At 42.3% G+C, this 136,619-nt stretch overlaps 1 protein-coding gene and 1 long non-coding RNA gene across 10 annotated transcripts; both read right to left on the reverse strand.

The window, feature by feature from the left end:
- Nucleotides 1-5,913: 5,913 nt before the first annotated feature.
- On the reverse strand, nt 5,914-63,704 carry LOC129035013 (uncharacterized). The gene is made up of 5 exons (XR_008502070.1): nt 63,618-63,704; nt 30,811-30,948; nt 22,116-22,191; nt 11,236-11,362; nt 5,914-9,866 (listed from the first exon to the last, which is right to left on the reverse strand). It is a non-coding gene; the product is annotated as an uncharacterized LOC129035013 (long non-coding RNA).
- A 10,671-nt stretch (nt 63,705-74,375) lies between these two features.
- On the reverse strand, nt 74,376-115,043 carry MFAP3L (microfibril associated protein 3 like). Of its 9 annotated transcripts, none has more exons than XM_054484999.2 (4): nt 114,014-114,296; nt 93,811-93,848; nt 93,418-93,729; nt 74,376-80,097 (listed from the first exon to the last, which is right to left on the reverse strand). In XM_054484999.2, exons 1-4 carry the CDS (start codon nt 114,058-114,060, stop codon nt 79,166-79,168), a joined length of 1,329 nt encoding a protein of 442 aa, XP_054340974.1. In that variant the 5' UTR covers nt 114,061-114,296; the 3' UTR covers nt 74,376-79,165. The 9 variants fall into 9 exon arrangements, with proteins under 9 accessions (XP_054340974.1, XP_063520360.1, XP_054340975.1 ...); XM_063664290.1 differs by lacking the exon at nt 114,014-114,296 and adding an exon at nt 94,440-95,219; XM_054485000.2 differs by lacking the exon at nt 114,014-114,296 and adding an exon at nt 114,677-115,043 and having other exon boundaries at nt 93,418-93,848.
- Nucleotides 115,044-136,619: the final 21,576 nt, after the last annotated feature.

Here is a 136,619-nt window from a genome sequence, read left to right on the forward strand (position 1 = left end):
AATTACCTGTACTGCTTCCATTCTCTGTTAAAGTGAATGTTTTCATTAATTTATGCATTTTCTATGTATCATGCTGTTACATGTACACACCCATTTTGCAAAGTTGTTACCTTAATCACGTTTTGTTATTATTTATTTGAATGGCAAGAGTGCCTGTTTGTCTCAGTCAAATGAATCTTTAGAGAACTGTTTCGTTCTTCTGAGGTTGCACAAAATTAATGTGGTTTAAAAGTTTAAATTTAAATTTAATTTTATTTATTTGCGTTTTGACTAGTTATTAGAGTGACCCGGTTCAAAATCTGGAAGCACAATAAGATACATGGTGTATTGTCCCCCTCCCTCCTCTGTGCTACAGATGCCCAGTTTCCTTCCCTGGAGGCAACCAGTGTTACCTGCTTCTGTGTGGTCTTCCAAGGAAGACGTTTTAATGCAGTTTTAATTTGAAGAGAACAACTTAAAAAAAATGTGTACGTGGGAATATAAGGGCTTTGTTCTAAACTCCGTTGGTTTGGTTCATGATAGTCAGAACAGCATGACTTTATTTCAAGGCTGAATAACAATAAAGGATTTATAAGTTTAATAATTGTCTTCAATAGCTTGAGGACATAATCAAAACAATTGACCTCTCTTTAACTCTCATTTCTGCCCCAGGAACCAGTCCTTGATCCACCACCTTCTGGTTGTTATTTCACTTTGTTCACATTCTGGGGACATACAATCGGCTGATTTTATCTTCTTTAACTACATTTCTGCTTCAGAGGCTTTACTTGGTGGGAATCATCTTCAAAACTCCCCAAAGCTGGCTTCTGCCCAACTCACAAACCTCATCTCACATGTTGCTCTTTTCCCCTCTTTCACCAGTTCCAGGCACACAGACTTCCTGTCAGTTCTTGGTCAAGCAAGTTCTTGTCCACCTGAGGACCTTGTCCTTGCCTGTTCTTCGTCTGCCTGGAAGGCTTTCTTCTGTCTTCTGTACCTGGCTCCTTCCCCACCTTCTGGCCTCACTTGAGATGTGATCTTCTCTGACCATCTTAGCTGCCGTCAGCCACCTCTCCCTTATTCTCCATTGAGCTAAACAGTTTCTTTCATCTAGAACTTACTATAGTAATTATGTATTTACTAGTTCACTGTCTGGACTCGTTTACCCTAGAGCAGTCTACGATCTAAAGCCAGGATGGTCAAACTATAGCTCAAGCTTTGTTTTTGCAAAGCTCTGGAGGTAAGTATTGCTTTACATTTTTAAAGGGTTGCTTACAATTTTTTTTAAAAAAGCTAAGAAGATTGGGCAGCAGAGACTTCGTGTGGTCTCCAAAACTATTTACTATCCAGTCCTTTACAGAAAAATGTGCTAATCCCTGGGCTAAAACAATGGTCTCCAAAGTGTGGTATGTACATTCCAAAGATTGTGCAAGATAATTCAGTAGGCTCTTAATTGTTTATTCTTTTGCATTTATTTATTGTGTATGTTTTATAATGCACAGAATTTTTAGTATAGTAATAGATACATATAATTTATAAATTAACATATACATACATGTTTTGGGTATAATGCTCAGAAATTTTTTAATAATGCACTTTATGATAAAAATTTTGGTGGCAACTGGGGTTAAAATACAAAATTTATGAGGGCAAGCACCATATTCTCTCCTTCCATATTCCCGCCATCTAATACACACTCAATATAATGCTTTTTGAATAAATGATAGCAGTAGACTTAAACATTTATTGAGCACATATTAACTAAGCTCTCGGAATGTAATATGTTCTTTAATGATTAGAGCTACCCTATGAGTTAGATCTTGTTACTTTTATTTTACAAATGAGGGAACTGAGGCCCAGAGAAGTCAAACAACTTCCTGAAGCTCACATTACTATTAAAAGCTGGAAGCTGAGTCTGATGCCAGTCTGACTCCAAAGCCAGTGTTTTTAACCATGAATGACCTGTCTCTAATTTCATTCTTTTTTTTACTCTTTACGTGTATCAGAATGCAATTACATTTTGAAGTCTTGTGTGTCTTGATGTTGAAGACATATTGGCTTAGAAGAGGTAATCAAGTTTCCCATAGCAGTAAATGAAAATAAAGAAGGGCACTTATCCCATATTTCTAATAGAATAAGTCACTTTCAATAGTTTTTTTTTTTTTTTTTAATTCTTGGAGTCAGAATTAAGAAATCTGTGTTTTTGTTTTTGTTTTTGTTTTTCTGAGACGGAGTCTCGCTCTGTGGCCCAGGCTAGGGTGCAGTGGTGCGATCTCCCTTCACTGCAAGCTCTGCCTCCCAGGTTCACGCCATTCTCCTGCCTCAGCCTCCCGAGTAGCTGGGACTACGGGTGCCCACCACCACGCCCAGCTAATTTTTTGTATTTTTTTTTAGTTGAGACGGGTTTCACCATGTTAGCCAGGATGGTCTCGATCTCCTGACCTCGTGATCCACCCGCCTCGCCCTCCCAAAGTGCTGGGATTACAGGCGTGAGCCACCGCGCCTGGCCAGAAATCTGTGTTTAAGTATGGTTCTGCAAATCACTTAACTCCATTAAGATCAACTTCTCATCTATAAAATGGAGCCAATAATAATGTTTATCCCAGAGGTGGTTTCCAAGGTTACGCACATGTAAAAGTGATTTGCATATTAAGGTCGATAACAGCAGTCCCAACCGTTTTGGGCACCAGGAACCGGTTTCATGGAAGACAATTTTTCCATGGATGGTGGGGTGATGGGGGATGGGAGGGGAATGGAAGGATGGGTAGGAGGGGAAAGGGGATGGTTTCAGGATGAAACTGTTTCACCTCAGATCATCAGGCATTAGATTTTTATAAGGAGCACACAACCTAGATTTCTCACATGTACAGTTCACAATAGGGTTCATGATCCTATGAGAATCTAATGCTGCCGCTGATCTGACAGGAGGCAGAGCTTGGGCCGTAATGCTCACTTGCCAATTACCTCCTGCTGTGTGGCCCAGTTCCTAACAGGGCCGGTCTGTGGCAGCCGGGGTGGAGACCCCTGCCTTATGGGACTAGTGTTTTGGAAGAAACATCCCTGGTCTATAAAATACTAGTCTTTCTTCTCTAGTCATATATAACTATGTAGAGGCATACTTAGCTCTGCCCCCTTAGTTTTATTACTGTAACATGCTTTGCTTAACAAACCAGTTGGTTAACTATTTAAGGAAAGCATCATCATTCTGGCATAGGAAGGATTCAAAACCCAAGTCTAATTTTGGCGTTTGGTTCCTAGGCTTCTTATAAACTCTCATCTACTTGGTCTTAGTCAGAAGTGCACATGACTACTATCTGCGATGCAGATTTGAAAGAGAGAACAGTAGCATTTATCAGCATCTCCTTTACTCACAGGATCAGAACATGAAGAACACAATACTTTAGTTGTTATATCCATCAACATTAGAATTAAATTGGAAGTTACTATTTAGATTTTGCCAGTGCAACTCCTACTTATCAGTCTTAAACTTAAAAAACAAAATCCTTCAAGTTTTCTTTGTAAAAACCATAGCTTTTAAAGCTTATTTTATATTAAATTATTAAATTATAAAATAAAACCCAAAGCATGTATCACATTTTCACTTCAAATAATATAATTTACACATTTTAAACCTGAGCTCCCAAGGCCATAAGCTAAATCTGAAGTCAAAACTTTCTAAAAAAAAAAAAAAAAAATTCATGTTAATCATTCTCACAGAGTTCTGAAATTTTTGCCGTAGACCCTTTATCTTTTTCCTTCCCTACAAGTGCCTGGTGGCTTCTCTTCTACGAGGACTTTTTGCAGTAGAAACAAGGTCATGTCTTTCTCTTATTATTTGCTTTTGTGTTGCCGCCAGTTTTAGGAACTTATTTAGAAATTTCCAGTACATGGACTATGTTTACCAAAACTTGTAAATATTTGTAAACCTGTGTTCTCTAAACGGTTGTAACAATTATTGCTACATGGTCCATTTAGCAATGAATCATGGTCTGCCCTGTGACACATTTTCTCTTTTGACTTGAGCCATTATTTCAACATCTCATCGCTATTTAATTTTTTTTTTTTTTTTTTTTTTGAGACAGAGTCTTGCTCTGTCACCCAGGCTGGAGTGCAGTGGTGTCATCTCGGCTCACTGCAACCTCCACCTCCCAGGTTCAAGTGATTCTCTTGCCTCTGCCTCCCAAGTAGCTGGGACTGCAGGTGTGAGCCACCATGCCAAGCTAATTTTTTGTATTTTTAGTAGAGATGGAGTTTCACCGTGTTGACTTGGATGGTCTCAATCTCTTGACCTTGTGATCTGCCCGCCTCGGCCTCCCAAAGTGCTGGGATTACAGGCATGAGCCACTGTGCCTGGCCTCATTGCTATTTAATTTTACATGAATGTGTCTTGTTTTCTCCAACTGCATTTCAGGGTCTTTAAAGTCCGGTCCACTTGTTAATTTTTAATTTAAAAAAAATAAGAAAATAATTTTTGCAGAGACAGAATCCTGCTATGTTGTCTAAGCTGGTCTTGAACTCCTGGCCTCAAGCGATCCTCTGGCCTCCACTGCACCCAGCCCCCCTTGCTTATTTTTGAATTCCACAGCATGGAGCAGAATTCCTGACAATAGCAGGGTCTTTGGTTACCAGACTTGAGTTTCAAATCCAGCTCTATTCTTTACTATTTGTGTGACCGTGATCAGTTTAGTTACCTTCATGAGCCTTTTTCTTCATTTGGAATGGGAATGATAATTCTACCCTGTGTGGTTACAATTGAATTATATGATTGTATGGCAGGCCTGGCTGCAGCATCGCACGGTTCCAGGGCCGCCATCCATGCAGACCACGATGTGCGTGGCACTGCCTGGCTAGGGGGTCTGGTACATATTAGGCACTCAATAGAGGGCAGTTATTGCTATCACTGAATCCCATTCATTTGATTAACCAAGCTTAAAGAAGACATGCCCGGCAGAGGCAAAGTTGAACCACATGTAAGTCATTGGCAGGGAAAGAGCTACCTTTGGCTCAAGGCCTCGTGAAGCTACACAGATTCAAATTCTCCTTAGGGACAAGTCAGCTATTTTGTGAAGCTGTAACAGCAATTGTGTCAGTAAATCCTTTTAAATAAACAGTTCTAATCTCTGTCCTATGGTAGAAAGGTTGGAAGGTGAGAAAGAAATGAGCTACCATGTTATTCTGATCCTCTGACCCTTGGATTCTCTTCTCCAGTCTGTCTTTGTGAGTGGACAGATGTCAGCTGGTACTACCCAGCAAAGATAGACACAAGCTTACAGTGAGTTTGGGCATTTTCAGATATTTTGAAATGTGAGGGCATCCAGATTCTGAATCCAATTTTTATCGTTAGCCATTGGTTTTAGTTTATAACAGCAAAAAAGAATATAGTTTGGATGGGATGAAAGAAGGAAACAGAAGTGTTAGAAACAAAATGCTTGTTCCTCGGTGCTGCAAAGAAATAGCACTTGAACACAAATTTAATTTTCTCAGCAAGGCAATTTTTACTTCTATAGAAGGGTACGACTCACAAATGGAGTAATGGCAAGAGCATACCTGAACAAGGGAGGGGAAGGGGTTCTTATTCCTGACACAGGTAGCCCCTACTGCTGTGTCATTCCTCTGTTGGCTACGGTTGGACTGCACAGTCTAAGCTAATTCCAAATGGCTATTTTAAAGAGAGCAGGGGTATGAGCCAGAGTGGCAGTGTCAGTAGTTTGGTAGGAAGGATGGTTAGGAACAGGTAATTAAAGGTGACTTAGGTCAGAGCAGGTAACCAGGGGTGACTCAGGCAGGTCAAAGGAGGTGACTGGGATGAGTCAGGATGGAGCTGGTGACCAGGGGAACAGATGTGAACTACTGATTAAAACTGGTGAAAAAGGTTGTTTACTGAAACCGCGAGGAAGTTAAACTTTATTTTTTATTAATTAATTAATTTATTTATTTTTTGAGACGGAGTCTTACTCTTTCGCCCAGGCCTGACTTCAGTGGCACTATCTCGGCTCACTGCAAGCTCTGCCTCCTGGGTTCACGCCATTCTCCTGCCTCAGCCTCCCAAGTAGCTGGGACTACAGGCACCTGCCACCACGCCCAGGTAATTTTTTGTATTTTTAGTAGAGACGGGGTTTCACCGTGTTAGCCAGGATGGTCTCGATCTCCCGACCTCGTGATCCGCCCGCCTCGGCCTCCCAAAGTGCTGGGATTACAGGCGTGAGCCACGGTGCCCGGCCTAAACTTTAAAATGGGGGACAAAAAACTGAACATACTGACATACTGATTCTTTGAAGAGAAATCTAGAACTCACTGTATCCAACAGAAGAACTTAAGGCCTGGTGAATGAAGTATCTGAACCTCCAGGTAGATTTTTAGTAAGCACTGAGCCTATGATGGGTACTGGTTTAAAGCCCTAAGGATGGTCTTAGTTTAGTTGAAGAAAAGGAAAGAAGATGTCCTTGAATCATTATTCAGGGTCAAGGAATGAGAGGTGTTGGTGAAACAGGCAGAGAGGGGACGTGATATTAGATTAATGTCACATCATTGCATCCTATGGAAGGACCTGAAATGTTGTTAGGCAGTTGCTAAGGGCAAATTACAGGAAAAATATTAACTGGTTAATAGAATCATGTAGTGATAATAGAGAGCTGAAGGCACTTTCAGAGATGATCCGGCCCAGCTCTCTCTCTGCAGGCAAGGGAATGTCTAAATCATCCAGGACAGATATTGTTGACATCTCAAAAAGCTCATTCAGCATAAAGAGTCCTCCACATTTTGGGGTAGCCCATCTGATTATTTTATCATCAGAAGGTTAAAAAAATCTCATCCTTACCCAATCTAAAACTCAGATTGGTTAGGTTTTTATTTTTTTTTTTACAAAACCAACCACAAACTGGTGCTTGAGATGATGGTGTCTTGTAAATGAACAACAAAGAGCAGGGACCACTCGACCTTCTTACTGCATGCTTTCTTTGTCTCAGAGAACCAGTGAGGTTCATTCGCTCCACAAAAATTTATCAAGTACCAAGCTCTGTGATAGGAGCTAAGGATGAAGGAATGAATAAAACGGAATCCCTGCCCTCAATCCATTTTAGTCTAGTGGGATGGGAGCAGACAAGTAGAGAGGTAATATTTGCCAGGTAATGTGTTAACTGTAATAACGTTTTTTATAAACATGAGAGTATTTATCAAATGCTGGGAATTGAGGACTAAGCTCTGATTTTTTTCTTATCTTAGCCAAATTCCTATCTAAGGGGTCTGGAGAGGCATGCCCTACAAACCATAAATTCTCATCAGATGGGTTTTATTTAAGCCTATATATCGTGACTTACTTTCCAATCTGACTCTTGCATAACATTACGTGACAAACAAGAAAATAAAAATATTTTACCCCAAAACATGTTTCTTTCCTGTATTTTGAAATGGCCCTGCAAAGCTGTCCTTTGTGGCGGATAATTTGCATCTGTAGAGAAACTCTATTAACATAGCTAGATCTTTTTCTTCCAGGCCCTCCCAATCCTGAAGAGGTTAACTGAGAGTCTAGCACCTTTTAAAGGTCTGAATAGGAAACGTTTGTCTTCTGTTGTCTCTAAGGGCAGCCACTACGAGACTTCAAAAGAACCTTGGTCTCCAGAATCTAAACCTGAACGTGAAATTGACCTATGGCCTGGAAGCCTGCCCTGCCCCCCGAGTTGTCCCGCTGTTCTGGACCAAGCCAATGTATTTCTTAATGTATCTGATTGATGTCTCATGACTTCCTGACCACCGTGGGCACTTGTTCTCAGGATCTCCTGATGGATGTGCCACAGGCCACGGTCACTCATATTTGGCTCAGAATAAATCTTTTCAAATATTTTACAGCTTGACTCTTTTCAGCGACAATAATTGTGCTAAGTGCTTCAGGCATATTATCCCATTCATTCTCACAACTCCCTTGTCACTGTCAGGCCGCTGAGCCCAAGCTAAGCCATCATATCCCTTGTGACCTGCACGTATGCATCCAGATGGCCTGAAGCATATGAAGAATCACAAAAGAAGTGAAAAAGGCTGGTTCTTGCCTTAACTGATGACATTTCACCATTGTGATTTGTTCCTGCTCCACCTTAACTGAGTGATTAACCTTGTGATATTCCTTCTCCTGGCTCAGAACCTCCCCCACTGAGCACCTTGTGACCCCCGCCCCTGCCCGCAAGAGAACAATCCCCTTTGACTGTAATTTTCCACTACTCACCCAGATCCTATAAAAGTGCCCCATCCCTATCTCCCTTCACTGACTCTTTTCGGACTCAGCCCGCCTGCACCCAGGTGAAATAAACAGCCCTGTTGCTCACACAAAGCCTGTTTGGTGGTCTCTTCACACAGACGTGTGTGACAGTCACAAACTTATAATTGCAAAACAACCTGTTGAGTGCAACCTTTTCTTTCTGGTTGGAACTTATTTTTTTGTAGTTTTGGTTTTTTTGTTTGTTTGTTTGTTTATTTTGGTCTGGTTATTTTTTATTTATATTTGCTTTTCTTGTTGCCTTTTTCAGTTTTATTTCTGTGGTTGAAACTTTATGGCACATTCTAAATTCTTCCTGGCAATGGCTTAGTGTGAATTTATGATCAGTCCTGCTAGTTTTGCTTGTTAGATGTAAAGGAAATTTTTGAGGCTTTAGAAATCCCTTTTCTCTCTCAAATTTATAGGCTTTCAAGACTGTTGTTTCTATGGGTTTCAAAATCCTATGCTGGCAGTCAAAAACTTTCTTTCTCTTTGCATTTCTGCAGTAATTCTAATTCTCCCTGAGGCAGATGGAATCCTCTGGTTGAAGAGGGGAAATGTCATATGCAAGCAAGTGAGGAAGAAAAAAGAAAGAGGACATGTTTTAACATATCATCTCTCTTTTACAAAATAAATGGACACACACAGATACTTACACAGTTATTGACTCTAGGAGTCACTGCACATTCTCATACAAAGATATTACATCTTAACTAGAGATAATTCTTAAACTTGCAAAATATAGATTACTTCTAATCGCATCATGTCAGGCATCAATGTACTGGGTAAGGTTTTTTTTTCCCCCTGTAATTTTTTCTACTTTGTTGAACACATTGAGCTAAAAAATCCTATATGAAGTTGTTCCTTTATGTAAATTAGTTAATTTTCAATAAAATTACAACTTTTGTAAAATATTAACAGGCACTTTTGTCTCTTCTGCATTTCTGCATTGGACTCCCCGCATATCTATACCACACATATGTATGATTATTGTTCTCTAAAGCTGTAATTACGCTGATAATAATGATCCCGAATGATCGTAAAGATTGTCTCTGATTACATTTAACAGCAAATACAAAGACACTGTTTTTCCTTCTTGGGTATATTTAATGGCAAATGGTATGAACGATCCAGACAGCTGTAATGGCTGATTTGGAAAGTCTGTTTCCTGAATAGGGTAGAAATTCACCACTGGGGAAAGAAATGCTTCCCCCTTACTTTTATTGTGTTACTGACCCATCACATACGCTCAGGCTTCCAAGCTGAGAACATGCCAAACTATTAACCAAAATAATACGTCTGGCTCCCAAAGCTCACATTTTGTGTAAACGCAAATGTAATCCCGAGGTGTATTAGTTAGCAAGATGGCCGTCTGGTGGGACACTTGGTGTCATGTACCCTTCCCGCTCCATGGCTTGGAATGGAATTTGTGCTGGCCGTTAAAGTTCCTGAGTGCATTTCCCTCTGAGCTTGGATAGAGGGTAAGAGGGCCAAATGGAAACATCTTCTTTCAGGTTCTTTGGAAATACACTCATTGATCTCTCTCAATCTTTGGTGGGATTTTCTTTCTTCCTGGATGAACAGGAACAACTCTGGGAGCCACTTGCAGTGACATGATGCAGCTGTGTGTATGCCTGGATGCCTTAGAGAATGTGTCAGGGAGAGAACAGTTAGGCAGTACCTCTCTTCCTCCTGAAGTACAGAATGTATGCGTATATATACATTTCTCTCTGCTTCTCTGTGCCCTTTTTGTCTTTCTCTGTTTATCATTCTCCCCTTCTCTCATCCTCTCCCTCGTCCCCTCCCCCGACACCTGATAACCATGTTACAGGATGGAGTAGGATGGAGTGAAAATATGTTTGCTCTCCAGGCAGCATGAGAAACAGCAGATGTACTACAGGGTGTGGGAGGAGAGTTTCAGCGCACAGTGCATTGTACAAAGAATGCATAGGGGAGGTTAATTGTTATTATCATTACTATTTATTAAAATGTAACAGTGCAGACTGTATCATCATTGATCTGGTGACTTAATATTTCAATTGGACAAGCAGGCAGTTTTAGACCTGAAATATTAAGCACCTAAAAAGACATTAAAAACATTATTCACAGTCCCAAAGAAAAGCAATAACAAAAAATGTTTCATTTTCCCTCTGATTATTCCTGGATTTGTTCTCTTTTCTTTGATGGAAAATGATGGTGCTACCTACAATTAGACTGCCTGACTCTGAGTAGTGCTGCAAAACTCTGTTAGCTATCTATTTGGATTCTTGAGGCCCTAGGAGCCTTCGGTCCTGTTGGTGTGAATTGTATTAGGAAGAGAAGAGAGATAAAAGATGGAAATGGAGATCTGTCTGTCTACCCATCTATCTATCCGTCTATCTATCTATCTATCTATCTATCTATCTATCTATCTATCTATCTATCAATCATCTATCTGCAAGGAGAAAGAGAGACTGAAGAGAATGCAGGGTGATAGAAAGGGAGAAAAGGGATTGAAATCATTGTTAAAAGGAATGAGAAGGTACAGCTCTACCAGTCTATAGCGTAATTCCATTTTGGCCAGGTAATCACCATGCTAACACCAGGCTACAACTTTTCTCCTGAAGCACAAAAGGAAATGAAGACTTGACAAGCACTGCAAGGCTGTGAGTTAGGAAACAGGAAACAAGATGCTCCTGCTGCTGTTGGAGCCTTGAGTTGTTCCTGAAATGTGACTGTGGCATCCCCTGAGAACAAGGCATGATGCAGAATTGCACAATCTAGGTGCCCGTATTTCAGCTGGCAAAGCTCCCACCTCTGCCTCAGACTCCTTGTCCTGCCACACAGGCTCCAGACAGTGACACTAAAACATTGCTCTGTATGGTAATTTGTCTGAAAAATAGCTTTAGAACTGTACCAGCTTTACGGCTCAACAATTGGAGCATTTAGGTGAAATTTGGAACCCAGCCATTAAGAGAACTGCTAGGGAAAAACATGACAGTAAAATCAAATTTCAAATCAGCATCACTTACCATATGGGAAACTGCAAATTCAGCAAAAGGGAAAGCAATGCTGAAATTCACCTTCAAAGCTAAATATTGTTCCTTAGACCAATTTCAACCTCGAATTCATTTGAATTTCCTTTATGTCTGGTTACATCTGAAGTGAAGTAATTAGCAATAGGCTTGTGAGATTTTTCTTTCCTTATGGAATTTTTTTTTCAGAGAGACAATGATCACTTATGAGGTTGTATTTGTCACAGGAATGGCAAAGACTAAAGTGATTCCCAACATTTTTTAGCATGAGCCACCTTTTTTGTTTTCCTAGCAAGTTTAACTTTATTGAGTTTAACTTCATGAAGTTAGCATACTAATTAATTTTAATTACTAAAGTTAACCCAATGTAAATACATGTTTATTTAATATGCCATCAATTTAAACACAGCTTTTATGAGACATAATTTTATATATCACAAAGTGCAATTACTATGAAGAATGGCTTTAGAGTTAGTTCCAGTTACTCCTGACTAAGCCAGGTGTTGCCTAGAAAATCATATTTGCCTTGGCCCTGTTTCTTCTATTCTTTTTATCCAGCCAATACCAGGACATTTGCTGATCTTCCATATTATTCCTTATCACATCATATCTAGAGTGGCCCTTTCTTAACAGCAAACCTTTGAGATAACCCCACATGTAATGGTTACTGAAATTACTTGTTGGCCGAGGAAACGTATATATGTATAAAACTACTGTGAAGTCAGGAATGCTTTTCTTCTTTTTTTGTTTTTTGTTTGGTTTGTTTGTTTTTTGAGATGCAGTCTCGCTGTGTCGCCAGGCTGGAGTGCAGTGGCGCGATCTTGGCTCACTGCAACCTCCATCTCTCAGGTTCAACCGATTCTCCTGCCTCAGCTTCCTGAGTAACTACAGACGCCGGCCACCATGCCCGGCTAATTTTGTATTTTTAGTAGAGACAGGGTTTCACCATGTTAGCCAGGATGGTCCCGATCTCCTGACCTCGTGATCCACCCGCCTCTGGCCTCCCAAAGTGCTGGGATTACAGGCGTGAGCCACCACGCCTGGCCCTTATTTGTTTGTTTGAGATGAGTTTCACTCTTTTGCCCAGGTGGGAGTGATGTGGTGTGATCTCGCCTCACTGCAACCTCCACACCTCCCCGCACCGCACCCTCCTCACTGCCCCGCCCTTCAAGTGATTCTCCTGCCTCAGCCTCCGCCTCAGCCTCGCCAGTAGCTGGGATTATAGGCGCCCACCACCACGCCAGGCTAATTTTTGTATTTTTAGTAGAGAAAAGCCCCGTAGGCTTTTTCCTCTTTAGAGACAGGGTTTTGCCATTTTGGCCAGGCTGGTCTCGAACTTCTGACCTCAGATGATCCACCTGCCTCGGCATCCCAAAGTGCTGGGATTACAGGTATGAGCCACTACACACGTCCTAGGAATGCTTTACTTGATCACAACAATGATACATATTTGAAAGCAGTGGGAAATATATGGGTGAGATATATCGCTCGGCCTAGTGATAATGATTGGGGGGAGCATGTAGATTCACAGAACACTTTATAGTAATGCCAGGCCCCAGAAGGTAACCACTCCTGCAGGAGTTTGAGGAAGAAGATCAGTTTTCGCTGGATGCCTAGGGAAGATTCCACTGGTGAAACTGCATTTGAACTTGGTGTTATCAGCTCTCTCTGTTCCTAAACTTTGCAGTATAAGAATGTAGCTGAAGGGCCGGGCGCAGTGGCTCACGCCTGTAATCCCAGCACTTTGGGAGGCCGTGGCCAGTGGATCGCCAGAGGTCAGGAGATTGAGACCATCCTGGCTAACACGGTGAAACCCCTTCTCTACTAAAAATACAAAAAGTTAGCCGGGCGTTGTGGCGGGCACCTGTAGGCCCAGCTACTCGGGAGGCTGAGGCAGGAGAATGGCGTGAACCCGGGAGGCGGAGCTTGCAGTGAGCCGAGATCACGCCACTGCACTCCAGCCTGGATGACAGAGCAAGACTCCGTCTCAAAAACAAAACAAAAACAAAAACAAAAAACTGGCAGGGCGTGGTGTTGGGTATCTTTAATCCCAGTTACTCGCGAGGCTGAGGCAGGAGAATCACTTGAATCCAGGAGGCAGAAAACAAAACGAAACAAAACAAAAAATCAAAAAAGAATGTCTCTGAAGGCTTCACACTGTCAGATTGCCAGGCAGTGACTGGGAGCTGGTGCTGCTCTCAGTATAGCTGCTATTGGGAAAAGGATAGTTGTTCTACTGATCAAATGTGACTCTAGTTGGTATTTGAATTTGAGGGACATAGGAACGTCTCCCTCAGGAATTCTTCCTCAACCGCGTTTCCTCCCCACCCGCCTCCCTGCACAGGCTTTCTCCTCTTTAAGGCAGACCTCATCCCCCTATTATATTATGAGCTCTCTAGAGGACAGAGCAGAATCTTTCTGCACAGAAGAACGTCTTATGGAAGTTGGGAGTGGTTAGAAGAAACCACAGCCATTTCCCACCCACCCCATTCCTTTCAATGGCAAAAACAATAATTACTTTTGCACCAATCTAATATTTATATTTAGCCTAATAGAAAGATCTAGTTAGAGAGATATATATATATATATAGAAAACGTGTTGCTCAGAATAAGATGGAGCTCTTTGAGTCTAGATAACCGTGGATGCCTTGGGGTCACTGAGGAGCTTCCAGCATCCAAGCCGGCTCCATGTGATACTGTTGGTTGGTACATGCTTGACTCAACTGAACTGTTTCAATTTCTTGCCTTGGAAATGGAAATTTGGACCTGAAGGCAGAGAGTCTGGGAGTTTTCAGAGCTGAGTCACATTGACGGCAGTTTTCTAAAGAAGAGGATCATGTACTTTAATCCATCTCTCAATTCCACGGGCTACTCCAGTATCTTTCCAATGACATCTCACTCCGTTTTTCCTTAAGTTAGCCAGATGTAGCTTTTGTTATTTGGTCCCCCAAAAACCTTAATTATTAAGTAAGTCTTTAGGACAGGGGAGTGGACTATCCTCTTTTGGACTGTAAATCAAATCCACTGAGAATTTTAAGGATTCTTAAAAATAAGAGTTGCAGCCCACATATGCCTTAGGAGGTTGTGAGATTTGGACTATCCCAGTGAGAATCTGAATAAATAGTTACACAGTCTAAGACCAACCTTGTGTTTTCTTAGAGGTGGGTGGGGAATGGCTGTGCTTTCTTCTAACCACTCCCAACTTCCATAAGACCTTCTTCTGTGTAGAAAGTTCCCACTGTGTCCTTGTGGAGAGCTTATTTAATGACTTGGCATCATGAAACTTGACCAGGCTTATCTGGCTTAATGCCATTTTTACAGTGAGACAGTGCTTCTTGTTTCCTCCCTTAACCATCGGGGCTGGTTTTAGGAGGAATGAGTAAACAAAATAAATAAGTGCTCTATTTAAAGCACTAATTTTATGTCGGTAAATGTAAGAAATTAAAAAAAATTGTTTTAAGTGTATAGTTGCCAGGCATGTTGGCTCATGCCTATAATCCTAGCACTTTGGGAAAGCTGAATTGAGAGGACTGCTTGAGCTCAGGAGTTCGAGACCATCCTGGACAACATAACAAAACCCCGTCTATATAAAAAATACAAAAATTAGCCAGGTGTGGTGGTACATGCCTGTGGTCCCAGCTACTCAAGAGGCTGAGGTAGGAGGATCGCTTGAGCCTGGGAGGTGGAGGTTGCAGTGAGCTGAGATCACGCCACTGCACTCTAACCTAGGTGACAGAGTGAGACCCTGTCTCAAAAAAAAGTGTACAGTTGCAAGTATATTTTAAAGATATCTATATAGCAAAAATTTTTAAAAAGTATTTATGTAAGAAAACTTGAAATACATGACAGTGCTAATAGCCATTGAAGAACTGGTGGTGTTACAGATGCTGTCTTCCCCACCATTTCCTGTTTTTCACACTTTCATAATGTGGTGTCATTATGCCTATAAGGATTTTTGAAAGTATAGGACTCAGGGAGAAAACATAAATACAACTAGTCTACTTTATGATGACAAATCAAAGAGAGAGAGAGAAGAAGCAGCAGGGGTAGGAGTGGGATAAGGAGAGATAGAGAGAAAAGGAGAAAAGTGGAATTAGATATTCTCAAGTATTGCCAGATTGTCACAGAAAAAAAAACCCTGGTATAACTGTATTGAAAAATTTTAAACTTGGACATTTTTGTCTTGAAGTAGTAGAGGATTTTTGTGCTTATTTTCAGTTTATGAATGAGTGGTGTTTGTGTCAGCATCTTAAACAATGGAATAAAAACAAATGTATTCTTTTTTTGTTCAGTGTGTTTGAAATGCCAGATACCTTCAGGGATGAAGTGGCTGCTTCTCAGAGAACTGCTCCAGGTTTTAGGTTGCAGGGTTATTTGGCAGAGGTGCCCACTTTCTTTATTTGTCTAAGACAGAATTAGGTCACACAAACAACAAAGATATATAAAAGAAACCCCCTTCTAGGTTCAAAAGGAAGTCAGAAAAAAATTGGTATAAATAAGAATTCTCTTTTTAAGCACTTTAAAGTCTCCCTTTTTCAACCTTCCTCTTTTTTTTTTTTTTTGGCAGGGTCTTGCTCTGTCACCCAGGCTAGAGTATTGTAGCACAATCCTGGCTCACTGCAACCTCCGCCTCCCAGGTTCAAGCAATTCTCCTGCCTCAGCCTCTGAGTAGCTGAGATTACAGGCCTGCACCACCACACCTGGCTAATTTTTGTATTTTTAGTAGAGACAGGGTTTCACCATATTGCCCAGGCTGGTCTCAAACTCCTGACCACAGGTGATCCACCCACCTCGGCCCCCAAAAGTGCTGGGATTACAGGCATGAGCCACCATGCCCAGCTCTGTTTTAGACTTTTAATGTAAATATATTGTCTTGGGAAATGTTTTAATTAGAAATTTTAAAAATATTCAGCACATATAATGTACCACGGTTGTTACATATTTTGTTGACTAAATCAATACCTTCCTGGACATGGTGTGCACAGGTGTTCACATATCAATTGCAAAAGGGCTTCAAAGCATACAAGAAACAATTAACCAGCTTAATTCAATAGGAGTTGGAAATGGATTGGCTTTTACAAATTATCTCGACCAGCACCTTCCAGTACAACTTTTTGAGATGATGGAAATGCTCTATCTCTGTATTGCCAATGCAGTAGCCACTAGCTTTATGTAAGTAATTGAAATGTAGCTGGTGTGACTGAGGAACTAAATGTTTAATTTAACTTAATTTCCATTAAATAGCCACACATGGCCAGTGCTGTGTTGACAGCACAGATCTAGACCATCATGTTTATTTGGCAGATAAGGAAATCAAGAGAGAGGCTGAGAAGCTCAAGACAGTGGGCCAATATAGCATTAATAGTTTCAACCAATTTTCATGAAGGAGAGATTAGGGAAAAGAAGGAAGACAAATAAATTGGGTACGTTAGTGTTCTTTTTTTTTTTCTTGGAGACGGAGTTTTGCTCTTGTTGCCCAGGCTGAAGTGCAATGGCGTGTTCTTGGCTCACCGCAACCTCCGTCTCCTGGGTTCAAGTGATTCTCCTGCCTCGGCCTCCGGAGTAGCTGGGATTACAGGCACGCACCACCATGCCTGGCTAATTTTTGTATATTTAGTAGAGACGGGGTTTCTCCATGTTGGTCAGGCTGGTCTCGAACTCCTGACCTCAGGTGATCCACCCGCCTTAGCCTCCCAAAGTGCTAGGATTACAGGCATGAGCCACCGCGCCTGGCCGACGGGTACGTTAGTGTTCTGAGACTGTTCCCTTATTCAACTTTTATTTTAAATCTCTTGAGATGCCTAGAAACCACCCACCTTGTAGGGGTGATGTGTAAGATGTGTAAGATTACCCAAATTGATTTCACCCCTCAAATCCACTCTGATTCTTACACTAATACATTTAGAAAGCACTTCATAATTTTCAAGTCATGTTCATCTCTACAGTTTTCTCACATTTGCTGTTTTCAACATCCATGTCAGGTTGGAAGAGAAAATATCATCCCTACCCTATATCTGAGGTTCCAACAGGTCAAATGAGTAGCACAGGTTCATGTGACTAGCAAGTGCAGCTGCTGGGGAAGGTTTTGACTCTTAGTTCAGCCTCTTTCTGTTACACCCGGTTGCCCTTTATCTAAGTCCCTGAGAAGTGTTAAGACTTGGGAACCTGCGTTAGTATTAGGGGCAAATTAGGAAAGCCCCACAGAGCAGAAGCGTCTTCCACAAAACATCCTCTGGCAGAAGTCTAGTGGAAGTATAAACTCCAGAATCAAGGAGATATGGGACTGGTAACAGTCTGTCGAACGTACTACAAGTATAATTTGGGCAAGTTACTTAGCCTCTTTTAAACATCATTTTCCTTGTTGGTAAAATGAGGATAATAATGGTACCTAAAAGACTTGTGCAGATTAAATTAAATAATTCAAGTAAAGTGCTTTGTGCAGTACTTGTTAGCTATAATTATGAATATTAATATAGAAAGAATTAAGTTATGTTTTGATTGCTTCCTGGGCCTATTTCTAGATTCAGAACCAGGAAACAGCAACTTTGGTCTTGGCATACTTTAGAATGCTGCTGAGTCTTTTAGCCTTGTCACCAAATTCTTTCCTTCCTCTACAATTCCCTATTCTCTTTCTCCCACTACCATACCATCAAGAAAATGGAATTGAGTTTCCACCCCGGAAATCTCTCCTTTGTGGCTGTAAATGTTGTGGGGCTCTAGGGAAAGAGTGAGGCACACAGGCTTTTAGAACCATTGATTGGCCTCCTGATGTCCATAGCATCGTGGGAACAACAGTATGAAGCTGCGTGCCCAGTTCAAAGGAGTGTATTTTGAAAGTTTTCTAAAATTAAACCTTTTCTCTCCATGAAAAGATTTTTTTTTTTCTCACAGTCCTCCTATCCTTATCACTATAAAAATTGAGCCACTTTCTGGCTATGTGATGCTCAGGGTCAGGTTCCAGCCCCAGCTGAGGGCTGAGGGGAGTGGGTGGACATGGGGCAGGGAGCTGGAAGAACACTCGAGAGACAGCAGGTAGATGAGACATGGCTTTATTCAGCAGCAGTTTTCATTAACAGCTTTCTCACACTAGCTCTCTCACACTGTCTGCCCTGTCTCAGTTGCTTAGTTCAGCAGCTCCCACACACACAGCTACACCGCCGGCCCTCCCTTGCCTTCAGGGTCAGCAGCTTAACTCCTTCTCTCTCTGGGCACAAGTGAGCTGAGCTGTGTCCTGGCTCCCTCCTGTCTATCTACAAAGACAGACCCCTCTGGCTCTCTCTCTCTTTCTCTGGGTGCCAGTACACCTGTACAGTGTCAGCAGGACAATTATACCTTTTGCAAACAATACTGGCTTAGAGCAAGGGATGGCCTTCCCATGTTATGGCTACATAGCTGTGATAACAAGTGGAGTTCTACGCGTGCGTTCTAAACTCGCAAGTCACGCAGGATATAAACATCCTATCTTGGCCTGTCCTTGAACAAATGACAGCCGTGTTCCTTACAGGCCATTATTAAAAAGTCAGAAAATAACAGATGCTGGTGAGGTTGCAGAAAAAAAGGAACACTTACACACTATTGGTGGGAATGTAAATTAGTTCAGCCATTGTGGAAGACAGTGTGGCGATTCCTCAGAGACCTAAAAACAGAAATACCATTCCTCCCAGCAATCCCATTAACAGGAATATACCCAAAGGAATATAAATCATTCTATCATAAAGACATGTGCACATGTATCTTCATTGCAGCAATATTCACAAGAAAAGAGACATATATTCAACCTAAATGCCCATCAACAGTAGATTGGATAAAGAAAATGTGGTACATATACATCACGGAATACTATGCAGCTATAAAAAAGAACAAGATCTTGTCCTTTGCAGGAACATGGATGGAGCTGGAGGCCTTTATCCTTAGCAAACTAAGGCAGAAACAGAAAACCAAATACTGCATGTTCTCACTTATAAGTGGGAGCTAAATGATGAGAACACATGGACACATAGAGGGGAACAATAGACACTGGGGCCTATTGGAGGGTGGAGGGTGGGAGGAGGGAGAGGATTAGGAAAAATAACTAATGGGCACTAGGCTTAATACCTGGGTGACAAAATAGTCTGCACAACAAATCCCCCTGGCACAAGTGTACTTCTGAACTTAAAAATAATTTTTGTTTTAATTGAGCCATTTTCAAAATGAATAGGAGAAATAAGCCTGAACATAAAGCCTGTCTCTAATTCAGAAGTTGTATCCAATAAGCTTCTCTTCTCCTTCTCTAGCCGTCCTGTGACCTACAGCTCTTCCATAAGCTTTGGAATGTTCATGATGGATCCAAGAAATCTTGGTATCAAGGGTATCATTTGGATCCATATGTTTTTTCCCTAATGATCAAGCCCTAGTATGACAGAAAAACACCAAAATCACATAAATCCTACACACGAAATAGAAGAAAATTGAAGACATTATTCTAAGTTAAAATAGAATGCAAATGATAACCAGTTACCCTATCTGGTGAGACAAAATACACAACACTGGAAAACTATAAAAGTACCATCCAGGGAAATAAATCTTTGCTCTGTAATTTGGGTGAACATAGCTCATCCTAAATCCATTAATTACCATCCTTTTAAAAGCACTCCAAATCAATATGTTCTGCCCTTGGAGATTATTCAGATGAGCAGAACGGTTGTAAAATACTTCTTTGGCTAATATGGATGATGACCAGAGAAGGTTGTAGTATCATTAGGGCCCCAATCTCAACAGAACATAACAAATATTTCATAATTACTGTGATGAGTGATATGCCATCTTCTCCATTCTGATCAGAGATTGTATTTTTGTTCTTGTTAAAAATTTGTATCACAGCAGGAGTGTGAATAGATAACCTATAAAGCGATTTTAGCAATCTGGAAAAAATATGATGGTTAAAGCCTGGCACTGACATAACTAAGATGACACTTTTCATCTCCACACAGGCCAATTAAATAAAAAGTCTACTTCACATTTATAGGCTGGGCCCCCAACTGGGACCAGGCTTTTAAGCATTGTGCATCACAGGACATAAAACGCTGGGGCTACAGAATGTTTATGGTTCATACTGCCTGTCACAATTACTGGAAAAAGCAACACGAAGAGCTTGGACTTATATTTGAAGGACAGTCCATTATTAATATGGTGAGAAAGCTCTAGAACTAGGTTTAAGCTTTTGCGGCTCACCAACTATGTGACCTTGAGCCTGTGAACTATGGTTTTGCCCATGAGGAAGACAGACATAATAACAGCTTTTCTTCTGTTATCACAACGTAATTGTGGGAAATACACAAAAGAATGAATGAGAAATCTTGTTGTAATGGTAAAGTGCTCAGACAAGTAGAAGATAATATTTATAGCTTAAATGCTGAGATTTAAAAAAATAGTTACTGTTGTGTGTTTGTTGTGTCTTCTTCCTGGGGTAGCTTTAAAAAATGTGGCCTGCATTTCTGTTAGGATGGCATTTAGACCTCCACTTCATCAAAGTCAGGAAGAAACTTTCATAGGTTCTTCTTCCTTACTGAAATAGAAATCCCCCCAGTGGCACGTTATCATCACAAAATACTGTTATGATAAATGGCCATGAAGCAAAGTTGATAGCCACTTCAAAATTATCCTTCCACATAAATTACATTAAAAACAACATTGTGTAACACCTGTAAGAAAGGCTACCTTCAAGAGAAGTTATTTTTAGTTGAAAGGGTGGAAAGGAAAAAGACGGCACATGCCAGTGCCTCCTGATGAGCTGTAAAACACCCACAAAAAACAGGGGTGAGGCCGGGCATGGTGGCTCACGCCTGTAATCCCAGCACTTTGGGAGGCCGAGACGGGTGGATCACCAGAGGTCAAAAGTTTGAGACCAACCTGGCCAACATGGTGAAACCCTGTCTCTACGAAAAATACAAAACTTAGTCAGGTGTGGTAGTGCACGCCTGTAATCCCAGCTACTCTGGAGGCAGAGGCAGGAGAATCACTTGAACCTGGGAGGTGGAGGTTGCAGTGAGCCGAGATTGCGCCACTGCACTCCAGCCTGGGTGACAGAGTGAGACTCCGTCTCAAAAAAACAAAACCAAAACCAAAAACAAAACCCAAAAAACCAGGGGCGAGCACATTGCTTTGATTTCTGTTTTACACCCATCCTGAGTTGTAAATATTAAAATCACAAACACAGAAATGCTCTTAATTTTCTTTTATCTCCTTCCATTAAATTAAGCTTTAGTTTGAAAATCACACAAGATCTCAGATATTGCCTCTAAAAATTAAGTGGGGTGCAGAGAGAAGCACTTCAGTTAGAGTGACCTGGGGGAGGGAGGGTTGGGGTGGGGGGCGTCTTCTTGGATCTATACCTTAAATATTGGCACTGTTGAAATCCTCAACAATTTAAATACTGAGGGGAAAATGCCACACGTAGTGAGAAATAAAGGATATAAAACACTTGGGCCAGTGATTGATAACAGAAAAAGGAGAGAAATCTCAGTCAACTGGGACAGTTAGCTCAAAACCAGGCTGGGTTGGTGCTAAGCCACAAAGACTAATCTTTGCAGGGCTCCTGGGTACCGAGTTGGAGGATCAGCCTCCAGGCCATAAGAAATTCTGCTCTGGGGAGGAGAATCAGATAAGTGAGGCCAAGTAGAGAGACAGCTTTCTACTCCTCTAAGGATTTGTGCCAAATATATTCTCCTCGGGCCTTTAAACAAAAATCTCTAGTTTCTTCAGATAAAATGCACAGTCACTGCACAAACTGCTGATATGAGGAAAAGAACAGGAGTAGTCTTTTTGCTGAGGGAGGCTGTCCTCCTTTGGGGAAAACTTCGATTTTGATCCATTTCTCATGAGAGGGAAAGAACACTTACCTATTTTTTTTTCTAGATTCTGTGCTCATTAGCTCTTTTATAGCTTTCACTCAAACATGGACTTAGCCTCTAGAGCCTGAGGAAACATAAATAAAGAGAATCTCAATATATTTTATTTATTTATTTTGTTTTTTGTTTTTACTTTTTGAGAAGGGGTCTTGCTCTGTTGCCCAGGCTGGAGTGCAGTAGCACAATCTTGGCTCACTGTAACCTCCCCCTCCCAGGCTCAAGTGAACCTCCCACCTCAGCCTCCTGAGTAGCTGGGACTACAGGCACATGCCACCACATTTGGCTAATTTTTTGTATTTTTGGTAGAGACAGGGTTTCACCATGTTGATCAGGCTGGTCTCAAACTCCTGAGGTCAAGCCATCCTCCTGCCTCGGTCTCTCAGAATGTAAGCCACAACACCAGGCCTGAGAATCTCAACATATTTTAAATAAGGTTCTTTTACTTGGGGTGGGTATTAAAAATATTAATAGAGAAGCACGTATGTATATACAAATATATATGCATATGTAGGAAAATACATATATAGGATGCATGCAAATGTCTGCTAACACCAAATGCCCTTCAAATGCCAGGAAACTATCACATGAATGAAAGAAAAGAGGTGGTAACAAGTGTTGGTTTGGGCTAGATTTTGCCTTAGAAAGTCAAGAAGAGACTGAATCAGATTCCGCACAAACCATGCCTATTTAAAATGCTCAAATATTTAGAATCCAAAATAATTCAGACTGGGCCTACAGAAACAAATTAGTGGAACTGAAGGTGATTTATTGAAACATTCTTTTTCTCTCTATGAAAGGCAAATAAATCTCAGGACCCTCAAATCACTCGGCCAAGGGAAAAGTGAAGCTGGGGTCTGTGTCATGCAAACCCGCCTCCCATCTTATTCCTAAGTAAGATAGCTACAAAGATAAAAAAGCCACATACCTCCCTCACAATTGGCCCACAAGGAAATTCCTTGTGAGCCTCAAGCTCTTTATCCTGAAATTATTCTGTTGAATTTCACCCTGGCAATGTAAACTGATAACTTATCTTCACCTCCCCGGACAGAAAGTCATCCCTATGAGGTTCACCTGAGACATATGCATATCTGATGGCTTCCTCTGTCCTGTTGTTTAAGTAAAAATGCAGATTCACTGAGCCAGACTAAATTGTGTTTTCAGTGAAAGGCTGATCAAGGACTCAAAAGAATGCAACCTTTTGTCTCTTTTGTCTAGCCTGTGTGGCCTGGAAACCACTATCCCACTCTTCAAATTGTCCCTCCTTTCTGGACTGAACCAAAGCAATGTACATCTTACACATACACATATTGATTGATGTCTCATGTCTCCCTGTCTCCCTAGAATGTACAGAAGCATGCTGCACCCCAGCCACCGTGGGTACATGTTGCCAGGACCTCCTGAGGTTGTGACATGGGTATGCCCTTCACTTTTCTAAACAAACTTTCTAGATTGATCGAGACCCGTCTCAGATTCCAGATATTTTGGGTTCATGTCTCTAAAGCTCAGTTGCTATTTTTCTTGTGAACTGGGCTTCATTCATTAAACACATACTCATTAACTGTTTACTAAGCACCAGGCCCTGTACTCGTTGCTGGAGCTCAACAGTCATCAAGAGATCACAGCTGCTGCCCCAGGAAGTTGTAATCTCTCCGAGGAGGTAAATAGTATGTAAATAAATTCATAATAATGATTTAAGCATAGTTAAGAAATTATTTCATTTTAATTAATCACCTCTTTAAAGGCCCTAGGCCAGGCACGGTGGCTCATGCCTGTAATCCCAGCACCCTGGGAGGCCGAGGCGGGCCAATCACGAGGTCAGAAGATCGAGGCCATCCTGGCTAACACGGTGAAACCCCATCTCTATTAAAAATACAAAAAAATTAGCCGGGCGTGGTGGTGGGCGCCTGTAGTCCCAGCTACTTGGGAGGCTGAGGCAGGAGAATGGCATGAACCCGGGAGGCAGAGCTTGCAGTGAGCCAAGATCGTGCCACTGCACTCCAGCTTGGGCAGCAGAGCAAGACTCTGTCTCAAAAACAAAAAAATTAAAAATTAAAATAATAATAATAAAATAAAGGCCCCAGCTTCCGATATAGTCACATTTTCAGGTACTGGAGGTTAGAGCTTCAGCATATGAATTTTGGGGGAACACAGTTCAACCCATAACACTTCCTGATCCTAGTATATAGTTTTGATCCTGAGAGGCGATGATTGGAATTCAGAGAATCCATAGACTGCTGGTTGGGGGACGAGGGCTACCTTCCACCTGCACCTGCTCCCAGAGCTCAGTGGTGCAATGAGCAGGGCGCCATAGGAACTTTTAATGTTCTGCATTTCCTTTCTGTTGTTTCCTAATATTCGACAGAAATAAGAGACCTGAGCTTTAATCTTGCTCTGAAAGAGAGAGATAAACATGGCATGCTACAAGAATTCATAAGAGAAAGATATTACTTGTATTCGGTGGGTCACAGAAGCTCTGCCTAAGAGGTGACATTGTTGATGGGCCTTGGAGAATGGGCAGCAGGTGGATGTGAAGAAATTAGAGCATCAGAAGCAAGACAAAGGCGTGGATGCAGGAGCATGGCTTGTGAATGGAGGTTATTCCTTATGAATCTATTGCACATGAGGCATTTGGTATGTTATAACTTTGAATTTCCCCAGAACCTGTGTGAGATATGCTAAATAGGAATTTACACCGTTTATTCTTTTCGACAGTGAGGATACAAAAGCTTAGAGAGGTTGAAAAGCTCTTAAGAGACAGTGAAAGGATTGAACACACCTGTCGGACTTCAGTGTTCTACCCACCAACAGGCACTTGTGTTTCCTATTGCTGTGCTAATAAGTGATGACATACTTAGAGGTTTAAAACAACACAAATATATGATCTCACAGTTCTTTAGGTCAGAAGTCTGGGTGGGCGTGATTGATTTTCCTGCTCTGGGTCTCACAAAGCTGATCAAGGCGTTGACAGAGTGAGGCCCTGTCTAAAAAAAAGAACAAAAAAAAACTGATACAACAAAATGTACTTCATACCCACCAGGTTGACAAAAATGTTCAAGTTGGACAATAAGTGTGGGCAAGGATGTGGACCAATATGAACTTTCATCTGCTGCTGGTAGGAAACATAAACAGGTGTAACACCTTTGGAAAACCATTTGCAAAGTCTGCAACAGTACAGTGGTCTACTAAAGTTGACACTGTGACTCAGAAAGTCCACTCAAAGGTCAGGACCAGCTACATTGTTTGTGGGGAAAGTCGCTTATTAAAAAATTAAGATTTTGGCCGGGCGCAGTGGCTCACTCCTGTAATCCCAGCATTTTGGGAGGTTGAGGCAGGCAGATCACCTGAGGTCAGGAGTTCGAGACCAGCCTGGCCAACATGGTGAAACCCCGTCTCTACTAAAAATACAAAAATTAGCTGGGTATGGCCGGGCACGACGGCTCACGCCTATAATCCCAGCACTTTGGGAGGCCAAGGCGGGCAGATCACGAGGTCAGGAGATGGAGACCATCCTGGCTAACACAGTGAAACCCCATCTCTACTAAAAAAAAATACAAAAAACTAGCCGGACATGGTGGCAGACGCCTGTAGTCCCAGCTACTCAGGAGGCTGAGGGAGGAGAATGACGTGAACCTGGGAGGCAGAGCTTGCAGTGAGCTGAGATCGCGCCACTGCACTCCAGCCTGGGCGACAGAGCAAGACTCTGTCTCAAAAATAAAAATTAAAAAAAAAATAGCCGGGTGTGGTGGTGGGCGCCTGTAGTCCCAGCTACTCAGGAGGCTGAGGCAGGAGAATCACTTGAACCCTGGAGGTGGAGGTTGCAGTGAGCCAAGATTGCGCCACTGCACTCCAGCCTGGGTGACAGAGCGAGACTGTCTCAAATAAATAAATAAATAAATAAATAAAATTAAATTAAATTAAGATTTCAAGAAAGAGACAGTAGAGTTCCAAAGCATAGGGTCCTTCTAAGCATGGGGAGCCTATATGTCTGTACAGGTTTCATAGCATCAGCTGGTCCTGCCTAGATATTTACCTTAGAGAAACTCTTGGGTCGTACAGTCCAGGGTCCATACAAGAATGTTCAGATCAGGACTGTTGGCAATAACTAACAATAGGAGACTCCAAATGTGAGTGACTAAATGGTGGTCTAGATGCACTGGAAGACTAATCAGTGAAAAATGAATGAATTAGAGTTGCTGACAACCACATGGGAGCATCTGAGGAGCACAATGCTGACCCAAAGAATACATACAACAAAGACTCTATATAAAGTTTAAACAACAACAACAACAACCAACAGCCTGTAATCCTAGCTACTTGGGAGGCTGAGGCAGGAGAATCGCTTGAACCTGGAAGGTGGAGGTTGCAGTGAGCTGAGATTGTGATATCGCATTCCAGCCTAGGCAACAAGAGCGAGACTCCATCTCAAACAAACAAACAAAAAACAACCCTGCAAAGCTGAATGACATATTGTTTAGAGAAACAAAAATATGTAGTAAAACTATTGAGAAAACAAGAGAACGATGAATGCGAAACCAAGGATGGTAGTTTCTCTGCAGAAACAAAGGGGCTGGGATGCTCTTCAGGGTTATGGGCGTGCCCTTTTTTACAAACAGATCCTTGGGTATTTGGTTTTTATTAAATTCCTGTTTTTCATACATTATATATTGCTTTATAAATATTAGTTTTTATTTATTAAATATTTAATAAACTTAAAAGTAATGCAAGTTGGCCCTGTTTGTGGAGGGAATGGTAGGAAATGGCTGGGCGCGGTGGCTCACGCTGTAATCCCAACACTTTGGGAGGCTGAGGCGGGAGGATCATGAGGTCAGGAGATCGAGACCATCCTGGCTAAGATGGTGAAACCCCGTCTCTACTAAAAATACTTAAAAAAAAATTAGCTGGGCTTGGCAGTGGGCGCCTGTAGACCCAGCTACTCCGGAGGCTGAGGCAGGAGAATGGCGTGAACCCAGGAGGCAGAGCTTGTAGTGAGCTGAGATCGTGCCACAGCACTCCAGCCTGGGCGAAAGAGCGAGACTCCATCTCAAAAAAAAAAAGAAAAAAATTATGGTGGAAATTTCCAGACCTTTATGAGTTTTTAAGGCTTTTGGATGTACAGTTGACCCTTGAACAATGCAGGAGTTAGGGGTACCAATATCCTTGCATTAGAAAATCCATATATAACTTCTTTTTTTTTTTGAGACAGGGTTTTACTCTGTTGCCCAGGCTTTAGTGCCGTGGTGCAATTTTTGCTCACTGCAACCTCTACCTCCCAGGCTCAAGCCACCTCAGCCTCCCAAGTAGCTGGGACCACAGACATGTGCTACCATGCCTGGTTAATTTTTGTATTTTTTTGTAGAGTTAGGGTTTCACCGTGTTCCCCAGGCTGGTCTTGAACTCCTGAGCTCAAGCAATCCATTTGCCTTGGCCTCCCAAAGTGCTAGGATTACAGGTGTGAGCCACCGCATCTGGCCCATATATAACTTATGACTGCCCACTAACTATTAATAGCCTGCTGCTGACTGGAATCCTTACTGGTAACAATCAATCAGCACATATTTTGCATGTTATATGCATCTTATGCTGTATTCTTACAAGAAAGTAAGCTAGAGAAAAGAAAATGTTATGAAGAAAAACACAAGGAAGATAAAATATATTAACTATTTATTAAGTGCAAGTGGCTCATGATAAAGATCTTCACCCTTGTCAACTTCACATTGAGTAGGCTGAGGAGGAGGAAAAGGAAGAGGAAGAGGAGAGGTTGGTTTTTCTCTCTCAGGGGTGGCAGAGGAGGAAGAAAATCCATGTATAAGTGGACCCCCACAGCCAAACCTGTGTTGTTCAAGGGTTAACTGTATTTTCTTTTTATTATGTAATGGGGGCTATTTGCACACATCTACTAAGAAGGCAAAGAAAATGTATTTCTTTATTTTCTATAATGATATAATCTTCCTCATCCTCCCTCACCCGACTGAGTGGTGATGGACAGTGGAGGTGGGGGCACAGTCAAGCCTTTTAATCAGCCCCTCTGTACCTATAGGTTTTGATATGGTTTGGCTGTGTCACCACCCAAATCTCATCTTGAATTGTAGTTCCCATAATCCACATGCATCATGGGAGGGACCAGGTGGACATAATTGGATCATGGGGTGATTTCCCCTGTCCTATTCTCCTGATAATGAGTTTGTTCTCACAAGATCTGATGTTTTTATATGCAGCTTGCCTCTCCGCTGGGCACTCATTCGTCTCTCTCCTGCTGCCGTATGAAAAAGGACCCATTTCCTTCCCCTTCCACCATGATTGTAAGTTTCCCGAGGCCTCCCCAGCCCTGCAGAACTGTGAGTCCATTAAACCTCTTTCCTTTATAAATTACCCAGTCTCAGGCAGTTCTTTATAGTACCGTGAGAATGGACTAATACAGGTTTAAACAGTCATTTTAGGAAAATGTTCAATATCCTTTTTCTTCCTCTCTGGGTATAGGGACCTGGGAGTGTGACATGGTGTCCACAGGGGAAGAGGGCTCTCATCTAGACCTTCTGACTGTCCTCTGGAGCTTCCTGGTGTCCATGGGGGGCTGCTGCTCTGGGCTGGCCCCAGGGCCTTTGGCCGGTGTCCATGAGGTAAACGTGAGAAACTTCTTTCTGGTTGGCTCTTGGCTACAACAGCCCTTGGTGGTTTTCCCCTGCTAATGCGACCCCACAGGATCCTAGGAGTTCTAGAAATTGCTCTGAGTTTAGCTGCATTTCTGTCAAATCTCTGAGGCCTCTTCAGGAGGGACGTGTTTTTCTCCGGCCATGACAGCTCCCAGGCCGGGCCTGCTGCTCTCGGTGCAGTGGCCTTCCTCTCCATTCTGGGGTGAGAAAGAACTTTCCTTCATGTCACACAGGAGCTGGGGGCAACTTGGGACAGGTCCCCAAAACTCTCTGTGTCTAACCAGGTGCTCCTGTCCCTTTCCCTTGGCTGCAGCTGAAGCCGTCCCTACCAGGTTGACAAGAATTGCACGCAGGGTTCTGGACAGGAATATAATAAGTATTAATCAGGCTGCTCTTTGGCACACTTCCTTTTTGCCGAAAATCATGTGGCACTAGATCCTGACCATTTGCATCCCCCGTTGTTTCTATAGATAGAATCTCTGACATTAGAATCATAAGGCTTTGGCTTAAGGATCACTTAAGATATTTTTCAGACCCGGAATTCCAGCAACCGTTTGACAACTCCTACAGAGAAGCAGGAGCCACATAAGGATACAGCTTCTTCATATCCCTGTTCCATGACTTCACCCTGCGTTCTTCAGCCAATCAATGTGTCAGGCCTCTGAGCCCAAGCCTACACGTATACATCCAGATGGCCTGAAGTAACTGAGGAATCACAAAAGAAGTGAAAATGGCCGGTTCCTGCCTTAACTGATGACATTACCTTGTGAAATTCCTTCTCCTGGCTCATCTGGGCTCAGAAGCTCCCCCACTGAGCACCTTGTGACCCCCCCCACCCCTGCCTGCCAGAGAACAACCCCCGTTGACTGTAATTTTCCACTACCTACCCAAATCCTATAAAATGGCCCCACCCCATCTCCCTTCACTGACTCTCTTTTCGGACTCAGCCCGCCTGCACCCAGGGGAAATAAACAGCCTTGTTGCTCACACAAAGCCTGTTTGGTGGTCTCTTTACACGGACGTGTGTGACACAATGATCCCCACACTTCACCCCGCTCCAAATCCCCAAAAAGCCCTAGGCCCACGCTCCTTGGGGAGATGAATGTGAAGTTTCCTCCCATCTCCTTGTTCAGCGAACCTGAGATTACACCTCTTTCTCTGCTGCAACCTGGAGTCTCAGAGTATTGACTTACTGGGTACATCAGGCAACAAACCTATTGTAGTTCTACAGTTGCCCATGTGGCCTGGAGCCAGCCCATACAGGAGACTTCCCCACATGGAGCCCTCTGTTTTTGGCTTTCCCCCTCCTTTTTATGTGATGCTGTACACCCCTTCCGGATAGACACCAGAAAGGGAGCCGTCATCCCAAATGTGTCAAACTCTTATCTCCTGAAGTGGTGTAGGAAATACTGCCTCAAAATATGGCACCTTGGAAATTGAAAAAGCAGAAACAGGAAGGCTATCTCACCTTTTTCTTTCATTTTCTTCCTTCCTTCCTTCCTTCCTTCTTTTCTTTCTTTCTCTTTCTTTCTTTTCTTTCTTTTTTTTTTTCAACAGGGTCTAGCTCTGTTGTCCAGGCTGGAGTACAATGGTGCAATTGTGGCTCATTGCAACCTCCACCTCCCAGGCTCAAGCGATTCTCCTGCCTCAGCCTCCCGAGTAGCTGGGATTACAGGCACCCACCACCACGTGTGGCTAATTTTTGTATTTTTAATAGAGACAGGGTTTCACCATATTGACCAGGCTGGCCTTGAACTCCTGGCCTCAAGTGATCCGCCCGCCTCGGCCTCCCAAAGTGCTGGGATTACAGGCGTGAGCCACTGCGCCTGGCCTACCTCACGTTTTTCTTGCCCTTCTTCTCTGAAGCAAGTCCTAAAACCTAGGAAGGTCACTGTCCGACCTTACCCTCCTCCCCTGAAAATCCTCACATGACAGGTGTCCTGCCCTATGCCCAGAGGGAAGGAATGTCATGCACAAAGGCCAAGAGGAATGTGAACAAGCAGGCTTTGTTAAATTCCCACCCCCGAGTTCATTACCTCAAGATAATCCCCGTTCTCCAAGTATGCTTCTGCATGACTGTCCTTGAAAATCCACAGATGACTGTCCATGAAAATCCACAGATCTCCTGTTCCTTTGGGTCTTCATTTTCTGAAAGTTCCCGTGTCACATAATACCTATATTAAATAAATCTGTATGCACTCTCTTGTTAATCTGATTTTTGTTATTTGAGTCTTAGCCATGAGCCTAGCATTGAATGAGAAAAGATATTACTTTTTTCCCCTATACTTTCCAGTCCCTGCCTCATCCTCTGGGGGCAGAAGGGGTGGGCCCACCATCTCCTACCTGACAGTCACTTCTCCTTCCCCATTTCCTCCTTCTCTGTCCTGCCTTTCCTCGGGCCACAATGGCAGTTGAAAAGCAGGGAGAGAAAGTGCCTCAGAGGAAGGGAATATCTAGAAGGTTTAGATTCCTTACATTATTATTGTGGTGTTGTTTTTTAGATGGGGTTTTGCTCTCGTTGCCCAGGCTGGAGTGCAGTGGTGCAATCTTGGCTCACTGCAACCTACACCTCCTGGGTTCAAGCAATTCTCCTGCCTCAGCCTCCCGAGTGGCTGGGATTACAGGTGTGTGCCACCACGCCTGGCTAATTTTTGTCTTTTTAGTAGAGATGGGGTTTCACATGTTGGCCAGGCTGGTCACGAACTCCTGACCTGAGGTGATCCACCCACCTCGGCCTCCCAAAGTGCTGGGATTATAGGAGTGAGCCACCATGTCCAGCCTATTTTTTTAAAAAAATGAAGAAATAAAGGTGAGGTGATGACACCGCCCACCATGCCCAGACCTCGCCCACGCTGGTTCTGTCGTTTCCTTATACTAATTTTTGAACATTTAAGGATTTTAAAAGCTAATTTGTCCAAGGACACTTCTGGCCTTACTTTCTTGCAAGTAAGCTCATTTCAAGATGCTAATAAGAAAGTATGTTTCTTCCCAGGAAGTCAGTCAAATTAAGGGAAGAGACCACCCCTCATATTGTCTTATGCCCAATTTCTGCCTCCAAAGAAAGAAGAAGTAAAAACTAAAAGGCAAAAATGAAATCCACAGGCAGACAGCCCGGGCCATACCCTGGGCCTGGTAGTTAAAGATCGACCCCTGACCCTGACCTAATCAGTTATGTTATCTATAGAGTACAGACATTGTATAGAAAAGCACTGTGAAAATGCCTGTCCTGTTCTGTGCCGTTCTAATTACCGATGCATGCAGCCCCCAGTCACGTACCCCGTGCTTGCTCAATTGATCACGACCCTCTCACACGGACCCCCTTAGAGTTGTGAGCCCTTAAAAGGGACAGGAATTCCTCGCTCGGGGAGCTCGGTTGTTGGAGACGTGAGTCTTGCTGAAGCTCCCAGCGGAATAAAGCCCTTCCTTCTTTAACTCGGTGTCTGAGGGGTTTTGTCTGCGGCTTGTCCTGCTACAAAATGTGGAAAGTGGGACAATCACGCCCTTGTGAAACAACAATCGCAGCACTTCAGCCTTCCTGGGTATGGTCTTTGATCTTTCTGCTTGGCCGTGAGGGGAATAAAGTTGTAATGGCTGAGAGCTCAGAACTTAGACTTGTAAATGAGGAGCTTTCTGCTTTGCATGGTAAGCAGGCAAGCAATTTGACCTTCGCTTGACACTCAGAAGCCAAAACACATTCCAGACAATTCAAGAGTCAAGTGCAAAAAAATTAAAGTGTAAAACACTGGACAAATAGAATTAGATACTTGTAGATTTATAACATCTGGAGCGGTAAAGACTTAGTAAACTTAGAAGTAGTAGAAGTCATAAAGAAAATAATGGGCCAATTTATCTGCATGAAATTAATTTTTAAATGAATTTGCTTTATCCTAACTGGCTGTTAGTGAAATTGGTCACAGGCAAATTGGCTTTTAAATGAATTGGTTTGAGAGAAACTGGCCAGCACTTCCTCGGGAGTGGTTGTGGGAACAGAGCCAAGAAAGAAACATGTGAGGCCGGGCGCAGTGGCTCATGCCTGTAATCCCAGCACTTTGGGAGGCCAAGGTGGGTGGATCACCTGAGGTCAGGAGTTCAAGACCAGTCTGACCAACATGGAGAAACCCGGTCTCTACTAAAAATACAAAATTAGCCGGGCGTGGTTGTGGGTGCCTATAATCCCAGCTATTCGGGAGGCTGAGGCAGGAGAATTGCCTGAACCTGGAAGGCAGAGGTTGCGGTGAGCCGAGATCGTGCCATTGCACTCCAGCCTGGGCAACAAGAGCAAAACTCTGTCTCAAAAAAAAAAAAAGATACAAAGAAAGAAATATGTGAATAATGACTAACTTTGTTAGAGGCAAAGACAGGATTGGTGACTGACTAGATACAGCAGGGAGGCAGGATGGAAAAGTCAAGAATGAATGGGCGGTTTATGAGTCCAGGTAGCTGGGAGGGTAGGAGAACCAATTAACCCAAGTAGGAAGCAAAGCCGGAGGAGCATCCTTGGTCCTTGGAGTTGATATCACTATAGGTCACTTGTTCTCTAACTTTTGCCTGCATCAGAATTACCTGGATAGTTTGTTAAAATGCATATTGCTGGGCGCATCTGTAGAGTTGCTGATTCAGTTGGTCTGTGTTGGGGCTTGAATTTCCATTTCTAAAGGGTTCTTAGGTGGTGCTGATGCTACTGACCCTGGACCTCACTTTGAGAATCATCATCTGGTTTGGAGATGAAGGTGGGGGGATAGTGCCCAGCAGAGAGTTATTATTGTGGGCCTGGAGCCCCGGAGAGAGATCAGGGCCAGATACAAGGATAATTGCTACCATTGCCTGTAAAGCTTCCCCTTGGTGTGCCAGTAATGAGCTGATGGGCCCAAATATTGATTATGCACTAGGGTGGGGGCTGGGCAGGGGCTGGAGAGGCCAAAGCCCCCAGACCAATTGTCTTTGGCCTGAGCAGCCACTTCCATTTATCCCAGAATGCATACTGGCATTATCATTTTTCTAATGGAAGCAGTAATATGAGAAACTAAAATGCTGAAAAGCACTGACTGAGCACTTACTCTGTGGCAGGCTGAAGTGATATTCTTACGAGCAAGATCCAATTATTATCCAGATTTAAGAGAAGAGAAAATGGAGGTTTAGAGAGGTTAAGCCACTCGTTCATTGTCACATGGCTAGTAATTGGCAGATCCAGGATTAAAACTCTGTCTGGCCCATTTCCAGACCTTGAGCTTCTAATCATTGTGCCTCTTAAAGGATTTGAACATTACCTGCGTAGAGGTGATATTTAAAACAATGAGATTGGATGAGACTATCAAGCAAGAGGGCATAGAGAGAAATGTCCAAGTACAGTACCTTGGGGAACATTTAATTTAGGGGATGAGGGGAAGAAATGGAGTCCCGGAGGATGTTACAGAAATGAAAGGAGAAGAAAGCATGAAGAAACTAAAAGAATTTCATTAGTATCATATGCCTTGGAGCTGTCAAGAAAGAAAAACAAACAAAAAAGATTACTAAATTTTGAGACTAAGATTACTGTTCTTGAAAGGAACTGCTTCATCAGAGAGGTAAGGATGAAAAGTGAATGTTTAGTTTCCTAGTGGTGCTTAGCAAACAACCCCAGACATAGCACCTTAAAATAGTAGCGTCATTTGCCGGGCGCAGTGGCTCATGCCTGTAATCCCAGCACTTTGGGAGGCCAAGGCGGGAGGATCACAAGGTCAGGAGTTTGAGACCAGCCTGGCCAACATAGTGAAACCCCATCTCTACTAAAAATACAAAAATTAGCCTAGCATGGTGGCATGCGCCTGTAGTCCCAGCTACTCGGGAGGCTGGGGCAGGAGAATTGCTTGAACCTAGGAGGCGGAGGTTGTGGTTAGCCGAGATTGTGCCACTGAACTCCAGCCTGGGAGACAGAGTGAGACTCCGTCTCAAAAAAAAAAGAAGAAGAAAGTAGTAGCATCATTTATTGTTTCTCACATTTCCAAGCATTGACTAGGCTCTAGGCTTAGCTGGGTGGTCCTTCAGCTCCAAGTGGTGTTGGCTGGGGCACTGGGAGGCTGCAGTCATCTGGAGGCTTGATTGCACAGAAACATCCCAAATAGCTCATTCACCTGACTGGCTGTCAGTGCTGGCTGTTGGCTGAGAACCCAGCTAGGGCTGTTGACCAGAGAGCCTCAGTTATCCCCTGCACACACTTTATGCATGAGGTTGAGTTTCTCACAGCATGGTGGTGGGATTCCAGGAAGATCTGTTCCAAGTGCATAAAAGTCAAGGCAGTTGATCTCTTAAGTCTGTCTCTGATGTTACATAGTATTGTTTCAACCACACTCTGTTAGTAAAAGGAAGCCACAAGTTCAACCCAGTGGAGGAGTAGACTCCACTTCTCAATGGGAGGAGCCAAAAATTTGAGTCTATTTAAAATTCATCACAGGATAGATGATAATAATGTGGATGTAGCTAATATAGATTCTTTTCCTTTCAAGAAATATTATACAGGCTGTATGCAGTGGCTCACACCTTTAATCCCAGCACTTTGGGAGGCCAAGGCAGGTGGATCACTTAAGGTCAGGAGTTCGAGACCAGCCTGGCCAACATGCTGAAACCCCGTCTCTACTAAAAATACAAAAATTTAGCTGGGCGTGGTGGCGTGCACCTGTAGTCCTAGCCACTCTGGAGGCTGAGGCAGGAGAATCGCTTGAACCCAGGGGTGGAGGTTGCAGTGAGCTGAGATCGTGCCTCTGCACTCCAACCTGGGAGATTCTGTCGGAAAAAAAAAAAAAAGAAAAGAAATATTATAACAAAGGGAAAAAGAGAACAATGGATGTTTGAGAGCACAGTTTTGGGGAAGGATTGTTTTAGGTATACAGGGTGAATTAGCTGCGTACGGCTATATAACAGTATAGGTAACATCCCATTACCTTTGCCATATTCTAATTGTTAGAAGCAAATCACAGGTCCTACCTATGAGGGGACGTACACGGTCAGGAACACCAGGAGGCAGGAATTATGGGGCCATCTTAGAGTCTGCCTACCACAGAAGGCTGAAGTTTGATAATAGTCTGGAAGGCAATGGCGAGAATAGAAAGAAAACCAATCTTAAGAGAGAGGTCGCGGACAATTGGTAGACAGGGGTTAAGGTTACATGTAAGTTAGATTTGGAAAGGGGAATTTTTTGTTTTCAACATATAGGAAACGGGAGCAAATAGGAGAAAATGAGAGAAGTTTTGAAGTACGGAGAAGGGAAATTTCTAGAAAAGCTCATACCAATGAACCTCCTTCTTCCCCATAAAGTAGGAGATGGGATTATTTGCTGAGTCTGAGAGTTGAGAAGGAATTCGTGCTTTGAGGAAAATGGAAAATATTTGAAACGGATACTATGGGAAATGGCATAGATGGTGATTAAAGTGAAAATAAGGAGAGAAAAGGAAAATTAACAGCAGACAGAGTCAGCTTAAGTTGTTTCACATGAATCGTTTTAGAACTGCTGGCCAAGAATTTTAGATATGGGCTGATGATGGGATTTAAGCTGTGTAAGAAGGCAAATGAGGTCAAGAATAAGCAAACATGGTAAGAACAGAGCTTAAAGAGAAGATTTCCATAAGGGCAGATCGTAGCCTCAACGAGGCTGAGGGAATAGTAAAGGGAATTTAAAAAATTTTTAATCTTACTTGAATTTCCAGCAAAATGTGTCACCCTGTCTTGTTGAAATGCTCTCCTCCTTGCTTCTAGCCTGTGCGCTTTGTGTTTTTCCTGCTTCTCTGGAATCTTGGTCTTGTTCTGCCTCTCTAGTTCCTCTGTTCATCCTCCAGGTAAAGGTGACCATCAGGGTTCTCCCCTAGGACTGCTTCAGGGTGATTTCCTCCACTCCCACGGATTTAATTACTCTCTAAAGGCTGCCAAATTGCCAAAGTTATGTTTCTAGTCCAGATTTCCTCATTAATTTCAGTCTATGCCCAGCTGTCTGCATGACCCACAGGCATTAAAGCTGGACATTTCAAAAAATAGAAAGCACTATTTCTCCCCACCACCCTCTCCCCTCTTCTTCAGCACCCGTCTTCTTCCAGCAATTCTCTATCTCAGGGAAGGGCACCACCATCTACTTATTTGCTCAGCTGGGAAACTCTGTGTCATCCTTGACACCACCTTTCCCTCACCCCATCCCTATCTCTATACCACTCTACCACTTTCTTTCCCCTTCTCTACGGCCATTCTTCTACTCTCTCTTCCATCATACTTTGCCAGATCACTCTATCAGGCTCTTACACTGCCTTGCTACTTCTAATACTGATTCCTACAACCTATTTTCCTCCCTGTAGCCAAAGGGATCTTGCAACCTGCAAATCTTATTATGTCAACACACCTCCCCACTCACCCTCTCACCCTGACACATGGACACACACCACTTAAAATCTGTCCTATTGCCCATAGGATAAGTAATAAATAACAAGCATTTGCTGAGAACTTTACTTTGTGCCAGGCACTATAATTTACTTTTATTTTTATTTTTTTTGAGACAGAGTCTTGCTCTGTTGCTCAGGCTGGAGAGCAGTGGCATGATCTCAGCTCACTGCAACCTCTGCCTCCCGGGTTCAAGTGATTCTCCTGCCTCAGCCTCCCGAGTAGCTGCTATTACAGGTGCACGCCACCACGCCCGGCTAATTTTTGTATGTAATTTACATTTTACAAGTACAAATCCATCAGCATGCTATTTCAGGAGGCTCGTTATTTGGTCCTAGTCTAACTCTCCAGCCTATCCTTATCTGTTCTTTCCTCTTTACTTGGCTCCTTCCAAATCACCCTTGAAGAATCAGCTTAAGGTTATTATTGCTTCCAGGGAGCCTCCCCTCTCCTAGGTTCAGCCTCTGTTAGGGAACATGAACCCATCACAGTCTACAGTATTAACCTTCTCATTTGTCTGTCTCCAACACAACTCTGTCTTATTAGTGTCTACACTTGCACTGTCTTTCACAGTGCCCAGTTCATAGTAGATGCTCAATAAATATTTGCCGAATGAATGAGTGAATCTTGAAGGTAAAACAATTCCACATATGGATAGAGTTCAAAGGAGTGGTTCTACTGTGTGTGGCTCCACACCTCCCCCCTAGCTTTTTCTATGTTGACAACCTTTTTTATATGTTTAAAAAACAGATGTCTAAGGCGGGGCACGGTGGCCCACACCTGTAATTCTAGCACTTTGGGAGGTTGAAGCAGGCAGATCACTTGAGCTCAGGAGTTCAAGACCAGCCTGGGCAACATGGTAAAACCCTGTCTCCACTAAAAATACAAAAATTAGCCAGGCATGGTGGTATGGGCCTGTAGTCCCAGCTACCTATGGGGCTGAAGCAGGAGCATCACTTGAACCCAGGAGGTTGAGGCTGCAGTGAGCCAGGATGGCACTACTGCACTCTAGCCTGGGTGACAAAAGTGAGACCCTGTCTCAAAATAAATAAATAAATAAAAATGATAAAATTAAATAAAAAAGAAAAAAGCAGTCTAATATTGAATTTTAAGTTACATTGTGAGGTTACATAATCCCCTACTGTTAACCACAAATCTTTAGCAGGGCCCACAGTAGAACAGAAATTTAAAGGAATAGTGTTTGTGAGGAAATATATGTTCAACAGCCATATGCCCCACTTGGTGATTGGACCATGCAAGTCAAGTGTTAAATTCAACAAGCAAGGAATAAGACAGAATTTTTTTTTTTTTTTTTTTTTTTTTGAGATGGAGTCTCGCCCTGTCACCCAGGCTGGAGTGCAATGGCTCAATGTCAGCTCACTGCAACCTCCACCTCCCAGGTTCAAGTGATTCTCCTGCCTCAGCCTCCCAAGTAGCTGGGATTTTTGTGTTTTTAGTAGAGACGGGGTTTCACCATGTTGGTCAGGCTTGTCTCGAACTCCTGACCTCGTGATCTGCCTGCCTCAGCCTCCCAAAGTGCTGGGATTACAGGCATGAGCCACTGCACCTGGCCTGAGAGATTTAGAATTGAGTAGAAGAGAACATAGTAGCTAGAGGTGACTAGGCAAAAACATAAGCCCGTGAAGTCCCTGGACACATTGGGAAGGTCAGAGGATTTCCCACAATAAATGAGCTGGGGATTTGAACCAATTTTATTTGAATCTCAGTGCACAAAGTGACCCTAGTAGATACGGAGTTAAGAAAGTCAAATGCATATCTGTAATTATTTTTATCAGTATATTCTTCTTTTTAAAAACCCAGATATCGAGAATCAGTCCAGATCATTATATTCTTATCCAAGCCTTTCTGCATTGTTTTTAGCTACATGGAAGGGACGGGATGGGAGGATTAGCAAAACATTTGGGTAAGGGCAATATATTTTTTAAAATAATCAAACAGAACTGTGGATGAGATAATTTTAAGTCTTTGCAGAAGAGCTCAAAGGAAAGAATACCTTATCCTTGACAGACTGTAAAATTTGGTTTTGTAGGATGTAGAATGCATGGTTTTTTTTTTTTTTTTTTTTTTTTTTTCGAGATTGGGTCTCACTCTGTTGCCCAGGCTGCAGTACAGTGGCACAATCACAGCTCACTGCAGCCTCCACCTCCCTGGGCTCAGGTGATCCTTCCACCTCAGCCTCCCGAGTAGCTGGGACTACAGGTGCATGCCACCATAGCTACTAATTTTTGTTATTTTTTGGTAGAGACGTGGTTTCACCATATTGCCCAGGCTAATCTCAAACTCCTGGGCTCAAGTGATCCTCCTGCCTCAGCCTCCCCAAGTGCTGGGATTAAGGTTATTATTGCTTCCAGGGAGCCTCCCCTATCCTAGGTTCAGCCTCTGTTAGGGAACATGAACCAGGCGTGAGCCACCACACCTGGCCTGTTTTTTTTTTTCTTTTTTTTATCAATTAGTAATAAATATGTGCCTTTCCTCACTTCTCTACTTTCTAACTCCATTTCTGTTATTTTAGATGCAGTGTTCCTGGGCCCTTTTTTTTTTTTTTTTTTTTGAGACGAGTCTAGCTCTGTTGCCCAGGCTGCAGTGCTGTGGCGCAATCTCGGCTCACTGCAAGCTCCGCCTCCCGGGTTCACGCCATTCTCCTGCCTCAGCCTCCCGAGTAGCTGGGACTACAGGCGCCCGCCACCACGCCCGGCTAATTTTTTTTGTATTTTTAGTAGAGACGGGGTTTCAGCGTGTTAACCAGGATGGTCTCGATCTCCTGACCTCGTGATCCGCCCACATCGGCCTCCCAAAGTGCTGGAATTACAGGCGTGAGCCACCGCGCCAGGCCTCCTGGGCACTTTTGACACTCACTGCGTGGGCTCACACCCCATTAGACTGAGATGGAAGGGAGGGTTTAGGAGGAGGTGTCCAGATCAGGGAAAGAAGACCTGTGTGACCCCGCCTTGAGGTCACAGCATGAGACATGAATGAATGAGAGCACTGGTTCTCAAAGTGAGGTCCTCAGGTAAGCAAATCCTCATCACCTGGGATGATGCTTGTGAGAAATATGAATTTGGGGTCCCAACTCAGATCTACTAAGTTCAGGGTAAGGCACTGCAATCAGTGTTTTCACAAGCCCTTCAGGTGAGCCTGACACATATCAAAGTTTAAAAACCTCAGTGGGTTGGGTTTTTGCGTGAGTACTTTAGTAACTACAGGCAATACATACTTAGATTATTTTTCTACTCTCTTCTGCCAAAATGATTTCTACTACTGAGATAGTCTTAGAAGTTACGTTTTTAAAGTAATCATGAAGAAAAAACATATCTTGAGAACATTGAGAAAACATAACAGCCACTAACTCGGCTCTATGGTCAATGCAATTTGGTCAACGCCATTCCAGAGAGTACTCAAAACAGGGCAGGAGAGCCTCCTACCTCTTTGACTTCCCCCTTCACCATGCCACGTCTCAGGTTTCTGTCATTATTTTTCTAGTAAAAGCTATAAAAATCATCCCACTTCCTTTTTGCATTCACCACAATCACTCGCATGAACTTCAGTTCACTTTTTAATTTTATTTTTTGCTAGGCTTCCTGAAATCATGAGATCAGTTCACTTTTAAGTGTCTGGGTTTCTGCTAAGCTGCAGAGCAGACTTTCTCCTAGCATTTCTGCCCCGTCATGTTTATCTTCCCCGTTGAGATTGGGTAAGAGGAGGTGGACAAAAAGTGGTGACAGTTACTTTCACTCTAAGGGAAGCTAGGAGGCATGAGTTCAACAAATAGTAATCACGATCATTTTGCGTGCAATGCAATGTGAGAGGAAGGAATACAGATAAATACCTAAAATTAGATATAAATGGTATTATAAGGGTGTGTATAAAATACAGAAAACATAGATAAGGAGCAATTGATGGAATGGTGGAGAAATGGACTAGGAGAGGTACAAAAAGGAAGTAACATTGGCACCGGTCCTCAAGGTCAAGTTCAACAGGTAGATGGACATGGGAAGGGGATGTTGGGTGAAGGGGACACCATGAGCACAGGCTTGCAGATAGGAAAGATGTTTGGGGCCTATTTCACCGTAGTTCACTGTGGCTGGAATATAGGGGACAGAGCAAGAGTAGATGCAAAAGGAAGTGGCCCACACTCTAGGATCACCTGTGAGGGCCCCTTCCTGCATTCTTAAATATTTTGGCATAATCACCGTTTGGATGACCACATAGAGAACAGTTTCAGTTGAGCAGTGGGATCAGAATTAAAGTTTTATCTAATCTATCTATCTATCTATATCTATCTATCTATCTATCTATCTATCTATCTATCTATCTATCATCTATCTATCTATCATCTACCTATCTGTCTGTCTATCTATCTATCTATCTATCTATCTATCTATCTATCATCTATCTAATTTTTAAAGACAGGGTCTGTCTCTGTCATGCAGGCTGGAATGCAGTGGCATGATCCTGGCTCATCGCAGCCTCAAACTCCTTGGCTCAAGAGATCTTCCTGTCTCCTCCTGAGTATCTAGGATTACAAGTGCATGCCAGCACACCTAGCTAATTTTTAAAAAGTTTTTTGTAAAGATGGGGCTCACCATGTTGCCCAGGTTGGTCTCAAACTCCTGGCCTCAAGTGGTCCTCTAGCCTTGGCCTCCTAAAGCCCTGGGATTAGAGGTGTGAGCTGCCATGGCTGGCCAAAATTTTGGTGTATAGATTAGGAGATGGACTGTAAAGAAGGGTGGTCATTTGAATAAATGATTCATGGGAGAAAACGGGTTTTACTGTAACAGCCAAAGCCTACCAATATCGAGTTTCCTTATTCATTATGCATGTTATTAGTGTATTTTTAGCCCAGCATTATGATTACGCAAGTAAAATAAACTTGGGGTGAATGTTGATGTGACCCTAAGTATCTTACTTCACTGAATTGGAATTCTACTTAGATTAGTCTTAGTAGATCTTTCTTTCTTCCCTGCTAACATCCGGGAAGCAAAGAAAAAGAGATTTATTGAAGTATAACCTATTAGAACTTGCATAGAGGCGTGGCGAGCAAAGGTTTTATGGAAATACCTGTAGATGTTTGGAGCCATAAGAACACAGTGCTTGAGGATGCTGACCTTGTGGTGGGATATAATGTTGAGTGCCTTTTCCCAGACCCATTATCATTAAACCCTGCATAGACGGGGAACCCAGAAACCATCATCTCTCCATCCTCCAGAGCCCTGCAGAGACAACTGAAGTTTCTGGATGAGTTTATTTCTAAATACAATAGGGAAGAGGTTATTCACACAGAGATTGTCACGGATATGATTATAGGACCCCAGTTCTTTATTATACATGGCAATAGACTAGACACTCTGCAGATCTTATTATTTCCAACTTGACATTTAGGATAGCATGGCAGATTGTATTTTCCAAAGATGCCTACAGTAATATCTCCGAAACCACATGGTCTTCTGCAATGGGACCTTGTGACGTCTGCCTTGAATGTGAGCAGGATCTGTGACTCCTTTAACAAACACAACATGGTGGAAATGATGTTGTGCCATCTGGCCTGGAAGCTTCCTGCCTCTTGGTTCCCTCTGACAAGCCAGTTGCCACTTTGGTGAGAGGCCCCAGTCACATGGAGAGGCTATGTGTGGTTGCCCTGGTCAACACCCAACTGCCAGCGTCAACTGCCAGCTATGTAGCGAGCTCTCTTGGACATCTAGCCCAGTCAAAGCCTTGGGTGACTGTCACCCCAGCCAGCATCTGACGGCAACTTCAGAGAGAACCCATACGAGAACTGCTCAGCTGAACCCAGTCATCCAAAAAACTGTGATAAATAGCAGTGAGTTGTTGTTTGAAGCCATGAAGTATTTTGATCTGTAATCCATACACTATAAAATTTATCTTTTTCAGGTGTGCAATATACAGAGCTATAACCATCACCATTCTCAGTTAAAGAACATTCTTGACCAGGCGCCGTGGCTCACGCCTGTAATTCCAGCACTTTGGGAGGCCGAGGCGGGTGGATCATGAGGTCAAGAGATCAAGACCATCCTGGCCAACATGGTGAAACCCCGTCTCTACTGAAAATATAAATGTTAGCCGAGTGTGGTGGTGGGCACCTGTAGTCCCAGCTACTTGGCAAGCTGAGGCAGGAGAATCACTTGAACCTGGGAGGCGGAGGTTGCAGTGAGCTGAGATTGCACCACTGCACTCCAGCCTGGTGACAGAGCGAGACTCTGTCTCAAAAAAAAAAAAAAAAGAACATTTTTATCACTTCCCAAAAATGAAACCCCCTGCCCAGCAGCAGTCACCTCCCTCCTACCCACCCCCTAGTCTCTGGAAAGGACTAATCTACGATGTCTCTGAGGGTTTGCCTATTCTGGACACTTTTCTGTTTGTTTTGTTTTGTTTTTGAGACAGAGTCTTGCTCTGTCACCCAGGCTGGAGTAGAGTGTCATGATCTTGGCTCACTGCAACCTCTGCCTCCCGGGCTCAACTGATTCTCTTGCCTCAGCCTTCCAAGTAGCTGGGATTACAGACGTGCACCACCACACCAGGCTAATTTTTGTATTTTTAGTAGAGACAGGGTCTCACCATGTTGGTGAGGCTGGTCTCGAACTCCCGACCTCAAGTGATCTGCCTGCCTCAGCCTTCCAAAGTGCTGGGACCACAGGCATGAGCCACTGCGCCTGGCCGAATTCTTCTTATGTCAGAGCCTACAGACAGGTTAATGGCCAGTTTCTTCTTGGCCCACTACCATCCATAGTGTGGTCTCCCAGGCACCGTCTCATCCTAGAAAAATCCCATCTCCCACTTATGTGGTTCACAGTTGATCATCCCTCCACCAATTCTAATCTCAGAGTCTTTGATTTCAGTTCTGGGTAAATTTCATGTGTACTTTAATCTCGGCCTTTTTACATGGCTTGTTGATTTATGTGGCTTCTTGAAATGCTGTTTACAAAATTAGACACTTGAAAGGTGGCATAATTGGTTTGCGTGAAAACTAAATCAAGATTCACCTCAAACCCAATAAAATAAATGAAGACAGAATGAAGCTTTTGCCTGGCATTTAGCAGGGCTGGCACAGATTTTTCCTCTATAGCACATGGAGGAGCAAGTGAACAGCATTCCCTGAAGTCTTACCAGGAGCTCTAAGCTCCAGAGTGGAGCCAAATCAGGCTGCTAACCCGACGGAGAAAACTTGGTGTGAATATACATATATATGTCACATATCTGTGTGAGCATATAATATGTATCTATATATAGTCAGCTAAAGCTGGCAATGAAAACAAAAACTCTACTTTCTTGGCTTATTCAAACTGCATAAAAATAAAGTGTTTGACAATCAAGGAAGAATGTGCAAGCCACTGCTGGTTAAAGGATGTGTGGCTATCCCATGAAAGAACCTATTAAGAATCCTATAGGCTTACCGCTGGCTTGGTTTGGAAGGCAGAGGCCAGCTCTTTGTCATGTTCTGTGCTAATTCAACAGGAATGACTTCAAGGAGGGTTTTATGTGCAGGCACGATTTATGTGGCAGGGAAAAATAAAGGGATTTCTGTAAGCTAGCCCAAGTTAGGGGATCTCTTTGAGTGATTAGTCCAATAATACGTAGATGCTGGTGAGGCTGGGGTGAGGAGTCTGGGGAGAACAAATGCACACAAAATGCGTGTGCACACTCACGTGACGTGTGTTAAATGTATATGCAGATATACAAGCACTGCCAGCCATTGTATGGGTTTCTGAGAATCCATGGAGTTTGGGGCACTGGATAAAAATTTCTGGTGATTATAAGTTTAAATTATAATTTTAAAATTTAAAAATTTTTTTAAATTTATTTTTTATTTTTTTGAGACGAAGTCTGGCTCTATAGCCCAGGCTGCAGTGCAGTAGCACAATCTCAGCTCACTGCAACCTCTGCCTCCCGGGCTGAATCGATCTTTACCCCTTAGCCTCTAGAGAAGCTGGGACCACAGGCATGCACCACCACACCCACCTAATTTTTGTATTTTTTCTAGTAGAGACAGGGTTTCACCATGTTGCCCACCCTAGTCTTGAACTCCTGAGCTCTAGCCATCCACCTGCCTTGGCCTCCCAACATGCTGAGATTACAGGAGGAAGCCACTGTTGTGCCCGGCAATGTAAGTTATATTATAATTTTAAAATAATTTCATCTAATATTATTTGACATCTATATATTCAAATATAGACAAACATATATGACAAACATATTTATTTGACAAACATATGTGAAGCATCTGTCATGTGCCAGGCACCATGGTTGGCAGTAGGTATACAAAGATGAATAAAGCAGACTTCCTGCCTTTGGGGAGCTTGCAATCCATTGAGCAGGACAAATAAAATTATTCTGCAATGTAATCGAGGGCTATAATGTTTGCATAAACCAAGTCTTTTTTTTTTTTTTTTTTTTTTTGATACGAGGTCTTGCTCTGTTGCTGAGGCTGGAGTGCAGTGGCATGATCTTGGCTCACTGTAACCTCTGTCTCTGGGTTCAAGTGATTCTTGTGCCTCAGCCTCCCGAGTAGCTGGAATTACAGGCGTCAGCCACTGTGCTCGGCCTAAACAAAGTATTTTGGAATCATAGAAAATTGTTCCAGTTATTTTCAGTGTGTAACATATTAGCCCGAGACTTACTGGCATAAAGCAATTATTTTATTATTCTCCTAGACTTGGTGGGTTAGGAATTTGGAGAGGGCACAGAAGAGACAGAGAAGAGATGACTTTTTTCTGTTTCGTGATGTCTGGGACCCCAACTGGGAAGATACAATGAGCAGAACTGCTGAGCGGAGTGCGTGCACATGACTCCCCACAGAGCCAGGCTTCCTCACAGCATGGCAGCCTCGGGCTCCAAGTGCGTGTATCCCAGCAAATAAGGCGAAAACCACGTCACTTCTTATGACCCAGCCTCATAAAACACTAGTATCACTTTTGCAATACTCTATTGCATGAAGCAACCTCAAGCCCACCCAGGTGCAAGGGGAAGGGGCATATAATCTAACTCTCAATGGGAGGACTCTAAAAGAAGTTTGTGGCCATTTAAAAAACTGCTATGAAAAGACAGTGCCTTAGTAACTTGGGGAATTGGGAAGACTTCACTGAAGAGGTGATGTTTGGGATGCATCTTGAAAGAGGGACAAAAGTTTGCCAGGAGAAGTGGGGTGAAAGAGAAATGATTCTTCATAGGGAACGTCACCTTTTAGGCTTACACGTACATACACAGGGAATACTGAAATACAAGAAGGAGTACAAGGGGGTAACTAGGAAGTGGATCGAGCATCAAAGGATAACCAGTCTCATAAGTCCCAGACACCTTGAATACATCAGCATGTTTGAACTGCTAACTCAGCTCAATAATTGTCCATTGATTCTTAAGCCATATATAGGGTTTGGGAAAGAACCAAACCATAGTTACTCATTTGGAAAAGAACTGTGGAGCAGATAGGTTAAAGTTGGAATTTAAAGTGAAAGGACTACTTTTTCTTTAACAAACACATAATACCTACTCTGTCAGGTATCATACTAAGGACAGGACAATTTCAACTCAATCCTCATCACAGCCCTACAAGGTAGCTATTGTTATTCTCTCTCAATTACAGATTAAAAACTTGAATCCCAAAGAGGTTAAGTAACTTGCCCAAGGGCACGCAGTGGATCAGTGGCACACCCAGGATTCAAATGCAAGTTGTGAGGCTCAGCCTGAGCACCTCGCCAGGCGCCAGGTCACCCTCAGACAACTAGAGAGAACAGTGGCTGAAATTAAAGGCAACATGGGGAGCTTGACTTTGATCTGTATGACAACTGAGAGCCATTTAGGGCGTCTGAAATGGCAGTACGTGTAATGTAAATTGTGTTAACCTAACTAGTTATTGGCTGAGGCAGACAGGAAAACAAGTCTCTAGCTTTTTAGTTCAACATTCTTCACTATTCCATAACGCTGTGCTTGGAGATAGTATTTTATGGTTCAGTGCCACTTCTGAGACTCTTCTTAAATGATGAATTAAGAGCCTGGACTCTTGAAGAAGCAAGCAAGGGAGGTAACGCACGCTCTGCCATTTCATCTGCAGGGTGCTTCCTAGGTGAGGCCAAATTAGTTGACTCATCGACATAGTTGTTTTAAGGCTAATCTAGGACAATGCAAAACATATCTCTGTAGTTTGACTCTCAATGATGAAGCACAGTATGTAATTAGAAGCAGTTTCATTTGTCCATCCATTCAGTGCTGTTTTTTTACTGCCATGGGCTGTAACTGACCTAATATTTTGCTGCATGGTATAGTGCCTTTTATATATACATGCTGACGTCAGGCAGGACAGCATTAATGGAGGCAATATGTCTCAATGAAAACACCATTACATTATCAAAGTGAAAAATGGCTAGATCAGCAAATGGAGTATTAGGGATGGAAGCTGAGAAAAAGAATATTAACCTTGCTTTCAATTTTAGTCTCACATCTGTGACTTCCTTGTGTAGTTATTATAGAACCTTAAGATACATAATGGTTGAAGGACAGTTGGGGGCACACTATAATAGGCTACCTCAGAAAAATGGTAGGAGAAATTGGCAGCTTAATTTCGGGTTTTGTGGAAGTAATTTTAAATGGAATTTGTGCTAATCATTTTCCATAAATTTAGACATTTCACTTTGCGATGACTTTACACTTTCACTAAGTTACATAGAAAGTGATGGGAATAATAGAAACAATGAAAACCATGACGTCAAGCCCTGGTCTCAGAAATGCCCACCAAGCAGACGTGGAAACAGATGAATGCATTAATTTTTGATCATCTTGAACATTGAAGGTGGTTTAAAAGAGCAAAACAATAGTTCTAGAATTTGTATATGGGGTATATAAAGACATAACATGGGAGAAAAATCAAGCTTATTTTGGCAGAGGTGTGCAATCACTTGGGCCAGAACAAAGTCCTGAGCACTTAATCTTATAAATGATCTCTGGTGAGCTTTAGTGGACATACGAGATAGATAGAGATAGAGATAGAGATAGAGATAGAGATAGATAGAGATGAGATATAGATAGACATTGGTGAGTTTTCTAAAAAGTGGGTAATCATTAAGTAAACAACTCTTAAAATTATACTTCCAGCTGAGCACAGTGGCTCATGCCTATAATCTCAGCACTTTGGGAGGCTGAGGCCAGCAGATCGTTTGAGGTCAGGAATATGAGACCAGCATGGCCAACGGGGTGAAACCCTGTCTCTACTAAAAATACAAAAATTAGCCAGGCGTGGTGGCAGGCGCCTGTAATCCCAGCTACTCAGCAGGCTGAGGCAGGAGAATCGCTTGAACCCAGGAGGTGGAGGTTACAGTGAAGAGAGATGGCACCACTGCACTCCAGCCTGGGCGACAGAGCGAGACTTTGTCTCAAAAAAAATGTTTCCTGCATGTATGTATGTATGTCACACAAACTTCTTTTTCTCCAATAAAATGATGCACATGCCCCCTACGTTGACTCTCCATCTGCCTCCAACTGGCAGCAGGAATGGAGAAATCAAAGTAACCAATACTGGTTTGTCAATCAGACCAATGACCAGCACAGGGGCCTCCTTTTTTTCTTTCTTAAGCCTGTGTGTGTGTGGGGGGGGAGTATGTGTGTGTGTGTGTGTGTGTGTGTGTCTTTGTGGACGTGCAGAGTAAAAGAGAGCAGACAATATGCATCTGTATGCCACATGCCTTCTCTGCAGACTGTTCACACACACTGTCCTTATCTCTTGGATAAGCTAATGAGACTGTTCCCTGATTTCTAAGTTATAATTTCAAAGAGGCAGTGGTGGGAAAATTGATCTACAAGTATTAAAGGGCTTTGGGTTTTGGGACATTAGGGTGACACAAATACATTACATATTCTCCTCTAGACTAGAATCTTTTAAGTACTTATTTGGGTCTATTACAGACACTCATTTCTCTCTAGAAATCAGTCTATCCTGCTGACAAAGCTAGTGGAATATCAAAAGTTCTACCTGGATGGGCCCAAAGCATACATAAAGGGGAATATTAAGCATTCCTTTTTATTTGTAAGTGATGCTAATAACCAATGGTTGAAGAAGGGCATATCATATGGCCAGTGCATTTAAATTATTGCTATTTCCCAGTGCTTACTCTCCAAGTTTTTGATACACATTAAACCTTGGCTACTACATGGTCATTCCATGTTAGACTATATGTCAGATGTTTGGAAAAACATTATTATTCAATAGGCTGAGTTTTGGGAAGGAGTTAGTTTTACCTTCCAGAGCAAATTGCTTATAAGAAAAAGAGGCTATTTTTGGATTCTTTTTTATTCTATTAATGTCAGCTCTATTGAAATTCTTTGATTTTTTTACCCCGTTGCTTAGAAACATTTTATTAAGTGTTGTCAGTGCTTCTATCTGATCTGATTTAAAATGTTACTTTTATCTGTCACTGTAGAATGAGCTCTAAGTTATTAATAGGTATTAAAAATATTTTATTGACAGGAGAATGATATATCAGATTAAGCCAATATCTCTGGCTTATCTATTTTAAGGGCATTGGGTGGGGTTTGATTTGGTGAGGTTTGTGATGGGCAAAAACAGGAATGAAAGGATATTTCTAACATTCTTGACCTCTCGCTCTTAGAACCTAAGGGTAGATAGATTGGGAGGGATAAGGGCCCAAAACTCCTTTCTCAAATTAGCTCCAATCACCTGTCCTGAGTCCAATTGCCCATCACCATCTGCCTGAAATTCCACCATCAGAGACATTACTTTGATCTTGCTTAATAAGTTATCAGATTCAAAGTTAACTGGAGATTTGCTGAACAGCTGGATAAGCATGAGACCCAGAAGAAATGGGGTACAGGATAGGGAGTTTGTGAAAACAGAGGGATTAGGAATCGGGGGGTGGGTAGGAATAAAAGGAAAATGAAAAACTGACAAAGCCAAGGATAACCCATTTCACCTCCTCCTCTCCCTGCTGTCCACAGGTCTGGTCCTCAGGCTGTGAGTGATGTGCCTTAGGGGCAGGAGGAAAGTCAAGTCCTCCTGGGCCTTGGATGACTCCCTTGCAAGAAGACATTCTGTGAATACATTCTTGAGACTGGAAGCAGCAACCAGAATAACTAGATGATTACTATTCTCTTCATGTGGTCAAAGCATTTATAGTATTCGCTTAATAAAACTCATGAAATCTCTGAGATTGGCTCAATTGTACGATTTTCGCTGGCACTCTTGCATGTGCACACGCACATACATTTTAAATTTGGCCTGATTTTCACAAAGACCTACTTCATAACAAAGGGCTAATTGGGCCACTAATTCATGTTAAACCTGAACTGGGGAAACAACAAATGCTGTTTTAAAAGTACCACCCAACTCATACCTTCTAAATAATGAAGCACCTTTTGTTATTATAGCTATTCTTCAAATTAATACAGTTATATTACATCCACTAACAGAAATGAGTTCAGGTGGTTTAGGATTGTTACAACAGGCCATGAAGATTGTATCAAATCAAGTGAAATAAAACTTCCCAAAAGTGGTCACTCCAATTCTACACACACACTTCATATTTATGTAGTGATCCCCTTGTGCTCCGTGTTAGATAAAGGGCATCGTTATCATTATCAACTTGACTATTCTAACATTTTATGTAATACGAAATTCTCACCATTGCAGAATCTCTTATTCTGCTGGGTGATTGGCTTTAACGTTAAAGCGCTAAAATAACAGACAGTAGTAGCTATTACAATACCAATGTTTTTTATAATAGAAAGCATGTTCCTGTAACATGCACGGTATGTCAGGCTTCCTTAAAGCCTCAAGTTTCACACAGAAACTGACAATGCTTAGGAAAGGAAACTTCATTTAGGAGAGGATTTCCAACTAGAAGCTGCTAATACAGGCACAAGCTAGGAAGGAAATATTCAAATTGGTTATAATTTAATTATGTCAATATCCCTTCTAAAAACAAATAGGTCTTAGCCATGATTCAGGCAGCAAAAACTAATAATAACTTGGTGAGGAATTACTATTTTTGCCCACATGTATCTGGGTAGTTGAAGCAATCTGATTGTATGATTTGGCACGAGTCCAGTCTATGGTCTAAAATAGCTACATGGGAAAATATTGGAAGTGTATTTTAGCCTCTGAAAGATTTAAACCTGGTGAATCAGTACATTTCTCCCCTGATATTTGACGTTTATACGTCACTGGAAAGCAAACACACAAAGACACAAACAAATGAAGCATGTTTCCCAGCATTTTATATTAACGGCCACCATCAAGTTTGACATTTTATACCTCTAATATTCTGGGGAGCTCATGAAGTTTGATGGTTGTATTTGCTCACTGATCCTTAAGACAGATATTTTTGAGATGTATGAGGTAATGGCAAGGTGCTATTTCCAGACAAAAGATGGGCCATCTAAGTGGGAAGCTATTCACAAATAATGAATCTGTAGATAGGTGAGATTTAAACACCTGAGTCTCCCTGTAAAATGTTGCTTTTTTTTTTGTTGAGACAGAGTCTGGCTCTGTCACCCAGGCTAGAATGCAGTGGTGCACTCTCGGCTCACTGCAAGCTCTGCTTCCTGGGCTCTAGTGATCCTCCCAGCTCAGCCTCCTGAGTAGCTGGGACCACAGGTGCATGCCACCATACCTGACTAATTTTTGTATTTTTTTGTAGAGACAGGGTTTTCCCATGTTGCCTAGGCTGGCCTCAAACTCCTGAGCTCAAGCAATCTGCCTGCCTCGGCCTCCCAAAATGCTGGGATTACAGGTGTGAGCCACCATGCCTGGCCAAATGTTGCTTTGCATATGGAAAACTCTTAAATTTTAGATTTCATGAATGGTCAAAATAGGCAGCAGCATCTACTCTTAGTTTCCTTTTTTTTCCCTGTTGTTTGAACTGACTTGCCCATGTGTGTGCCCTTAGACTTAGCAGTCTGAAAAATTGTCCTTTGACAGCCCTAGTAAGGCTTATGTAGTCTGATATACTGAAGATGGATGGAGGTTTCAAATTTAGAGGGACTTCCAGAATTTTTTTTCTCTCCAGCAGTAACTGAAACAGTCAAAATGCTGGATCAGAGAAAAGGGACAACACACACACACACACACCTCACACTTTTCATAGACCCAAGATTCTATGGTTACAAAAACCATGAACTGATTTCAGGGATGACAATGGAAGCCGAAATGCTTTGGATTTGATAACTCAAGTCTTTTCAAGAGCACAGTGGAAAGTCAGTGAAATGTTATAAATACTCCATGTAGCAGAAGTGTTACCATATAAGGAAATGCCATTATTTACTAAACTCTCTCTATGCTATTATTTATTAAATACTGTCTTTCCGTGTTAAAACAAGTAAGACTCAATGGACTTTTGGGCTTTGATGGTTTCATTGTGATCTGTGTCCATTCAAACATCAAAGAGTTTTGGAGATATGAGTGCAAATCCAATCAGACACAAAACCCACTGCCTATTTCTTTCATGTGTCTAGCCAAAATTTATTTACAGTGAGCTAATATTAATCGTGATACTGAGGATGCATAGATGCTCAAGGTCCATCTCTTATCTTCATAGATGCACAAGCATGAAGGGCAGCAGATTTGTGAACAGATACAATATGCTAACTGCAGCCCCAGAGATATTCAAAGGAGAGGCACCAACTCATATAGGACAGAAGGGAAGGATTTCAGAGAGGTGATCCAGAATGAGTAGGAATTAGCCAGGAATTTGTAAGGGGAGGTTGGAAAAGAAAGCGGGGAAGAAAGGTATTGCAAATGGAGGGATTCCCCTGAGCAAAGACACAGAGGGAGGAAGCACAAGAGTATTTGAGCTGTCTGTTGTTCCTGAAGCAAAACAAAACAAAACAAAACAAAACAAAACAAAAAAACAACCCAGAGATAAGGAGTGGAAAGCTTATGGCTGGAGCAAGAGAGATGTGACTAGAAAGACTGAGATAAGGATAGCGAAGGAGGTGAGCAGGTGGCAGGTTCTCCAGAGCATTGTATGGCTGGCCAAGTAAGGAGAGTTTCAAGTAGAGGGCAAACATGGCAGATTAGCTGACTTGGATGAGATTATACACAGGGAAGTAAGAGAAGATGAAGGATGAAGATGGGAAACAGTAGTAGCAATAGAATGAGGGGGCTGAGTTTAGCAATATGTAGAAGGTGTGCAGTTGGCCCTGATGCCAGGGCTTGCCTTCTAGGAATGAAGAGATTGGCTGTGATCCATAGCTTCTAGTTCATTTGCATATATCATCTTTTATTGAATTTCCTGGCAGGATAATTCTTCAGGTGAGGCTGGTGTTTTAGCCAATCAGAATTATTATCCATAGCTTCTAGTTCATTTGCATATATCATCTTTTATTGAATTTTCTGGCAGGATAATTCTTCAGGTGAGGCTGGTGTTTTTGCCAGTCAGAATTATTAGAGGCAAGTGAAAGAACTCTGTATAATTTAATCAGAGAAAGGGTTCTTAAAGGATATTGAGTAGTTCACAGAGTTTCTAAGGATGGCACATGGTTTAATAAAGACACTTGTAGTGATTTTACTTTATTTTATTTATTTATTTATTTATTTATTTATTTTTGAGACAGAGTCTCGCTCTGTCACCCAGGCTGGAGTGCAGTGGCGCAATCTCGGCTCACCTCCCGGGTTCACGCCATTCTCCTGTCTCAGCCTCCTGAGTAGCTGGAACTATAGGCGCCCGCCACCAAGGCCCGCTAATTTTTTGTATCTTTAGTAGAGATGGGGTTTCACTGTGTTAGCCAGGATGGTCTTGATCTTCTGACCTTGTGATCTGCCCGCCTCGGCCTCCCAAAGTGCTGGGATTACAGGCGTGAGCCAACGCGCCTGGTCCCCTCTTTCATTGTTTATGTCATTGTTTATGTCAGTAATTTATGTCTTCTCTCTCTTTCTTGTTAAAGAATCAGTGTTTGATTTAATTTATTTTCTCTATTTTTCTGATTTCAATTTCATTGATTTCTGCTCTAAACTTTTAAAAAATTTTTATTTATTTATTTTTTGAGACATAGTCTCACTCTGTAGCCCAAGCTGGAGTGCAGTGGCGTGATCTTGGCTCACGGCAACCTCTGCTCCCGGGAGTCAAGCGATTCTTATGCCTCAGCCTCCTAAGTAGCGGCGACTACAGGAGGGTACCACCACGTCTGGCCAATTTTTTGTATTTTAGTAGAGACAGGGTTTCATCATGTTGCCCAGGGTGGTCTCGAACTCCTAAGCTCAGGTGATCCGCCCACCTTGGCCTCCCAAAGTGCTGGGATTACAGGTGTGAGCCACCGTACCCAGCTTAACTTTATTATTTCTTCCCTTCCGCTTGCTTTATTTTTGCTTTTTTCTAGTTTATTTAGGTGGATTACTCCATTTTGGAGACCAAATAACCATAATACCAAATCCTGACTAAAATAGCACACACAAATTTAAAAAAGAAAAAAAAAACAAAAGCAGACAAATCTATAGGTGTAAAACTTACAAATAAAATATTTTATTAAAAATAATCACATAAATAGTTAATAAGGCACTTTTACTTCTATGGGATAAACTTTTTTTTAGCTTCCACATATGAGTGAGAGTTTAACTTTCTGTTCCTGGCTTATTTCATATAACATAATGTCCCCCAGTTCCATCCATGTTGCCATAAATGACAGGATTTAATTCTTTTTATGGCTGAATAGTACTCCATTGAGTATATTCACCACATTTTCTCTATCTATACATCTGTTGTTGTTGAATACCTAGGTTGATTTCATTTCTTGACTATTGTGAACAGTGTTACAATAAACATTGGGAGGCAGATGTCTCTTCCATATACCGATTTCATTTTTTGGATAAATGTCCAGTAGTGGGATTGCTGGATCATATGGTAGTTCTATTTGTAGTTTTTTGAGGAACTTCCATACTGTTCTCCATAGTGGTTGTACTATGTATGAGTGTACATTTCCACTTACAGTATATAAAATTCCCTTTTCTCTACATCTTCACCAGCATCTGTTTTTTTTTACCTTTTTTATAATAGCCATACTAACTGGAATGAGATGATACCTTATTGTGGTTTTGATTTGCATTTCCTTGACGATTATTGATGCTGAGCACTTTCATATATTTCTTTGCCTTATGTATATCTTCTTTTGAGAAATGTCTGTTCAGATCATTTGCTCATTTTTAAATTGGATTGTTTTTTGCTGTTGAGATGTTTGAGTTCCTCGTACATTCTGGATGTGAATCCTCCATTGGATGAGTAGTTTGCAAATATTCTGTCCCATTCCATAGGTTGTCTGTTCACTCTGTTGATTCTTTCCTTGGCTATATGGAAACATTTTAGTTTCATATACTCCCATTTGTTTATTGTTGCTTTTGTTGTTAGTGCCTTTGAGGTCTTATTCATAAAATTCTTTCGCAGACCAATGTTCTGAAGCATTTCCCTTATGTTTTCTTTTAGTAGTTTTATAGTCTTCGGTCTTACAGTTAGGTTTAGATTCATTTTGAGTTAATTTTTGTATAGGGCAAGAGGTAGGGGTCTAGTTTTGTTCTTTTGAGTATGACCATCCAGTTTGCCCAGCATCATTTACTGAAGAGGGTGTCCTTTCCCCAATGATTGTTCTTGGCATCTCTGTCAAAAATCAGTTGGCTGCAGATATGTAGGTTAATTTCTGGGTTCTCTATTCTGTTCCATTGGTCTATGTGTTTGTGTTTATTCCAGTAACATGCTGTTTTGGTTACTACAGCTTTATGGTATATTTTGAGGTGTGCTAATGTGATACCTCCAACTTTGTTCTTTTCCCTCAGGATTTCTTGGCTCTGTCTTTTGTAATTCCACAGAGATTTTAGGATTGTTTTTCCTATTTCTGTAAAGAATGTCATTGGTATTTTGATAGGCATTGTGACAGTTTCGGAAAATAGATTATAGCAGATATGATGCTATGTGACTTCCCAGGTTAGGTCACTTGCTCTCAGAGCCCTGAGTCACCACGTACGAGGTCCAGCTTCCCCCCAGTTTTGCACAGAGACAATAAGGAGAAGGCCTATGATTACAGATGGAAAGAAATGTTCAGTGAGTTTCTCATTGTTTGAGTCATCCCAGCCCAGCCCCAGACATGTGAAGTCTCCAGATGACTCTAATACCCAGACATTAGAGTCACCTCTAGACATTTTAGAGTTTCATCCAAGGAGCCAGCTATTATGAAACAAGTCATCCTTACCGTGTTTTGTCCAAATTCCTGTCCCACAGAATCTGTGAGTATAAGGAAGGGTTGTTGTGCAGCAATAGATAACCAGAACAACACACAGCCTCAGTGGCTGCATATACAACCTGCAGCTTGTACCACCATCATCACATATGCCAGCATGGATGGCAGTCTCTGTCACTGCTGGCCCTGGAGCAGTGGAGTGCTACCACTGATCCACCTCAAAAGGATGGATGCTGCATGGCTCCTGCTGTCCTATTCAATCTCTAAGGAGGTTATCATCTTATTTGTGGAGCCGTATCTTAGTTACAAGGGAAGCTCGTAGAGTATTAAGTTTTTCAGCTTCTAGAGTGAGAGGCAGGCTCTGTCTCATGGGGTGGGAGATTCCTCAAAGACAGTAGAGGAGTTTAGATCCTGAGCTGCCTGAAAGAATATCTGCCCCAGGGTGCATTGCCAAAGTGTGAAAAAGAGTGGAGTAAACTACTCCTGGTCAGACTCTGCAGAGAACACAGGCCGAAGACGCTGTGGTACAAAGCATCTAGGCTCCAAGAAGGAGGTGCTATCCCCTACTGGAGCCAGCTGAATGAAGGCAAGTCTTTAGGGTTGTTAACCCCTGCAATTTCATTTTAATCCTTGGACTTTAAGGTAGTACTTAAGTTTCCCATCTCGCAGATTTCCTAGATCATGTATTCACATGCTCAAAAGCCTCCAGAGGCTTCCCATCTCAAATTAGAGCCACAGTTCTTAATATTGCTGATGAGATCCTGTAAGTGCTGCCTCGACAACCCTGCCTTCGCTCCTTTGGCTCCCAACTCACTAACTATACTGGACCCTTGCTGTTCCTAGAGAAACCCAAGCACTGTCCCTCTAGGGATTTTACACTTGTTCTTATTGAGGCCTTCATACAAAGACCCCTACATATGAAACAGAGACTTGGCCTCACCTGCCATACTTCCTTTTCTCTTTACCCTGCACTATTTTTCACCTTAGCACTTACTACCATCCAATATAATACAGACTTGTGTATTTCCTTATTGCCTGTTTTCTCCCCCTAGAATTTTAGCTACATGGGGGAAGGAAATTTCTTTTGTTAGAGGCCATATCTCCAGTGCCCAGAACAGAGCCTGCCTGGTGTGTTGCAGGCCCTTAGTCAATATTTGTTGAATGAATTAAAGAATTGTTAGATTTGATGCCCTTGTTCTGATGCAACTTTTTATTGTTGTAAAATAATTTTGAACTGCAGCCAATGAAGAGAAGATTTCTGAATGGATGCAAGTGTGTCTGTAATAATACACATCAAAACCACAATGAGATACCATCTCACACCCGTTAGAATTGCAATCATTAAAAAGTCAGGAAACAACAGGTGCTGGAGAGGATGTGGAGAAATAGGAACACTTTTACACTGTTGGTGGGACTGTAAACTAGTTCAACCATTGTGGAAGTCAGTGTGGCGATTCCTCAGGGATCTAGAACTAGAAATACCATTTGACCCAGCCATCCCATTACTGGGTATATACCCAAAGGACTATAAATCATGCTGCTATAAAGACACATGCACACGTATGTTTATTGCAGCACTATTCACAATAGCAAAGACTTGGAACCAACCCAAATGTCCAACAATGATAGAATGGATTAAGAAAATGTGGCACATATACACCATGGCATACTATGCAGCCATAAAAAATGATGGGTTCATGTCCTTTGTAGGGACATGGATGAAATTGGAAATCATCATTCTCAGTAAACTATCGCAAGGACAAAAAACCAAAGACCGCATGTTCTCACTCATAGATGGGAATTGAACAATGTGAACACATGGACACAGGAAGGGGAACATCACACTCTGGGGACTGTTGTGGGGTGGGGGGCGTGGGGAGGGATAGCATTAGGCGATATACCTCATGCTAAATGGCAAGTTAATGGGTGCAGCACACCAGCATGGCACATGTATACATATGTAACTAACCTGCACATTGTGCACACGTACCCTAAAACTTACAGTATAATAATGATAAAAAAGAAAAATAAATAAATAAATAAATAAAAACAGAAAAAAAAATTTTAGTAATAATTTCTAAACAAGTGTATGTGTGTTGTGTGTGTATGTATGGAGGGGGAAGAGACACACACACAACATATTATGTATATAATAACTTTATACACCACTGTACTGATTTATTTTGTTCACATTACTTATTTCTTTCTAGAGTTATCTTACTCAATTGGTTATGTGTTTACTGGCAGTGCTGACAGGATCATAAGCTCCGTAAGGGTAGGGACTTTGCTTTGTTCATTCCTGCATCTCCAGAAACCAGAATAGTACCTCATATATACATTAGAAGGTGATCAATAACATTTGTTGAATGAATGATCACTTTAATCACCCTCATCATCACCACCATTATTTGCCATAGTAGGATATTTTGATTTTGGTATACCAATAAATAATTCCTACTGATTTGCAAGAACATGAATGGAAGAGAATGGAGAATGGTACAGCCAACAAATAGACCAAGGTGTCCTTGACTGCCTGGCTGTGGTAGTGCTCGTATATGGTAGTGCTCGTATATGGTAGTGAGTTGGGAATCCAGGAAAGGGTGGTCTATGAGCTCTCTGGTCAAGGACAGGTGGTTATTCAGTTGGATTTGGATACTTTCACATGAATTTTTCGAGGCTTTCATATTACCTAGTGACAGCAAATACATGAATCAATCAAACAGGCATGCCAAAAATCCCTGGGCGCTTTGACATGAAGATGCCAACAGTTCAGCTGCATACATAGTATTTATCTTACCCAAACCTTATACATGTATCAGCCATCCTTAACTGAATAAAAAAAGTCTTAGAGGCATGGCAAATGAAAATGAAAACTGGATTCATGGGTAGATACTTCATGAATGAGAAATGTACAAATTTAAACAAACGTGAGATGGTCTAATTTATTGGGATGCTTTTATTAAGCAAGTATAAATGGAACATCACAGAAGACAAGGCCGGTAGTTCTTCAGGCTGTAGAAGCTGCATTTCTGTTCTAAACCACACCATCACTATCATTAGTCATTCATGATAGAAATCAATGATTCCACTTTCTGACGGCATTTGTTCACAGTTCCCAGGAACTGCCTTCTCACTTCCCTCAAGAGGGCTTTTAGAACTTTAAGCTTTTTCCCTCGGCCTGTTTATTGTGCACTGTTCATTTGCAGAGTGGCTGCAGTATCCTGTGCCAGTTTGGCAGCATAAGGAGGGTTTGCTCTCACATTCTCCCAAGAATAAGTGTTAGCTCTCTGGTGACTTAGAATTCCCTTCCAAATGACGACTGTGGCTGGAGAGCCCAGGAACTTTGTGCCAATCAGTCCTCGTTTCTATAGCTATGAAAGTCCCTTGAAACAGTGACAGAAAATAAGAGCAGATTGTTCTCAATTTCTGAATTCATTGATATGAAATGCTAAAAAAAAATGCACCGCTAAATTCACTCTTAAGGTGATCGGTTTCTCTTTTGGTGCACTCCTGTGCTCATGCTCTTTTTCTCTTTCTTGCCTACTGTTGGGATTGTAGAAATATCACTGGTTGCTCCCCAAATGCCATTCATCCCTCCTGTCCCCCTTCCTCATGTAGCCCCTCATATAACCTCTTTTTTTTCTTTTTTTATTTGAGACAGAGTGTCGCTCTGTTGCCCAGCCTGGAGTGCAGTGGCGCGATCTTGGCTCACTGCAAGCTCCACCTCCCGGGTTCACACCATTTTCCTGCCTCAGCCTCCCGGGTAGCTGGGACAACAGGCACCTGCCACCGTGCCCTGCTAATTTTTTTTTTTTTTGTATTTTTAGTAGAGACGGGGTTTCACTGTGTTAGCCAGGATGGTCTCGTATCTCCTGACCTCGTGATCCACCCACCTCGGCCTCCCAAAGTGCTGGGATTACAGGTGTGAGCCACCGCGCCTGGTCCCTCTTTTTTTTAACTTTTTTGGCAGGGTCTTGTTCTGTCTCTTGGCTCCCTACAGCCTCGACCTCCCGGGCTCAAGCGATCCTCCCATTTCAGCTGCCAAGTAGCTGGGACTACAGGCGCGTGCCACCATGCCCAGCTAAGTTTTGTGTTTTCTGTAGAGATGGGGGTCTTGCTATGTTGCTCCGGCTGGTCTCAAACTCCTGGCCTCAAGAGATCTACCTGCCTCCCAAAGTGCTGGGATTACAGGAGTGAGCCAGAGCACTCAGCCTGCCCCTTTTAGTAGCTATTGATTTCAGGAAAGATTGGCGCTAACCACAGGGTGTTTACTATGATTGGTGTAAGCCAGTGACTGACCTAGGGATGAGCATTTCACTCAGTGCTCATCAGTGAGATGGGAGGAGAAGTCTGCCTGGCACACTTACGAGAAAAATTTCCCTTCCTTAAAACAAAATGAGACAAACAAACAAACAAGAAGAAGCAAAACTAGTCCTTTTGTGTTTTCATTTCCAAATGGCAGGTGTGATCAGATAACACCTGTAGGTGCTTTTACCATCTGGACACCACGACGGAACCTAGTTGAAAGACCAAGGAGAAAGTGAGACTGTGAAGGCTGGAGAAAACCTTGGTACTTAATTGTGCTGATGAGTTTGCCAATCTGGAAACCTCTTTACCTCCAGAGTTCTTGTTATGTGAAATTAAAAGAAAAAAATCCTAATATTGTTTAAGTCATTTGAGTTGGGTTTTCTCCTACTGACAGCCAAGCTCAAAGCATCCTAAACCATTTCATTTCTCCTTGTTTGCTCAACCTGTCTTTCTAATTCCCCTCTCTTCACTGGTTTGGGGACTTCTGAACAACAATGAGACTTTCTAGTAATTACTATGTCAAGTTATCAAGATGTTGAGCTCCATTTCCAACAGAAGACTAATTATTGAGTCTATTTTTAAGTGCTAGAAAACTCAGTGTTTTTGCATTGTATTTTCACTATACAAAATGCCATTGCATATTTTTCTATTTCAGCAGGCTTTGAAAGTCCTGCCATGTGAAGAAATCCAAGGACAAGAAGATATTTAATAATCCCAAATGTACTGGGAGAAAGAAAACATTTCTGTCAAATCCCATGTTTATATATACATCTATGTCACTCTTAAGTAGCTAAAATGGATTTTTTTAAATCACAGGAATAACTTATAATTGTTCCAAACATTCTCTTTCCTTTATGTTCTCCTTCCTATTTCTGCTATTGGTGCTATCATTCTCTTAGTCATCCACACTTAAAATCTCTGATATATTTTTCGCTCCTCCCTCTCTCTCTTTTTTATTTTTATTTTTGAGATGGAGTCTTGCTCTGTTGCCCAGGCTGGAGTGCAATGGCGTGATCTCAGCTCACTGTAACCTCCTCCTCCTGGGTTCAAGTGATTCTCCTGCCTCAGCCTCCTTAGTAGCTGGGATTACAGGTGCACACCACCATGACCAGCTAATTTTTGTATTTTTAGTAGAAACAGGGTTTCACCATGCTGGTCAGGCTGGTCTTGAACTCCTGACCTTGTGATCCACCCACCTCGTTCTCCCAAAGTGCTTGGGTTACAGGCGTGAGCCACCGTACGTGGCTGGCTCCTCCCTCTCTCTTGCGCCGGAAACCATCTGTTGCAGGGTCCCTGATGATGCCATCTTAGAAATCTCTCTTACAACCCTTCCTTGTGAACCACCCTCGCTGCCGCTAACCTAGGTCAGACCTCATCAGCAGCCTCCTGAACTGCCCTCTTGCCTCCACTTTTTCTCCATTCATCGTTCTAAAGCTGGGGTTTGCCAGGCCCACTCACTTCTTAGTGAGTCCAACTGTCCGAGTGGTAGGGCCAGAGCTTGCACATGGTCATTCGAGGTCCCTGAGCCAGCTCCAGCTGATGATGCCCAGCCTTCTTCCTCATGCCACCTGCATCACATTCCAGAGTCTAGTCAAGTGCAGCCTTGCCCTTATGACCGTGCCCTCTTATTTGACATTGAGTCTCTTTCTTGGAAAGTCTTTCTTCCTTACATTTATCTGTTCAAATCTTATCTACCATTCACAGATTATCTGAAATTATCTTTTTCTTCACAAGGTTCTCCTGATTCCTCCCAGTCAGAAGTATGCTATGCCCTCCCTTGAATTTCACTAAGATTTTATCTCTTTATCAATGAAGGCATTTATTACTGGTATTTACTACTTTCTTCTATTTATAATAGTGATTTACTGCATATCTGATGCAGTCTCCAAAAAGGTGAAGTCCTTCAGGACAGGAACCATTTTTGTTCACTTTTGTGTTATCTTGGGAGCTTGTTATTTCCTTGACAATTGCAACCCCAATAAAGAAAATTGAATTACTGCAAAGTGACTGGCTTTCTGCTTCTTCTGTGTGTCCAAACCTTATCAGCTGATTAATTAAAACGTAAAAAAAGAAAAAAAGGAAAATTATTTGATTCAGCTGATCAGTCATGAGGGAGACTTCTTTAAGGAGTGATGAATTTAGAGTTATGTCAGATACAAAACAGGATATCTTAGTTTTCTGTTTCAGAGATAATCTTAATCAGAAAGACACTTTAATAACATAAGCGCTTCAGGATTATTCACCAAATTTATAAGCATTTTTTGGCTTTCATCTGAAGATTATTACTTGAACTTTACAAAAGGTTGATTGCTTTGCTTTGCTGAGAAACATCACTTTCTGATGAGTCAGGATGTACCAATATCAAGATGAGGGATATTTTTATAAAAACAAATGTCTATTTTTTTCCTGGCCAACTTTTCTACTCATCAGAATGAGTGCACTGCTCCTCACTTGTAGGAGTCCTGATGAGACACGCAATTACCTCGTTACCAAATAACATAAAGAAGATCCTGTGGAATTTCGGGAATCCCTACTCAGCTGGTCTGCAGAAAATCAACACAGCACACAGGCGCGCATGGGGGAATTATGAGAAATATCTGGAATCACTGTCCACATTTTCTTATCCTTACACATTTTTCCAGCTATTTATCTTAAATTTAATACACAGTATGAAGTAGAAATAGACCCAGGGTTATTAGATCAGAGAAACTGATCAGGGTAAATACGCCCTATTCATTTCTATGAACTGATTGCTTACTGGGTAAGAAGAGAATGCAACTCCATACCACAATAGGATTTGTTCCCATTCAGTTTAAGAACAGATTACAAAGTAAGCACTTTTATAATTGGTGAAATTAAATTCCTGAGTATTTAGTAAGAACAAGGAAGATTTTATTTACGCAATATTCTCATAAAAGTAAAAAACAACTGAGCCCACCTTCCATCCATATCTGGATCTAACATTTCCTTCAACAGGTGGTGATAAAGAGGCCACAAGGCACTCAGAGAAGCACAGCAAATAAGTAGAAAGAAGTGATTTACACAGAGAGTTCAAAAGGATTTCTACCATTTAGTTAAATAACACCTAGAGTCCAGACTCTTGTGACCCTGCAAATGCTGGGAAAGAGGATTTACAGTGAGGTTGGGTGGGGCTAATGTTACATAAGAAAGCAGCCACTGAACCACGCACACTGCCAGATGCCAGGTCAGCCAGGAGCTCAGGGATCCAAGGCCCTTCTTAGACTCCTGGAGCAGCGATTATAGAGTTCAGCCATTTAGGGGAGTGTGACAGAGTGGTGGCAGATGGCCTCTAGCAGAAATAAGTTTTGAATCTGGCTCTGAATCCCACCCTCATTACTGCCTCTAGAATGTCATTAAACTTGAGGAGAGGAGAGGAGTGTCAGAACCAAGACAAAGAACTGTCTTTGGTTGAGAGGGCGTTTCTGTCCACATGCTGTGCCATGCAGGACGTGAGAGGGGACACGGAGATTTCATGTGTGTCATAGGCTGATGTGGTTCTGCCATTGTAAGATCAGCCCTCTTGATATAGTGACTGTTTCTGAGAATAATCATAATGAATCATAAACCTGTTAGCACTTCTTTCTCCTCCTTACCTGCCTCTGGCTGCCAGCAAAGTGCTGGGTTGAAAGTGTGTGAAGTGTGTGCACGTGCACAGATGAACACGTGCAGGTGCGGTGGGAAGGGGGCACATGGGTGTGTAAGCAGTCTGTCGCATAGGGAAGCAGTTCAGGGCCCAATAGCTTGAGGCCTCTGAGATGAGTTTACTTGTCCTGAAGAACAAGGGTGAACAAAGGCAGTGTTCTCATGGTGGTGACAGCAGCGGGGTGCAGGTCAGTGGAGGCTCAGAAAGGGGAAAGTTAAAATGAGCTGTGAGGTCCAGCGATAGGACAATAAGGAGTCAGGTGAGTGGAGATAAATTAGGCCTGATCACCTTGAAGTTTGGGAAGAGAGGTGGAATTAAGGAGATACACAGGCTTATCCTTCAAAGCCCCCTATAAAACATGTGGAAAAATTAACTCACAGCATTGAAAACGGATGTTTGGACATTTTTTATGTGTGTTAGGGGGTGCATATGGTGATGAAGAATGTCTGGAGGTGACCAGAGATAACTGTGGCAGAAATATGAGAACAAGTAAAAGCCAATATTTCCTGGAGGATATCAGCAATTTCCTGTGTAAATTTAAGCACTGGCCTATCTGTGAGCATCTGGCTGATTTTAAGACAGAAGGAAAACAAAGGAATTCATTACCCCCTGGAGGCTGAGGACAAAGCCAGAGATCTGGTCCAGCCTTTCCCCATAAGAAGACCAAGACAGAGAGGCATACGAAGACCAGGAACATGGTTCTCCAGTTCCATCCATGTTATGTTAAGTGAAATAATCCAGGAACAGAACGGTAAACAGCACATGTTCTCACTCACATGTGGAAGCTAAAAGAGCTGACCTCATAGAAGTAAAAAGTGCTACAGAGGAGACTAGAGGCTGGGAAGAGGAAGGGAGGGAAGAGGAAGGAGGTAAGGGAGAGATAGGGATATATTTGATAAAAGGATACTAAATTACAGCTAAATGGGAGGAATAAGTTCCAGTGTTCCATACCATTGTAGGATGACTAAAGTTAACAATTATATATTACATATTTTCAAATAGCTGGAAGGAGGATATTGAATGTTCTCAACACAAAGAAATGATAAATGGCCAGGCGCAGTGGCTCACGCCTGTGATCCCAGCAATTTGGGAGGCTGAGGTGGGTGGATCACCTCAGGTCAGGAGTTTGAGACCAGCCTGGCCAACATGGCGAAACCCCGTCTGTATTAAAAATACAAAAATTAGTGGGGTGCAGTGGTGGGTGCCTGTAATCCCAGCTACTCGGAAGGCTGAGGCAGGAGAATCGCTTGAACCTGGAGGGTGGAGGTTGCAGTGAGCCGAGATCGCACCACTGCACTCCAGCCTGGGCAAAAGAGTGAGACTCCATCTCCAAAAAAAAAAAAAAAAAAAAAAAAAATGATAAATGTTTGAGACAGTGGGTATGCTAGTTACCTTGATCTGATCACTGCACATTATATGTACTAAAACATCACTATGGTACTCCATGAATATGTGCAATTATTATCTGACAATAAAAAAAGACAAGGAGAAACTGGACTTCTCTGAGGAAGTAGGAGGTAATGGTAATTTCTTGGAAAAATGAAGCGGCAGGAAGCTACAGAAGTCCTTCTTTCCATTAGTGGTGTGAACCATGCTCCTGAACACCCACAGGCACTGGCTGGGTAAAACAAAATGTGATCGATATCAAAATGCACAGGCTCGAGATTTTGGAGTCAATACATGTTTAAATTGGCATATCATGCTAGTTATGTCTATATCTGCTCCCGTCTCAGTCTTCAAATAATTCCCTCGCTTAACGAGTCGTATTTTCCTCTTCTTGCAGCAATGAGATTCATGTCCAATGCTGCCCTGTTTGCGGCCTGAAAGCAAATCAGGGAAGATAGACACCTTCTCATTTAGGAAAGGAAAATTTAAACTCATCAGCTGCTTATGGGTTACTTTTCTATTTTTTCTTTTTTTGAGACAAAATCTTGCTCTGTTGTCCAGGCTGGGGTGCGATGGTGCGATCTCAGCTCACTGCAACCTCTGCCTCCCGGGTTCAAGTAATCCTTCCGCCTCAGGCTCCTGAGTAGCTGGGATTACAGGTGCCCAAAAACATGCCTGGCTAATTTTTGTCTTTTTAGTAGAAACAGGGTTTCACCATGTTGGCCAGGCTGGTCTCGAGCTCCTGACCTCAGGTGATCTGCCCGTCTTAGCTTCCCAAAGTGCTGGGATTACAGGCGTGAACCACCGCACCTGGCTGGTTACTTTTCTATTGAAGGCATTCTAGCTTGATGAGGATTGCAGAGAAGGCAGAACAGGCTCTAGAAACTGGATTCTCCAATTCTGTTTTCCACTAGAATTTTGCTTTGTTTCTTTTGAGGAAAAAGAAACCTAGAACACAGGAGGGCACCCTGGACAGTGAATGTGTTAACCTGGAGTCGTGGTGCATTTACTGTCCCTGCCAATATCTGCACTGCAGAAAGGATGTGGTTTTATTCTGCTGGACCCTCCAGTGACTGTCAAGTGCTTGGAGAGACCATGACATGTAATAACATGAAAGTAATTTCAGTGTCACAATTTATTTCTCTTGAATTCACTGTAGATTTCTAATTGTAGAAAATCATCTCACCATGACAAGACTAGAGTGGACAAAAGCCTTTTAAACAGTCCTTTCAAATATTAGGTCCAAGTAGCAAAGAAAAGAAAATGGGGGGAAAAGTTACATTCTATTCTCGAAAAAAGAAATCTACCCAGAGAAACCATTGTCTTAGTCTCTCTGGGCTGCTGTAATAACACAGCCTGAGTGGATTATAAACAACAGAAATTTATTGCTCCCAGTTCCAAGGCTTGGGCTGGAACACTGGGCTTGGACTGCCCAGCTCAAGCCATGCCAGTAACATCTATATCTGCTCCCTTCTCAATCTTGAGATCAAGGTGAGCAATAAATTGCTTGGAACTGTGAGCAGTAAGTTTCTGATCAAGGTGCTGGCTGACACAGTGAGGTCCCGTTTTGTCATAGATGATACCTTCTTGTTTTGTTCTCACATGGTAGAAGGGGCAAACGAAAGGGATCTCTCTCATAAAGGAATTAATCCTACTTATGAGGGCTTCACCTCCATGCCCTAATCTGTTCCTAAAGGCCCCACCTCTTTATTGCATTGGGGGGACACAGACATCCAGACCAGAGCAACCATCCCGGGAAAAGGGGTCTGGACAAGCATGGTTTTCGGTCCAAAGAGGTTCTTCAAAATGTACTTTTAACCTTTCACTGGGCCTTATGAATAAACACATTTAATCCAGTCCCCCAAATCCTAATTAGCTGGAGGACATATTGTTTTCATTTTATTAACAGTTACTAAAGCCAGCAATCCTTAAAGTTCCCTGGGAAGCACTGTGGACATAGGGATGTGAGCTCATAGCCAGTAGCTGCAGAATTTATTATGGACTTGGGAAAATTACTTCACCTTTTCATTCTTTAGAATATGGAACTGTCTATTACTTGAGCTAAACTGCCTGTAAGACAAGGAGGAAGGAGAGTGAATATTGTTATAGAGGGTAAACCGAAGACTTAACAGTTTACCTGGCTTTATCTAAATACTCTTTGATACCAAAAAAAATGATGGGAAACGTTACATCCTGCTGTTGATAAATAAGTATAAACAATTTTGCAAAACTGAAATACATCATGTGCAGAGAAAACAGAACAAAAGTTAGGTATTACTGAATAAAATTAAACATCATAGTTGGAGTGTGGACTAGAGATTTTTGTGCTTAGTCCTGAGTTTCGAGTGGAAAATGCAGTATAGCAATGTTATTGATGCTACAAGTATAAAGAACATTTTTGAGCTTAATGGAAATAAAGTATCCTAGTTTATCACTCTCAAAATAAATAAGCATTTGAAGAATGCTTTAATGTTGCTACTTAACTGACAAGCGGCCCTCCACTATCCCAGGGAATAATTTCTTGGAAATGATTTGACGAGTTAATTTTTTTTTTTTTTTTTTTGAGACAGAATCTTGCTCTGTCATTCAGGCTGGAGTACAGTGGCATGATCTTGGCTTTCAGCTCACTGCAACCTCCACCTCCTGGGTTCAAGCGATTCTCTTGCCTCAGCCTCCCACGTAGCTGGGATTACAGGCACCTACCACCATGCCCGGCTAATTTTTGTATTTTTATTTTATTTATTTATTTAATTTGAGATGGAGTCTCGCCCTGTTGACCAGGCTGGAGTACAGTGGCATGATCTCAGCTCAACTGCAACCTCTGCCTCCTGGGTTCAAGTGATTTCTGGCTAATTTTTATATTTTTAGTAGAGATGAGGTTTCACCATGTTGGCCAGGCTGGTCTTGAACTCCTGGCCTCAAGTAATCTCCCGCCTCAGTCTCTCAAAGTGCTGGGATTACAGGCATGAGCCACCGTGCCCAGCAACAAGTTAATTTTTATAACAGGACACCAGATAGCTTAGACCAAAATGCTTTAAGGATTGAGGTTTGCATCCTTGAGGAGACAAGATTCAGACTGAAGGGATATCTTGACTGGAAATTAGGTTAATGAGGATAATCTTCTGTGATTGTAAGGATTAATTTACATTAAGCAGACAGATTATTTGCCGTATTTTAAAAATTCATTGCTATCCGGCCATGGCTGATCCTGCGGAGCAGGATGAAGTAGAAGTTATTTTTCAGTTTTCTCATGCTTCTCTTAGGCAACTCGTGTCCTGTGCTTCCAAGAGGTCTGCATTTCTGATGCTTTCTGTCTGTTCAGGTCCTCCAGCCAGGCCAGCCCTCCCAGAAGTCCTGCAGCAGTCAACATCCCTCTTCTTTACCCTCTTCAACACCCCTGTCCTCCTAGGCTCTCTGATTTCAGTGGGTTGTTAGGTAGAGTCATAGGATTAAATCAGCTCATACTATGAATTAATAATTCCTGACAGGCGTTAATGGTGATTACAAGTCTAGGGTGTTTGCATAAAAAGAACAATGTTCTACTGAAGAAATAAATCTTTCATGGTGACATTTCAGTGGCTTTGAATGAGAACCCTTCCAGTGTCATTGCAACCCTGTTCCAGCGATCTACCTCCTGCAGCCTCCTTGGAGTTTGGGCCAAGGTTCTTTTCCCTCAACACTGTGGCCAGTTGTTTTAACTTCAATACTTGGGATGGTAATTGGCGTTAGGCGTTTTACCAAGTTCCTTAAGCCTTTCTTAATATAACATCTGAATTGGGAGATAGCTCATTATGGCCTGGGTGCTGGACTTTTCATACTAAGTCCTGTCTTAGCCAAGGGAGAAGAATGTAAGGATAAGACCACCAATATCACAGGGGCTGTCTGAGCCTTTACTTGTGATTTTCTAGCACTCTGTGGCCTTCTGGAGCAATGGTGAGTACTAGACATTTTGATAATGGAGGGTGTACTTCTCTTCGAGACTTTAAAAGCCATGTTCGAACCATGTCTTTCTTCTGAGTTCTACATCTGTTGGCTGCAAGGGTAGTTTAGGGTGTGAACTGGACGTCCAGGAGTCCCCCACTGTGACCTACAGCTGCCTGAGGGTAGGTGTAGCAGGTGGCCCTGCTTCTCAAGGGTTTTCTAGGACTTCTAATGTATGGACGTCCCCGATTCACAAACCAGGTCTCTGTCTGGATTGTACAAGTTATTTTAAAGTGACAGGAAATCAGACACCAAGAAACTGATAAATTGGCACATATTTTTATGGAAAAACACACTCACTACAATTGGTTTCAGACATGCTTCAGTTATCTAATTAAGCAGAGTTTACTGATTTTTTTAAAAAGTGTGTTCTGTGGGTGGGATGGTTGGAGGTGTGTTTATATATGGAAATATGAAGGATCTTTGTGGTGATGGAACTGTTCTATATCTTGATTGTGGTGGATACACAACCTACAATGCGATAAAATTGTAGAGAACTAAACACACACACACACACACATACACACACACAAATAGGTACATGTAAAACTGGGTAAATCTGAGTCAGAGTTGAAAACTGTATAATGTCAATATCCTGGTAATGATACTACAGATGTTATCACTGAGAGAAACTGGGTAGAGGATACGCAGGACTTCTCTGTACTGTTTCTTACATGCAAATCTACAATTATCTCAAAATAAAAAGTCTAATTTAAAAATGTGTGTTCTGGCCAGGCACGGTGGCTCACATCTGTAATCCCAGCACTTTGGGAGGCCGAGATGGGCGGATCACCTGAGGTCAGGAGTTCGAGACCAGCCTGGCCAACAGGGTGAAACCCTGTCTCTACTAAAATATACAGAAATTTGCCAGGCGTAGTGGCGGGTGCCTGTAATTCCAGCTACTTGGGAGGCTGAGGCAGAATTGCTTGAACCTGCGAGGTGGAGGTTGCAGTGAGCCAAGATTGCACCACTGCACTCCAGCCTGGGTGACAGAGTGAGACTCTGTCTCAAAAAAAAAAAAAAAAAAAAAAAAAGTGTTCTATGTCCCAGGCTTGGAGTATTTAGAAAGATAAAATTTGTACATGCAACAGATAAGCAAACACACATGTTCACGACAGTTGTCAGGGTTCAGCCCACCACAGTGAGTACACACATTTTGCTACCTGTTAGTGAGACGGTTTTATGTTTGGGCAATGGACTGAATCTAAATTAGGTATCATAAAGCATAACCATCCTTTTTAGATCTCTCATGCACAGGAAAATCATGACTATATTAGAAATTCTCTATGCTGGTGAATGTAATTGTTTAATGTGGCAGGCACCTGTGATCCCAGCTACTTAGGAGGCTGAAGTGGGAGAATCGCTTGAACAGAGGTTGCAGTGAGTCAAGATTGTGCCACGGCACTCCAGCCTGGGTGACAAAGCAAGACTCCATTTCAAAAAAAAAGAAGGTTTGTAACTCTATATTTGTATTGATTTTTATATTGAAGTATTTTTTAAAAATATCATAAAGAAAAAGGTTTAAAAAGCCAAATTCAATTCCATATGTAAGAACTTGGAGGAAGTGTTAAATGTTTTATGGGTTCTTGCAGTCTTTTCCCCATCACATACCCCATTTGTGAGCATAGCATAACAATATATTATCCTTATGTGATAGCAGAAAGTCTTCTTTTTAAGCTTCAGATAAAGAAACATTTATAGATCACCCACCTGCTCTGCTTTTATAATCATACTGTAAATCTCTCATTGATTCAAAATGATTGGGAATAAAATGTTTGACTAATAGGTTACTGAGAGTTTGTGAGCTTGTATGAAACACAGCAATTACCAATTTCAAGGGATTCAAAGAAAGTCGAATGTATTTTAATCCAATCACCTCAAATTCATTATGGAATGAGAGAAGGTAATAAAATAGTCAACATGATACTAAAATATTTATTTTTAAATTTGGATTTTTTTTCAGGACCTGTCAGCGTTCAGAAATATCATTAGTGTATCTCTATTATTGCGAAAACAATTTAGGCTGAATTGATACAGAAAGTTATTCTGCACATTAAACAATCTAACAATCACAGATTCCTCTTAGTGACTGTCATTTTTTCCCTACAAATAGAACGTAGACTATGCAATTAAATTTTCTGAGGTCTTAACACTTTCAGATTTATTATTTAAATTTTTCTTTTTTCTTTCAACAATCATCACAGATCAAATTTCTTATTAGATGAAAACACTTCCATAAATTTGATGCCAGGTCCTAGTTTTGGATGGTTTGTTTTAAATAATTTCAGACACACACAGCATTAAACTGACAAAGGGCCTGCTACATGGCAGATGAATTTTCTCTTGGAATCTATTCTATAACCAAGCATTTTACATCATGCATAAGTAGTTGGTCTGCTGGTCAGATAGCTGAGGTAATGCTAGCAGGGAAGAAAATAGAAAACACCAGCTAACTATGAGGGAATCTATGCAGCTGTTACAGGATTACTTTACCTTCTTCAGACACACGTTTTTATTTCCATTTTGTGTAAAACCTTTGGTGGTTTGCAGAATTATGAATCCTCTTAAAGCTCTGGGACTTTGTTCATCCATCTCACCAAGTGTCTAAACAGAAGTCTACAGCACCAGCAGACACAGTAGTAAATCTGACTTAAATCAGAGGCACTGATCACTCAAGAGGTCTCCAATGTACATCAGCTTCACATAAATCATGAAAACTTTCAGGAAATAGATGCTGTGCAGCATTTATGCTGAACAGCAAAAAGTCCCCTAATTTTGTTGGATTTCTATGCTCAGGTGATTTTTTGCATGGTTCACTGGGATTCCTATTCCATAATGAACTTTAAAACACAAATGAATTGCAAGAAAATCCACTTCGTTTAGTTAGTTGCAAGGGCTCACCAAAACAATTCACCTTTTTCAATGAACTGGGCCAGAGGTAGAAAATACATTGGTAGTGAGCAATTTGTTTTTTGAAAAATTCATATTACTGTATCAACCTTCATTTTTAAAGATTATGTAATATTTGTTACTTCATATCTTAGGAAAATTATTTTCCCCTTGTGTCCTTATTTTATCTAATAGTGTAAATGCAATTGGTGCCAGCTGTAATTCAATTGCTATTTTAAAACACCACAATATGCCACTTCATAAACATATTTATCTGTAGCTGTATCATCTATCATCTATCTATCATCTATCTATCCTATCTATCTATCTATCTATCTATCTATCCATCCATCCTTTTTTCAGGGAGTCAATTCTAATGGTCCTTCAAAAACATACTAATCAACCAAGGCAATTAATCTGCTGGTTCACTCATTTTCTTCCCTGGTTACTGAACAACTCTTTAAGGAGCTGTAGCTTTACAGCATCTCAGGGGATGGGGGGTATAACTGATTCTGCGTTTAACATCCCTGTTGGCAGAAACCATTCATTCAAAAGGGTGTTCACCACATGGCACATAGCTAATGTAGTATTATCAGGTGCACCCAATCTTTTTTTGTAACTATCTCTTTTATATATAATTTTAGTTTTGTCTTGACAGTAAAGATGATTTTATTGTGGCAGGACTAACTCATGCTTCCAGCTCCAGATGGCTCAACAAGGACTGGTGGGGTACTACTATTAGGATTTTTGACTCAACACTTAACACCTAACAACAGAACATGCATGAGATCATAAGCTCCCCATTTCTCAGAGATTTTCAGACAGAGCTGAACTACTACTTGCCAGGGATATTGTAGAATAAATTTGTATAATACAAATCTTGAAATAAATCAGATACCCTCACTCATATTTTCCAACTCTGTGACTATACGCTTCTTTGAAAATCATTTGTTAATGTTAAGCCTGACTGATATATCCCCTTTAGACCCATGCAGAACACGACATTCCAAAACCTGAAAAAAAAAATTAGCAGTTTGTTCTGGTCTTGAAAATAGGGATCAGCCAGAATTTCCCAGTTAGGACAAAAGCTTCCTGTTTTCTCGTTTGTGATGACACGCTGTTAATTCTTCCATTTATGCCAATGTAATTCGCTTAAATCCTTTTTTACTTGAGCAAACCTGTGGATGGCTGCAAGCACAGTTTATTGGATAACTCACTCAGCTATTTTGTTTGCCTGTTTGTTCTGTCCTGCACTACAATATTGATTTGCCGCCCGTTTCTTTTGTTGCACTTTCCATTTGGTAGTCTCCTTTCTTGGTTCACTTATATACACTCCACAAAATCATCTCAACCAAGAGGAATTTCATTTTTGCTGTTTACTGATTGTCAAATAAACCTATTTAGCATGTTCTTGGATTTGGTGTTGTCTAGGTGCTTTGTGGCATTTCTGCTACTGATGCCTTCTTCCTGTGGAATGTTTTAGGGATGTGAGTTTCTTTCTTGGATTCTCTAAAGCAAGCTCAATGTGATGTGCTAGAAATTATTTCTTGATATAGATTAAAATCAATTGCTGTAAGATTTGTTAGGACAGAGTTAGGCTTCTGTAGTGGGACGAAATTATGCAGATTTTACATACAAATTACTTCAGTTTTCTCTTTTCCCAAGAAATGCTGCAGATGCAAAGGGTAGGGGTAAGAGCTGACTGCAGGTTTTATACCACTGGAAAGAATGAGTCAAACCACAGTTACACACCCTTCAGGTGGGACACGACACACATTCCACACAGCTGTGCAAACCCTTTATTAAAGCATCAATCAAAATACAGGATAGATCACATGGTTTTCTGTTTTTGCTACTGTAATACCAACTTATATGAGTCATTTGTTTACAACTTTATTTTTAAAAGTGAACATTTTACAGTTCACAAAATCACCAGATTGACATTTCTGTCGAGACATTTTTCCATTTTCCAATTTTAACAAAGGACATCCAGAACTACTGAAATACAACAAACGAAATCTAAGTGCAAGCATCTTCCTTGATTCTCACTGTTAGCAGCTCTATGGTGTCTGAGATACACATTTGGAGGCTATTTTATTGGCTAAATAAAAATAATTTATGCCAGAATATTCTTAGAACTATTTACTTTCTATTTTTACATTCTCTAGCTTCAATTTTGATTGTAGTATTCTTAGTATCAGCCTCTTTATAAATTCTATCTCTAAAAAATCTGTTAAAGATCATTATCATCCTCATATGATATCTTTGTGAATAAAAGATAAATGCTCAGTCCTTCGGAAAATATAATAAGCAATTGTTTTGTTTGATTTTTCCCCCACAATTGATTTGTGTAACCCAAACCTGGTTGATCAATGAAGAAACCCTAAAAATGTCATTAGGAAAATAAACTGTGTTATTTACTGAAGGATTTTTTAAAATGACCAGTATCTTGATGTTCAAAATATGTGAAAATACAATGAGATTTGGTAGATATTTTAAGAGTATGAATAACTTGGTTTGAAAACCAAGAATAGAAACATTTATAGAATTACTCAATGCCAAAAGGATATGTGAAGAGCAGTAAAGGAAAGTATCTGAACAATGCTGATAAAACAGAGTATCTGAAATGTAAGGTAAATGCTCCGTTTTGGTACCAAATCAAACACTGAAAGGAAATCCCCAGTTAAAAGAACGACAGTGACTGCTACTGAAGAGTTTTAGCACTGATCAACACTGTATTTCCTAGGGCAGAATAAAAGGTATCTGGTTTGCCTTTCTAAACCATTTCTTCCAGCAGCTGGAATTGGTGTTTCTACTGTCAAGTTAATTTGTGTTGGCTGCACGGGGCTTAGAGCATGCTGTTCCAAACATGCAAATGTCCTTTGTACCTGATTTTCTTCATGTGCTAAAGAGCTGAGCAGATCCTAGATCACCAATAAATAAAGATCCAAGCATTAGACTTGAAACATCTTATCAGTCCATTAAAATAATTTACATAGCCATAGTTAAATTCATCCAGTCTTTCCATCACATTGCTTTCTTGTTATGTCACATTTGCCCTTCAAAACAAAGTTTCGACAACATAGACTGGTGCAATTAAAAATGAAACAAACAATAAAAACAGACAAAGGAGGAAAGGGGAATTCCAGAACCCCATTGTGTGAGATGTCAGGTCTTTCAACCTTAGTTGTGAAAAAGGAATGCTCATAAGCATCCAAGACAAATCATTCTGGACATAACGACACAGCACAATAATGCTTGGGATGGATGAGACATTCAGAGATTTTTAGAGCGATTTCTATAAGCTATATATCACATGTACCACATTTGGTTCCTAGAGATTTTAGTCAAGTATTAGTATTTCTTTTTGCTAAGTATGGTATACAAAAAGATGAGGATAGTAGATGTGCCCTAAAGATATGAAAATATAATATATAAAACAAAACCATTATAAATTACATAGATTTTTCCATATAAAATTGTTTTCCCCATTTAGAATAAATACCATCCAAGTTTACAGATCATCTAAGTGAATTAAATGTACACACGTATGTGAATCATTTTCAGAATTTCAAGAAAAACATTGCTAGAGATATGACCAGGATGACTCTGAAGCCAGAAATTGATTTTACAAATGACTACATACGACCCAAAGGACGAGGCTTTGGATTTAGTGTGAAGCTTTCAAAACTGCCCAAATGAGTCCAATGTGCACGAGTGTGTATGCACACACGTTCAGTCACACTCGCATGAATTTCTATGAAGCTGAACAGTTCACTTTATCTTTGAAAAATCAGCTGAAAGTCATGAGGTCTTCTGCATTTCATATTCTAGCAGGAGGGCCTCTCTTATTTCATAAAGAAGCTGTAGGATGGATAGGAAGAGTGTAGCATTTTTGGAAGGAGAAATTCCCATTTTAAGTCAACCTCCCTTTATGTCAGCTATTATCAAAACCGAGAGCATTATGATGCCTTAAAGAGGGAGAAAGTTTTGAAAATCTACATAAGCTCTCCCCACTGCAGTCTAAAGCAGCAAAACCAATCAGGAAACATTCTTTGGCCGCATATTTCTGCTCTTGCTCCACTGAAAATCTGCCCATTTTTAGCTTATTATCACTATTCAATGTCTAGGTGGAATGGATGCCTTCTCCTTTCCATGTGGAATCCTACACACGGGTTTGGGTGGAATGACAACTGAATAGAATGGGGTAACATTTATACAGTATCACAAAATGAACTTAAGTCCTCTGTTGTTGCTTTGGGCATATAAACCCATGGTAAAGAATATGTGGACCTCCATGACAACTGGAAAATTTTTATATTCTAAGAGGTGGTGTTAAAACTTTTCTGCAACCCAAAAACATACAATGCTAGTCCAGAAAGCCCAACAGGAGTCATAATTTCTCCTGATTTCTCACTGCTCATTTCTTTATGTGACTGCCCAAAGCACTTCTAACCAGAAGTCAACAGGTCAGTCCTTTTCAAGAGATGTCTGATCAAACTCCATGACTAGTTCTATCACCTTCCACAACAGTTATCTATAAACAAACAAATCAAGGCTAGGTTTAAAACCAAGCCCACTGCTCTCAATTACAGAGCCAGATAATGTTTGTTGTAAAGTTTGGATGGCAAAAGCATCCAACTTCATGGACCCATTTTTTGCTTGTCTCATGCAACGGGGGTTGGTTATCCTGGAAGACTGCAAACTTTCTGTGAACTATAAATGTTTCAACTAGAAGGGATCCTGTAGACCCTCAAGTACTATCTGCATATTTTACAGATGAAAAAGATTAAACCCCAGAGAGAGGAAGTGAGTTGCCCAAGGTCACCTCCTCAGATGGTGACAGAGTGAGGACTAAACATCTGGGTCTGCTCTCATCACCAATGTGATCCATGCAATCTTGGACATCATAACCCCATTACCTGATGTGGCCAAGGCCTCTATGAGTTTATTAAGGTTACTGTCTCCTTTGCTTATAAGGGAAAATTAAATAAAACCACTCATTCTCACCAATATTAAATCTTAATTGCAGATGTGTTCCTAATGGCTTTTTTGGAAGGAGAAGATCCACAATTTGTTTAAAATGCTATGATTTCTCAAAACCAACATTCTTATTTAAGTAATGCGGCATGAAAATGTTAGGTGGACCGAGAGATGAAAGCAAAAATCTTTAAAGTGATTGTGAAAAGGAGCAAGGATGTGAATATTGGTTTGGTTCTGTGAGATAGTGACACCATTTCAACAGTGCTCAGAGCTCATGTCATCTGCCCCTTCTACAGATAAGGGACCTGAGAGGCCCAGACTTGTGCAAAGCCAGGCAGCTGGTTATTGGCACAGTGGGTATTAAGCCTTTGGATGACTAATTTTGTCTTCTTTCTGTAACATCATGCACCTCACATATAACCACTTTCTTGCAGGACTGAATAATTATTCAACCGTTTTGGCATAAAATTTGATGGCACAGTTCCCTTTACTATTACCCTAACCTTTCGCTTTCTCCTTTAAGGACAACCAAGTCAGCTATGCAGTTCACAAAAGTGGACCTGGTTATATGTCATCCAACAGCATATGGTCCCTGTAAGCCTGTTTGGAAGCCAATATTCTATAACCTACAGGAATCCACTGAATCCGATGTCTTTGGAAGCAATACATTTTCCAGGTAAAGAATCAGTCTTTATTTGGAGGATGATGTAACTTAAACAGTGACTTTCATGGGTGGTGTGGGTATATTTAACCTTTTACAATCTCCCTCTACATCTCAGCTGAGCTCACCAAAAGGCTCACTGAATCAGACAGGTAAACACATTTTTGACTATTAAAGTGCTATTCCGGGGCAAAGTTTTTCTCAGTTTCGTTTAACAGCAGCTTCGTTGGAAACAAACAAAAAAAGCAATCTATGAAAATAGGCCTGGGGAATGAAAAAAAAATAACAAGCCTCGTAACTACTTTGGAACATGACAAATGTAATGTGACTTGTAGATATCAGCCCTGGTACTGGTGACTGATACCAAAGTCTCTGAGGTACGTGTTCTAGGGAAACATAAGGACAAAAATGGCAATGAGGACTAAACCAGAATGAACAATTAGTATTAATAACAGTGACCTCATTATAAAGGAAAAGCAAAATTAAAACTGAGAAGAAAGTGCAAAAAACCCACGTACGTGCATTTGCTATTGTAGCAGACCTATACTTTTTAAAAGGAAAAGCAATGCAGGGTGCATTGGACAGGGTTCTTGAACTCAGAAATCTTACAGTGGTGTACTCTTTGCCAAGAAGGCATCACCAATTAAGGTATTTGGCAGAGATCAGCCTCTAAAACTCATTGTCACATAGACACCTTCTGTCTGATATCAATTCTGCACCCTGATGTTTCTCGCACCCTTTTCTACTGGGAAAATTCCAGTCCCATTCACTGCAGGCAGGTGTTTCTCCTTTTAAAGTGGCATCACTCCTACCTAAGGGATGAGAGTCTCCTGGTAAGGCTTAGCGGCAAGTGCGTACTACATCTGTATTACAAGGAGCAGCCCCTGATTTTCTTGATATGCATAGCTTTTTGGGGTTGGTATTAGACATGGCTTTCGTAAATAATGCAGGTGTTTTTGTCATGTGTCACTGCTGGCTCTGTGGCTTCCAGGTAAGCTGGCGGCAGTACCTTATCTGGTACCTCAACAGGTGTTGGCTCTTCAGATGTTAGCTCGGTGGACGTGACATCGGTAGAAGGCTCTGCAGTTTCGGGGGAATGTTCAGCCGACAGTTCTGTCTCCTCTACATCTTTGACTTCAAACTGTCCACCCTCTTGGTCATCTGCATGCTCTTTTTTGGACTGCGGGTGAACTGACACCTTGATGGCAATTTGCTGAGGTTGCTCGTGCAGCGATGAGGCGTCCGAGTCAGCGGCGGGGGAGTCGCTCCGCTTCAGAGAGTTGGGGATTGTGTAGACCTCATCCCTGTCTGCGGCCTCCTGGCCCTCTGGAGTATGCCTCACAAAATTCTGTCCCTGCTCCTCCAGCCCAACCACCTCCATAATCTCCTCCATGATAGTCCTGCAGTTCATAATGAGAGGCGGCAGAGGCACGCTCCTGGCAAGCTCTTCGATGTAGCGGGCGAACTCCATGGTTTTGAACTGGGTGACTTTGGCAAGCTCTAGAGTTTTGGCGGAGGTGATGATGGGGATGCGCTTGGCGATCTCAAATGCCTTCTGCAGCTTCTCTGCACCTTCGGTCCTAAAGAACTCATTGATGGCCTTCTCGGTCTTCTTTAGATGGCTGCTCATCATGCACAGGCGGGTGATATTGAGGACCATGACGATGGTGAAGGCCACCAGGCACACGACCATGTAGTAGACACCCATGTCTCCAGAAGTGAAGATGACGCGCAAGGTCACCGTGTTGTTCACGGTGCCGTAGATGTTAGAAGCCACACACGTGTATTTACCCCGGTCTGAGAAGGATACCTTGGTGATGTTCAGGAGGCCGCTGTCGTGCATTTGCCATTTTCCTGTCGGAAAGGAGAGAAGAGAATTCAACCAAGGACACAGAGCTCCCATGACTACAAACTGATACGTTTCTAAGAACATCTACTACTGTGAATGTCGACTTCACATGCTTACTATGTGGCAGGCAGTGACATGCATCAGCTCATTTATCCTCACAATAACTCTGCAAGGGGGCCCCTGACACTCCTTCCGCTTTACAGGATGAGGAAACTGAGGCACAGTCAGGTTAGACAACACTCCCAAGGGCACCAGCTTGGAAGCTGTAGAACTGGAAGATGAACTTGAGTTCCAGAGGCTGCAACTCTTAACTACCAAACCATATTGTCTAACTCCACATCCTAGTGAAAAATGAGAGAAACAATCTGGAAGACACTGTGCTCTTATTGAAGAGTTCCTTAACTTTAAAAGCAACTGATTCTCTAACCTGCCAGTGAGCATGCTGCCATTGAATATATGTTCACTGGGGAGGTTAATGCAATTAAATTGTTTACCTGAGTTTCTCAAATTTAAGATTGAAGCAATCCTTGTATGATTTCAGTTAATTAAAACATAATTTGTGTCATTCATTTTGAGACTCCACAGTGAATATTCTATACTATTTAAAGTTACAAGCTAACAATGTGAGTATTCAGAGGCTGGATATGAATTAATATCAATTTGTTTTAGCCTTGCAAATAAATTACAGACCCATCAAGTTGAAAATAAGCTTGACACGAAGGAGAACACATATTGATAATAAATGTGAGTCTTCTTACCCCCACCACCCTCTCTGGAAAGGATCTAGCATTGCCTCAGGAATGATATTTTGAATTCAGTGAAACACTTTGGTTTGAATTTAGCAAAGACCCCCGTGAAACATGATACTAGATGTGGCTTCAGGGTGTTAGGTCTGAACCCTTCTGAAACCCTACTACCTCCCTGGACTGTCCCATAGAGCAAATGAAGATCCCAGTTAGGCTTTTGGGGAGTTCTAAGGAACAGGCAGATTATTTCTCCATAAAAACATTCTAGTTCCCCGAACCGACTAGAGAAACCTCTCCTGAGAGCTGGGGCAACTGAACGCAGAGTTTCCTTTTAAGAATCTATTATTGCACTGTATATTATTTGTTTGCTCTCCTTATGGTAGTGAGTTTTAATTCTAACAGAAAGCCTGGTATTTCCCAAAAGCAATTTTTTTTTTGTTTTGTTTTTTGTTGTTAATACAGGGTTCCAATGGACTACGGAATAAGGCAACACAGGGCCTGTTTTCCCGCAGTGTCCTCTGCTTCAAGGAACTTTCTTAAGGAAGCTGGACGTGTCAATGAGGTACCTCCTGGGGTTCTACAGTTCCTCCTTCCCACTGGCCAGGGCGAATCCAGCGGGAGCCTCTCGGTGGATGCTGTCACATGACTGTGCCTTCTGAAAGAACATCTGTGAAGAGCAGTTTCTGGTGTCCCTGAGTAACCCTTTTCTAACAATTCAGCCAGTGTATTTCCTCCAAGAGTAGAAAACACTGGCTTGGAAAATCTAGTGAATTTTCAGCTTCTTGTGAATGTGTATGAATAAACCAACCTACTCGGTCTGTGAAATTCTTGCTAATTCAGATGGGACATGGGCAAGGCTTCTAACACTTTCATCCCATGAACATAAATTTTGATATTTCAGCTGCAGATTTATTCAAATATACAATGACCTGAGGCCAGGAAAGTTACCTTGTCAATTTATTTTCTTATAATTTGCATGTCTCATAAAAGTAGACTGCAGCAGGCATGGACAAAAACAGAACAAAAGTCTAACTGATTGAAAGCTTATTCCATAGAGAAGACGTTGGGTTCTAGAGACTTACAGGCTATGCTTGTAGTTTCTCATATTTACCTTCCTTTTGTTGGAACATATAGCAGAAAATAGAGTGGAGGAGGGTGAGAAGGTGAGGTTATTTGTGTGAAGAATGGTTAGGATCAGTTTGTTTACCTCCTCCCCATCTGTACCACTTTTTGGAACAATTATCTGTAAATATAAGGACAAAGTAGTCTGAACCTGGGTACAGAAGAAGAGAACACTAACAAGACAGGCATCTGATGGTAATATCAACAGCTTTTTCCCCAAACCTAAGTAACAACTTTAGTGATCATTATGTTCTAATTGTTACAGAAAAGTAAAATGTGAAAATACTAGCTACAACATCCCAATGCTTTCCTCTATTGAATATTTAAAAATGTTTCTGAATGTGAACTTTGAGTTTTCAGATATGCTTTTAATTGTCTATTGATATGCATTTATCTAATCTACAACCAAGTAGTTCAATTCAGACAACTACTTAAAGACACTTCAAACATTTCTTGTGACACTGTTAAAAGAGGCATAGCTTGGAATCAAATGCAGTCTAATTAGGTGATATGTGTGGTTCATTTTGGGGAAATCTGTGAGACGTCTAGCAGATAAATTATCACTTGGAGTATATTCAGATTCTTAGCCCAGCACATTGGGTCCACAGACTAATGGTTTTCATATACTTTATCCAATATTTAATTTTATTTGTTCTGAAAGTTTGAAGCCCAGTCATGTATCTGTGAAGTGACTATATTAACTATAAACCATGACAAATGTGAGTGCATATATTATAATCCTAAAGCAGGTGGGTTATTACCTATAGCATGAGCTGTAACAATCTAGTTAAATGAGATCATCACAGCTCTCTCTGCCAGCAATTTCCTGTTTCCAATGGAGGACAAGGATACCAAAACGTCTCTTTCGTTTTCAGTCCATTACTAGATTCCTCTGGAAACAATCGTCATCTTTATTTTATAGGTTAAGGTAATGTTAATGTCACTTAGAATTCTGGGTGAGATATGGTAAAATGAGTATGTGACCTGGATTAAAACATACTATTACCGGACCACAAAGTGAGTCCAAGTCTTTGGAAGCCAACACAGTTCTAAGACTATCATAGAACAGAACTAAGGTCTGCAGCCTCGAAGGTTGTGTATTTCTGTATTCCCCCACCCCCTTTTTTGTAAAGGCCAATATATTAATTTGTTCTGAGAACCAAGACTCCAAATATTTCCTCTCAGCCTCAGCCTACCCTTCCATTAGTGAAAAATAAAGATTTATGCACATTGTACTGCCACATACAGCTCTGAAAACTAAAGACGGTGCAAATTCTGTTTGGAGGCTCCTCCCATATCAGCTTTGGGCTCATGCTCAAGAATAATCTCCATCCACACGGCACCTGTCCAGATAGGAACATCTCAAAAACGTTCTCGCTGCTGCACGTTACCATTCGCATCGGTTTGTAAATACCTGGCCCTGCATCTCATTCTAGAAGGGTCCTGACTTCAGCTGCCAGAAAGTTATACAAACACCCACGGTGACTATCACAGATCTTCAGTGCTTTACACGTGAAATGGGGATACACAGTGCAGTCCTCATGTATTTTAAACTGTAGCTGAGTGGGAATGTCAAGCTTATGCACTGAATGTTCATGAAGCTGCATCACTTCAGCACAAATAAAACCCAAAATGTCAGCAGCAGATGCCAAGTCAGTTCTACATGCAATGATTTTGGAGGAAACAACAGGCAGCCAGCTCGCCATGACCTTCTGAATAGAAGAGGAAAGACTCTCATGCTCTTCCTGCACTTGGGCTCAGTTACACACTTCCTGTTCCTTGCACACACTGTAGCCCCGCCACCCCCCCACCCCCTGCCTTGAAATACCCTTCCTCCATCCCCTCTCTCTCAGCTCCTGTTCTGGAAAGTGATGCACACCTGAGGCTTTAGGCTAAAATGCTCACACACGCTGCAGGACAAAGGCTGCTGCATCTCACGTCTCCTGGAGACTAGAAATTGCCAGGGACCTGTCACACTCTTCCCCAAGAAACTCCAGGCACAAGAGTTAAATGTGAAAATCTCCCAGAGGTAGATAACAGTGTTGTGGTGACAGTCTCTCCTTTGCAAAGACAAAAGCTAGCAGATGTTGTTTCTGAGCTGTACTGCAGGGCATGGGTTATGCCACACAACAAAGCTGACATTTGTAGAAGGGCAGTGATCTTTTTTTATCTTGTTCACTAATTCAGTCAACAAATATCATTGAGCAAACTGTGTACCAGGCTCCATGCTAGATGATGGGAATACAAAGATGAGTTAGACACGACCCCTGACTGCAATAAAACATCCAGTTCTAAGAGAAAAACAGACTCTGAGACACAACCACAGCATCATGTGGTAAGTATAATGGCATCTGGGAGGGACTGAAGGGGACAGAGAGCAAGGGCTTCCTAGAGGAGGCCACTGCTAAGCCAGATCCACTGGCACAGGTAGGGAGAGGAATGGGAGTAAAAGAGAAAGAACTTTTGAGGTCACAGGGAGCACATGAGCACAAGAGGGAACACTGTGAGCCGCTGGAGCTGACCACTAGAAAACCGAGAAGGGCTCAGATGGAGGAAAGCAGGGCTGGATTACAGGAGGACCCCCAAATGTGCAAGAGCTTTATATCCATCCTGCAGGAGAACTGGAGCCCTGCCTGCTTCACGACCTCATTTACATGACTTTTCCCCTGACAGGTTTGCCTTACTGTATTTCTTAGAGGGGCCACAGGACCTTCCCTCATGCTCCCTCTCTGCCTGCAAGGCCTTCTTCCTCCCCACCCCAAGTCCCAGCCTCACACATTTAGCCCAGTTAAGACCCCATCCTCAAGTCTTGCTCCATTTCCCAATAAAGCCTTGTGTGAACTCTGATTAAATCAGTGGAGGAAACCTGAAAGTCCAGAAGCAGATGCAGCCAAGCGTGAGAAGTTTAAAGATGAAGACGACAGCATTTCAAATTGTGGGGTGGGGGAAGGGGGGAAGGCTATTGGGATAGATGACTGTTCATTTGCAAGAAAATAAAGGCAAATTCCTACTTTATGTGATACATAAAAATAAATTCCAACTACTCGGAAGATCTAAATGTAAAATTAGAAGCATAAAGTTAATAGAGGATATAAAATATTTTTATAACCTGGAAATAGGAAGTCCTTTTTAAGCATTTCAAACACCTCAGAAGCTGTAAAGGAAAACACCCCTGGATCAGATTTCCCCTAAATTAATTTTTTTCAATATAACATACACCATATTAAAGTTAAAAGCAAATGACGGGCCAGGAGAAAATTCTAGAATGTTTGACAGACAAATACTTAATGACTCTAAAACATAATGAACAGCTATAAATCAAGCAAGTCAAGACAAACCCAAAAGAAAAAATGGGAAAAGGCTATGAACAGATCACTGGCAAAAACAAGAAATGTGAATGGTGTCTATGTGTAGAAAATCACTAATATGTAAATTATGACTGCATTTATAGAGATTACAGTCATTTTTAAAACAACTTTTTCATCTTTCAGGTTGCCAGAATAAAGGGGAGTCGCTAGTGACATTGCCGGCAGTGGAAAGTGACGGCTGCCTGGCTGGGTAGGCATAAGGAGCAGGCCCGGTAGCTCACGGCCCTTCTATCACACACAACTCACCGCAGCCTGGATGGCCGACTCCTGCCCAGCTCGGCCTCCTTTCCTTAATTCTTTTCCTTTTTTTTTTTTTTTTAATATTGCTGAGAATGTAGGGTAAGGGACACTCCCATGCACTGCAGGTAGTCATCAGGCTGGTAACACTGTTGGAAGGATGATTTGATCACAACTTAAAATGAAGGTAGCCTATGACCCACTCTTAGACTTCTTGAAATTCTTCAAATCAGGCAAGCCTAGGTTGACTGGAAAAACAGTAATGATGTAAACCAACCAAGGTAATAATAATAAAAAAATCTTTTTAAGAACGGTGTTTCTTCCCAGGGACATAGTTCAGAGCTCTCCTCTCCAGCTCACTTTCTCTGGGAGAAGTCATAACCGTGGTGGGTTCCACACCGGGAAGGCAGCTGACCTGGGACCACGGTGCTCGCCGTGGTGGCATGCCCACGTGGTATGGCCCAATGTCTCCTCAATAGGACAGTGCCAGGTAGCCCATCTGGCAGTGAGAGAACAGATCAATAGCATCCTATGGTTACAATTAAACCTGTAAATGCAAGAGATTCTATGGTACAGGGGTGACTGTGACTTAGTGTGAAACCAACAGATGACAACATCAGAACTAACGCTCACACAAACAACTTCTGAGCAAATAATTGCTGTACAGCAAGGAGCAGCAATGAGCAATGCATTCTGAACTGAAGAATCACAGGGAAAGTGAGAGCACAACCTCCACGGATACTGTAATCACAGCTTTTCTCCAAACACCACTTCTACCGAAACCTTAAATCTTTCCAGGTTTACTTTAGGATCACTAAGCGTTAAAAATTAACATTTTCAACTTGAGAAAGGCTGACTGAAAAAAAAAAAAAATTATACCCAAATGCTAAGCTTTTAAAATTTCCAATCATTTTATGAATGCGTGTGTGTAAACAGTGATGGATGTATGGTTTGTCTATATTCCCAATGAGTGGTATAAACAGATTAAAACTGTATTAACTATCCTGTTTAGACACTTTGGCTCTTAAGCCTCACACACCCATGCTTTTCCAGGAGAAGAATTAAATCTGCCAAAATGAGTATGTTAGTTTCTTGAAACTAATTTAAAAATATTCAGATAGTGAGAGTTCCAGTAAATGTTTATGCAAACAATAAATGAAATACAACATTCATTCAAAGGAGGATTGCGTAGAATCGGCACCCTTCAAAGAAGCACAAAATGTGTGCATATGTGTTTGTATCTATAAATGTGGCACATATTTTGTGAAATATAGGCTACTGAAGAGACAGGATTCATGCCTTTTTACCAAACATAATTGAAAGCAAATTTAGCACTGCATGGCTGCACCTGTTACAAGGCTTCTGCAGAAGATGACAGCTCCTTGAAGCCACTGCAGCATCAGGTTATGAATCCCAGAAGCTGCAAGTGCTCTTGTGCCTCCCCAACCCCACCCACAACCCTCCCAAGAGACCTCTTCAGAGAGGACTAGGGCAGCTCTAACAAGCTATTTCTTACATCATGTAGAGCGAAGGTGGCCTGGGATAATATAGGCTTAGCTAAGCTTTCAACTCAGGAAGGTGGGGATGGAAGGATTTTGCTGTTCAGAATCTGTAGTTCTGTTCTACTTCAAGGTACTAATACCTGAAAATAACCTACTGTCTTTTTATTTCCTGGAAAAGGAAACATCTGTTCCTCTAGCTAATTTGATCTGGTAATCTTAATTTTTAAAGAAGTGCCAAGCATGTAATTCCATAGAACATGGAATCATAATACATGGGCTCATAATAGTCTTTTCTAGAGAGTAGCTACAGGTGGTCCTCCAAAATAACAGCACCCTACACTTAGTTCACATTAATCACTTCCATTTTGGGAACCTTAGCTGTCATCCATATCTGAAATGGATCTGGAAGGGTCTTTTCATTGCTAAGACTAAAGCTATCTGGGCTCACATCCCAAGTGGAGCACAACTCACTGAAGAAACACACAAATGGTGGTTAACAGGTTGGCATTTGATATGGCTCAATTCAGAAAATTAACCTTAGTAACGTAAATTAAACTGCTTCTATGGGATCTACTTTGGAATGATTCTTTAGTTAGCCAAGGGGTTGCTCCTTTGGGTTACAGCAGGGTTTCTCAACTCGGGTACTACTGACATTTGGGGCTGGATAATTATTTATTGTAGGGGTCTGTCCTGTGCAATGTAGGCTGTTTAGCAGCACCTCTGGCCTCTACCCACTTGAAGCCAGGAGCACAACCAGCCTGACCCCACTGGTTATGACAACCAAAAATGTCTCCAGACTTGGCCACGTGTCCTCTGTGGAGAAAACAGTTCCCAGCTGAGAACCATGGGGTTAGGCAAATGCAAAATTCATCTGGTGCATAATACTTTGTAATTTCCACATACACTGCTTTCTTCCGAGGTAGAAGCACATTAGATAGCAAAGGGCCCTTTGTACACAGAAGTGATGCACCAGGAAAGCAGGCCTCTGATGAGAAGAGAATCCCAAACTCACTGTCATGGTAATCAGGACGTTATTTGGAAATTTCAAATAACATTTAAGGGATAGGAATTTCTTTTGCATTTACTGAGTTTTGGAAAGGTTGAGAAATTGAGAGAGAGAATATTAAATTACCCAGAAAACTCTTTCTTTACAAAACACACTATATTAAGAAACAGGGATTTTTAGCAATTGAAACCTATTATTGTGAGGATATAGTATAATATTAACAATAATAATAGCAGTGCCACTTACTGAGAGCTTGCTATATTCCAGGTACCTCTGCTAAGCATTTAAGACTCACTATCCCACTTGTAGTAAAAAAGGATGATCTCTATTTCACAGACAAGAAAACCGTGGTTGAGAAAAGTCAAAGAACTTCCTTAAAGACTATATAGAGCGATTCTTCTCAATTTCCAATCATATATTTATAATTACATATTTTCCAATAATATGTACATATGTTCACAAATCATAAATTGTGTTTGGTACCATTTGATGTTTTGTTTGTTTTTGAGATAGGATCTTGCTATTGCTCAGGCTGGAAAGCAGTATTGTGATTAAGGCTCACTGCAGCATCAAACTCCCAGACTCATGCAATCATCCCACCTCAGCCTCCCCAGTAGCAGGGACTACAGGTATGTGCCACCAAGCCCTGCTAACTTTTTTTTTTTTCCATAGAGACAGGGTCTCACTATGTTGCCCAGGCTGATCTTGAATTCCTGGGCTCAAGTGACCCTCCCATCTTGGCCTCCCAAAGTGCTGGGATTATAGCCATGAGCCACTGCACATGGTCTTGATGAGTGTTTTAAATCTCAAGTATTTAATATACTAAACAAGAATTCAGTATAACAGGTTAATAGACCACTTTACACTGATCTTAGAGGTAAAGGATAATTTACATCTAATGCTGTGGACACCGACCTATTGATATATAAATATTAGGTAGGGAGGTGATAACTACAGTCTTATCACTGGCTGACACAGCTTGTCATGGTCCCTTGCAGAACTAGTTAAAAGGCATATTACAATCTATTCAAAGAAACCTGCAAAAGTAGAGGGATAAAAACAATAAAGCAAAGTAAACTAGAGGCAAAATTTATAATAATGAATTCCATAGCACTATAGTAGCAGTTGTGACAATTGTGGACTCAGTGCTTAAGTGTTTTTGGCAACCAGACACTACAAGAGTACAGAAAACAAATCCACAGGAAAAGTAAAAAACCTAACTTAATGGAAGAATTTCAAACTTAATCTCTAACAAACCCAGACATGTTTACAAGGGGTGAAACCAGTTGACTTTCTTGAAATCCTTGTTACTTATCTCAGAGAGGTGCTAATGTTAATGTAAATGGTTTAAAGTCATAGTAAGAAGCAACAGCGAAAACACATTGGATAATTAGTGCCTGAAATAGTTAGGACTTAATTCCTGGCTACTATACATTTCTACTCACTTCTAGCAAAAGGAAAACTGAAAACAGTATATTTCGTGGCCATCTGTGGTTATTCATGTTGTCTGCTTTATGGTGGGTGGACTACCCCAAACAGGCTCTTTGCTGAACTACAAAAACAAAAGTCTTCCAGATAGAGATCACACATTAGCCTCTCCTGATCCTGTGGAATTGAAGTGACAGCACCAGGCAAGCAAAGCAAACCAGCTGGGCTCCTGCCAATGACAGGAAATAGCCCCATTCTCTCTGGGCCTGGAGGGGCTGGCATGAATAACAGCTCTCTCACCTTTTCAGCAGAAACGAGACATGAAATTGCTCCTTTCCAGGCTAATCACAAAGTGAACGGCAGTGTGCTCCTCGAGTGACTCACCGATGATTTCTGAACGCCTTTTTGTGCATGTGCATGGCATGTGCACACACATGTTCCGGCACAAATCCTAACACTGTCTGACCTTGCTATCGGTAGTGAGGATGCCTTTTCCATCTAGGAATTCTTCTCATACTCACTCAGTCTGAGAGGCTCTTCAACATTTTTCACCTACAGGACCTAAAGGATGATGTGGTGGGACACAGAGGGAGAATGAATACCCGCTGGCCACACTCTGGTTGTGTCATACCCTCTGGTTTCAACTGGTTTCTCATCTGTATACATGAGGATTAATAACACTTCACTGTAGGGTTTATTATAAGGATTAGAAATAATATTTCTAATTGGTGCAGGGACTTAGTAAATGACAGCGGTTGTTAATGAAAATTATAATTTTGTTAGTTTGGTTCTAACAGTAGTCTTAGTGTACCTAGGTAAGGTTCTAGGATATTAGTATCATTTTTCTTTTTTTTTGTTTTTTTCAGACAGAGTCTCGCTCTGTCACCAGGCTCGAGTGCAGTGGTGCGATCTCAGCTCACTGCAACCTCTGCCTCCCAGGTTCAAGCGATTCTCCTGCCTCAGCCTCCTGAGTAGCTGGGATTACAGATATGCACCGCCATGCCCAGCTAATTTTTGTATTTTTAGCAGAGACAGGGTTTCACCATGTTGGCCAGGATGGTCTCAATCTCCTGACCTCGTGATCCACCCACCTCGGCCTCACAAAGTGCTGGGATTACAGGCATGAGCCACGTGCTTGGCCTAGTATTTTTCATACTATATGCAATCAACTCTTTGTTGATTTAAAAAAAACCAAAAAACAAAACACAAAAAAACACCGCTCCATATAAACTTCTAGCCTATTGGCCTGAAAATGGAAATCTATGTCCATGTTATAATATGGACATTTCCCCCACCAAAAATGAAAAGTTAAAGACTATGGGTTTACCAATAGGCCATTCCAGCTCTCAGATTCTGATATTTTATGAGCAAGAATCTCTCGTTTCTGTTGTTTTCTGTGTATTGCTTTGTTGTTAGGTACACTGCTTTGTATATTATCCCATGTTGCTTATGCTCTGAAATTACCACCATGCATTGTAATTACAAAAGCTGAGCTGGAACATCAAGTACTAGTATCACAAGTTCTTTTTAAAACTTGAAAGTTTTAAAGAGATTTAAAATAGCTAACTGATTTATCAGCAAGGCTGCTGGCTACAACCAGAGTGCTGAATTCTGATGGAGCAGTTCTCTGTAGCAAAGGCTTTTGACTGGCGGCCACTAGCTTGGGGTCTACTGACAGGCTACTACTATAGTCCATCTTAGCACCCACAAACAAAAGAAAATGGAGCCAAATATAACTACCAACTAGTTCAATGCCCTCAATACACAGATGAAGGAGGAACGGTGCAGAGTCAGCTTGCCAACGCTGAGTCAGCAGTTACAAGGACCTTTTCGCTAAGATACCACATATGTATCTCAGACGCAGTAAGATACTACACTTTGGGATAATCCTCAAAATGTTGGAACTGAAATTCAGGCCCCAGCACTATGCTGTTCCCACAGTTCTCTTCCTCTCTAGGACTGAGGAGTTCAGTGCCCCAACCCAGCTTTTTAATACCCAGGGATAACCTTTGCTTCAGGGTCCATGTAAAAGGGAGATTCCGGTCTTGGGTCTTTCTTCCCTTTGATTCAGTCACCCTGGGTTCCCTAGCGATGGCTCAGCCCTGCAGAAAGACCTGCTAAGGTACCTGGCCTGCAGTGTCTTTGTTACCATGGCTATTGCCCTCCATTCACAAGTGTGACGTCACTGCCTTCTGACTTGTCCTGGAGGAAGTGGCTGTAGGAACCAAAACCAGTGTGGGCTAGGGGTTGTGTTCCCTCATCTTTCCACTGTCAGTAGTAAAGGTTCTTGTTATGGCCACTTTTTTAAATTGAGACAGAGTCTCACTCTGTCGCCCAGGCTGTAGTGCAGTGGTGTGATCTCTGCTCACTGCAACGCCCGCCTCCTGGGTTCAAGAGATTATTCTGCCTCGGCCTCCTGAGTAGCTGGAATTACAGGCACGTGCCACCATGCCCGGCTAATTTTTGTATTTTTAGTAGAGATGGGGTTTTACCATGTTGGCCAGGCTGGTCTCAAACTCTGGATCTCAGGTGATCTGCCCGCCTTGGCCTCCCAAAGTGCTAGGATTACAGGCTTAGTCATAGCCACTTAATAATTGCAGGACTTCGGGCAAATTTCAGTAAATGTGCATTTGAACTATAATGTCTCCAAGGTGCCTTCTAATTTAACTTTGCTATGGTCCCACAATTCCTCTTGGTGGGTAAAAGTTCAACTCTCCTAGGTTAAACATGATTCATAATATGTAATATTTTGACTTAAAGGAAGAAGCTTTATAATGCTCTACAACCTTGACTGGCTAACCAAAAGTAATGTAAGTGACAGCACTACAGCAAACCCCACATCCTGGCCAATTAGACGGCTAGCAGCCTTAACCATTCGGAACACAGCTGTGAACCAGAAGTAGGCAACTGCAAGAAAACTCCATTCACTTAGCTCCTAAGGAGATATACAGCATTAGCCTCTATTCTTTTTTCAGGGCAATTAAGATAAAGTGAGGGAAAGAGATTAAAATGTAGGTTTTCCTGGAGCAGAAACTCTTCTGGGGATTGCTCATTGGTTAAAGAATTGTGGAACAGGACGGCAACGTGAATGGAAGAAACTAATAAGCTGCTACTTCAGAACAATGATCTTTTCACTCCCCCACCCCAACCCCTCTACTTCACACAGTAAATGCCTAGGAAAGCAGATTAACTCCTTCTGGTCAATCTGACCAGGATTGGGTTTTCAGACAATTACTTCTCGCATCTAAAACAAGAAATGCACTGATTTCCGAAGACCCAATCCTCTCTCTGGCTAGTCTTTCCCGGAGTGAGGTGATTCACACTTTTTGGTCAGAAATGCATTTATTAAAAACCAAGCAGTCTCCTGTTGTCCCACATCCTTCCTTGTTATTGCATCCTCCCTCCCTCCCTGCCTCAGCCTAGAAACTGCAGCCAGGTCTCCAGGAATCCCAGCCAGTGGCTGAGACTTGCACTGAGGTTTCTTTTCAGAAGTGTGGTCTTTAAATCAACGGCCAATGAATTAAATGGACATTTAATGATAAACAACGGCTATATTGTTTATTCCAGCCATCTCCATGAAAGAAAACAAAACTCTCTTAAAAATTGAATATATTATTTAGGAAAATCCATTTTACATTTGTCTCTATAATGTATTGGATGTATTATATTACAAAATTCCAAGAAGCCTTTTAAAAGACTTCTGTGTTTGTCCTTTGTCTTCTGTGTCAATGAGTGAAAAGAATGAATTAATTGCTTCTTTGAATCCTTAAGGATATATATTCTCTCCTGCCTTAGAAAAACAAGACAAGATGAGATCTTTAAATCATTTGCATGAGAAGAACTAACATCACGGGTGCTGGCTCCAAAGCTCCTGTTTATATTTTATTATGACATTTGATACAACTTTAAAGCCTACCTCCTCCTCTCTCCTTCTCATCCTCTTCTTCTTTCAGCAGCTTGCCAATGGAATTATACCACTTGAACTGTGGGTCAGGGATGCCATAAACACTACAATTAATCAAGGCACTGTTCCCTTCCTTGACTATGATATGGTCAGTTCTGGCAATGATTACGGGCACAGAGCCCAAGACCACGTTAGTGCCATTTAAAGTGCTGTTAGTCACACTCTTAGCGGTGGCTAGAGTGGATACTAGGATTAAAAAGGGCACAGAAGGTAGAAAGCACACAGTCAGATGGCTCTTCAATCGATCCATCTTCTTTGCTTGCTCTGTAAGGCAATAGAGAGATGGTTTGCCAACCGAATCTTCTATCAGACAACACACTGTTCACAGCAGGTCATGGGACAAACCTGTCCTGGGTCCATAGAGTTGGTACTTGAGCAAGAACCTGTTTTTAAGAAAACAAAAATATATACACATAAACATTAGCATTCATACATTCAAAACACTATAAATGGTTAGCAATGCAGCTAAAATACAAACATCTACATACTTTTTTTTTTTTTTTTTGAGATGGAGTCTTGCTCTGTTGCCCAGGCTAGAGTGCAGTGGGGCAATCTTGGCTCACTGCAATCTCCATCTCCTAGGTTTAAGTGATTCTCCTGCCTCCGCTCCCAAGTAGCTGAGATTACAGACACCCACCAATATGTCTGGCTAATTTTTGTATTTTTAGTAGAGATGAGGTTTCACCGTGTTGGCCAGGCTGGTCTTGAACTCCTGACCTCAGGTGATCCACCCACCTTGGCCTCTCAAAGTGCTGGGATTACAGGTGTGAGCCACCGCACCCAGCCAAACCTACATACTTCTTAAACAAAACACAATCATAAGATGTTCCGGATGTGAATTATATTTTTCACAGAAATCATAATTTTTTTTTGCTATCAAAACATATAGTTTTTATAGGAACAAATATTTCTTATATTAAATTTATATATTACTTCGTAGAGCTCAAAAATGGATTCAGGCTGCTTTCACTTACCATGACAAGCTCTCTTTCCTCCACATTACCTGTCTTCATTGTAGAGGACCTAATTGTTCACCTGGGTGTTCCTTAACCTCTTCTCTCCCAGTAAACGTGACTTCCAGTCTACGTCACTGGTCACAGCTTGGGCTCTGCCGGCATTTGGAAGGACTGCATCAGAATCACTCTGGCATTCTCCTAACTCCCCATTACAGCTTCCAGAATGCTCCTTACTGTCTCATTCAACTTCCCATGCTCCTCTGAGCTCCACCTCATCTAGCACTCTCTGCTCTGTGTTACTGTTACTTATGGGCTCCAGGTCACTCATGTACACCCTGGTTTCAATCTCATCTGCCTCCCACGGGCTGGGGAACATCACCAGACATTACGGTTGGCTGCACTTCTATGTCCAAAGATCTAACCTTCACCTAGTCCTCTATCCTCCATTTAATTCTAATCCTATAGTCATGCCTTCTTCAAAGGCAGAAGTTATTATTTCAATTCTGCCTACAACAACACTGAAGGGTTACCTGGTGATGATAAATTAGTTTCAGATCATATTTTTTTCAGTAGGAGAGAAAAGAGTTTTGTTTTGCCATAGATTTCCATAAACCCCACTAAACTGGAGTGCTTTCCTGCCCTAGGAAGCCAACACATTACGCCACCAGCTGAAACCCTGTGGCGAAGGGAGATAGCACAGACTGCAATGGCATGATAGACACCCTGCCATGACTTTGCAAATGTCTTTCTTTACTTGGCTAAACTTGTGGTTTCCTTTGTGGTTGGAAAGCTGACCTATTCAGTACAGAATAGCTGTGAAGAGCATGGCCTCAGGTTTGAGAGAGACCAGGCCAGGATTCTGGACATAACCACCTTCGCTGGCTGTGTGTCTTGGGCAAGTACAAGACAATTATAAGGATTCAAAATCAAATGTATACCAAACACCTATGTACTGCTGCCTTGATAAACAAGAATTATTAGCACAATGTATAAAGCATCCTCTATTGAAATTATGCTTCTCAAATCTATTTTTAAGTTATGTGTTCTAAAAGCCAGATCTTGAGTTTTGTTTAAAAAGTTATTATAAATCATAAATAATTATAAATGACTTTCAGCACTGGGTCCTTTGCAGGGGCTCAAGTCTGAGAATGCAGGAGCTACCCCCTTAGGTGTATCCTGTGGTGAGCATGTTGAGGGCAGGGGCTGGGTCACTCATTATTGACTCCCTGCTGCCCGAGCCATAGCAGATGCCTGGCTAAATACCACGGGGGAGAATCAGAGACAAGACAGGTTGGGAGACGGGTTTTAATAAATATGGGTGGTAAATATAACTTTTCCCCCCAATTAAAGAGAATGCCACAAATGGAAAATCAAACTGAATTTTAAAGTGTGTATCTCAAGAGCTGTTTTCAAACAGAGGCTCTCCACATTTGGCTTTCTACGTTCAAACACATTGTGCTAGCAGAGTAAAGAGAAGGGGATACTGCTGTGCTATTATATTTTAATAATGTCAGTAGGTGCTTTGGGCTAGAAACACAGCAACTGTTCTGAAATGGAATCTAGTTCCGTTAGAGACCTTACGAGATACAGAAGCAGAGACTTTCATTTTATGCAGGGATTTCAGTTAGCAAAATGTTTTCCCTCTTCCTCATTTTTACTCCCATCCTCTCCCATCTGGAAAAGTCACTAAGGTACAGAAGACATAATGCATCATTTACAGGTTGTTTGTATCAAAGCGTTTTACTCTAAAATTCTGTGAAAACTGATTCAAAGTAAGCACTGAATTAACACTAATGAATTAATAGTTTTAGTAAGAATTTACTCTCAATTTACTCTTTCACTTCAGATTTTTCAAAAGGTATTTATTATGTGCCGGGCACACTGCCAGGATTTAGGGGATGGGAAGTGCTACAAAGCTCAATAAACCACAGACCATGTCCACTCACAGTCTAGTAGGGGAAAGACATACAGATAACTTCAATATGTTCTCTAGGTGCTATGGGCTTAGAGTTGGGTAGGAAGGAGGGGCACCGAACAGCTTGGGTGCCACCTAGAGATGATGTTTGTTGACTGCCCATCCAGCATCCTGGCCTTCTTCTGCCCTTCCCTTTCTGCGAGTCCCATGGCTCACAGGGTAGAAACTTCTAGTCCTTCTCATCACCCCATGGCATGTGCACCTACCAAACTTGACACTGCTCCCTGGTGTATGATCTTGTACTTTTCTGTTTTGAGTAAATTCCTTCTCGATTACAAGGACAGCTCCTGGATAGCAAAAACTTGCACATATAGTTCAGTAGGATTTCCTTATTGCTAGGCCCCCATAATCATGTTTACACACTTGCTGTATGAAGCCATGCTTATATGTAATCCAAAGGCAATTATTTAAGAACAAATTACAATGTGTTGCCTGAAGAACATAAGATGTCACGTGACTCTGGACGCTGGCAAAATATCCTGCAAATGTACCTTTTCAGCTTGTTGGATTAGGATCTTACAGACAGCACCATGAAAAGTTTAGTTGAGCTGGACATGGTGGCTCACGCCTGTAATCCTAGCACTTTGGGAGGCTGAGGCAGATGGATCATGAGGTCAGGAGTTCGAGACCAGCCTGGCCAATATGGTGAAACCTCATCTCTACTAAAAATAGAAAACTTAGCCGGGCATGGTGGTATGCTCCTGTAGTCCCAGCTACTTGAGAGGCTGGGGCAGGAGAATCACCTGAACCCGGGAGGCGGAGGTTGCAGTGAGCCGAGATGGCATCACTGCACTCCAGCCTGGGTGACAGAGCGAGATGCTGTCCCAAAAAAAAAAAAAAAAAAAAAAGTTTAGCTGATAACAATCTAACATTGTGAAAGACATTTGAGCCAGCAAAGAGTAAAATAACAATCTAACATTGTGAAAGGGATTTGAGCCAGCAAAGAGTAAACCCTAAGTACTATAATCCAGCAGCTTAAAATGCAGTCCTTCAAAATACAAGAACAAAGACCACAGCTTTCAAAACCAGGGCTTAACAAAAGCTACAATGGACAAGTTGTTAAACCTCATAATCTTTGGGAAAACTTTGATAGACTACTTTATTTTCTATAAATAGAACAAAAGAGAAATATTTAGCAAATATCAAATGTTCTTTATTTTGACCCCTTCCCTACCTCCCAGCCATTGCATTTTATCTAAAAATGTTTAATAAAATGCTTTGTTCAGTCCTATTTCTTCTTTTTCCACCTATAATCAATAAGACTGTTGCCCATGTATTTCTGGAGCTAGAAGGAAAAGGACCTCTTGTGTAAGGAGTGTTTTGTACTAAACGAATATTATTGTTTTTTCTTGGCAGAGTCAATTAGGGTATTGCCCCAACTACTCTGATGAATAATTTGTAGAGTGATACAACTGGATTTTGTTGCAACACCTACTGAGAGTTACCCCTATTTTAATTTGCATGGGAATGATGCCACAGGCACATAAGCTGTCTTCTGGATGAAAACACATTCTTCATAGGGTTATACTCATGAAGCATGGAGAGGGAAGCCCCATTTCATATGAATTGGAAAGTGGCACTAAAATACTCATTAAGACATGAATGCTAACTTTTCAAAACTGGTAGTCAACTCAAGCCATTTGAGTTATGAATAAGTTTCTGCCACTTCCTTTCCCATATATCATAATGAATTCAAAATATCCATGTCTTTTTTAAACAAAAATTAAAAATATTTTCTTTTGCGATTAAAAAAAATGAGAATAAAATTCTCACTGGCCCATTCTATCCCACCTAACATCTTTCAGGATCAGCATAGAGTCTCTTGAACAGCATGGGTCTGAACCACTCGGTCCACTTATATGTAGGTTTTTTCTTTTTTAACAGAAGTTACACTGAGTGTGCCTGCCTCTCCTTCCCCCTCTTCCACATCCACCACCTATGAGACAGCAAGACCAGCCCCTCCCCCCGCCCCAGTCTACTCAACTTGAAGATGGCAAAGCTGAAGACATTTACGATGATCCACTTCCCCTTAGTGAACGGCAAATATATTTTCTCCTTCTTAAGATTTTCTTAATAACAGTATTTTCTCTAGCTTCCTTTATTGTAGGAATATGGTATATAATATACATAGCATACAAAATATGTGTTAATGAGCTGTTCATGTCATCAGAAAGGCTTCTGGTCAACAACCGGCTATTAGTAGTTAAGTTCTGGGGAGTCAAAAATTATACACAGATTTCCCACTGCATGGGGGGCAGTGGTGGGTGCCCCTAACCCATGTTGCTCAGGCATCAACTATACTGAATTTTAGGTAATTAGGGTGATCTCTGAATATAAACTATGGTGATATGGTTTGGCTGTGTTCCCACCCAAATCTCACCTTGAATTGTAATAAACCCCATGTGTCAAGGGTGGGGCCAAGTGGAGATAACTGAATCATGGGGGTGGTTTCCACCATATTGTTCTTGTGGTAGTAAGTCTCATGAGATCTAATGGTTTTATAAATGGGAGTTCTCCTGCACAAGCTCTTTTCTTGCCTGCCGCCGTGTAAGACGTGCCTTTGCTTCTCCTTTGCCTTCCACCATGATTGTGAGGCCTCCCCAGCCATGTGGAACTGTGAATCAATTAGACCTCTTTGCTTTATAAATTACCCAGTCTCAGGTATGTCTTTATTAGCAGCATGAAAACAAACAGATGCATATGGGAATCTAAAGTCAAGGGCCAAGAAATCTATGGAACAAGAATGTTCCTTTAGCAATTACTGCAGTCCAGAGTCAAATCATTTATGTGATAAATCAGTTAAGTCTTATCTCAATGCCCAAAGTCCTATTACAGAGATTCATATTGCCCTTTCTTGTCCATGTTCTAGAGTCTATTTCTGTACAGAGATTCTTGATGCCTCTAATCACACAAAGGTAATACCTAATTCAGATGGCAAATGTGATAATCCCAGGAAAGTATGAAAGGGCATTGCTTTTAGGTTACTTTTAGAAGCATCTAAAGGGGATCAGTTCAATCCAAATCGATATGCATTACCTGAGAAATGACCTGTGCTGGGCGCACTGCCAGGGGTTGAGGTGCACAGAGGTGAGACTCAGGCCTTTCCCCTCTTGTCAGAATCCGGCAGGGGACACAGGAACATATATCAACAGTTACAGGACAGTGTGACAGCTGCCCATCACCGGGTGTCAAAGATCCACTGGGGCACCAGACAAGAGATCGAAGTATTAATAGTTTGGATGAGCCAGGAAGAATTTTCTCAAAGTGATTCTTTAAAGAAGTACCCAAGTGGACCACGGGAGAGAAGCTGACCCAAAGAGGAATAGAATATTGAAAGAAACAGTGATTACAGAGAACCTGGGGAAATGTCTGTCATTAGGCACTGATGGCCAGGTAGTGTGTGCAAGAACAGAGGAGGGGGAAGTAGGCTGGAAAGGCAGGCTGGCCTAGAAAATGACCGGATAGTATGCAATGCCAAGGATGGGGGCACTCACAGGTTTTGAAAAGGAGAAGTGACAGGGCTAGTTCTGTGTTTACAAAGATCAGCTTGATCCTCGTATGGCTGCAATGTAGAGCTGGCTAGGAGACTAGTATTATACAATATCCAGGAAGGAAGTGAACAGGGGTCTGAAACAAAAGCAGTGGGGAAGGAACGACGTGAGCAGATGCAGAGAGGTACAGGAATTAGAATGTACAGAATGACTATCTGATAGCAGGTTGAAGTAGTACAAGACCTCCTGACCAGTGGCACCTATGATTATACAGACAGCTCTTAGGAAGGAAGTTTCTCATTTACTAAAAACCAGTGGCTGGCACTGTCAGTGGAATACACAAATTAAGAAATTCAACAAACCACTCCCCTGGGCAGCACTCTGCACTCTGCTGCCACTCTTGGATGAGGGCCTGTCTGCTAGCAGTGACCTGGCAGAGTACACAGTCACTCCCGCCTGGTTCCTCACTGCTCCTCCTAGCTTCACCATCTCCTCTCTCTGTACCCCTGGCTGATGGACGGTGTTGTGATGACAAGCCACAGTCATGACATTTACATATAAAAACTCACAAATTAAGAGCCATACAGCAGCACACCATGAGAAGAATTAGAGCCTGTCTTTTTAAAGTATTTGGCCCTTAGGAGGAAAATGAGACTCAGGAGAGACCTCATGGCATTCTTGGTACAACACGCACTTATTAATTGTGTAGTGTTAGGATAATTTCCAGCTACTTAATGGGTAGAACTAAATATACACCCAGACTTGCTGGATTGCTGTGAACAGCCACCAGATGAGCTGTTTAAGCCCATGGAACAACTAAGAGGGGTACGACGTTACTCCTCCAACTACACCAACGTTTGGCCTCTACAGAATTTTATTTTATGCTGTTATTTTTTTTTTGATACACAGAAGGCATGTACTTTTTCAAAAACTGATCTGTGTTAAATCACTGTTTTTCAAACTTAAAAACAAACTATAGGCCCAGAGATGCCATCTTCATAAAACTTTATTTTTAATGGGGCATAATATTAAGAAACCATTCTTGAATCGCCACACTTTGTTCACATGGTATGTTTTTCTGATTAAAAGTAAAAATAACACAAAATAAAGCTCTCAGAAATATACTGTTTAAATTGCCCAGGGTCATCAAATCATTATTTTAAAAAATCACTCTAATATGGAGATGAGATACTGTTGACATCCTACTAAACATAAATGTTGGTTAAGCCTGATCATCAGAAGGGAGACACTCAAGGGACCTTTACTACAGTCTTTTAAAGAGAAAAAGAGAACCACAAACCCTTATAAAGGAGGAGGGAAAAAATTACATTAAAGGTTGTTCTCTATAGCTATATAATTATCAAGCAAGATAAAAAGAGGTCTACACATCTCTTCTCAGAACTAGAACATTAGACTTGGAAAAACTTGGATATATTTTCACAAACGTTTTTCTTTACTCTAAAAAATGGAGGCCTAGAGAAGGTATGGTATTGCATACGGTCATGCAATTAATTTAGTGGCTTAGAACCAAAATAAAAAGACCATGACTGCTAATCATAATCTCAGATCAGACCTGGGATTGTTTTCTTGGTTCCATAAAGCCAATTATTAAATTGTTCTAGCACTTGAAACATGCAGTGAAGGCTATTCTAATCACAGGTATATCATTTAGAAGAGTTTATTGATGTTTGAGCACATAATGTCAAATTCTTATTCTTATTCATTCATTCGCGTATTAAGATGGCATCTCACTGTTATCCAGGCTGGAGTGCAGTGGCACCATCATGGCTCATCATATTAATTGGGTCATCCTTAATTGATCAGAGAGACATTTCTCCAGAAATCTGATGATCCAAGGAATTAGCCAAATCTGGAAACTGAATAGAAATGGGACAGACACACTGATGCATGGGGCCTTTATGCTGCCAGGCCAATCCCTAAAACGGATCACAGTGCACATCAGAGGGTTACAATGCTGTATTCACATCTTTCTTTGATCTCTGACACCGTCCTTATTAGAGTCTATATTCAACCTAAGCTGGTACAGAAGCATCTCTAGCTGCTTTCTTTTCATTAGAATATTGTTGCAACATTTCCCCCCTTTAAAAAATCATGTCCTTTCAAAACATTCTTCTACTCATTTGGAGGATGCATGTAGAGATTCGAATTTTCATTCTAGTCCAATGAATTTATGTCACCTGCTAATCTGTAGATGGCACTACTTCTGCCAGCTTTCAATTGTTTTTATTTGATCTCAAGCCCATTTTCCAAGAAGTTCCTGATGTATTTAGTGTGAAGCTCCTATATTCACAGTGAAACCAGGCAGGAGCTGATGCATGTTTGGAAGCCTGGACACATCAGTGAGTCAGAACTCTTTTTTGGCTAGAAAAATGGCTAGAAGATGCCATGTATCAGGGAGGTGCTTTATGGAGGTGGTGATCCCTGGCTGCCTGCCCACAAGTCCAGGCTGTGCGCGCTCTGCCTGGATGGAGGAAGCAAACCCCGTCCTCTCTCAGCCCACAGAGCACACTGTCTATAAATCAGAGGGCAATCTTCTTAATATGCTTTCCTAATATGACTCAGGACCTGTAAACTCAGAAATAATTGTGAGTTTACATTTTCTTGCTAATTCTGGATCCTTTGCAAACCCTTAAGGCCTTGATAATGAAAGTGCCTTTCTCAATTCCTACGTCTCCCTCACATTTGATTGTGCACACAAGGCTTCCCAACTGGCCAAACAAACTCCCTTTTCTGGAACTGGGAGGGTAATTTCACATACAATCTTACAAAGGGTGGTTAATTATTTTGTGGTGGGACACAGCTCATAATAAAGCTACTTAACTCACGATGAGCCTGAAGGATAGTATTAATAGTACCCAACCGAGACACAGAATAACTTCTAACAGAAACACATCGAGTGTTCTTAGCGACAGCCAGTGTGAAGAATTCACTGCAGGTCTCCCTGCAGCCGTGGAGCTGAGATTATAATACAGCAAATGGATAGGATCCGGTGCCTGGGATAAGAGATGGGTTGGGCTCTGAGGTTAAGGTCAAGAACAGAAATTCTGGGGTGACGTGTGAAGAGCAGACGAGTTTAGAATTTTAGGATTAAGACCCACAAGCTGGGAGTGAGGATACTTACTCCTTTCCTCCATTTTTTATTTACTAGGAGATGACGCCTGGGAGTCAGCTGATCTCTCCGAGCTTCAGACCCATCTCTTAGGTTCTTTCCAAACCTATCATAGTATGATCATGACAACCAGGAGTAAGACTGGGGCTGGAAAAGGGAAGAAACGGTGAGGGGTAAAGAGAAAAGCGAAAGAACAAGAGAGTTCTTGGTGCATTGCTAAAAATTCCATTGCAGTAAATACAACTGGGGCAAAGCACTGTGATGGCCAAGTCATTTGTGACTTGGCAGATGGCCACAGACACAGCTTGTGCACCACGCAGCCCGTGAGAACTTGTTCTCCATAGGCAAGACAACTTCTTGTGTGTCCCTTACATTCTGGACAATAAAATGAGGGAGTAAATGGATTCAAGCTCTCAAAGTATTAGGATGCCCCCCATTCATACCCTCTCCAGATGCTCTCATCTCACTGCAGATGTGAATCAGCCCAGATTCCTCTAGGACTTCCTATATGGAAGACGGGCCGGTCCTCTTGGGCACAGCTGCAGGTTTCTCCCTCCAACTTCACCTCCAGAGCAGCCTGGAGTGAAGCCTGAGCCTCACTACTTTTACCTTGTTACCTGGACTAAGGGTAGGTAATGAACTTAGTGCCTGTGGTCATGCCATGGACCCAACCTTTGTCCATGTTCTAGAGTCTATTTCTGTACAAGTTCAGACCAAGAACTGCTGGTTGTGTAAATCTGAGCTGTTCCACAGGGGGTCTGACCAAGGCCCATGTCTTTGGGCTTTGAAACCTTCATTTCACTTGATAATGCAGAGAGGCCTTGAGTCTACTCTGGCAATTTGGGAATGTAATTTTTATCATTAACAAAATTGTCCCATTTAAAAAAAGGGTTGGTATTCAAATATTTGTTGATTGTGCTTAGCACCATGCATTCATTACTTTTATTATTTAATGATTAGTAACGATCTGTGCATGGAGAATGTCTCAAAATATAATGAATATAAAACGCTAAAATTGTTAAATTACTACAATGTACATTTTTCCAGCAGTTCGTCATTCAGTGTAAAAGCCAGAGGCAGCCTTGCTATGGCCTGACAGTAGGCCTCTGACAGATTCACAGCCTCCATAACCAACCTCACTACGCTCGCTCACTCCCCACCAGCCTCCCTGGGCTCTGTTAATCCTGAAATGGGTAAACCCCGGCATCCTTGAACTTACTATTCCCACCATCTGAAATGAGTTCTGGGATACTTGGAACATTTCCTTTGGAACCCTCAGGCCTTTAACCAACGAGGCCCTTCCTGGTCACCTATTTGAAACAGTGCCCACCCCATCATGCTCTACCTACCTCGACCCTGCCTTTGTCTTTAGAGCATTAACTACTACGTATTTACATACTGTGCCCCCATTAGGATGGGAGCTCCTAGAGGGCTGGGCTCCTGTCGTTGCCGCTGTTTACTGATGTATCCCCACTGTTCAGAAACACACTTTGCTCAAAGCAAACACTTGAATATCTGCGGAGTGAATTTATTCTACTTATATGCCCTCAAAGTTAGACCTATTACTAACTTATTGCTCGCCTTTGGTACAGATTCATTTCTTAGACAGTTTTGGAAAATGTCTATTCTTTAACCACAGAACTAAGTAAAACAAAATTTCTTTAAGTCAGTCCTCAGAAATGCATCATTTGCTTACAGTGGAATTTGAAAGGTTGGTGATAAAGACAGGCCTGAGAACAGAGGCTCAGGGTAACACAGAAGAGGCGGAGATGCCAGAAATGTATGCTGTTGTTATTGTTGAAGTGAAAAGCAATCGCCTACTTAATTTATATTTCAAAATGTCGCACAGTCCCTCATTTCTGTGTCTGTGGTTGTTTGATTAAGACCATTCAAATTCACAGCGTAGGAACTAGATCACCTACGGTTTCCTCTTTCATCAGGATGAAATTTCATCTGTTTGAAAAGATGCACTCAATAACTGGAGAGGGTAGTTAAATAGCATTTCCTCCTTCCTCTTTACCAGCCCATTATCACAAAGTGGAATTGCATCATGAACATTTCCCTGAATCTCCCATGTAAAGTGTCATTATAGGCTCTTTCACTAAGAACTGGATCTCGGTGAAAAACAGATCAGAAGAGATCCTGTAATTCAAACCCTACTGGATTTAATTCTTAAGAGTGCTATGATAACTAACTTCCCTTACAATTCACCTAGCATTTATGGTTTACAAAACACCCCCACAGATGTTATCTCATCGGAGCCTCAGCACCACTCTAAGGCTGGGACAGGCCTGTGATTCTGCCCACACAACAGTGTAAGAATCCAGGGCCAAGCCATCAACGCTGCAGGAAAAGCCCCTTGCAGAGCCCACATCTTCTCTCAGTCCAGGGCTCCTGTTACCTGCACACAGTGGTCACTGAGTGCCCACCAAAGCTTCGGCAACCCTCATAACAGTGTAGCTAATTATTTTAAAATTTTGTTCATAAAACCAATATTTTTCAGAATTTTATTCCATCTTAATAATCTTCCTGACTTTAGTGGTTAAGATCAGTCTTCCACCTAAGTGTTTTTCAGTGTGACAACATGGCAAATTGTTGCAATTAAATAAAATCACCAGAAGAAAGTTGAAAATAGGGATTCAGTGGTTTCCACTTTGCTTTTCTCTCAGCTTCGATGGAAAGGGGCCCTGTTAGGCTGCGCACACTTTCCAGGTGATGTCTCCGCTGGGCAGTCAGCTTTATCTAAGTGATAAACACAATTAGGAGCCAGTCATATCAATTAAATGAACTGAAAGTAGTTATGAGGCCACTATTATCCACTTAGTACCAATTACTATGGGGATTAAAAACAGTTTAAGACCAGGCCTTTACCCCAAAGGTGCTTAGAATCTTGGTGACACCTGCATACAAAGCAATATGCAATTATGCGCTAAACTAGGTAAATGCCATAGAAATTCAGAGGAGGCCAAGCTGGGAAGGTAACAGAATGTTCCCTGGGGTTGGCCAAGACCTGAAGGATGACTAAAAGGAGACCAGACAGTTCTCCTAGCAGGAGTAATGGTTTAGTCTAGACAAATAAGGGTAGAAAGAAACATGGCATGCAAGTAATAAAAACCTAGGTGGCACCGGTTTTTGCAAGCGTCATGCAGTGGATCTGCTGTGCAAGGCTGTCTGGAGAGCTCTGGGACAGCAGGGAACTCCTTCAGAAATTCTATTTCAGATGAAGGCCTCTGGGGCGTCTTAGGAGAAACGATAAAGGGGACTTTGGGACATTTGATCCACTACTTAGGCACAAGAACTAACACCCCAGTGAAAAGAGGAGAGGCGGCCATAACTTGGAGGTAGGGATGAGATGCCTTACAAAGGCAAGAAGATATCAAGAGTCCACTGCAGGTCCTGGGTACAGAGGCACAATGAGAAATGACCAGCCTCCATTAAGGCAAAGGACTGGTAATACTCAGATGTTTTCTGGAAATGAATTTCAAGGTCCTCAAAAGTGTTTTGAAATGGAGAAAAACAGGTTACCTTTGAGAAGTTCTAATCAGAGCTGGACTCAAAGACCAAGTAATCTAGGATTGTCCAAACCTTGAAGAAAAACAAAACGACAACAACAACAAAAAACACCTTCCCGCCAACGTAGGGCTGCCAGCAGAAATGGCAGGGAGTGGGCAGACAGAATTGCATGCCTGGCCGGGGGTGGGGCAGTGAAGCCCAGTGCCTAGCTTCAGCAGGTAAGCAGCAATTTTCAAGATGAACTCAGTAACAGCAGCTGAGAAGCAAGAATGCTCACTGGTTACTAAAGAGTTTATGCTACCCACAGCCATCCTGGGCAGTAAAGACCTAACAGGAAGTGCTGGGAGCCAAACACTAACTTAGTCTTCACTCAAATACCTTTCCCTGACTAGGACCAGGGAAAATGGGTTTTGAATCTTTAAGCACAGTCGCTGTGTATCTATCTACTTCCTTGCATGGGAGTCTGGCCTTTGGAGAAGAAAGGATTTGGATGGTCTCCTCAGGGTGGTCATTACGGCCACAAACATAGAGCCCTTGCTAATTTCAAGAAGGAACAGAAAGGTACAGATGCAGCCTGGTACAATGGCTCATGTCTGTAATCCCAGCACTTTGGGAGGCTGAGTCTGGAGATAGCTTGAGGCCAGGAGTTTGAGACTAGCCTGGGCAACACAGCAAGACTTCATGTCTACAAAAAAATTAATTAGCTGGGCATGGTGGCATGCGCCCGTAATCCCAGCTACTCCAAAGGTTGAGGTAGGAGGATCACCTGAGCCCTGGAATTTGAGGCTACAGTGAGCCATGATCATGCCACTGTACTCCAGCCTGGGCAACAGAGCGAGACCTCATCTATATATACACACATATGAAAGGTAGATACTCGAGAACAGATGCATCCTATCTTGTTAAGAAGAGGTCCTGCTTTCGTAAACCGACGAGAATGATTTGAATTAGTCTCAGCTTGTACCTGAACTAGGTGGGTCCCAGAAGTGGACACTTCTGGAGCACTTTATTCTAACCCATTTATTTCCTCAAGGAGCAAACCCTTCCCTTATGCTCTTCCTCACACCATCAGCAAACTCAAATCCCCAGTGGAAGGAAGGGGTTGGGATTATATTTCAGTATCTGCTCAGCAAGCTTTCCTCTTTCCTACAGAGTCAATTTCAGCACAGCCTCTAAGTAAGTTACAGTCTCAATCCAGAATTAGGAAAGCCCAACCCACAACAACTTTCTTTCAGCCGCATTAGCAAGTCCCCAATGCTTCAGTCCAAAAGCTGAGGGTCCATCAGGGAATTAATTTCTTCTTTCTTTTATATCTCTCTTACAAAGTCTGTGCCCTGTGATAAGGTTCCGACTTCTTCCCTCACATGTGGCGCTGTGTGTGGGCTTTGCAGCTCCTCCCCTGCCTGAAGTCCCTTTTGGTTAGGCACAGGCAGTGGAAGTTAGTCTCTCCGGTGCTGCAAAGTCTTGCCTTTGGTAGGAAAACCCCTGAGAGATGCTCCAACCCCACTATCCCTCGAGACAGGTGGGCCTTCCACATTTCTGCTGTACCTGAGACAGAATCTGATTCACTACAAAGACATTGTTTTTCCTTCCCTGCCCTGAGAAACAAATCAATCACTGAGTTCTAATGACTCTCACTCCTCAATATCAGGCTGCCACATCCTGGGCTTCCCCTGGGTTATGTGCTCATCATCTCTACCGGACTCCTTCCTTGCTGACCTGCCTCTAGTCTTGCCTGCCTCCAATCCATGTACCATGTCATTACTAAAGTCAGCTGACTCTGAAAGATCTAAAACATATTCCATGTCTTCGTTGTGTCAACAGTGTGAAACTCAAGTCCTACGCAGGACCTAGGTGATTCTTCACAGTCTGACTCCCATCCACCTCCCTGACTGCATCTCTGGAGCCTCCCCCCCCCCCCATCCCCCCAACCCCAGCAAGTTCTTTTTCCTGAACTCCCAGTAGTTTTCCACAGCACCACCTCCAGCCACGTTCCCTTCTTTACCTTGCACATCTGGCAAACCCCTAGCTTTGAGGTCTTGGTTCAAAAGCCCTCCAGGACTCCCGAGGTAGCCCCAGACACTCCTTTTCTCACCACCCTTTACTCATAACTTCCTATTTTCGCTACAATTATCTTTTAGCACATTTGACCCTTCATTAGATTAAAATCTCAGGTTGTCACTACTTGTTGAATGAATCAATGAATGGATGGAATATGGACTTGAGAAATGCTGGACACTGGTGCATGGGTGACTGATGCAGTCATGAGGAAAAATAAGTCACCCAGAAAGAACACAGAGGGCCACAAGCAAGACAAGAGGACCCAGGTTAGAACCCAGGGAAAGCAGAGGACAAGCCCTCGGAGAAAGAGCAACAAAAAAAATATTGGGAATAGCTAAGGGCACAGTATTCCAAAGGCCACAGCAGGTGGGCCCTCTGCACTTCTGCAGAGCCTGACACATATAATCCAATTAATTACATGGGAGTTGTTTAAAATGCCTCCTTTCCTTCCCTGCCCACAGATAGAGTACAACTCTACCACTGAGTCCCAGTGGTTCTCACTCCTAAATATCCAGCTACCACATCCTGGTTTTTCCCTATTAAGATTTAAGACAGAGGGAATGGTTTACACTGACCTAGTACTTTACAATAGAAAACAATTATTTTTGCATCATTCTACGAGAACATTTGGGTAAAAATCTTATGAAGTTATACCAATGGATGCTAGCTATACAATATAAAGTTTTGTTTTTATTAGGATAAATTTTAGTCAAGCCTTACTGTTGTTTCCAGTATCAGATACTGCTAACCCAGGCCTTCTTTTACCACATTGTCTGAAAAATTTGTTTTTCTTACACACAGTTCAGTTTCAATTCAAAGCCAATTTTATGACACTAAGATAGAAGAATCCTTCAGTTTAGGTTTTCTGGACACAGAGATGTCAATGTAACCAGAGACAACACATTTTTGCAAGGTAGATATTGAGGCCTTGTACATAAAAGAGACTAAATGAATATGTTTAAAAAGAATTACTAGATTTCTAATATTCAAACCCAAAAGTTAGTTTATGTAGTATTATAGCTGTCAACTCCCACATCCCCCAACACCAACGTCAAATATGGAGCCCATCGCAAACATTGGTGATTGATTGTGGCACTTTCCCAGCTGAACCAGTACAAGCCCATGACATTGCAAGCAGCTATTACCAACTGGTCAGAGTTGGCCCATGTGAAATCTCATCATTCTCAAGTTAATTATGTTAAATTTTAGCTTTCACAGCTCCTTGCTCACGTATGCATGGTACGCAGACAGCAGAACAGCTGATTACTGTTAGAGGACAATGAGCAGAAACAGTGAAATGTGACTTGCCTCTTCTGCTTTATGATATCCTTCTTATTGTGAGTAAAACTTTTAAGCTATTAATTTCATACATGCATACAAATGCTGCCATTTCCGATGAATCCAGAGACCTGAATTACAGCATGCTGGTTCCACACCTCTACTGGCCACTGACCACCTCTGGTTGGACTTTCTTTATCAAGCTGCCCTGTGAAACCTGGGGTTTAGTTATCCATTGTGTTTTTAAGAAGTAAATCTGGCATCGGTCTGTTCATTTCATGTTCCGGTTTCCCATATTTTATCTATAATAGGACAGAATCCAAACTCCTTCACATAGCACTGAGCTCATCACAGTAAAAGGACCACTTCATTCCCCTCCTCCTGCCCTTGTCTATTAGTCCACTGCACCAAACCTTTCGGTGGATATGGCTGTATTTGCTTTCCATGGCTCCTGTAACAGATTTCCACAGACTGAAGGATTTAACACAAATTTGTCTTGCAGTTCTGGGGCATGGAAGTTCAAACAGGTCTTAACGAGCCATCATTCAGGTGGGCCCAATGTAATCACAAAGGTTCTTTCACGTGAAAGAGGGAAGCAGAAGTCAGTGTCAGAGTGATGCCCCAAGAGAAAGATTGGACTGGCCGTTCTGAGCTTTGAAGACGGATGGGGCTACAAAACAAGGAACGCGGGTGGCCTCTAGAAGGTGGCAAAGGCAAAGAAACAGATTCTCCCCTAGGGCCTCCCGAAGGAACAAGGCCCTGCAGAGTCTCTGACTTTTGCCCACTAAGACCCATGTTGAACTCCCACACCACAGAAGTGCATTGGGCCCACCTGTATAATTCTGAATAACCTCCCCATGGCAAGACCCTTAACTGAATCACATCTGCCAGGTTCCAAAGTGGACACCTATGGTGGGGGGCATTATTCTGCCTATCCCAATGGTGTTCCTTCTTCCTGGAGTGTCTACTTCTCTGCTTAGAAGACTTCTAATTCTTCGGGCATTCCTTAATGAAATATCATGACTTTTCCCATGGAAATGTCACTCCAAGCATGATGTCCTCTCCTCCTCCAATCTATGGGGTTCATTTCCCTGCCTCCTCAGTCCCATGTGCATACCTCTCTGGAGCACTCATCCTGTACTATGTTTTATTTGTCCTCAAGCATATCTCTCTGACTCGACTGTGACTTACTCTTACTCATTTTTGTGGCCTCAGGGGCCTAACTACAAAAGTTTGTGGAAAAAAATTAATGTGATATTTTAATGAGTAAAGACCTCAGGTGGAAGCAGAGGTAAGACCAATAAATTCACAGGACTTCTGTTTGGAGCATAACTTATAAACTACTTCTGATAGCTCTTCAGTGGTTACACCATGACATAATCAACCAAACCCTTTGTAACCATCTTTCAACCATGCCAGGGAGGTATTATACCAAACTTAAAATTAACCACTGGCATTTTAAGGCCATTTCTAACCGCAATGTGATATGCCATAGATTGAAAATATTGTCAAAGTTTTAAGTGTCTTCCTGGCCTTGCTAGAAAAGACAAGTCACACCGCAAGTGCTGGGTTAGATGCCAACTTAGGGGAGTGATAGTATCTGCATGATTTCTAAATTCCAAAAACTAACACTTGTTTAACAAATCTGACTAGGCTGTGTTGAGGTTAAAAGCAACTTGGCTACAATATTTATTTGTATTCCAGTATCTAAAAGTTCTTGCATTAAAAAGTAGAATAAAAAGTCCAAATTAAGCACAATTTAAAATGCCTCGAGTATTTAAATTGCAAGCCAAATAGGAGTTGGATAAATTAAGGTCACAGGGATTGGGGGGTAGATCTATTTTTAAAGGGAGTAATTTGCTGTAAATGTCTAATGTCACCAACAACATCATACAGTATAGAAATCTAAACACATGGAAATAAACCTAAAAATCACGTGCCTAGCAAGTGAGCTGCAAGAACCCAATAGTTAACTACAAAAGAGAAGAAATGATTACCTTTTTTTGTAACATGCCTACAAAGTCTATTTTTTTCTTCACGAGCAGTAATAAAACCCCTTTTCAACCTAACTCCTGTTGTTTTTTTTGAGTTTTAGGTTAGGGAAATGTGGACTTTTTGAAGCCAAGGGCAGTATGTAAATAAGTCTTTGATTAAATTTCATCGTGTCTCTTAACACTGAGAAAATACTTAGGATTTGTACTTAGGATTTCTGGATCGAGAAGGGGGCCTATTGATCCGTATTAAACCTCACATTCACAAAAAGTAAACTGAGGCCTTGCTGCTTCCTCCAGGTCAGGAAGAACCCAAGGCTAAGGGGAGACTCTTATCTACTTCTACTGGGGAATGTCACCTGAGGATATGAGACCTGCTATTCAGGATAAGGTGTACATGCGGGCAGTACTTCATGAAAGATTTTAAACTTGATGCATTTTTATAGAAAAGAGAAGCACAATTATTCAATATCTGTGTTGGGGTTTTCAAACTTCTTTTTCTATAAATGTATTTAGAAATAAATTTAGGATCAGTGAACATCACCAACCAGACTATTTGGCTAAAATGGGGGATTGCAGGTTCTAATTCATAAAAATGGTAATCATGTTGTTGCTACTGCTGTTGTTGTCTGGATGTTTCAAGTCTTTCCTATTATTAAACCTCGGTTATGCAGCATCACAGGACAGAGCCAACTCTATACTGGGGGAAATCACCCCAGAGAGTATCCAGAATTAGAGCTGGAGCCATCTCAGGCTTGCAAGCAAGCACCAACCTTAAAGCCTACCCACAACTCAATGAAAAGTCAATGCATTTCTAAAGTCTATTAAGGTCTATAAAGAACGTAAACAAGTGTTTTGTAATAAGCTTAATGAATAAAACAACCGAACCCACTAAGTGGTACTTATAGAAAAGAGGCTTGAGAATTTAGCTTTAGTTAGCAGAAGTAGTTCCCACTAGAACAGGATTGTTTATCTTGCCCCTATTAGATACAATAATCCTACTAGTGTTAATGGTACTAAGTGTTTTAGGAATAAACAACTGTAGAAACCACACTGGGACCTACAAATTGCACTTTCTGTGAAAGTAAAATGTCAGAAGAACTACACTGTTATAACTTATGGTCTCATGAAAAGACATTTTTTTCCATCTTGTATTTCATCTTGAAGGATTTTACTATGTTCAACATAGTAGCAACTGAAAAAATGTGTTTCATCTAGAAACAAAAGTGAGAAAACTACAAAAAACACTGAGCTTCTGCAATGCTCGGTTTCCAAGTTTTTAACATTAAATCGAAGATAACGCAAAATAAAGATTGCCACAGTAACCAAAGTTTGCTGCTAAGTATCCTTAAAAATAATGACAGTTCGATCTTAACTGTCTTCTACAATGTGAGCAGATAATACACCTACAAACCTTTTTTTTGCTACCTTGCTTTATAAAGCTTGCAAGATAAGTTTTTTTTTCAGGGGTGGAGAAGACAGATGAATGATCAAGCTTAAAATAAATCGGTTCTGCAATCACTCTGTATTTTAATCCGATGAAGCACGTTTCCCCATTCCACGCCATGAAGCAATTCGATGTCAACTTGCTATGGAGTCAAATGCGACAAACTCCGAGAGCTTCAGTAGCGAGGCGGCGGCTCGAGCACCCACAGCCGCCCGCACTCCTGCGGCATCAGGACACGGCGCCCTCCCGACGCGGAACCCGCATTCACGTTCTCCGAAGCCCTGGCCAGCCCACGCTCCTCCCTGTCCGGGGAAACTGAGGCACAGCGATGCCAGGGATCCAGAGCCCAGCTAAAGCCCCTACGGCTGCTCGGCGTCCCCTTCCCCCACGACACCTAGGAGACTCGCCGGCAGCTGGCAGTGGATTACGCGCTCCTCGCCCTCGGAAGGTTACGGTTCGAGCCCGGGATGCGGCGGTCCCCAAACGGCCAGCCCCCTCCCCGCACGGATCTCGAAGCATCCTGCGACCCCCTGGAGCCCGCTGCCGGGACCCTGCGGCGTATCGCAGCGCAGCCTCCGCCGCAGTCTCCGCCAGCCCAAACACCCGAAAGTTCCGCGGCCCCGGCGCCGACTCGGGCGCCGACCCGGTGCGGGGCTGGCTCCCACCCGTGCCCCTCCGCCCCGGCCCGCCGGGCGCCCCCGCTAACCTGATACCGCCTCGCCACTCAGGTGGCCGCCGTGCACCCCTCGCCATGGCCAGCCCGACAGCGGCCGCTGCGCCGCACTCTGCGCCGGACGCCCGGTAGCGCCTACTGCGGGCGAGCCGCCTCCGCCGGCGCCTCACAGCGTTGCGGGCTGCGCCGCCGGCTGCCGAGAGCGCGGAGCTTCCCACCTACAGGAGCCTGGGCCGGCCGGGGCCGAGCATGCCCAGTGCGGCTCGCCGGGCGGCGCGGAGGCGCGGGTGTAGCCGCCGGGTTTTCGCGGCAGCCGCGGGCGGGGGTAGCGGGGCGGGCGGTGCGGCGCGAGCCAGTCGGAGCTGCGGGCCGGCCCCGCGGAGGAGCCAGCAGAGGTTGTCGTTGCCGGGGAGTCCCGCGTTCAGTCCGCTCAACCTCTGGGCCGGGCCTCGGCGGCCCCCGAGCCCCACACCCGCAAGCCAGGGCCTCCGCGGCAGCGCGGGACTCTCACTCCGCTCTCTCTCCCGCCCGGGGCTTCCACCGCAACTTTTGTGGGCGTCGCATCGCACGCGTGTTCAAGGACACCCAGGAAAAGGCTTCATAGGGTCCCATCCTGGGGCGCTAAATGGGAACCCGTCAACCCACCCCGAAGCCTACCCTGTTTCCCTGCAATAAATGCAATCACGAGCAAACCACCTTGCTTCCGAAAGCTTCTCAGGCCTTCCCGGGCGACTGCGCTGTAAGTCTTAAATGTCTCTTAAAGCAAAGTCCACAGATGGAAGAGTCTGGAAGAAAACCCAGCGGGACGTTCCCTGGTGACTTTCCGAGTGGTGGGGTTCCAGGAATTGTTTTTTTTGATTTTCTTTAAAAATAATTATTTGTAATTTCCACGTTTTTTCTAATGAACCATAAGTTGATTTTTTTAATTAAAAAGTAGAGTACTCTAAAGTTATTAAGTACCTACAGAAGTGTCGCTGCACGATCCTGCAATGTTAGTGGCTTCGTCCCCTCCTTACCTCCTTTTTTTTTTTTCAATTTTAAAAAAGAGGACAGAGACTCAATTTCTGGGGCGGGACCAGGCTGCTTCCTCCGGCTTTTTAGTGCCCGCCCCCTTGGCCACACCCCACTCCGGCCTTTTTACTCCCGTACCGCCCTCTTCCCGGTGGGTTGCTGCGAAAACCCGGAAAGGTGGACTTTCCACATTGACGGTCCTGGCGGCTCCGGCAGGCCGACTGGGCATGTTCCGCCGCCGGGTCAGGGATTGCTGTGCCAAGAGAGGAGCTTTAGCAACTCTCAGTCTCTCTGCTCCTCTCTGTTCCTGGCAAACTGACAAAGTAGTGCCTCTGACCCCACGCCCCGAGGTCGGACCTGCAGAAGTGGGTCAGGACCCGAATGAGCATGCTCCGGGCAGTGCCAGGCTGCCGCACGCGGCTGCATCTGGTTGCCCAAGGTTGATGTAGCCGCGGTCTCTCGTCACGACATCGAAGCTCGGGAAACGGATGGAAGCAGGGCTCTAGAGAGGCACGATTGCATCGACACGTGGGCAGGTCGCCCATGCCAAGGGCCATGTTGGTGGATGGGTGCGTGGGATCTGTCGTATGAGTGAGTCAAAGCCTGATTTTTTTCCCCAAAAAGATTGAAATGAGATATATTTTAACATTAGTTTTATGGCATCTCGAATAGCACCACATTTTAGCTCAAGGAATTTTTCAGCTGTTCTTTTGAGAAACGTAAATTTTCTTTGTTTTTAAGTATTTAATAAGCATTCTTTACAATTGCACCAGAGCACGAACTTTCCACCTGCTTTAGTGATTATTACATTTGTGTCCCCACTATTAAAATATTCCGCAGTATTATATCCCGTTTTCTTTTCCAGCATTTCTGCCTTCACTCTGACTCTATTTCCTCCCCTCCCCCGTCTCTTTTAAATTCTCAGAGAACCTGCAAAATGCACTCTTGCTATCTTAGAAACCACTTGAGGTCGGTGTGGGAAACTTGCTTTTAATTCTCGTTTAGAGAAGACAGTACTGAAATGGAGAAAAGTCACAGGGAAAGTACTTTTACAGATTCGAGATTAGTAAAGAACCCAAAGAGAGCCTTTCATTGAGAGCAGGAAGGCGAGTGGAATTCGCTGTTTTCTGTCTAAGGAGGAGGATGGTGAGCAGGCAGGTTAGCTGCCCAGTGGGGCTTGGTGTGATAGTGGGAGTCACCCTTCATTTGGACCTCTCTGCCTTGCCCGGCTCCAGTTCAGCTTCAGCGTGGTCAGAGACACTATCTCTATGGAAGGTCACTCCTGGAAGAATACCTTTTCTTAGCTGCTTCCGCCATGGAATCCTAGCTTGTGCTGGAGTGTCCCCTTCATCCTCCTCCTGTGCTTTGAGAATCCATTGTTGGTGGTATGCCCTTGAGCAGTGCCCTTGAACTTGCCCAGGTACCCCTTGACATCCACACCACAAATAGTCTAGCCTTACAAAGGTGGACAAGATGTCTTTTCAACAGTCTGTACTGCTGCTTCTATCCATCTGAAGCTTTCTGTTCCTGAGTCTGTCATGACATTAATCTTTCTTGGTTCTCCTACCTCGCTCTCTGACTGTTTCTTCTCATCCTCCTCCTCCAGGTTCTCATCCTTTGCACCGCCCCGTTGTAGGTGTTCTGTGGTCTCTTCTTCCTGAGGGCTGTCATCCTCTCTAATGATTGCTGCTGTCAAAGGGGTGTTAGCTGGTATGTTCTCACATGGCCATGCTAGGTGTTCATTTCTGGAATCCTTTCTGGTTGATCAGGCAGTTGTTCTGATTGGTCAGCGTCTTCCCTTTATCCATACTATTTGTATGTGTGTGTATATATGTGTGTGTGTGTGTGTGTATATATTTATTATTATTATTTTCGAGATGGAGTCTGACTCTGTTGCTCAGGCTGAAGTGCAGTGGCGCGATCTCTGCTCACTGCAACGTCTGCCTCCCAGATTCAAGCGCTTCTCCTGCCTCAGCCTCCCAAGTAGCTGGGACTACAGGCACACACCACCATGCCTGGCTAATTGTTTTGTATTTTTAGTAGAGAGAGGGTTTCACCATGTTGGCCAGGCTGGTCTGGAACTCCTGACCTCAAATGATCCGCGCAGTTCGGCCTCCCAAAGTGCTGGGATTACAGGCCTGTTTGTTAATATTTTGGATATCATCTTTATCCTAAACCACATCTTCCTCTCCACATCTCCCCTAGTTCAGATTTTCATATGTGATCTACCAAATATCTTAACTGGTATGATCCTCAGGAAACTTGAACGCAGTATGACCCAAACAGAACTCATGACCTGCAGTTGCTCTTCTGCTTGTATTTACTAGCTTGGTTAGCGGGTACCCCTATCTTCTCAGTCACTTACATGATGAATCTGGGCGTTACCCTAGATTCATTCATCTGCCTTTCCCTGGTCATCCAGCTGGTTGTCTGGCATTATGTATCCTGTCCTTATTCATTTTGGAACACCTCTCTTTCTTGCCTCATTGCCTGTCTTACTCCAGTCCCCATCGTCTTCCTGATCAACCACAGAGCAACAGACTCCTTGATGGATCCTCTCTCTGTGTCCCCTCCAATCCAGCCTCCATAGCTCCTCAGACTTTTCTTTTTAAGCAAATTATATTACAATATGTCTGCTAAAGATCCTTAAGTGAATTCATAATGCCTTCAAGATAAGGTCCAAACTTTAAGCATGAACTGGCTGCTACCTTCCTTTCCAGATTAGTCTCCAGCCTGTGTCCCCTAATATCCCATATCCTCACCAGTCCAAATTACCTGCCATGGGAATTCACACCTCCATATATCTGTTAGTTCTTTTGTCAATCTTTCTCCTTTGTTCACCTGACAAACTGTTAAGCCTTGGAGATCCAGTTCAGGCAGGGTGTCCTCTGATCTTCCCAAGGTGAATGCCTCTTGAGTACTTCACCTGTTTTCATTTGACACCTAACCTTGATTGATTTTTCTTTCATCTCCTCCACTACACTGTAGGCAACCTGATCGCAAGGGCTGTGTCTCAGCCATCTTTGTGTCTTCGTTCTTAGTCTTCAATAGAATTTTACTTAATAAATAAATATTTAACATATGGACTGATATAATGTTTAAAGTTTATTAATTTAAAAAAAAGTTGCTGAGAATTATAAACAGATTGCAAAGAAAAAATGCCAGAACAGTCACATCGTATACAACCTGCTGAATGGTTATGCTCCTAACAATAAGTTAGGAGACTAAGATAATTGAGCTGTCAGATTTGACCTCCTTAAGCCCAATGAATTTTCTTCAGCTTCAGAAATCAGGAAGTATTTTGTGAGCCAGTCTGATGTCCTTGTTTTATTGGTCTGTAACAGCATGAAGCTCAGCACTGTATTACTAATTAACCCACAAATTCCATTGTTCTTTATCACTGTATTTATTTCTTTTCACAACGTGGTAATAACCTTCTAATTATGTGGTTACTCCTTAGAATAGATTTAGTTTATTTTTTTCTGTTGAAAGCATGGCACCCCAGGAGGGCAGACTAGCCTTTTGGGAATTAGCATAATTTTTACAGTTCTATCAGCTCATAATGTCTGCTGGGGGCACCTGGTACTAACTATGGGCGAACTGATCACCAGCTTCAGGATCACCTGGTGGATGAAGTTCCCATTACAGACCTCTGGATAGAGTAGTCCAAGAGGCAGTGATTTTTAATAAGTCCTCCTGGTGACTCTGCACACCCTATGTGAGAAACAGTTCTAAGTCATATGGATAAAAGGAAGAATAATAACTCTTGGTCAAAAACTTCAGGTAGCTCCTGTATTGGGTTTTCTTTGGCAGAGAGATCTATGTGGGTGGGAGAGGTGTCTGCCCATTAATAAAAGTGTTATTTATATCTGTGCTTATTACATAGCCTTGGCTTATATTAGAGGGTCTGGAGAACATAGGAGAGTAAACTAGTAAAGTAGCTGCTTGTTTTTGCACTTGTTGAGCCACATAGAGATTTTACTTGGTAATCGACGCAGGCCCAATGGTACTCTCCAGCTTCTCCTTTCTAAATTCTAACCCCTGCAACAGAGAGTGAGTGGAGCATTTTAAGTTTTGACCTCACACTTTTCCTGGAAGAGGACAATAAGAGGTGTATGATCCTACCTACATTAGGCTATCCCTTATTCCTGGGAGTTTGAAACAGCACAATTAGAAGGAGGGTTAGGGGAAGAATGAAAGAAAGCCAGTACTTCTCTCTAGTCTTGTGATTTGCTGGTTGAGGAGAGCAAGGCCTCTTGAAAAGGCTGAGTCAATACTGTATTAGGAAAATATTCCCCTTCCTCATTCTGGGTTTGGACTCAGCATTGACATTGGTCCCTTAGAGGGGGTGTGCATGTGTGTGGGTTAAGTGGTTATCCAGCTGGAAGAATCAGGAGATCAAATGGCATGCCTGCAACTCACAGCAGCAGAAGACCCAGCGTGAAGGGTCACATCCTTCCTGGACCTCCCTCTGAGACCACACCAAAGCCCTTCCCTCCTGGACGGTTTGTCAGCTTGGGACACTAATGACCATCACAGCTGAGCCTCCCACCCCACCAGGGTTTCATTTTAGTCAGTAACTCAGATGTAGAGCCATGGATTATTGGCAGGAGAAAGGATGCATCTGGAACTTTGCCTCCTGTGTGTAGGGGTGGCATTTCTTGAAAGGTGGGTGGATATTTGCAGAGGAAGGTTAGAAAAGGAATGTCTTGGTGAGAGAAGTATGAAACAGAGCCCTGGAGACTCCAAGTAGGGGGATGGCTGAGCTCTAGAGGGGACCACTTTGTAAAGAATTTGACTTCACAGTTACTTTGCTTTTGGATTCTGGAAAAGTCGTGACTTGTATTTAGCTTAGAGTTTGTTCATCTCATTCATAACTTCCTCAGGAAGGAAGGAAAGCCAGACATCCACTTTCCCACTATACAATGGAGGATGTTGGAGTTGGATGACCCAGGGAAACAAATAATCAAGGAAACAAACATCAGCAGTCAACATACGGAAAAACAAACACGCAAAGAAGCCAACATATTCTCCAAGAGTGTGGCCCACCAGGTGAATCCTTTGTCCCCAGGCTTAACAGGGAGGCTGCGCCACTCACCTCCAAATGCTGCTTAGAAGAGGGGGGCTCTCAAGCTCAGGGGAGGCTCTGGCAGCGTCACTGTGATCTCAGTAGGAATAACTGTGACTTTGGTATTGCATGATGAGAAATCCAAAGGAAGCTCATGAAGTCAATTGTAATTTTCTAGGCTGGTGACTTTCATGGCTCTCCCTTTTTGAGTAGTTGTTTACTAGAATTAAGAGAGAAGAAACAGAATTCTGTATTTTATCTTTTTATTTATTTATTTATTTTTTTGAGACAGGGTCTCGCTCTGTTGCCCATGCTGGAGTGCAGTGGTGCAGTCATGGCTCACTGCAGCCTCAAACTCCTGGACTCAGGCAATCCTCCCACCTGAACAACCTGAGTAGCTGGAACTACAGGTGCACACTGTCAAGCCCGGCTAATTTTTCAATTTTTTGTAGAGATGGGTGTCTTGCTATGTTCCCCAGGCTGGCCTCCATCTCCTGCCTCAAGTGATCCTCCCACCTTGGCCTCCCAAAGTACTCCTGGGATTACAGGCATGGGTTACAACTTCCAGCCTTGTCTTTTTATCTTTTGGATAGTCATGACACCAAAAATCCTGGTGTGGGCACAGCGGCTCCTTTGAGGGCAGAGGCTGAGGAGAAGCCCCAAAGTATGGCCAATGCCAGGAGGGATGAGGCTGAGGTGGATGGTAGAGGTGTACAAAGGCCTTTGTAGTGGTGTCTGGGGGACTTACAGAGACAAGAATGGGGAGAATAAGATGCTCGCTTGACAGTAGGTAGAGCAAGCTGGCTTTCATTTGGTAAGATCCGAAGGACACTGGAAGGCTAAGCAGGCTTGCTTTATATGGGTATCTGGCTTCTCTTCTTGGGACCTCCCCACTGCTAAGTGAGGCTTTGCTAGAGCATGGAGTCAGCTATCCAAAGCCTGGGTCCCACCGTGAGAGGCCTCACAGTGGGGAGCCCAAAGGCCCAGTCCATGTGCAAGTGGATTGTCACAGTGGGAAAGTGTGTTTGACACTACAGTCTACTTTAGATGATGTCACAATTTTGACTTGATCCAATCCCAGAAATGAAGTTCCTAACAAATTGGACCTTTTTTTCTTCCCCATGATAAGAGGCCAAATGCTGTCACCTTCAGTACGTTGCTGACCCTGTCTTCCCCAAATAATAAATATTATTTCTATCCTTCATTCCAGGAATGATTGGCTGGTTTGTTTTGTTCTCGATCATGGATAAATATGCTTATCAATAGTTTTTCTTTATTTATGGATTATGTGGGGTATATGTCATAACTGCAATTATCCAGCTGAGGAAGTAGGTTTCTTTATTTGGACCTAATTTCTTAATAAATTATGTTTTTTTAATGATATTCAGGCATTTATAAGCTCTGCAGCTTTTGTTTAGGAGTCTTTTTGGTCTAATGTAGTAAAGTTTCTGGCACACAAGAGATACCAATACATTTTGTTGAACTATCTGCTGGAAGTTGCAGGAAGAATCTCATGCTGGAGAATCCTGGAGGAAGGCATTTTAAAATACAGGCAACCATCAGTCCAGTTGGTGGGTCTGAAATATCATTCAGACTTTGGCCTCAAGTCTATTTGGTATTGATTCTGCTTTTCTCTCTGGTGACATGTTTCAGATCTGTTACCAACATGTTTCTTCCTGACTTCAGTCAGCCAGCAAAAAGGCAAAATTGATTAATCCACGATGAATGTATGGCCAAATGTATGGATGACCTTGAAGCAGTGGCTGTTTTTTCAGCATCATGGTTTATGGGCTCTCTCATCATAGGTGGGCATTTCTTCTGCTAATTCCAAAGAGTCTTCCTTGCTGCTAAATCCAATGAACCCTCCTTGCTGCTAGTTCCAATGAGCCTTCCTCGCTGCTAGTTCCAATGAGCCTTCCTTGCTGCTTTAATAGTAATTTTAAAAGCATGTTGAAATTAACCATCCCTAACATTTGAAGAATGTTGTCATTGTGTTTGTGAATGAACTGGGACAGTTTCCTAAAATGAATAGAAATTACAACTGGCTGCTCAGAAGTATGGAGCATAGGGTGAGAAGGGCAGCTAAGAATTGCAAATAAGCATAATGATGTGGGTTAGCAATGACAGGGAGAGAGAGAAAGTGGAGTATAAAAGGACCCTGCAGATCTGTGTCAATGTGATTGATTTCAGTGATGTATACTGCTGTGTGTGTATGTGCTTTTGGCCTGTAGTACTAATTACTGAAAATGGACTAAGATTAAAAAGGGAATTGCCAGATGCCTTTAGGAATCTTGGACTGTTACATGAATATTACATTTAATTATATTAAAAGTCAACTATAGCTTATTGCCCATAAGAGACAAGGTAGGTAATGAGTTTACTCTGAGCACAACTGCTGGTTATCGCTTAGCCATTAACCAGCCTGTGACTCACCTAGCACCAGGCCCCTGTTCTGAGGGCACCAGAAAAGCGGGAGAACCAAAGACAGCTCTAAAAAGGTCAGTATTACAAAAGAGTACCAAAATAGTCATCACAGGACAATCACGCTCCTCCGCCCTGCCTTACACTCATTTTACGGCTTGGACTTGTTTGTGCATTGACTGCCTACTTGTTTTGGTACTTGGAAGCTTCAGGTTCTAAAGGTCTTAATCTGGTTTTCTGTCTCTACCTCTTGTTTTTGCTCACATTTACTCTCATGCTACTTATTTTTCTTGAGAGCATTATTTGCCCTCTTTCATAATGTTATGGGAAGACTTATGGGAAAATGAGTAACCAAAACCATTTCTAGAAGCATCCAAGAGACTTCTCAGATGTAAGCCAGGTTGTAGCCTCCAACAGCCTTCCTGTCGGCCTGACTTCCAGGACAGTTTTCAAAGGCTACAGGCATAAGTGGTTGATTATTTCCTGTAAGACACTGGCTCAGGCATAGGTTTGCTTTAAATAGTAGTTGTTGTCTAACCTAAGGCATTAGACATAAGATGTGATACACAAGTCAGGAACGCATAAGTTACATAATTCAAGGATCTCTGGCTCTTTGACTCACCATGAATATACCATTAGTTTATCTGTGAGATCAACCTACAGAATGCATTTAACTGTTAAGAAACCAATATTGCCTGCTTCAAAGAGGCTGCTGTATTTCCAACTCCCTTTTAAGGTGTCCTTGCTTAACCTCCCCAGCTTCCCCTAAAGTTCCTCTGCCCCTGGCTCCATCAGGATCTCACTTCCTCAAGGAGAAGGCCATGGTCTGAGTATACCTTTCTGTAAGCAGTGCCTGGGGGCCCAGAAGCTGAGAAGCAGTCCAGGAGGATGGAGACCTACTGAGTGCTCAAGGTCACCTTTGGTCAGGAGCGTCCTACCCTGCTTCATGTACCAGCCACTTCCTGGCCCCTGTCCTTGGTCACCAGGGTTGAGGATGATGGAAGAATGTGGTGATCATTCACCACTGCCCTTAACTACCTGATGGCCTCCCAGCCCTTCCTGATGGCAGAAGAGGTTGAAGCCTGAGGTTAGGGCTGAAAGGACTCTTCCACTGTCCTCTTCTTGCCCCTGCTTCCCCAAGCATGGGCTGCGGGCTTGCTAGTTTCTTGCCAGTTTCTTCAGGCACTGTTACACCTGCCCCAGTTTTATTCAAGATACCTTGGGTGCTATGGATGACCCCTGCGGATTTCCTCAGAATCCCCTAAAATCTAGTCCACCTCTCAATTGCAGCTCTGTCTGGGGTTACAGTTAGAACAAGCAGTTGCTTGAAAGAGGCCTGGGGGCGGGACCATGGAATGACAGGAAACAGAATTTAAGAAGCAGGTAGGTATGTCTTCATTTTATACTCTTGTCAACCGAGTGTAACTTTTTAATGGAATCAATATATTTAATATAAACAAATGCATATTGATTGTTTTGGGGAGAGAATATTTTTCATTTGTTGCATTAACTCTCAGGCTGTATCATTCTAGACATTAAGATGACTACACATCACCATGTCACTGAAGTGGTAAATCGGGAAATATTGTATGAGCTTCAGTACGATTTGCTCTTAATGTCACCAAGAGAAATTAGCCATATGATTCATGCATTTTAGAATGGATTAGATTCAATATTTCGGACCAGTGAAACGAGTATTGTGAATAAGTCGGGAAATCTAGTCCATTGCGTACATTTTAATTCATTATAAAATAAATAGGCCAGATTTGTCTAACAGTTTAGGAACATTGCATAATTTATAGTGACAGTTCATTTATGAAAGAACTAGAATGTCTTTTTTTTTAAGCCATAAAATAAATTGAACAGTGACTCTTATCCCATGATTTATTTATGGTGGAAGATTAATAAAAACATTAAGCATGATGAATGTATTTTCAGTGACAGCATTACAGAAAAAAAATACTAGCAACAATAAAAATAAAATGAATTTTATATTTTTAATCAGTCTGAAGAATTTTGCTACACAACAAAATAAGTGGTATTATTTTTATCACTCACATTAAAATTGTTTCATTATGCAAACTATATTGATGTGCATTGCCCATCTTCCCAAACTAGGGCTAAAGCCCCTTGAGAACAAAGGACTCATCTCATGTTCTTGCATCTGTTGCATCCAGGTATTGTCCTACACATAAAGGTATTGCTGAGTGCCTGTTAATGAAAACATAAACTTACTATTGATTTATACAGTTTTCAAATAAACTCTTCTATATTAGGAACTAGATATGTGAAAGAAAGGCAATGACTTCATTTTGAGTAGCTGTTCACCTAAAAAGAAAAAAGAAAAGATTATTTGGTTAGAAGCCAGTTGGTATTCACGGAAGTGGCTTCTCATGGAGGTTTAGGTTCCAAAGTTAGTACATAGTAAAAATGAATCTAGAAAATCCCTTACATTGACCATAAAATTTAACATATGTTTGAGTGTATAATCTATGCAGTAATTCTTATGCACACAAAAACTTCCAAAATGAGGGCTAAAAGGAAAGTCCCTATGTCTGGGTGACAATCAGAGCTATGTGTCTTGAAGGGATTTGTCAAATTGCCAGGTGAGTGGAGGCTAGGGTGAGATGTCCAAGGGGCTCGTGCTTGCCCACAGGATTTACTCCATTCAGCCTTAATATTAAGCCTTGATGGCTTTAATATGTACCACTTTGAGGATTAAACCTTCTAAGGAGTCACCTTTTCTGTATGTTATGGAGGGAAGGGCCAGATGTTAAAATCAGGGAGCCCACTGCCCTTTATCTTATGAATATGGTTTTATCTGATGTGAAAGGAGACTGGAGATTCATGGCAGTTTTCGGATTCAATTCTATCCTTTCGCAGTTGCTAAAGCTTCGTGCTTTAGCCATCCTGGAGTGGGGTTTGCTCAGAGAAGTTTTGATCCAGTGAAGAATTGCTTGATGAAGTCCTGTTTGGTTGGTTAATGCTCTCAGATCATGATGGACTACAGTGTGACAGTAAAACCAAAATATAATTTATGTTTGAAATTTAATTTCACATTATTCTGGGTCTTAGGAAGACTTTGTCCAACCATCTTAAGATGGTCACAGGGGAGCCTGCATGAGGCATAGTGCACTAGTGCAATGTGTCACCATGATTAGGAAAAATATGCAAAATCTGGTGAGCAGTCTAAAGTCGATTATGCATCCAAAGTGCATCATTAACTGCTTATGGGCAAAGATGTAGTATTTCTGTCCATTCCTGTGAGCCTGCTGTACATTTCTCAGCCTTTCTTTTAATGAGATCCTTACCAGTTTAAGGCTTATCCAGGGCCTTGTTTGTAACTTGTTTGTAACTCAGGGTATGAAGAACCTGTATGGTCAAAGCTGGTGCAAGATTTATCCTGAAACGATGGTTTAGTTGCCAGGAATGCTGACTTAAGTTCGAGCTCCAAATATCAGCAACCATCATGACCTGACTGAGCAATGAGATTTATTCCTGAAAATTCTATGAAGAGCTTCAGCTTCAGAATGGTTTCCTGGGGGTCACAAGAGCACTTTCATTGTTGAGCAAACACGAAGTGATGGAGAGCATGGTTCTATGGGCTCCATAAATTTTTGTGCTCTTCTCATTTTAATTTCACTTCATACCTCCAACCTAGAGTGCAATGTAATAAACCCCTTTCCAATAGGCTGGCATTACATGGAGGCAGAGTAGCTGCCCCCCCAACACACACTGAATTACTCAGGAGTAGGAGTCTTCTGCAGACGGCTCTCCAGCCAGCATCCTTGGCCAGCCTGCAATGCATCCTTCTTTCCTCCCGCCTGTGTGTTCCCACCTTTTGAGTCGCCACCTCATTTCCACAATGGGGATAATGGTCTTTCTCTCAGATGCTTGTGACCTCACGTATGTAAGTGTGGAGTGCACTGTTTGAAAGTGAAGCTCCATATAAAAGTGTCACATGACTTTTTTGTGGTGGTACGGTTAGCACAATCGCAGCCTGGGTTGCAGACTCAAAAGCCACGGGTTCAGTTCTACTGGGTTTGTGTGACAACTCTGCACATGTGAATAGCAGAAAACATTCATCCAGCCTGGGAAATATAGTGAGACCTTGTCTCTACAAAAAATAAAAACAATTAGCCAAGTCTGGTGGTGCATGCCTGTAGTCCCAGCTACTGGAGAGGATGAGGTGGGAGAATCGCTTGAGCCCGGGAAGAGGAGGCTTCAGTGAGCCAAGATTGCACCACTGCACTCCAGCCTGGGTGACAGAGAAATACCCTGTCTCAAAAAAAAAAAAAAAAAAAAAAGAAAGAAAGAAATAGAAAACATTCATCCAAAACAGACATAGTGTCATCCTTCATCAGTCTTACTGTGACTCAAGTCTGCCAGTACAGAGGAATTGACTTACAACAAGACAATTCATAACAGTTCAAGAAGGGGCCAATATTAGTGTCGTGTTAGTGCAACGGGCTGCTCAGATGACTGGCTGAGTTTTTCTTTCTGCAAGGATGTGATTTAATGAAGCTTTCAGAGTAGAGCATGCCGTGTTGCCATGGAGTAATTTGTAGGTGATATATGTGGAATTGTGTTTCAAATGCAACCCTACTGTGTATGTATATATATATATATATATATATATATATATATATATATATTTGAAGAATGGTTCTTTTTTGTTAGTTTGTTTTGGGACACTTTAGTATAATTGAAGGGATCTCAGAGAAAAGGCCCATGATCATTTTGCTCTTTCTAAAATAAATTATTGGGCTCTGATTTCATCTTTTAAGATTAAAATTAATTTGTTAAAACATTTAAGTTGTGTAAATCATTCCCCACCCCTACCTCTTTTCTTGAATTGCGTTTGTAGTGCTTGTATTGTTGTAAATAAAAATTATTTATTCACTGATTTAATTCATTTTTATTTCTCCTGGGTTTTTTTTTTGTACTCCTTGTTTTCCTGTTATATAATTGGTTCAGATTATAGTTTTTTCTGTCTCATTTTTTAGTTCTGTCACTTACGAGTACATACAGACGCCAGGCATGGTGGTTCATGCCTGTAATGCCAGCAGTTTGGGAGGCCAAGGCAATAGGATTGCTTGAGCCTAGGAGTTTGAGACCAGCCAGGGTAACATAGGGAGAACCCATCTCTACAAAAAATAAGAAAATTAGCTGGGTAGGGTGGTGCATGCCTGTGGGCCCAGCTACTCTGGAGGCTAAGGTGGGAGGATTGCTCGGGCCTGGGAGGTTTAGGCTGCAGGGAGCTGTTATCCTGCCACTGCACTCCAGCCTGAGCAAGATAGTGAGAAGTTATCTCAAAAAAAAAAAAAAAAAAAAAGTATATTCAAGAACAAGTTAGAAACACACATAAACAAAACATTTTTCACAAAGTGAGTTTTCCTACATAAGGAGTTATATTTTGTTATTGAGCCTGCTATATGGAAATATGGTTAACAGATAATAAGAATGAGAAATGAGAACTTCCCCCGACTTTTCTCTGCCATTTATATTGACCAATTTATCTTTGATTAGCTGCTCTATGTAAAAAAGTAATGTCATGGCAGATAAAACTTGTTTCAGGCTTTGAAAGTGATGGCAGCAGCAGCTGTCTGGTGCGGCTACCATCATGCCAGCTGCTGCAGGGCATGGGGAGAAGGCAGACAGCCCCCTCACTTTCCCCCACAGCTTGCAGGGGGGAGCAGCACAACGGGGGAGCAGGGAGATCAGGCAGAGAAGGATCTCGATATGGAGCTGGGGGGTCTTAGGGACGGACGAGGCAGAAGCCCCGCCCTTGCTCCTACCTGCTTCGCAGCTGCAGCCGCCCAAACCAGTGGCTGCAGACTTAGATATTCCCGCACTCTTGGGGGCCTGGGAAGGCTCCCCTGCCCTTGCAGGCTTGGAAGTCCCTGCTCCTGCTGCCTGACTTCTCCCTACTGTTGGCACCAGCTCTGATCTTGGAGCAAAGTCTGGCCAAGCCTGGGTGCCATGAATGGCAGGAGGCAGATTCCTGGGTGGAAGGGGCCAGGGAGGGCCGGAAGGCTGCAGGAGGGGCTGCCAGATCCACTGACTGGAGTGGGGACTTGTGATGCCTTTTCTGGGCCTGCCCATGGACCAATTGGCACATACTTCCTACCCTATGAGGTCCATAAATGCAGCCCCCACCCCACCCCCCAGCTCAGCCAGAGCAGATCAGAGGACGGAGAGTCACTAGAGGACCAGCTGCAGAGAAGAGCTATCCTATCTGTGGGGAGCTGGGAAGATGATGGGACGACCAGCTGCAGAGAGGAGCTACAGCATCTGCCAAGAGCTGAGCACACGTTGGGAGGAGCATCCTCTCTGCTGAGAGCTGCAGAGTTGATGGGACGACCTTCCTGCAGAAAGATGCCACCCACTATGGCTCTCCTCTGAGCTGTTCCAGCACTCAATAAAGCTCCTCTTTGTCCTGTTCACCCTTCATTTGTCTACATACCACATTCTTCCTGGATTCTTCCTGGACGTAGGACAAGAACTCGGGCAAAGGTGCCACCAGACACCCCAAAGAAAAAGCAACACCCCACAGATCCCAAAACATAAGCACATGTTGTTCTAATCGCACAGACCAGGCATGCATTTCCATTTGGTATCTGAGTAGAACTTACCATTCCATGAAAGCAGACTTGATGGAATGTGTAACTACCCTCTCCATTTCAGGCCACGTGGTTGATAATGTACATCTTGGCCAGGTGTTTTTATTGTAAGTCATTTCAAGTCCTTTTTGGAAACAAGGATGCCAATGAAATAAGTACAGTAAATAAACAAGGATATATGGACAGTTTTTTTCTTTTTCTTCTCAGCGTCAGCACAGTGTTCAACCTGAAGATGGAGAGTCATAGGTTTGAGGATCAGTATCAGGAGCATTCTGGATCATCTTTCAGAGTGGCAGTCCGAGCTAAAAGCCCAGTTCCACCGCACAGGGTACATGAGCCAGCTGAGGCAATGTTTGGCTGAGAACAAGAAAAATGACTCAGAGAAAGCCAGTGTGGACACCTAAAGCCAGGATGATGTTCCAACAAGCTGATGATTTATAGAGCATTGGTGCAACCAGCCTTCTACCTCATGCAAAACCCAGAGAGTAGCCTCATACGGACCCTTTTGCTACTTTTTAACTGGCCTCCACCACCAGCCACACTTAAGTTTAAATTGGTGCAGTGGCTTATGACTGTAATCCCAGCACTTTGGGAGGCTAAGGCGGGCGGATCACCTGAGGTCAGGAGTTCAAGACCAGCTTGGCCAACATGGTGAAACCCCGTCTCTACTAAAAAAAAAAAAAAAAGTAGCTGGGCATGGTGGTGCACGCGTATAATCCCAGCTACTGGTGAGGCTGAGGTGGGAGAATCCCTTGAACCTGGGAGGCGGAGGTTGCAGTGAGCCAAGATCACCCCATTACACTCCAGCCTGGGTAACAAGAGCAAGTCAGAAACACACATACACAAAACATTTTTCACAAACTGTGTTTTCCTACATAAGGAGTTATATTTTGTTATTGAGCCTGCTGTAGGGAAATATGGTTAACAGATAATAAGATAAGAGTAAACTCCATCTCAAAATAAATAAATATAAATAAATAAATTAATTGGTGAATAAGAATTTACTTAGAGTCCTCTGCATGTGTTTCTCTCCAATCTGCAAATCTAATGGGGTGACTACCTCTGACTACTTATGTTGGATTTCACTGTATGTGTTTATATATATAAAATATTGAGATAAAGGCAGTGTGTTTTGATTGATAGGTGTTATTAGTCTGCTAGGTTTGCTGGAACAAAGTACCATAAACAGGTTGCACCCAAGAATCTTCCAGAATCCTACTGGTGCTAAGTCTCCATAGGTTGGTTATTGTTATTCTGTCCCCCCAAAATTCATGTTGATATCCTAACCCCAAGAAGCTTAGAATGTCAGCTTATTTGGATATAAGGTTGTTGCAGATGTAATTAGTTATGATGTGGTCATTTTGGAGTAGGGTGGGCCCTTAATTCAATATGACTGGTGTTCTGATAAAATGGGAATATGTGGACACAGACGCAGCTCAAACAAGAGAAATGTATTGTCTGACAGGTCTGGAGGCTAGAAGTCAAAGATGAAGGTGTCTGCAGAGCCATGCTCCTGCTGAAAGCACTAAGGAATCATCTGTTCCAGGCTTCTCTCCCAGCTTCTGGTAGTTCCTTGTCTTGTGGCAGCAAACTCCAGTCTTCACACAGCATTCTCCCTTTGTGTGCATCTGTGGATGTCGACATGAATTTTGAGGGGACATAATGACAATAACCAGCCTATGGAGGGTTAGCACCAGTAGGATTCTGGAAGATTCTTGGATGCAACCTTATTATTATTATTATATTTTTGAGACAGAGTCTCCCTCTGTTGCCCAGGCTGGGGTGCAGTGGTTCCATCTCAGCTCACTGCAACAACCTCTGCCTCCCAGGTTCAAGCAATGCTCCTGCCTCAGCCTTCCAAGTAGCTGGGATTACAGCTGCACGCCACCATGCCAGGCTAATTTTTATATTTTTAGTAGAGATGGGGTTTCACCATGTTGGCCAGGCTGGTCTTGAATTTCTGACCTCAAGTGATCTGCCCGCCTTGGCCTCCCAAAGTACTGGGATTACAGGCATGAGGCACCGCGTCCAGCCTCCTCATGCCTTTCTCCCAACCCAGTGATGCCTCTCCTCCTCTCTGTCTCTCTGAATCTTCCCCATCATCCCAGCTCCAGCTCACCTTATCGTCATTAGGAAATCTTTGTTCTCACTGGCAGGGACCTTGCCCAACTCTGCACTTGCAATCTTCACCACCAACCTCTAGTAATTTCGTTCATTCTGTCTCCTGATTTTTTTCTAGCTGATATTTAAAGCATGTATACCACCATACATTATCTATCATGCCATGCATTTACTAGGTTCCTGGCATTTATAAATTGAGCACTTTCTGGTTTTATTATGAAAAGGAACTCCAATACTTAGGCACATGAAACTTTTCCGCCTTCAGATTAATCACCTTAATTAATCTTAAGAGTAGATATGTAGGCCAGGCAGAGTGGCTCACGCCTGTAATCCCAGCACTTTAGGAGGGCGAGACGGGCGGATCATGAGGTCAGGAGTTCGAGACTAGCCTGGCCAATATGGTGAAACTCCATACAAAAATTAGCCGGGCTTGGTGGCGCGGGGCTGTAGTCCCAGCTACTCAGGAGACTGAGGCAGAAGACATCCACTGAACCCGGGAGGCGAAGGTTGAAGTAAGTCGAGATCGCGCCACTGTACTCCAGCCTGGTGACACAGCGAGACTCCATCTCAAAAAAAAAAAAAAAAAAAAAAGAAGTGGATGTGTGAACGTGTTGGGGTGGAGTTGAGCAGTGAGGTAGCAATGAGTCTGTTAATTATTGAGTACTCAGCTGACTATACATTGTCCAAAAAGCAAACCAGTCGCCATTTTCCACTTTGATAACATAGGCAAATTGCTGGGAATGTATATGCAATCATGTATTTGGGAATTTGAGAGTTTCCAGGGACATCAGACTCTATTGGGCCTGTCTCTGTGACAAGGTTATGTGTGAAGGCAAGAAACTTTTCTTTTACTTCTTAAATCCCAGCATAATTCTGGGGGCACAGGCATGCTTATTAATGTATTACATTAGCATTAGTGAAGCCAGAGATTTCCTTAATGTAAATAAAGTAAATAAAGAAAAATGTGGCCAGGCGCAGTGGCTCACACCTGAAATCCCAGCACTTTGGGAGTCTCAGGCAGGCGGATCACTGGAGGTCAGGAGTTCAAGATCAGCCTGGCCAACATGGTGAAACCCTGTCTCTACTAAAAATACAAAAATTAGCTGGGCGTGGTGGTGGGCGCCAGTAATCTCAGCTACTCAGGAGGCTGAGGCAGGAGAAGGCTTGAACCCAGGAGGCAGAGGTTGCAGTGAGCCAAGATCACGCCACTGCACTCTAGTCTGGGAGACAGAGTGAGACTCTGTCTCAAAACAGAAAAAAAGAAAAATGTGTTCTTACTGTAATAGACTCAGTAAATATTTTGCAAGTAAACATAAATTTACTATAATTACCAAGTGGAGTTTGTCATTTTAATTTTGAATAGTATGTACTACGGTTTGAATATGCACTCCAAAACTGATGTTGAAATTTAATTGCCATTGTGACAGGTTTTTTTTTGTTTTGTTTTGTTTTAGCTTTTGTTTTTTTGAGATGGAGTTTTGCTCTTGTCACCCAGGCTAGAGTGCAATGGCCTGGTCTCAGCTCACTGCAACCTCTGCCTCCCAGGTCAAGTGATTCTCCTGTCTCAGCCTCCCAAGTAGCTGGGATTACAGGTGCCTGCCACCACACCCTACTAGTTTTTGTGTTTTTAGTAGAGACGGGGTTTCACCTTGTTGCTCATGCTGGTCTCGAACTCCTGACCTCAGGCAATCCACCTGCTTCGGCCTCCTAAAGTGCTGGGATTACAGGCGTGAGCCACCATGCCCAGCCTGTGACAGGTTTAATAGGTGGGACCATTAAGAGGTGTTTAGGCCATGAGGGCTCTGCCCTCATGAATAGATTAATGTTGTTATTGTAGGAGTGGGTTTGTTATAAAAGCAAGTTTGGCCCTCTCGTGCTCTCACCCTCTCTTGCCCTTCTGCCTTCTGCCGTGGGATCATGCAGCACTAAAGTCTTCACCAGATGTCAGCATCACGCACTTGGACTTCCAGGACTCCAGAACCATGAGCCAAATAAACTTCTTTTCCTTATAAATTACCTAGACTGTGGCATTCTGTTATAGCAACACAAAATGGACTAAGTATGTGACATATGCTTTTAAATGTTGTAAAAATTGCAACCATACATTAACCTTTCTAAAACATTGAAAGTAATATTTCTTTAGAGTGAATGAAAACTTATACATTTAAAAAAATGAATGAGACTTCTGAGGTATGTAATATAAAATTATACAGGCCTGACATAGGAAGGCAAAATAAATTAAATATCTTAATTGGAAAATTGATATTTAACTATATTTGCCTCCCTATGACTTAGAGTAGTCTAGACATTATACTTTTCTATCTAGTGTGCTGAAATATGTCTTGATGATAAATTCAAGTAATAACTATACGTATCTTGTATTTTGCAGTTAGTTGAATGAACAGGTTTAGTTATCATTAGTCATAGAACTCCAGGCCATGGTATGATTAAATAATATTGAATTTATAATTCATTCTAAATATGAATTTTATATTTAGATTCCTTTTGAGATATCACATAGAATAAAATAATTTACTGTAATTCTTTCTGCAAGCTTTTAAAGAAATTATATGAGGTAAGGCTGCCGCCTGCTGGTCAAGATGTGTTGCTTCATTTACTTTTCAAACTTGTTTTTCACGATAGCATGGGATGTGATAAATACAATTCAAAGCAAACCAACATACAGACTTTTGAGATGTCCTAGGTTGTCACAAATTATTGATGCTTGAACATTCTAACGATTATCATTCCCACAAGCCTTTCGTGTTTATCCTTCCCTCTTGATGACTGTTGATAACAAATTTCTGGCTGCATATTTCTGAGTCTTTGAAATGTACAACTTAGGGGCTAAGTTGCATTTATGCTCCTTTCTCTTGAGGTGTGAGCTAAGCATCCATCTGTAGGTGAGAGATCTCTAAGTGTTGCTGAACCTGCTGCATAACTGCACTCCTCTACCTTATCTTTTTCTGACGACATCTCACAAACATATTGCCAATGCTGCTTTGTCCTCTTCTGGAACCCCAGCGTAAAGATGTCCCCCACTCCTCTCACTGGCTCTGAACCCTGCCCCGAGGTCACCCATCACTCAGGTGATCCTCAGCTCATCCCTAAGGTGACACAGTCTTGTATCATGACTCCAGGGGAGCAGTTCCCAACCTTTTTGGCACCAGGGACTGGTTTTGTGGAAGACAATTTTTCCATGAACTGGGGTTGGGGGGATGGTTTTGGGATGATTCAAGTGCATTACATTTGTTGTGCACTCTATTTCTATTTTTATTACATTGTAATATACAATGAAAAGTTAGACAAGTCACCATAATGTAGAATCTGGGAGCCCTGAGCTTGTTTTCCTGCAACTAGACGGTTCCACCTGGGCGTGATGGGAGATAGTGACAGATCATCCGGCATTAGATTCTCATAAGGAGTGTGCAACCTACATCCCTCGCATGTGTAGTTCACAGTAGGGTTCATGCTTCCGTGAGAATCTAATGCCCCTGCTGATCTGACAGGAGGCGGAGCTCAGGCAGTAATGCAAGTGATGGGGAGCAGCTGTAAATACAGATGAAGCTCACCTCCTGCTGTGCAGCTCAGTTCCTACTGGGCCATGGACTGGGGGTTGGGCAACGCTGCTCTAGGGGACAGATAACTGAGTTTGAAGGCCTGCTCTACCCCTGACTACCTCAATTACTCATTTTGGTTGTGATGAGCATGCACTCCTATAATAAGTAAAAAAGAAGTTGTTATAAACATCCTTCCCTAAATGCTTCAACCACCAACCTGCCCTGACCTGAGGCTGATGCTGAGTTCCAAGGGGCTCAGGTCTAAGAAACAAAGTTCAGATGCAAGTTCTTGGGTGTCAGTTTCAGTTCCGAGACTTTCGCTCCACCTTCTCCTTATTCCCAAGAATACCAAATTATGCACATCCTGTCTGCTCTCCCCAAACTTACTGAGCATGTTGAAATTAAATTGTACCCTGAAGACTTGAAAATCCTTTTCATGATTAAACAAATATTTATGGAACACTTTCCAGGTAGCAAGAACTTGCTAAATACTGCATTTAAAAAGATGAATGTGCTTTCCAAATGCTTAATTTGCACCATGAACACCGCTTATTCAGGATTGCCAAGAGAGACCCATCCAGCAGAGGTATCTATCAACTCTATTGAGGAAAAAAAGGCAAACACGAGAAATTTCAGGCACGTGAAGTTTGTAAGATCAAGAAAGGTAAAAAAGAAATCTTGAGAAATTCAAATGTGACATTATGTAATAGCCAGGAAAGTTACTTTGTTGTTGGGATTAAAATAGTTAAGAGATTTTTGTGAACTTCTTCTGGACATGGGCTCGTTTCCTGATCTTGTATTTCCAGCACCTCTCACAGTAGCTGCATATAGTTAGCACTTAATTAACATTTATTGAACTAATTGCCTCACTTGCTCTTGCTTACTGAAACAGTCATAATCATTATCCCCTTCATCTAGCAAATACAAAGTTAGGCGGAATGCGCACAGACTAAGTAAGAAACAGACAAGTGAAGCTGGAGAAGCTTCAAATGTTTGGAGGACGCCTGGGGCATTTCTCCCCAGGCTCCAGATGAATTCTGTAGTGCTAACGGTGATGCAGGAAACTCGGAGTCCCCGGGATTGCAAAGTCTGTCTGCCAAGGAAGGAGCTCTTCAAAGTACATGAGAAAGGAAAACGAGAATAAAAAATGGATTTGGCAATAAAGATGAGGGAGAAATTCATACATCACATCTCAGTGGACCTTTTAACTGCTGATAATAGACATGTATAGCAGAGTCTTCTAAGGCTCACAAATAACAACAATGACGCTATGTGCTTTGCATGCATTACCTAAGTTAATGTTCAAAACAACTGGAAGCAGATTTGCCCCATTTTACAAATGAGGAGGAAACCGAGGTTCCGGGAGGTTGCTAGCTGCTGGGTGCAAGAGGCCTAGATTTCTGCGTATCTCGGCTTTCAACATGCCTTTCTCACTAAGCTTAATTATTTCTAGCTTTTGATTTAAAGTGAGAGACTTGAGATTCTTCCTTTCACTTCAACACTTAGAGGTTATTGCAATATTCTTTATTTATTTATTTCTTTATTTTTTTTGAGACAGGGTCTTGCTCCGTCACCCAGGCTAGAGTGTGGTGGCACAATCTTGGCTCACTGCAGCCTCCACTTTCTGGGCTCAGGTGATTCTTTCATCTCAGCCTCCCAAGTAGCTGGGACTACAGGTGTGCACCAGCATGCTAGTTAATTTTTGTAGTTTTTGTAGAGACAGGGTTTCTCCATGTTGCCCAGGCTGGTGTTGAACTCCTGGACTCAAGTGATCTGCCTGCCTCAGCATCTTAAAGTGCTGGTATGACAGGCTATTGTAGGATTTTTTGATTGAT

Source organism: Pongo pygmaeus, chromosome 3 (assembly GCF_028885625.2).
Source record: "Pongo pygmaeus isolate AG05252 chromosome 3, NHGRI_mPonPyg2-v2.0_pri, whole genome shotgun sequence".
Taxonomy (NCBI): Eukaryota; Metazoa; Chordata; class Mammalia; order Primates; family Hominidae; genus Pongo; species Pongo pygmaeus.

Excerpts from the sequence above, each read along its gene's own strand:
- MFAP3L (XM_054484999.2), bottom strand. The coding sequence starts at position 114,060 with ATGGCGAGGGGTGCACGGCGGCCACCTGAGTGGCGAGGCGGTATCAG. Across the intron at positions 93,730-93,810 it reads ACTCTATGGACCCAGGACAG|AGCAAGCAAAGAAGATGGAT; the intron begins GTTTGTCCCATG and ends ATTGCCTTACAG. Across the intron at positions 80,098-93,417 it reads TGAGAAGGAGAGAGGAGGAG|GAAAATGGCAAATGCACGAC; the intron begins GTAGGCTTTAAA and ends CCTTTCCGACAG.